Source organism: Nyctereutes procyonoides, unplaced genomic scaffold, assembly GCF_905146905.1.
Source record: "Nyctereutes procyonoides isolate TBG_1078 unplaced genomic scaffold, NYPRO_anot_genome, whole genome shotgun sequence".
NCBI classification, from domain to species: Eukaryota; Metazoa; Chordata; class Mammalia; order Carnivora; family Canidae; genus Nyctereutes; species Nyctereutes procyonoides.
The window spans coordinates 50,855,736-50,990,448 of NW_026575131.1; the positions used below are offsets into that span (position 1 = coordinate 50,855,736).

Sequence of the window (134,713 nt, forward strand, 5' to 3'; positions counted from 1 at the left end):
TACTTCCGCCTGACAGCTGACTCAAGCCACTACCTGTGCCATGAGGTGGCCCCTCCACGACTAGTGATGAGCATCCAGGATGGTATCCATGGACCCTTGATGTGAGTGCTGGGAAAGGCACACAGGTGACATGGGGAGAGGGGGTGGCTGCCAGCTAGACTGTGAGCTCTAGGGATGGTGAGGCTGGAGAGAGGTGTGTGCGTGTGTTTGTGTGTATTCATATCTTTGTGTGCATTCACGGTGTGTGTGTTCACCTGTGTGTGAGAGTATACACATGTGTGCAAGCATTCATGCCTGCATGTGTGCTCATGAGTGCATGCCTGCATGCATGAGTGTAGCCGTGTGTGCCTATGTGAGCACATGTGTGTACAAGCATGTGTGGCTGGGGTGTACATGTGTTTACACACACGGATGTGAGTATTCACTCACACTCTGCATGTGTGCATTTATGTCAGTGTGTGCTCGTGTGGGAGTGCATGCACTTGTGTGTGTGCGTGTGTTCACCTGTGTGTGTGCATGTGTGGGAATGCATGTACTTGCATGTACATGCATGCAGACGTGCACCCCAGGGGCTGTAGGGGGAGAGAGGGTGTCTGCGGTGGTGTGGGCCCATGTCATGATGGTACCTGGGTTTGGGATGGTCACCGTGCATGTCTGCATGTTTACCAGCCCCATGGCGTGTGACTGTGTATTGTGATTGCGTTTACAACTGCCCTTGTCTGTGTTTGCTGCTATGGGATGGGTAATTTTTGTGGTGCCATATGTCACACAAAGGCTGGTGGCCATTCACACGTACACCTGTTTGCACTCCTGCAGGTATGTGTCTGTCCTGGTCACTATAGGTCTGTGCAATTCCGTGCAGACACATGGAGCTAAGAATGCGCAGTGTCACGGCTTCTGGGGTCCCCAGATGTGTGTGTGGCCAGCCTGCATTCTGCAGGGTCAGGACATGTGACTTAGCTTGTGTGGCCATTATTCCTGTGCCTGGCTGTCCCCTGTCCTACCTGTGACACCGGGACTGGGCATTGAGGTCTGGCCTGTCTCCACGCTAGAGGAGGGTACAGTGGCCATTCCTCCTCTCGGGAGCTGTGGTGGTGCCACGTCACAGCTAGGTGGGGGCCACCCGGGCAGGGGTCTGCAGGCCCCATCCACCCGTGTCCTGATGTGTCCGGACGCCCATCACCATTGGCTGGTGATGTAGAAACAGCGGACAGTGAATTCTCCTCATTCTGGAGGCTGGAAGTCTAAGTTCAAGGGGCAGACAGGTCCAGGGTTTGGTTGAGAGCCCCACCTCCGGGTCTGCAGACGGCCGGCTCCCGGCTGGTGCTCACACGGGGAGGAGCGAGCGAGCTCTCCGCAGTCCTTTATATAAGGGCACTGATCCTATTCACGGGGCTTCCACCCTCTTGACTCAGTCGCTTCCTCGTTCCAGCACGTTGGCCATTAGGTTTCGGCATAGGAACTCTGGGGAGACCCAGACGTTTGGCCGATGGCTGCACATGACCCCCCACGTGTAGGTGTCTGGGCCTGGGTGGCTGTATCACGTGCAGTGCCTGTCTGTGCCCATGATGGTTGTCACCTAGGGCCTGGGACATCGCTCCCCCTCTGCCGCCGCGTTACACTGGGTGAGCGGCCGTGTCTGTGATTGTTGTCCAGTAGCTGTGTGTCAGAGCAGCTGGCCAGGTGTGCTCCCGTCCCGTATCTGATGGCCGTTTCCTGTCCCCGTGTGCACGTTACGTTACCTTGTTGGTGGCGCTGCCTGACCGTTGTCACCTGCGAGCGTGTGCCTCTTCCCTCCTCTGCATTTTTCTGTGCACGATGGTGTTACACTGGTGTGTGTGTGTGTATGTTCACACCCAGTGTCACCACGTAAATGCCTGGGTCTGACACATGTCGCAGCTAGGAGTGCTCCCCTACGGGCAGGTTTTGTGTGTCCTTCCTGGTTGCCAGGCATGGGTCCGGTGGGACCCCCAGCTTCCCCGACAGCGCCCCCTTGTCCCCTACAGGGAGCCCTTTGTGCTGGCCAAGCTGAGGTCTGAGGATGGCCTCTACCTCATCCACTGGAGCACCAGCCACCTCAACCGCCTCATCCTGACGGTGGCCCAGCGGGACCAGGTGGGCCTGGGGTGGGGGTCCTGGGCTGGGGCTGGCCGTGCTCCCTGCCTGGACCCCTGCTCACCGCCCCCCTGCTCTGCCACCCCCCAGAGCCCGGGCACACAGCGCTTGCACCTGCGTAAATTCCCCATTGAGCTGCAGGCCGGGGTCTTCAGGCTGGAGGGCTGGGACCGGTCCTTCCCCAGCGTGCGGGAGCTGCGAGCCGCCCTGCAGGGCTGCTCCCTGCGCGCCGGCGATGACTGCTTCTCCCTGCGCCGCTGCTGCCTGCCTCGGCCGGGAGGTAGGCCACAGGGGCCGAGGCTGGGGGTGGCACCTCCCCCACCCCACCCCTCTGCCAGCCCCAGGGATGTCACTTCAATCCCCAGAGATCTCTAACCTCATCATCATGCGGGGGCCCCGGGCCGTCACAAGTTCACCCAACGTCAGCCAGCTCAGCTTCCACCGGATCTGCCAGGCTGATGTCACCCAGGTGTGTTCTCTGGGCCCTGGGGGGCCCTGGGGGCGCAACGGGGGCGGGGGCAGCTCTGAGGGCTCATCCAGAGACGCTCCGTGCTCTGGTCCTCCAGCTGTCCCACCTGGGCCAAGGCACGAGGACCAATGTGTATGAGGGCATGTTACGAGTGGGGGCAAGAGCCCCCAAGGAGGGCGCAGCGGACGGTGAGGACCCCCCCACACCCAGTGAGGACTCTGGGCTGGAGCTCCGAGTGGTACTCAAGGTGCTAGACCCTAGTCACCACGACATCGCCCTGGTGAGTGAGCACAGCCAGGGGCCAGGTGGAAGGACGGGGTGGGGGGGGGCCGGGGGCCGTGGCCACCTGACCTGCCCCATCCCCACAGGCCTTCTACGAGACAGCCAGCCTCATGAGCCAGGTCTCCCATGTGCACCTGGCCTTCGTACACGGCATCTGCGTGTATGGCTCTGAGAGTGAGTGAGCCCCACCACGCCCACCCCCGTTTGCAGACCACCCCCCACTTATACCCACACCCGGGTGGGTACCCCAACCCTCAGCCTGTGTCCTCATCCTGGACTGCATGCTCCACCTGACCTATACCATGATTCCTGACTACACACCTCGATCTCTGACTGCTTGGCCTTCAACCTATACCCCAACCACTGACTGTATTCCAACACCCACCTCGCGTCCCTACCCGACTACACCTTGACTCTTAACCTCCACCCTAACCCTCGACCTACACCCTGACTCCTGGCTGTCTCCTTCCCTCCATCGACCACCTAACACCTCCTCTACCCATCCTCTGTCTACCCTCTGCCAGGGCTGTTGGACACCCCAGTCCTCCCAGATCTCAGCCCCTGCTCCACTTTACTGCTCTACGCTTACTCTGCATGTACCTCAAAACTTCTTGTCCAGGGTGACCCCCACCAGTAGTCCTTAGGTCCTCAATCCCGTGTCCACCTCTTGCTTTCCCTCCAGCACTGGTCTACACCGCAGAAGCACCCAAAGCCTGTGGGATCCTCTCACCACTTATGTCCCAGCCTCAAGCTCCGCACCTCCACTTGTCTCCACCCACCCCTAGTTCCCCTGTCCCATCTTCCCCTTTGTCATGTACATGTCAGCTTTCTCCAGCCCTAGCCTGGACTCAGATGCCAGCATACACCTCTGCCTCACTCTGCACCCACCTTGCCTACACTCTGTCGTGCATTTCCTCTCACCCTAGGGTCACTTGCAAGCTGCCCCCCACATCTCTGCCCCAGCACCTTCCCCACCCACAGTCTCCAGCCCCATGTCCTGTCCCTGGTGTCCTGGAGGGCAGAGGCAGGTGGGCAGCCTCTGTAGTGGCTGGGCCTTTGCAGACATCATGGTGACAGAGTACGTGGAGCACGGGCCCCTGGACGTGTGGCTGCGGCGAGAGAAGGGCCACGTGCCCGTGGCCTGGAAGGTGGCAGTGGCCCAACAGCTGGCCAGCGCCCTCAGCTACCTGGTGCGTGGCCTGCGGGTGGGGCCTGGGTGGGTGGGGAGCGCCACGCTGGCCTGAGCATGGGGTGTGGAGGCCTCAACACATTAATCTAGACACTGGCACCGGGGGATCTTTCCACGAACCTCTTCTGCTCATATACCGCTGTGGCTCCCATCGCCCTCAAGAGGACACCTCACCCCTCCATGTAGTGTCTGAGGTTGCAGGGGGCCTGACCTCAGCTCCTCTGTCACTCTGGCTTGCCATTCATTCCAGCTCCTGGTCCCTTCACCCCAGTTTCCAGAGCACCTCTGTGTGCCAGCCTCTGTCCTAGGCCTGAGGACACACCAGAGAACAAAACCAAAGTCTCTGTCGTTGGGGAGCGGGCATTTTAGTTGGGAGGGGCAAGCAAATAATAACTACACTACATAAAATTTTAGAAAATATTGACAAGTATGGGAGAAAAGCAGGGGTGGAGATAAGGAATTGCTACAGCCTGGGGAAGAGGTGAAGTTTTAAATAGATGGGTGAGGGAAGGCCCCGCTAAGGTGACCTAGAGGAGGGGAAGGAGCCAGAGGCATCTAGGGAAGTACATCCCAGGCAGAGGGAATAGCCAGTGCAAAGGCCCCGAGGAAGGAGCTGGCCGGACATGGTTTGAGGACAGCAGTGGGACCTGACCGAGAGCTTTGGCCACCAGCTCTGGGAGGTCAGGAAGGACCTACTGGGTACCCAGTGCTGCCCGGTCACAATGACAATGTATTTGGATCCCCGTGATTGATTTTGTTTTATTTGGCCATGATTATATTTTTTCACATGAGCTGTCCCTTTGGAGGCCACGTGGGATGGGAGTGGGGGGCAGCATGTACAGCCCCCCTGGTGGTCATGCCCCCCCCGTCCACCCCACCACAGGAAGACAAGAGCCTGGTTCACGGTAATGTGTGTGGCCGGAACATCCTGCTGGCACGGCTAGGGCTGGCAGAGGGCACCAGCCCCTTCATCAAGCTGAGTGACCCCGGTGTGGGCTTGGGTGCCCTTTCCAGAGAGGGTGAGGTCCCGGGCAGGGCTGGGGGCAGGGGCAGGCTTCCCCCCACTCTTTTCACCCTCAGTGACTTCTGACCCTGGCCCCCAGAGCGGATCGAGCGGATACCCTGGATAGCCCCCGAGTGCCTGACTGGCGGGGCCAACAGCCTAACCACTGCGGCCGATAAATGGGGCTTCGGTGCTACCCTCCTGGAGATCTGCTTCGACGGGGAGGCCCCCCTGCAGGGCCGTGGCCCCTCCGAGGTATGTCCAGGGCATCCCTGGGCCCTTCCGACAAAGGGGATTGACACCTCCAAGGAGTCTAGGGGGCACATTCAGGATCCGGAGCTGCCTCCCTCCCCTCTGGCTGTGTGACCTCATGTATATATGTGGCCTCAGCTCTCTGGGGCTCCATCCGGTTATCTGTCAGTTCTGGTAACAGTCCCCACCTCATAAGGTGTCTGTGACACATAGCAAGTAGGTGATATGCTTTGGTTTTCAGCAGAGTGACCAGGGCCACAATGGGAGAACCACAGGCTGTGGGGGTGAGGGAGGACCAGAGGCCTCCCTTGAACCAGTTGAGGGCTTAGGCAAGGCTTCCCAGAGGAGGTTTTAAAGTACAGAAATGCTGCAGTGACCCAAGCTAGGAAGTGCACCCTAGGCGGAGGTCACAGCACGTACAATGGTCCTGAGGCTCCGGTCCATTCAGGTTGCTGCTGGAGGTTCCTGGAGGCAGAGAGAGGAGGAGCCAGGGCAGGGGAGGGGAGGGCTAGTGTGAGCCGCCAGGAGCACAGCAAGAGTCAGCTGGACCTGGGATGGAGCCCTGGATCTGTGGGGGTGGCCAAGGCCGCTTCCCTACGCCAAGCCTGTTGTGTCATATGTAAAATGGGAATGACCAGAATGGGGACCTAGCCTGCTCAGGGAGCTTGACTGTGTTTTGGAGAAGGGGACTGGGGGAGGGGGAGGGCCCTGACTCCTGTGGGTTCCCTCCCTGGCAGAAAGAGTGCTTCTACCAGAAGCAGCACCGGCTTCCTCAGCCCTCCTGCCCGGAGCTGGCCACACTCATCAGCCAGTGCCTGACCTACGAACCAGCTCAGCGGCCCTCCTTCCGCACCATCCTGCGTGACCTCACTCAGCTGCAGCCCCAGAGTGAGCTCCCCCCACGCCCCCACCACCATCACTGGGACCCCTGCTAGTGCCAGCATGGTGCCACTTCGGTTTTGCACAGTGACTCATGTCATGTGTGTCAGTTTCTGATTCCCTTAAGGGCATGCAGATGTCTATGCTCTTTTTTTTTTTTAAGATTTTATTTATTTATTCATGAGAGACACACAGAGAGAGAGAGAGGCAGACACAGACACAGGCAGAGGGAGAAGCAGGCTCCACACAGGGATCCCGATGCAGGACCGATCCCAGGCCTTCAGGATCACGCCCCGGGCTGAAGGCGGCGCCAAACCGCTGAGCCACCAGGGCTGCCCGCCTGTGCTCTTCTTAATGTTTTATTTGGCAAGAGCCACAACTTCCTTGGACAAATTAGGCCCTTGTGATTTTTTGTTTTTTGGGCTTTTGTTTTCTCTTGGGATGAAACACCCTTACCCGATCTAAACACCCCAGATGTCGGTTTTGATGCAGCCCTTTCTGCATTTTGGACAAGTAGAATTTTCCAGCTGTTGCAAAACAAAAACAAAAAACAGTTTCCTTATATTTGAGATCAGATGCTGGGGGAGCAGTGGTCCCCTTTCCAGGCCCCCAAGCCTGGGCCTGCTGGGAAAGAGGCAGGGGTCCAGTGACACCCACTGTGGCCCTTCTAGATCTTGCTGACGTCTTGGCTGTGAACCCCGACTCACCTGCATCAGATCCCACCGTCTTCCACAAGCGCTATTTGAAAAAGATCCGGGATCTGGGCGAGGTGAGGGCCCTAAGGGTCTGGGGCAGGCCCTGGGCTGTCAGAAGGCCCGCCTGCTAAAGACTTGGGGTCGGAGTTTAATTCTAGAAACATGAGTGGGGCCTGGCCTAGAAGACCCTCTACCTCAAGGGAGGCCCTAAGTATTTGAACGGGAGTCCCAGCCCCCAGGGGGACCCACTAACACAGAGTAGGTGGGGCCTAGGACTTTCCAAACAGACCCCACTGGAGGTGGGGCCTGGGGAGCCCTGGTAGGGCCAACCTTCCTGCGTGTCCTGGGGCCAGGGCCATTTCGGCAAGGTCAGTCTGTATTGCTACGACCCAACCAATGACGGCACTGGCGAGATGGTGGCGGTGAAGGCCATCAAGGCCGGCTGCGGCCCCCAGCTCCGCACCTGCTGGAGGAGGGAGATAGACATCCTGCGGACGCTCCATCACAAGCACATCGTCAAATACAAGGGCTGCTGTGAGGACCAAGGTGCGCGGAGCCCAGGGCCCCATTGGAACTTCTGGCTAGAGCCGCAGGCTGGGGGGCATACGGTATGGGGGTGCCAGGGCTGCCTCCTCCCTCCCCTCCCGCTCCTTGGCCTCTGCTGGGGCCAGGATGACTGGGACGGACAGTCAACTCCCTCGCCTGGGCACGTGGGGTCGGCTTTGAGAATGGGCTGCTCCGCTTGAGGACTGGACCTACTGTGGGAGGGGGTGGGTCAGAGCCCCACCCTGGGGGATCGGGAGAAGCCTCTAGCCCCTGCCTCCACCGCCCGCCTGGGCCACCCCTCTCCTGCTTCAGGAGAGAAGTCGGTGCAGCTCGTCATGGAGTACGTGCCCCTGGGAAGCCTACGAGACTACCTGCCCCGGCACAGCGTCGGACTGGCCCAACTGCTTCTCTTCGCTCAGCAGATCTGTGAGGTGGGCCAGCCGGCCTGGTGGTCCTACACAGTCTGCTCACCGCTCCCCACTCTTGGGCCGGCTCCCCAACCCAGCCTGTTTCCACCCAGCCTGTTTCCATGCCCAACAGCCCAGTCCCTCCCAATCCCCACCCTCCCTTTTGCTGGGCCCCCTGCCATCCTGACAGTACCTGCGCCTGCCTGGTCCCCACAGTCCTAACCTGACTGTTCCCCCCATCCCCCTCCCACCTTCCAATCCTGGTCAGGAGCACTCCCCAGCCTCCACCCTGCCCCACTGATCCTGACTCGCCCCCTCCCCCAGGGCATGGCCTACCTTCACGCACAGCACTACGTGCATCGAGACCTGGCTGCCCGCAACGTGCTGCTGGACAACGACAGACTGGTCAAAATCGGGGACTTTGGCCTAGCCAAGGCTGTGCCCGAAGGCCACGAGTATTACCGCGTGCGCGAAGATGGGGACAGCCCCGTGTTCTGGTGACCAGACAGGACCCAGCTGGAGTGGGGTGTCCGGGTCATGTGGAGCAGACAGGGTGAAGGAGATAGATACTGGGGTCTCAGATGTCAGGGCCTGGTCCCAGTGAGACTGCCCCCCCCCAGGGGGGGGCCCTAACTGGGACCAGAGAGCCCCTAAGCCCCAGGTAAGGACTCCACAGTCTGGTCTGGCGTGAAGCCTGAGTGCCCCATCCCCCCAGGTATGCCCCAGAGTGCCTGAAAGAGTGTAAATTCTACTATGCATCCGACGTCTGGTCCTTCGGGGTCACCCTGTACGAGCTACTGACCTACTGTGACTCCAGCCAGAGCCCCCCCTCGGTGAGACGCAGGCCCTCAGCCCCACCCCATTCGGAGGAGTTAGAAAGCCATGCAGTGGATTCCCAGCCCTCCCACTGTGGATTCCCAGCTCTCCCACTGTAGCGAATGCTTGATCCGCCTGGGCCTCCTGGCCCCGGTACGTAAACGGCCCACTTGCAGGGTAGGGGGCTTTGATTGTGTAGAAGCCACTCAAATAGAAACAGCTTGTTGAAGTGTTGCAGACCGGGAGGCACAGCTTGACTTAGATCCTCAGATGTCACCAGGAGACCCATTCTCCATCCCGGCTCAGCTGTGCTCTGTGGCAGCATCTCTCAGCCCCGCCCCTTGTGGGAACCGCGGTTCCCTAGCCCTTCAGGCGCACCGGCTCCCAGCTGAGGGGGTCCCTTTTCTCCCCAACCCCACCCATGCATAATTGAGGGCGTTCTGATTGGCCAGCTTGCCGCCTGTGTCCGTCACGGAGCCAATCACTGTGTAGCCATGAACCACGCTCATTGGCCAAGCCAGGGCTGGGGGAGGAGCCAAGGCTAGGCTGGAGGTTTATTTCCACAGCAAACCAGAGCATAAGGTGTGGAGGGGTGGGGGAGTTGGTGGGAAAGGTTTCTGGACGGATAAAAACGGTTTGTTGAGAGGCTTTAATAGCAGACCCCAGTTTCAGACTTACTCTATGAATATTAGTTACCCAGCTTCCAGTAACTCCGTGGTAGGTGTTGCTACCCCATTTTACAGGTGAGTAAACCGAGGCCCACAGAGATTAAAGTCATAAATCTAAAGTTCTTTTTTTTTTTTCAAAAAATTATTAATGAGAGACACACACACAGAGAGAGGCAGAGACACAGGCAGAGTGAGAAGCAGGCTCCCCGTGGGGAACCCAATGCAGGACTCAATCCCAGGACCCCAGGATTACAGCCTGAGCAGAAGGCAGACGCTCAACCACTGAGCCGACCAGGAGTCCCATAAATCTAAAGTTATGCACCAAGAAGTGGTAGAGACAGGACCAAAACCCCTTGTTCCTGCAGGTTCCTGACCTCTACCCAGGTAGACCCGCCTCCTGAAAAGAGCTTGTCTTGTTTTTATGTAGAAATTCATCGAGCTCATAGGCCTCACCCAGGGGCAGATGACGGTGCTGAGGCTCACAGAGCTGCTGGAACGAGGGGAGAGGCTGCCCCGGCCAGAGAAATGTCCTTATGAGGTGAGACCTCCCTCCCCCTTTTCATCTCCCCGCTGTCGGACTGCAGAGAGAGCAGCCACCACAGTTCCAGTGTCTTCCTGCCCAGATCTATCTCCTCATGAAGAACTGCTGGGAGGCAGAAGCTTCATTCCGCCCCACCTTCCAGAACCTCATACCCATTCTCAAGACGGTCCAGGAGAAATACCAAGGCCAGGCCGCCTCAGTGTTCAATGTCTGCTGAAGCCTACCTGCAGCTCCCAGAGGGACTGGAGCAGGAGGCCCCCCTCCCCTGCCCCAAGGGCCTCCTCTCCCCCCAAGGAACCAAGAGGGAGATGCTGGGCCTCACCACTCCCCGTGCCTTATTTCAGTCTGGAGACCCCACATCTGTGAACTGACTTTCCTCCTGTCTTCATCCCCTTGGGTTGCCATAACAATACGACAGATGGGGTGGCTTATAGACAAATTTATTTCTCACGGTTCTGGAGGCTGGGAAGACCAAGAGCAAGGCGCCAGCATAGTCACGTTTTGGTGAAGGCTGTCTTCTTGGTTCATAGCCCACACCTTCTGGCCGTGTCCTCCCAGGGTGGGAGGGGGCTGGGGATCTTTCTGGAGTCCTTTTATACAGACACTTATGAAGGCTCCACCCTCATGATCTAGCACCTGCCAAAGGCCCACCTCCTAATACCATCACATCAGGTATTAGGATTTCAGTGGAGGAATTTTTGAGCGGAAGGGCACCTGGGGGGCTCAGTCGGTTAAGCATCTGCATTCAGCTCAGGTCATGATCCCAGGATCCTGGGATTGGCTCTGCATCAGGCTCCTTGCTCAGCGGGGAGTCTGCTTCTCCCTCTCTCTCTGTCTCCCTCTGCCCCTCCCCCTCCTAATTCTCTCCCCCTCTCTCCCTCAAATAAATAAATAAACTCTAAAAAAAAAATAAGAACTTTGAAGGGATGCAAACCTTCAAACTGTAGTGCCTTCCACAATATGAGCCTGAGAGGCCCAAGACAAGCAAGGACCTAATCAGGCCCTTTAATCCCATCTTTCTGCCTCCCGCTCCAGCTCCTACCTGTAGGGCCCACCATTTCCATTAGCTGGTAATAAACTCATATTTTCTCCGCTGGGGGCTGTGATCCTGTTCAGCAAGTGTTTGCTTTCCTGGGGATAGCACCTAGAGCAAGATAGTGCAGAAGAAGCCAGGCTGAACTCTTCAACCTTTGCTCACCCCTGAATCACCAGCTAGCGGGCCAGTACCAGAAGATTCTCAGTGACTACTTCCTCAATGAAGGATGGAGGACTTGGGCAGGGGACACCACGTAGTGACTGAATCTTGCCAGGTTCACCCTTTCCTCCCTGTGTGACTTCAAGCCAATGGCTTTCCCACACCTTAGTTCTCAACTATGAACTGGGGAGTGCTCATGCTTGCTACCTCAGAGGACTAACGTAAATAGCTCACGAAGGCCTTTGTGCGAAGCTTAGCAGGAAGACATGCAAACAATGTACTTAGTAAACACTTTATACTATTGTTAATCCGGTATTTGCCAAAGTGTGTTTTTTTTTTTAAGGAAATGATTTAATTTTTGCTTTTATTCTTAAGATTTATTTATTTGAGGGAGGGAAGGAAGGAAGGGCAGAGGCAGAGGGAGAGAGAATCCCAAGTGGATTCCACATGGAGCCTGACATGGGGCTTGATTTCGAGACCCTGAGATCAGGACCTGGGCCGAAACCAAGAGGCAGACTGAACCCACTGCACCACCCAGGTGCCCCTGTCAAACCGCTTTTACTAAATAGGTGTCATGGAGGCAGGATGTGTGTCAGCCACATTGTGAAAGGCAGTGAAATATTTTTCTTTCTCATTGGATTTCTCAAGACCTTGTGCATTGCAGCTCCCTTTATCTAGATAATTCCACACTGATGTATTTGCTATTTACTTTTTATTTTTTTAAGATTTTATTTATTTAGGGATCCCTGGGTGGTGCAGCGGTTTAGCGCCTGCCTTTGGCCCAGGGCGCGATCCTGGAGACCCGGGATCGAATCCCACATCGGGCTCCCGGTGCATGGAGCCTGCTTCTCCCTCTGCCTATGTCTCTGCCTCTCTCTCTCTCTCTCTCTCTCTCTCTCTCATAAATAATAAAATAAAATAAAATAAAATAAAATAAAATAAAATAAAATAAAATAAAATAAAATAAAATAAAAGATTTTATTTATTTATTCATAGAGACACACAGAGAGAGAGAGAGGCACAGGCAGAGGGAGAAGCAGGCTCCATGCAGGGAGCCTGATGTGGAACTCGATTCCAGAACCCCGGGATCACACCCTGGGCCGAAGGCAGGTGCTCAACCACTGAGCCACCCAGGCGTCCCTGCTATTTACTTTTTTTTTTTTTAAGATTTTATTTATTTATTCATAGAGACAGAGAGAAAGAGAGAGGCAGAGACACAGGCAGAGGGAGAAGGAGGCATCATACAGAGAGCCTGACGTGGGACTCGATCCAGGGTCTCCAGGATCACGCCCTGGGCTGCAGGCGGCGCTAAACTGCTGCGCCACCGGGGCTGCCTATTTACTTTTTGTAACAGTTCTCATATTAAATATGCATTATAATTTTAAACTGGGGGAGGGTGGGTAATATTGACATAAGCAGTGAAATATCTTATTAGCCACTACTGTTATCTCCCTGAAGGCAATGAATGTCACCGGTTTCCTGTTTTTGCTTCCAGAGACACCTCATCCAGATATAAGGAAATCTGTAAACATACTATATTTTCTCATTTTTTTTTATATGATAGTCACACACACACACAGAGAGAGAGAGAGAGGCAGAGACACAGGCAGAGGGAGAAGGAGGCTCCATGCACTGGGAGCCCGACGTGGGATTCGATCCCGGGTCTCCAGGATCGCGCCCTGGGCCAAAGGCAGGCGCCAAACCGCTGCGCCACCCAGGGATCCCTATATTTTCTCATCTTTTGCAAAAATAGTAGCATGTGGAGCACCTGGCTAGCTCAGTAGGCGGAATATGTGGCTCTTAATCTTGGGGTTATGAATTCAAGCCCCACGTGGCATGGAATAGCATCATGTGCCACTATATAGAACTCTTCCTCATCTGACAGGTAATTTTGAGATGGTCTCACATATCCAGGCCTATAGTGTTTCCTTGTTCTAGTATATGGTGGTTTACCCAGGTTCAAGAGTATCTGTAGCACAAATTCTCAATGGGAATAGATGCTTGCAGGAACAGGCCTGGTAATTGCCCACCTGGTAAAAGATGTTGCCCCTAGAATATATTTTGATATTGGATAGGGCAGTCTCTTTCCAAAATTATCCTGCTTATTCTTGGGGCGCTGCGGGGGGCTCAGTCCATTAAGCATCTGACTCTTTATATTTTTTTTTAATTTTTTTAAATTTATTTACGATAGTCATACACAGAGAGAGAGGCAGAGACACAGGCAGAGGGAGAAGCAGGCTCCATGCACCGGGAGCCTGACGTGGGATTCGATCCCGGGTCTCCAGGATCGCGCCCTGGGCCAAAGGCAGGCGCCAAACCGCTGCGCCACCCAGGGATCCCAAGCATCTGACTCTTAGTTGTGGCTCAGTTCAGAATCTCAGGGTCATGATCTCTCAGGGTTGTCAGATCAAGCCCCACTTCAGGCTCTGTGCTCAGCGGGGTATCTGCATGAAGACCCTCTCCCTCTGCCCCTCCCCTTACTCTCTCTCTCTCTTTCTCAAATAAATAAATCTTTTTAAAAAATGATCTTGGGATGCCTGGATGGCTCAATGGTTGAGCGTCTGCCTTTGGCTCAGGGTGTGATCCCAAGGTCCTGGGATTGAGTCCCACATCGTGCTCCCTGCAGGGAGCCTGCTTCTCCTCCTTCTTCCTATGTTTCTGCCTCTCTCTGTGTCTCTCATGAATAAATAAAATCTTAAAAAAAAATATGCTCTTGCTGGGCGCCTGGGTGGTTCAGTGGTTGAGCATCTTCCTCTGGCTCAGGTTGTGATCCCAGGGTCCTGGGTTTGAGTCCTGCATCAGGTTCCCCACAGGAAGCCTGCTTCTTCCTCTGCCTATGTCTCTGTCTCTCATTAATAAATAATAACATCTTTTTAAAAAAAATGATCATGCTTATTCTTGTGTAGCTACTTATTAAAATATATATTTGGACCATTTACAGCATATGCAAAACAGGGAATTATAATGTAACAAACCTGAACTTAACAGCCAACACGAGCAGTTTCTGATACCCATTGCCAGTCTAGTTTCAGCTCTACCCCCATCCCTACCCCAGCCACTGGAGACTTTTGAAGCAAATCGCAGACATCATTTCACCTGTATGCATCTTGAAGAGACAGAACCACAAACAGTAGTCATTATCACACCTAAAAAGCTTCAAAATAATTCCTCAATATTTTTGTGTAGCCTGTAGGTGTTTGGATTCCCCCAATGATTTCTTAAATATTTAGTGTTTGTTTACAGTTGGTTTCAATAAAAATGCAAACAAGGCCCATGGTCCTGCAGTGGATTAAGGGCACCCTCCTTGAAGTTCTAGGCTCCTCTTTTCTTTTTTTCCCCCTTGCAATACATTTGTTGAAGATACTGGATTGTTCGTCCTGTAGGGATTCTCAGTCCCATGTCACCCCTGTGGTGTAGTTTAACATGTTCCTCTGTCCTCACCTTGACCAACCAATGGTCAGGTTCAGTTTCCATTTCTTGGCTAGACTTTTACAAAAGCATTGTGCCTTCTCAGCAGGAGGCACTCGAAGTCAGCTTGTCGCTCCTTTTGAGACTCAAGCAGCCACTCAGATCCATCAAGGATCCAGTTTTTATTTTCCAACATTTTTGTACTGAAGCATTGTTAAGGGGCGCCTGGGTGGCTCAGTCAGTTAAGCATCTGACTCGATTTCAGCTCAGGTCATGATCTCAGGGTCATGAGATGGAGCCCCTGTCCAGCTCCACACCTGAGTGTGGAGTTTACTTGTTCATCTCCCTCTGCTCCTCCCTTCGACTCATGTGCGCATGCACTTGTTGCTCGCTCTTAAATAAATAAAGCCTTAAAATAAAAAGTTAGAAGAGCAATACAGTGAATACCTTTAGCTTCCATAATTACCTGAATTGCCAAATTTACCTGCTTAAATGTGCTTGATCATACTGGATCTATCCATTCCTCTACTCATCCAGCAATCCATCTCATGTCTTGGATACAAATCAAAATAAGTATACGTCTTTTATTTTCCTGTGGTAAAATAAACAAAATATAACTCTTGGGGTGCTTGGGTGGCTCAGTTGGTTAAGAGCCTGGCTTCAGGGCAGCCCAGGTGGCTCAGCAGTTTAGTGCCGCCTTTGGCCCAGGGTGTGATCCTGGAGACCCGGGATCGAGTCCCGTGTATATAATATAATAATATTCAACTCTATGTATATGCATATGTATATACCATATTTTTTTTTTACCCGTTCATCTGCTGATGACACTCAGGTTGCTTCTACCTTTCAGCTTTTGTGAAGAGTGCTGCTGTGGACATCGGTGTACATATATGTATTTTTTTGAGTCCCTTTAGGATATACCTACCTAGGAGTGGTCATATAATTCTACATTTTTGTTGGTTTGCTGGGTAATATAATTCTACATTTTTGTTGGTTTGTTTTATAACTCTATGTTTAACTTTTTGAAGAGAGCCGCTCAACTGGTTTCCCCAGTGCCCGCACCATTTTATATTCCCACCAGCAGAGTGGGAATTCCCAACTCCTACACATCCTTGTTGACAATTGTTTTCTGCAGGGTTTTTTGGTTTATTTTTTTGATGATAGCCATCCTAATAGTTGTGAAGTGCTATTGCATTCTGGTTTTGATTTGCATTTCCCTAAAGACTAGTGATCTTCAGCATCTTTTTTGGTGTGTGTTTATGGGCCATTTATATAGTGTCTCTGAAGAAATGTCTATTCAAGTCCTTTGCCCATTATTTTATTTTATTTATTGTTTGCTGTTGAGTTGTGGTCTTGTATTTGTGTCTCCCCCACCCCCAAGAATATTGAGCTCTTGTGCTAATGCCTTTAGACCCTTCCTAGAAGTCCCCCCAAGTATCCTCTTGAAATGTTGCCTTGAAATCCTACCTTGGGGGTAGCCGGGTGACTCAGCGGTTTAGGGCCACCTTCAGCCCAGGGTGTGATCCTGGAGACCCAGGATTGAGTCCCGCATAGGGCTCCCTGCATGGAGCCTGCTTCTCCCTCTGCCTGTGTCTCTGCCCTCCTCCCCCCTCTCTCTGTGTGTGTGTGTGTGTGTGTGTGTGTGTGTGTATCATGAATAAATAAATAAAATCTTTAAAGAAAAAAAAAAGGAAATCCACCTTATCACCTCAAGGACAGTGCTGGTCTGGAGATCCCCTGTTAACTTCCTCTGTAACTTCCAAGAATTTCTATAACCTGGAGATAAGCCCTTGACAGACATACAGATTTCCCCAGCCACGCGTGGGTAAATCTTTCGTAAGTCAAAACAGCCTAAAGTGGGACGTCTGGGTGGCTCAGCAGTCGGGCATCTGCCTTTGGCTCGGGATGTGATCCCTCGGTCCCAGGATCGGGTCCCACATCAGGCTCCCTGCGTGGAGCTTGCTTCTCCCTCTGCCTGTGTCTCTGTCTCTCTGTGTGTGTCTCTCATGAATAAATAAAATCTTTTTTAAAAACCCAAACTGCCTAAAGTGAAGAGGTAATTATCATTAATTTATACGGAAAAAATTGTCAGTGTTCCCCAGCCCAAAGAATAGACTCTCTTAGGCTTTTCTGATACCTTAGGACAGATCTTGCTAACGGATGCACAAAATAAGTGAAGATAAACCACCAATGCTCTGCTCGCAAACACAGGTCAAAGCTCTGGCGCCTGGTGGAGAAGCCTTGGTGGCGCCACTCTTCCCGGGGGGGCACTTCCTCTATAATGTCCACTGTAAAACCAGTGTTGAATACTATTTTTGCTTTCATCTTTTCTCATAAAAGGGAAAATTCTCATCACCTTCTTTTGGCTGACAAAAAAGAGGTACTGATGGAGGGCTTTCATAACAGTGAAGTGGCGTAACGGAACTTTAGAAAAGTGAGGGAGACCAGTATTATTTACAAATAGTTTTGATTTGGGTTTTGGTCACTCTCTCAGGATATTGTGGGAGATGGGTGGTTGGGAGGGGCAGCAGGGGAAAGGCCACATGGGATGGGGGGATGGTCCAGTTCAGAGAGGAGGGGGCATGGCCTTAGGATGGGGAGATGATTGGATGCTAGGTGCCATCGGGGACCTCCACAAGGTTTCTTTCTGGAGCTCGGATCAGAGGCACAAAGGAAGGTCAAAACTTGAGAGATGGAGCAAGTGGAAATTGGTGTAACCACCTGGCCCCCCAGTCCCTTTTTTGGGGTGTGGAGAAGCCAGCTGCCTGGAGTAGCATGCAAGGAGGTCATGAGGACAGTGCTGAGGGCCAGTTATAAGGAGCATCTTCGACAGTCAGTGGCTCGGGATTCAGCTGTGCTCCAAACACCCCACCTCAGCATGGCACACAGAGAATGGGGGGGACCCTCCAAGATCTTCAAAGGTAAAGGGCCCCATAGCAGCCATGCAGACAGGCCAACACAGAGCCAGGCACAAGGGCCCAATCGATGTGGGCTCTGCTCATTTCCATGTCTTCACTCATCTTAGGGGTCCCTCATTATCGCCCCCACGCCTCTTATTTGCCTCATCCCAGGAATATGGAGATCTCATGCTGATGCCTTTACACCCCGCATAGACGTCCCCTCCTTGTCCTCCTGAAACGTTGCCTTGAAATCCCACCTTATCACCTCAACGACAGTGCCGGTCTGGAGATCCCCAGCTAACTTCCTCTCTGAAACAGAACACCCCTCTTTTACCCAAGTTCAGCAGGAAGGAGGTGTCTCACCTCCTCCACCTCACCCCAGTCTTCCTAGTTCAGAGAACAAAGATAACCGTGTGAGCATTTCCTGTTGGTTCATTTGGAGGCCCAGCAGTTGAAGTCAGGCCTGCCCTGTCCAAGACTCACCAGCCACCACGTCCAGCTGGCCGGGTGCCCTACTCTGGACCCCCTGGGCCACAGAATATCTCTCCTGCTCTCCCCAGCTCTGGGCAAAAAAGTAACCCCTGAACTTCTGCAATTTCGATAGTGACTGTGGTTCCGTCCCCGAGTGCTCTGCCTGCTTCACCCTGCCATCATTAAGGCAACTTCCTTTTGCAGGCTGGCCACCATGTTGCCCTCGGGGCTGCTGCTGGGGGCCTACGGGACCTCACTCATCTCCCTGCTTCTGGTCTGCTGTCTGCCGCCCTCAGGTGAGGCAAGTCAGGCTTGGAGAGGGCTGGAGATGGGGGGTTGGTAGAGGCTGGGGGAGTATAGGCAGGGAAGAGCACCCCCCTGCTGCCCTGGCTGCAGTGACACTTCCTTAAACTCACATCAACAGGGACTCTCCAGTGACCTCAATAGAAAGTTCTGGCTCTTCACCTCAGCCTTTGGGGCTCCCAGAGAACTAGTCCCTGCATGTGACTTGTCTCCCACCCCAACACAGAATCCCTTCCTGGACCTCTGTCGCTACTCTTCCCTCTGCCAGGATCACTTCTCTTTCACTCAGATAACTTCTACTTTCCCTTCAAAACTGGTTTTGTCTTCTCCTTCTGGAAGGAGAGCTCACGGGCTGCATCAGGGTCTCCCCTAGTCTTTCTCTGGGCTTTCCTGATCCATCATCTGTCTTCCCCACTAGACTGAGGCGCCGTGAAGGCAGCGAGGTCATGTTGAAAGGTGGGGCCTGCAGGTGGGTAAGTAGGGGTACCCGAACAATCAGCAGAGTGTCCCTCTGTTCCCACAGGTGCCCGGGCGCAGCAATACCAACTGAGGGTGGAGGTCGAGAACACTCTGGTGCCTGCTGGAGGGTCCTTCTTGGTAAACTGCAGTACAGACTGCCCCAATCCTCAACTCATCATTCTAGAGACATCCCTAGCCAAGAAGCCAGTGGGCAACGGCCTGGGCTGGGCAGCCTTCCTGCTAAGCAATGTGACTAGTGACAGCCAGGTCCTCTGCTCCGGCTTCTGCAATGACATCCAGATGGTAGGCTCCTCTGACATCACAGTATACCGTGAGTGATGGCACCTAGAGTTGGGACTGGCCTTGGGCAGTAGTGGGGGTAGATGACCAGTGGTGCAGGGGGAGCAGGGAACCCCGAGTTTGCAGAGACGGACCAGTGCTCTGACCCAGAGTTTGAACCTGAATGTGTGTGTGTGTGCGTGTGTGTGTGTGTGTGAGAGAGAGAGAGAGAGAGAGAGAGAGAGAGATGCATCTCAACCATATGCCAAGGCAACAGCTGTGAGATCGATTTACTTGGTCCCAACAAGCATTTTTTCAAAGATGTCTCATGTCTGTTATTTATTTTATTTTTTTTTTAAAAAAGATTTTATTTATTTGAAAGAGGAAGAGAGCAAGAGAGAGAGAGAGAACACGAGCAGGGTAAGGGACAGAGGGAGAAGCAGACTCCCTGATGAGCAGGGAGCCTGATGTGGGGCTCAATCTCAGGACCCTGGGATCATGACCTGAGCTGAAGGCAGATGCTTGACCAACTGAGCCCCCCAGGTGCCCCTATTTATTTTATTCTTATGGCAGGTAATAATTCATGCATGTGGTTCCAAAATCAAAAGTTATAACAAGGCATAAAAGTCAACCTCCATTTCCTCATTTCCTAGTGCTGGCTGGGAGTGCTCACTGTTTCAGCGTGGGCACTAGGTGCTCATCCAATCCTTAAAAAGCTCCAGGCTGGGGAGGTACACTTAGCAGCTTCCCTCCACAGATGAGGACCACAGAACTTAGTGGGGTAAAGTCACTTGGCAGGGCTCACAGTCCACGAGTGGAGAAGCTGGTCATCTGGCTCTCAAGTCCTTGCTCCTAACAGATGAGTCTATCTCCCCAGCTCCCATAGCTACCAGTCTCTTATGGTTCCTGCCAGAGTTTCTTTGCATTTAAAGGAATATGATGATCAGAAAATAGAGTATGTCACTCATGGTTCTTACTGTTTCGTGAAGCCTCCATAGAAAAGTGTGGTATACGGATGTGACCATGTGTATGCTCCTGCTGCGGGCCAGCATCTGTGTTTGTCTGTGTACCTGTGTGTGTGTCTGTGAGTCTATGTATGTCTGTAGGAGTGTACATGTGTACCTACAGATGCATGAGCATCTGTCTGCCTGTTTGTGTGTGCCTGTGTGGGTGTCTATGAGTCTCTGTGTGTGTGCGTGAATATGAAAGTGAGTATGTTGATGTCAGGATCCAGGACTGTGTGTGAGTGCCTGTTTCTGTGTCAATAGTTGTCTTTGTGTGAGTGGATTTGGATGTGGATGTGTCAGGACATGGTTCTGGCTCACAGGAGCCAATGGTACTTATCTCTTCCTAACCCTGGGTCACGTTGTAGCTTAAAAGCAGCCAGAAAAAAAAAAAAAAAAAGCAGCCAGAGTGGGAGTTATGTACACTTTAGAGATTGGCAAATCCTCCAGGTTGGGGCTATCCCACCACACCCCATCCCCTAGTTCCTGAGCATTAGTAGCATTTGCCAGCACACCATCATCTCTGACCAGTGGTTCCTGAGACTGAGATGGGGGCCTCTTTGTTAAATACTCTGAAATTGTAAATACAGGTTTCTCCAACTATCCCAAAGTAAAGCAGTCCTATGAAACCTTTGTAAGTCAAAATGATGTAGGGGCACCTGGATGGCTCAGAGGCTGAGTGTCTGCCTGTGGCTCAGGTCATGATCCCGGGGTCCTGGGATCGAGTCCCACATCAGGGTCCCTGCAGGGAGCCTGCTTCTCCCTCTGCCTATGTCTCTGCCTCTCTCTGTGTGTTTGTCATGAATAAATAAATAAAATTGTTAAAAAAACAGAAAATGATGTAAAGTGAAAAAGTAATTAATTTATATCGAAAAAACCTTGAGTATTCTCAGACCCAAAAACTAACCTCTCCTAGGCTTTTCTGGTACCATAGGACACATCTTGCTAATGGATATACCAAATAAATGGAGTTAAAGCACCGATGCTTGCAGACACAGGTCAAAGCTCATCTGCTGCTAGAGACGCTGAGTGTGATCCTGGTGAAGGAGCTTGACCGCCATTGTCACTGCACAGGGTTGCCTGCTGTCTTTGTAACTCCTCATTGCAAATCCAATGCTGAGTGCTATCTTTGCTTCTCACCAATTTTTTTAAAGGTTTATTTATTTATTTGAGAGAGAGCATAAGCAGGAGGGGCAGAGGGAGAGAGAATCTCAAGCTGACTCTGAGCTGAGCGCAGTGCCCAATATAGGGCCTGATCTCATGACCCTGAGATCATGACCTGAGCTGAAACCAAGGGTCAGCGGCCTAACCAATTGTGCCAAGGCACCCTTTGTCATTTTTTCTTAAAATCAAAAATCCTCTTTGGATTTCTTTTACTTAGCGAGAACAGGTACTAATTAATGTAGGTCTTTCATAAAAGTGAAGTGGTTGTAATGGTACTTTTGGAAAGCAGGGGATTCCTACAGTAAGATGTTAAAGATTTTTCATAGCAGCCAGGGTCATAGTTGAGATCAGGGTTTGAGTTGTTGAGGGTATAAGATGCTTCCCAAAGGAGGCCCAGGGTTTGGTACACATGCCTGGAAGGGGCACTGTAGCTGCAGCTGGGAGCAAATCCAGCCTGGCAGTGTCGAGTCCCTCAAGACTGTGCCTGAGCACCCTGAGAGGCTTCCCTGTAAGAGTCTCGGGCGCCTGGGATTGACAGAGGAGACCAAAGGCAGAGTCCAGGACAGAGGCTGGGAGAGGGGCCATTAGAGTCCCTGGATGTGACATCAAGGAGGCAGGTGTACACATGGGTCTGGAGTCTGGGTGACTCACCTTCTAACCCCAGCAGGGCCTCTTTCTGGCTACGTGTCTGTCCTTGGGTGGATCACCTCACCCCCACCTCTCTGGGCCTCAGTTTCTTCATCTATAAAGGAGAAGAATAATAGAGATTTCACTTGGTTGCTGTGTGAATGAAGGTGAATGACATTTGGAAAGTCTAAGGAAAACTCTAAATAAACAGGAACTTTTATGAGTACTAATAACATTGTAAGTAGTTCCAATTTAGTCCTCTTCCTTCCTTTTTTTTTTTTTAAACTGTGATTTTCTCAGGAACAGAAAATCTGACTTATTTCAGAGTCTGGCAGAGTATCCCACAAAACAGGAAATAGCAATCATAATACTAATGACAATAGCAAACACTTCTCCAGACACAGTATTAAGCCCTTTGAGCTGATTAACCCAAAGTTCAGTTCTGCACCGGGTCACCCTCAGCCTCCTCCCTGTTCTGTGGGGGTAGGAGTTGCAGGGCCGGCTGATAAGTACACTTCTCCCCTCCCTACCCCCGCCCCAGGGTTCCCGGAGCGAGTGGAGCTGGCACCCCTACCCCGCTGGCAGCCCGTGGGTGAGAACCTCACCATGACCTGCCAGGTGGCAGGCGGGGCGCCCCGGACCAACCTCACGGTGGTGCTGCTCCGCGGGGAGGAGGAGCTGAGCCTGCAACCGGCCGTCGGGGAGCCCGCCGAGGTCACGTTCACGGTGGCGGTGGGCAGAGAGGACCACCTCGCCAATTTCTCGTGCCGCGCGGACCTGGACCTGAGGCCCCGAGGGCTGGGATTGTTCCAGAACAGCTCGGCGCCCAGGCAGCTCCGAACCTTTGGTGAGGGACGGGACTGCAGAGGGTAGGTGATGAGCTGAGCCAGCGCAGGGGCGCCCTGGCCGGGAGGTTTCTTGACGATGGAGTGAACTGGACCCTCAGCGGCTCCGGGGAAGGCGTGCCCTTGGCCCCTGAGGCCGGTGCAGCCTCAGTTGGGAGCCCCGCGGCCGCGGTAACAGACGAGAAGCCTGAGCGGGTGCGTCCTAGGAACAGGTGTCCTGGGAAGGCAGAACCCTGGCTCGGGGCTGCGAACGTCTCAGGCGGTAAAGGGGTGCCGACGGCTCTGGGACCTCTTCCTGATCACGCCTACCCTTCTCCCCAGCACTGCCCATCACGGCTCCGCACCTCGTTGTCCCTCGGATCTTGGAGGTGGGAACGACTCGGTCGGTGAACTGCATCCTGGACGGATTGTTCCCGGCCTCCGAGGCCCAGGTCCACTTGGCGCTGGGGAACCAGACGCTGAACTCTACAGTCGAGAGCCACGGGGACACGATCAGTGCCACAGCCACAGCCGTAGCGAGAGCGGAGCAGGAGGGCGCACAGGAGATAGTCTGCAACATAACGTTGGGGGACGACGGCCGGGAGGCCCGCGAAAAATTGACCGTCTACAGTAAGAGGGGGCGGAGCCAAGAGGCAGGCCCGGCGGACAAGGGGGCGGGGCCTCGGTGTCCCTGGGGACATGTGGGCGGGGACTAAACGAGAGGTGGGGCGTGAGCCTGCAGAGAGGGACTGCGACTGCACGGTTGTCGTGTGGGAGGGGCCTAAATTACACGAAGGGTGTAGCTAGAGTATCCCAAATTGGAGTGGGACCTGAGGGTGGTGCTGAGTAGCATAAAGGCATGGGTCGGATACCCCCAGAGGAAAAAGGCAGATGAAGGGAGTGGTCAGTAAGCTCCAGAACAATACCCCCTCTTTAGGCTTCTGGGGGCCCACCCTAAACCTGAGTGAACCCAACGCCTCCGAGGGGACTGCAGTGACTGTGACTTGCGCGGCCGGAGCCGGCGTCCAGGTCATGTTGGAGGGACTTCCGGCCGCGGCCCCTGGACAGCCTGCCCAGTTTCAGCTAAACGCCACAGAGATGGACGACAGGCGCAGCTTCTTCTGCAATGCCACCCTCGAGGTGGATGGGGAGACCTTACACAGGAACAGCAGCGTCCAGTTGCGTGTCCTGTGTGAGTGGGTCCCTATGATCTTTAAACCCTTGCTCCCTTTGCGCCATGGTGCCTCGAGTGTGTCTAATCATTTGACCGATCTACAGACGGTCCCAAGATTGACCAAGCCAAATGTCCCCAGCGCTTGACGTGGAAAGAGAAAACTACCCATGTCCTGCAGTGCCAGGCTCGGGGCAACCCGGACCCCCAGATGCACTGTTTTCACGAAGGCTCCCACGTCGAGCTGCCTATCGGGGTCCCATTCTTCGTCAGGTTAAACTATACTGGTACCTACGCCTGCAAGGCGTCCAGCTCACGAGGCGTACACACTGTGACTGTGGTGATGAACGTTCAGGGTGAGCCAAGACGGGGGGCCACTGGTCCAGGTGGGAAAGCCAGGGCGGGGGTGGGGCGGCAGAACGTGTGTATTTATTCTTTGCTTCTCTGCATAGATCGGAACCTCCGCGCTGTCAACATCGTCCTGGGGGTGTTAGCGATCCTGGGCGTGGTGACTACCATCGCAGCCTTACTGCACGTCTTTGGGGTGCAGAAGCGGAGTGACACCTACCGTGTGAACCAGGGGAGCACTTGGTTACCCCTGACGTCTAGGCAGCCCGAAGAGGCTGTGGGGGAGAATCCATCCTGAGCTTCCAGCTGGGATGATGGGGGTTTGGCTGTATCCCGGGGTTCCACACCAATAAAGCCCTCAAACCCCGGAGTCTGTGGCTTGTTTCCAAACGCGCCGAGTTCACCCGCGGCGCTTCACGTCCTTTGAGTGACATCTCTGTGGCAGAAAGGGGAGGAGCCTGAGGCGCCCAGACGCGGCTTGAACTCTGAGAGGCGGGCTGGGCCTTAGCCAATGGGCTGAGGGGGTGGAGAAGGAGGTGGGGCTTCTCCTGGCCAATCGGCGGGCGCGCCCTCGTTGCCGCTCTATGCCGCTCCGCCCAGGCTCGCTGGTCCCAGAAGGCGCCGGGTTCCCCAAGATGGCGGCCGACGTGTCCGTTACTCACCGGCCCCCGCTGAGCCCGGAGGCTGAGGCCGAGGTTGAAACTGAGGATGCCACGGAGCGCCGGGCGCCCGAAGAAGAACTCCCGCCCCTAGATCCAGAGGAGATCCAGAAACGCCTAGAACATACCGAGCGCCAGTTCCGTAACCGCCGCAAGATACTGATCCGGGGCCTCCCGGGGGACGTGACCAACCAGGTATGGGGGGGGCACGGCGGGAAATACCACCCTGCGCGTGCGCGGGGGGAACCGGGCGACACCAACGCTGGCCCGCGCTGGGGGGCGTCGGCGGGAGAGTCCAAGCGCGGGATCAGTGCGGGATCGGGAGAAACCAAGAGCAGGATATGGGGGGGGGGGCTGGGCAGTGATGGAGGGAGAAACCAACCTTGGGCTGAGGGAGGACGTTGCTAGGGGCGACCACAGGCTTGGACGAAACCAAGTGTTTGAAAGGGGCGGGGAACTGGGAGGGGGCGGGCAACTTTGGCCTTGTTGGGGGATTGTGAATGGGCTGCTATATTGGGACTGTGGAAGTAGGGATGCCAGTTGCTCCCTGCTCAGATAGTGTTTTTCCCCACCCCCTCTACCCTGGGGTGGCGGGACCTTGTATCCAGAAGTTTCAGGGTTGACTAGAGTATGCCTTTCCATAGCACGCGTTTATCTATTCCTCTGCGAGATCCGGAAGTTGTGGTAGCTCCTGAGGTCTTTCTTCCCCCAATGCCTCAGGATTAACTTGGAAAAATGGAGTCTCCTGCCCCCAGTTCACAGACCTGCAGAAAAGGGGGGGGGCACTATTCTGTGCTCTCTCCTTTTTCTGATCTGGCCAGGGGTGCCCTTCTTTTGGGGCCTACATGGGGCAGGGCTACCCGGTGCTCTTTGGACCCAGGGAGATTGCATCTAGTCTGCCCTGCCCTGCCACAGTGGGATGGGTTCTTTCTCCCTGCTGCTGAGAAATCTCTGCTCTCTGACCCACCCACACATCTGCCACTGACTCTCCCTGCCCATAAATAGGCACATGGCTGTGGGGGGGGGGGATCTCAAACTGTTGGGACGGGCAGACTTGAGGACAGACCTGGGGCAGATGCCACTAAGCACCATCTGTTTTTTTTTGTAGGTCTGCCTCTCCTAGTGTCTACCATCTCTTAGCTGGGAACTCTCTTTCAGGGGGCACGGTGTGTCTGGCTATAGGGGGCCCCAGAGTTGGCCTTCCAAGCTAGCTTACCAGAAGGCCAGCTCTGTCAGCAGGAGGGAATTAGGAGGCACATGAAGCCATGCAATGTGGGCTTATTAAGTACACAGGGTCCCCAGTCAGGTACCCCCTGGGTGACATTCCCTCTGCTGCCCTAGCCAACTGCATGACCTTGGACATGTTTCCTTGTCTCTCTGAGCCTCAGTTTCTTCATCTACAAAATGGGTTATACCTAATTTGTTGGGATGTTGGAAAGAGTCAGACTTGCAAACAGGTTCAGACGGGTTGAAATTACTTCCCTAAGGGCATTCAGCAGAGCTGGGCTTGAACTCAGACCCATCTGACTCTTGGGCGTATTGGGTTATTTCAAATCTTGGAGTCTGCAGCTGGGCTCTGAACCCCAGCTCTGCGTGTATTTCCTCATTTGTAAAAGGAGGATACTAATTGATTTGCCTCCGTAGCTGGTCCATGTGGAGGTGGCACTGGGCTGCTCCCTTCAGCCCCTGGTGACTCCGTGTCCTTTGGCTTCTATCTCCGCAGGAAGTGCACGACCTGCTCAGCGACTATGAGCTCAAGTACTGTTTTGTGGACAAATACAAAGGGACAGGTTTGTGGGGCTGTGGGTTGGGCTAGTGGCAGGAGGTGATAGTCCGTGAAACTGGGAGGGTCCAGGCCGGTGTTTCCTCTCCTGAACTTGGGGCCCAGCATCGTCCCCTGGGCCATGCAGGACAGATTGTTTTCCCACTCTGTCTCATCCTGGGTGCCCATCGTGGGAATGGGCATTGTGGGAGGGCTTGGTGCTCCTCCCCAGGGCTGCCCAGCCAGATACCTGGGCATTGGGCTCCCCACCTCCCTCACCATTTCCCCCAGCCAGCCAGCCAGCCAGCCAGCCACCCAGGCCTGTCTGGTATTCTCCTTCAAGTCCTCCAGAATAATTGGTGCCCCTCCATTTCCTCAACTTCCATCTGATCCATGCCCCCTACATCTCTTCCAAAGTAGCAGCCTCCCTCTGGCTTATCTGCCTCCTGGATTTCACGCCCCTGCTTGCCCTCCCCCCAGTAGCCAGCTCTGATCCAGTCACAAATCTGATCAAATCTGGCCCTAACCTTCATTATTTTCTCTCTCCAAAACTCTGAGGCTCCTCCTGATACTATCTTGCAGGGATGTGGCCCAGCCTTCCTGTCCCCTCGGGCCCCCATAAGGTTCTAGGCTCTTCCCTCTGCTGGTGCCCGTAGTTGTCCACTATGCCGTCCAGGTGGCATCAGGCAGCCCCACCCATCATAGCACTATCACCCGGGGCTATGGTCAGTCTCTCACTCACCAGCCTCCTGCACTGAGTGGCTGGCTCTGTGAGAACAGGGATGGGTCTTCTCAGACTTGGCACTCCCCAGCCCCTGGCATGGGAAGCTCTCTACGGCTGTCTACACCTGCCAGGCATTGTGCCAGATTAAACCTTCTAGGGCCTTTTCTTGCAGTCTGTAAGATGGATGAGAAGAAGCTAAGGACAGGTAACCCCTCGAGACCTACTTGGTGGGTTAGGGTGTTTAAGATCTTGGGCTCTGGAGGCAAATGGACCTGGGTTCAAGTCCTGGTCTCTCCTCACTCTGTGGCCACAGGCAAATGATTTACCCTCCAGAGCCTCAGTTTTCTCACCAGCATATTAAGGATGACCTGCTTGGGTTAGCCATGAGGCCGAACACATTAAAATACCTAAAAAGCTGTGGTATGTAAAGTGCTAGTAGGTACTTAGTAAATATTGGCAGGGGCAGCGAATCAGAAGTATTTACTGAGCACCTAGTGTGCATATGTGCCAGGCATGGAGGATCCAGAGGTTAACTGACACTTTGATTCATATAGTCTTCCAACAATGTTTATTGAATGTTGTGTGCTGGGTGTTGGGTACATAACTGTTAACCAAGCTAAGACAGTCTAATCTGCGGAGAAGGATGTTATTCAGACAGGTGCAGACATGGAAGTTTGTACCCTACACGCATTAGGCCAGAAGCTCCAGAACCCTGTGAGAGCACAGAGCTGGGATTTGAGACAGGAGAAGCCAAGGGAGGCTTTCTGGGGGATGTGATGTTTGTAGGCAGCTTAAAGGGTGGGTGGGGGTTAACCAGGTAAAGCAGCATGGAGGTCAGGGTTCCACGCTCAGGGAAAAGCAGGCGCAAAGGCCTGAGGTGGAGTGTGTCCGGCACAGTCCAGGAAGTAGCAGCAAGAGATGCGAGAGGAGGTCAGCCAAGCCACACAAGATCCACTGGCCCTCATCATGAGAAACCCCTATTCAAGGACTGGCATAGTCTGATTAGCCTTTGGGAAAGCTCCGGGAGTGGCTGTGGGCTTGGATATGAGAGGAGTGGGTGGCCTGGAAAGGAGGGGAGCAGGAGGGGTGCAAAGCAAGGCACTGGGCTTGCCTGCCTGGGTTCAAGTCCAGGCTTCTCCACGCAGGGAGGGGACAGAGGGTGCTGCTCTGGATCTGTTTCTTTGCTGGCAACATGGGGGTTGTGGGGAGTGCGTTAATCTCATTTCACGTGAAGAAACTGAGACCCCAGAGCCATTCAGGGGCTAGAATTGAAATTCAGGCTCCAGTGACCACAAGCTTCACCATTGCCATGCGTCACCTAGTTAGTCACGTTTGGGACTCAGCAGTAGGTGAGCGCTGCTGTGGGTGGGGAGCGGGGCTCACGGAGGGGGGAGACGCCTGCCCACAGCAGTGCCTCGAGGCCGGCAGCCATTCACTCGGCCGCTACCTGAGATGTCCAGGTGGTTGGGTATTCTGAGGTCACGCAAGGTTTCGAGGGAGGTGGTGGGCGGCCTGGGGTGAAGGTCGGGGCCCTCTGGGTCCCCACTGACCCTGCGCCCCCTCCTGCCGCAGCCTTTGTGACTCTGCTGAACGGGGAGCAGGCTGAGGCGGCCATCGGCGCCTTCCACCAGAGCCGCCTGCGGGAGCGCGAGCTGTCCGTGCAGCTGCAGCCCACGGACGCCCTGCTCTGCGTGGCCAACCTGCCTCCCAGCTTCACACAGCAGCAGTTCGAGGAGCTGGTGCGGCCCTTCGGCAGCCTGGAGCGCTGCTTTCTGGTCTACAGCGAGCGCACCGGCCACTCCAAGGGCTACGGCTTCGCTGAGTACATGAAGAAGGACTCGGCCGCCCGGGCCAAGTCGGACCTGCTGGGCAAACCGCTGGGCCCTCGCACCCTCTACGTGCACTGGACAGATGCTGGGCAGCTGACCCCCGTCCTGCTCCACTCCCGCTGCCTCTGCGTTGACCACCTGCCACCCGGCTTCAGCGACGTGGACGCCCTGCGCCGGGCACTGTCGGCGGTCCACACACCCACCTTCTGCCAGGTGAGCCCTGTGCCTGGTGCAGAAGCCTGGCGGAGCGGGTGCCAGGGCCAGAGCACCTCAGAGGGGCCCTTTGGAGTCACCTGCTTTTTCTAATCTCCTGGGTCCCTTTTTAGGGAAGCAGCCACAATGCCACTTTGAATGGGGTTCTTGTTAGGAAGGCCACGTGGTATTGTGGGTGACAGCCCAGCTAGGAGCCAGATGGCCGGGGTTCAGATCCCTGTACACCCTTTAGCGACTTGTTTAACCTCGGTAGCCTTGGTCCTCCTATAAAACTCAGGTGAGACTGCCTTTGTAAAAGCTCGGTGCAAGGCTTGCTCACCTCTTGCTCCCGCTTCTGTGTTTATCAGATGTTTGCTGAGTGGCCCTCTGTCCCTAGGCCTGGTGTTAAGGAGGCTGTCCAGAGAACCCACAGTCCATTTAAGCCTTGAGGTCAGGAAGTGGGCTTGGCTGGATTCCAGCCCTGCTCTGTGACTCTGGGCAAGTCACTCACTCTCTGAATCTTGGTTTCCCTCCTCAACAAAAAGGGATTTAACACTCACACACTGGGTTGGCAAGACAGTCTGGTTTATTCAGGTCACGTTTATCATATACTTCTGTGTACGTGCGTAGCCCTGTGACAGGCACAGTGCGGTCAGAACAGGCCAGACCCAGTTCTCAGCCCCCAGGTAGTCTTACCTACAGGCTGGACATTCCTTCAGCACCCTTTGAGCACATTACTTAGAATCCCTTCATCCTATAACAGCCCAGTGAGGCAAGTAATACCGCATTTTCATGGGGCACAGAGTCCAAGTGCCTTGCTCAGGGCTGTACAGCCAGGGCATGGCAGGGCTGGAATGGGAACGCTGCAGCCTGGCTCCAGGGCCCCAGGCCAGCCTGACCGAGGCTGGTAGATGGGCTCTGACCCCAGTTCTGTGGCCGTGGGTGGGTCCTGCTTCCCTTGTGCAAACAGCATGCCAGGACCTGGGGCCTCCAACATCTTACGAACCCTGTGCCACACTCACTTTGCATTTGGTCATACTGCTGCCTTCTGTGGTGTACCGACCATGTGCTAGGCCCCAGGTCGGGGGGCTCAGGACACAGATGCCTCAGCTTGGCAGCACATCCTCTCTTGTGGAGGTAGGACAGCAGGGCCGTGACCAACTATAAGTTCTCACTCTGAGCCTTGGTTTCCCAATCTGGAAATGAGGCTAGCAGCGCTTTTTGTTTGGGTCATTGTGAGTAGCTACCTGTTCATTCTTCTGCTTACCCTGCTTGAATGGAGGCCGGGCTCAGGAAGTCAGGCAGGTTGAGGTTTGAGCCTTCATCTCCCTAGGTGGGGGCTGTGAAGCCTTGGTTGCCCTTTGACTCCTCTGTCTCTTCATCTGTGAGATGGAGCACATTGTGGGAAGAGTTGCACCAGGGCCTTTGTCAGGCGAAGGGGAAGTGTGCGGTAGAGGTGGGATGACGGCTGGAGCCACCTTACCTGGGCACCCCGAGCAGGTGCACACCTACAGAACTCTCACTGGATTCTCATTGAATTCCCCACAACCACCCTTGGAGGTGGGTTCATTTGCTCGCCCCACCTTACAGGTGAGGAAAACAAGCCCCAGGCTGCGCATGTGAATGATGTGCCCACACCAGGCTGCCAGTAAGGGGGCTGGGAGTCAAGGTCAGGCAGCTGACCCTGGGGGCCTGCACTCTTAAGTCAGCAATCTCACCTTCCAAGAAGGCTGGAGGCCGAGCTGGGAATTGGCTGTCCTGGTGGGGAATGTTATTTTCAGCATCACTGAGATGAGAACATCCGGGAAAGGCCATGGCAGCTCGCTCTGGTGAGCTTTGCCATTTATTCTCAGGCCAGTTTTCATAATATCTTGATGATGTGGGCACGAATAAAACAGGTATCACAAGGCCTTGTGTGTTTTAAGAAACCTTTTCTTTTTATTTATTTTTGTGAATGGGCTATCCAGCTCTGTTTGGAAATTCAGCAGGTGCGGAAAGGTCAGCAGTGAAGCCGCCCCCCCCCCCCCCCCCCGTGCCTTTGCCTGCAGCCCCTGCTCAAACCAGGTTGTGGTGTCTCTTTCCAGCAAGATTTTATTATGCCTTTTAACCAGACGTGTGTGTATGTCCTTGCATTCCCCTTCTCCTGACCTAGATATGCCATGTCTGCTTCGGTTTGGTTCTTCCACCCTGTCTTGGGCATATCTTCATGCTCAGACACCAGAGCTTTTTCAGTCCTGTTGGGACTGCACCATATTCCATTTCATGGACTCTGCTGTCCTCATGGGTGGACATTGTCTTGATTCCAAAACATACTGTGTGTCACCGGGGACCAGGAGAAGCATCATTGGTTCTTGAAACAGCCGTAGCCACATGGAAGTGACTAGCTTCTTTAAGGGCATCAGCGCAGCCTTATCCGCTCCCAGCTCCAGCTTCAGCTCTGTGGCCTGGGCAAAGGACCACCCTTCTCTGAGCCTGTCCTCCCCTGCAGAGTGGATACGCTGAGTGTGTCTGGCTCTGCGATAACAGTGAAATAACTCCTGTGAGCCTATGAGCACGCAGGTCCAGCTGGGCGCTCTCCCAAGATCTGGGACAGCACCCACCCACAATTCCAGCAGCAACAACACCCTGAAAACCAAGAAATTAGTTTCCTGAGTTGGTGGCAGAGCCTGACCCGACTTGACACCTGGCATCCTCCCTTTCTCCAAAAAAGTCTTAATCCTGGAACACATCTGGCCCCAGGGTCAGGGGACACAGAGGGGCCTCACTGGCTATGTGACTTCCCTCCTAACTGGAACTTGCAGCCGTGAACCCCAGCTTGGAGGCCACCTGTCTCACTCCCAAGCTGTGTCCTTCCCAGCCCTGGCTGCTGTGTCTTCAGCCTGAGGTTCCGTTGAGCAGTGCCTCAGAGCCACCCATCTCGTCTCCCACCAGCGCCTCCTCTTTCCAGCTCTCTAGCTTGAGTGTGCCACTCTACCTCCCTGCCCCTTTGTGTGCTCAGCAGCCCCCCATCAGAGTCCCAAAGTGGTGCTGGCAGGAAGCCCTGGGGATTTGACCCATGCGAGGTGGGTCCCAGCTTTGCACTCCTACCAGCTGTGTGATCTTGGGCATGTTGACCTCTCTAAACCTCAGCTGTTCACTCTGAAAAATGGATAGGATGCAGCCTCCTAGGACCATTGACAAGATTCGATGAGCTAATGCAAGAACTGGGCTCAGAAGGGTGTAGGGCTAAAAACCCACCCTCTCTGGGAGTTCACTGTCATCATCAGGATCAGAGTCTGGTCACTGTTTTGACCGCCATGTGAGGGCAGCCCCTGCCACTTGGGTGCTCATGTCTGCCTCCCCCCACCCCCATGCCAGCTAGCATATGGCCAGGATGGGCAGCTGAAGGGCTTCGCTGTGCTGGAGTACGAGACAGCAGAGATGGCAGAAGAGGCGCAGCAGCGGGCAGACGGCCTGGCCCTGGGGGGCAGCCACTTGCGCGTCTCCTTCTGTGCCCCAGGGCCCCCTGGCCGCAGCATGCTGGCCGCACTCATCGCTGCCCAGGCCACGGTGAGTGCCTGGGAGGTGTGCTCCCGGGGATGGGGGTGGGGGAACCAGGGGCCAGGCCCTCTTCTCTTGAAAAGTCACAGTGCCCACTGGATTCTGGGGGTGAGGGAGGGGTAAGCCCACATCCCTGTGGCCTAGTGGGGCTCTAAGCTGCTCTTCCATTTCTCTCTGCAGGCCCTCAATCGGGGCAAAGGGCTCTTGCCGGAGCCTAACATTCTGCAGCTACTCAACAACCTGGGGCCCTCTGCCTCCCTCCAGCTGCTGTTGAATCCCCTGCTCCACGGCAATGCAGGGGGCAAGCAGGGTAAGGTGGGGCCAGGCAAAGTGGCAGCCAGGGTCCCCAGCACTCTCAGAAGCCAGCGCTTCCCTGGTTTTCCCATGTAAGCTGTAGGTGACTTGAGCCTGCAAGCAGGGGCTGGGATGAGTGTGGCAGTCACCAGAGGGAGCTGGTGCCCTGAGCCCCCCTCATTGGGGGAGCAGAGCTGCCTGCAGTGAAGCGGGGTAATGGAAAGGGACTGTCCCTCCCTGCAGCAGACCCTTCCTGGGCCTTCTTTTGGGGGCATACTTGCTTTCTGGGAGCTTTGGGCCCAGGGTTGTGCTTAATTAGGGCAGCTGCTTCCATCCACGGTCCACTGCTCATTTCCTGGTACCCCCCAGGCCTCCTGGGTGCACCTCCAGCCATGCCGCTGCTCAACGGGCCTGCGCTATCCACGGCGCTGCTGCAGCTCGCCCTGCAGACCCAGAGTCAGAAGGTAACTGCCTGGCCCTGGGCCCCTGGGACTTCCGCATCCACATGTACTCCCCAGCCCCTCATTTGGCCATTTCACACCCCACTTGCATCTGCCAGTGGCTTGCCGTTGGTGGGGTTATGGGACATCTGGTTATGTCTGTGGGGCTCAGTACACGTCCTGGTCTGTCACAGGTGCTTAGGACTCAGGTAGTGATTCAGTCTGGAAGAGAAAGTCCAGGCTTCACAGAGGAGTAGTGTAGTCTCGCCCTCACCTTCTCAGTGCACATACGTGGAGACCCGTACAGACCAAGACACACACATATGAACACACACACAAATAGGTACAACACACATAGAAGTAGATAAATCATACACGCACACACCACTGACCTATCCGGTTTGGTTCATTAGGGCCAAGTCAGTGACATGGTATGTCTTGACAGTAGCTGATGGAATTAGGGGCTTGCACCCCTGTGTGGCTAAAAGTGACTGGATCCATGTGTGGCTCTTACACTGTGTTGGACACTGTGCTTCCATGATAATCAGCAAGGGGGCTGGGTGTGGGACAGTGTGTGCGTAGAAAGGACTGTCATTCTGTGTGTGTCTGACAGAAATTAGCAGTATGGGGTGACAGGCCCTGACATGCTGAGCATATGGTGACATATCCCCTGGGTTTCCTCAGGGCCTCAGATGAGCCCTGAGATGCAGGAGGCCCTCCGTCACCATTGGGTGGCCAGATGGGTGATGGCTAGGGTGTTATAGACACTGGGGAACACTCCTGTCTGCCCATGACTGGCGGTGGCCTGGAGTCTGGGTGTACTGGGTGTGGTGACCCCTCTCTGCTGTCCAGGCCACACTGGCCCATCTCCAGCTGATTGTGCTCTGTCTCCAGAAGCCAGGGATCCTGGGAGACTCTCCCCTGGGCACCCTTCAGCCTGGGGCCCAGCCGGCCAACCCCCTTCTTGGGGAGCTCTCTGCAGGTAACACAGACCCCACCCCTCCTCATCTTCCTGGACCCCTTCCCACTTCCCCATTCTGAGCCTCTTTGCTTATTGGGCATGGGCAAATGACCTAACCTCTCTGGGTCTCAGTGGCTCCATCTGTCAGTGGGCCCCTACCCCTAGGGTGGCCGGGAGCATCCTGGGAGTTAATGTGCTTAAAGGGCTCTGCTCAGTATCTACCACTGACCTCCTGGACCTCCAGGACCACATACCTCCTGGTCCTGGTTCAAGCGGAGGCTTGGGGCCCCAGGAAGACAGGTCCTATGTGGTTGGACACCAACACCTCCTTCTCTCTGTAGGGGGGGCCTTGCCCCCGGAGCTGCCACCCCGGCGAGGGAAGCCACCACCTCTGCTGCCGCCACTGCTTGGCCCCTCTGGGGGTGACCGGGAAGCCATAGGCCTGGGTCCCCCAGCAGCCCAGCTCACTCCACCCCCTGCCCCAGTGGGACTCCGAGGCACTGGCCTTAGGAGCCTCCAGAAAGACAGCGGGCCTCTGCCAGCACCCCCTGGGGTAAGGCTCCTCTCTGCACCCAGTACCATCCTTGCCTTCTACCCTGCACGGTCCTGCCTGCCAGGGGTCCTCACGAATCCAGCCCTCCCACCACAGGTCTCGCTGCTGGGGGAACCCCCAAAGGACTTCCGGATCCCCCTGAATCCCTACCTGAACCTACAAAGCCTACTCCCAGCCAGCAACCTGGCGGGTAAGGAGGCTCGGGGCTGGGGAGGCACAGGGAGAAGCCGCCGCCCAGCTGAGGGCCACCTGCCTAACCCCCCAGCCCCTGGAGCTGGTGGTGGAGGTGGTGGCAGCAGCAAAGCCTTCCAGCTCAAGTCCCGCCTGCTCAGCCCTCTCGCCAGCACCCGCCTGCCCCCTGAACCAGGGCTGCCTGACAGCTATGGTTTCGACTACCCCTCGGTGAGTACCTCACTGCCATGTGGTCAGCCCTCCCGAGGGCTGCTGCTGTGATCCTGTGACCTCCCTAGAGCAGATCATTCTTCAAACCATTGTTCTTCTAGTACTGATTGCCAGGCAAATGCTAGGGAGATAGCGGGGAAGGTGCCAGACACAGTCCCTACCCTAAATCTCATGTCTGCTTGTCTCTGCACATCAGAGCTGCTTCCTGTCTCTATCTCCCAAGAGGTTTTAGGCTGTGCTTCTCCCTCTCAGAGACAAGGCTTGGTGTCCTGTTGGTCTCTGTTCTTCTCTGACTCCTGTCTCTGTGCCTGGAGAGCTACTCCTTCTGTGATTCCAACCTCCCCCAGAGCCGATGTTGGAGCCAGGCTGCCAACAGGCCCCCTGTGTTCTGTTCAGCCTACACTGGGTTAAAAAAAAAAATCACAAATGAAATAAATGTCAATACTAATACACAGGAGAGTTCACACAACCCAGATGCCAAGCTGGCCTTGAAACTCTGTGAACACCCGGCCCCACAGGGGCCACGTGCCTTCATGGCAGCTGTCTCTGGGGCCAAGGTATAACCACTCCCTGCCACAGGGCAAACACTGTCATCTCAGCTGCCCCACCCTGCACTTGAAAGTTGCCTCCACACAGTAGTGTGCCCTCTGCTGAAGGGGGCAGGCTTCCTCGGTAACAGCTGTGTCCTGGAATTTAGCCGGGGGTGAGGCTGGTGCTACCTCTAACCCAATATGCCTCTCCCACTTTCATTCAGGATGTGGGACCTCGGCGGCTCTTCTCCCACCCCCGGGAACCAGCTCTAGGGCCTCACAGACCCAGCCGGCACAAAGTAAGAGTTGCCCGACCTTTGCATCACCTCCTGGGCGAATCAGTTAGCTTTTGTGGCATAACAAGCAGCCCCACTACTTTGTAGCTTAGAACAGCAAATATTTTATTTCTCACTAATCTTCGAGGTGGCAGGTGGGTGGTGATTCCCTGCAGTCACCCTGGTGGCCCGGCTGGGGCTCAGTAGTCTGCAGTGGTTCTAGCACTTATGACCTGGCACTTATTAAGCAGGTGAAGGGGCCTCAGCTGGGACAATTTACCTCTTGCACATGGAGCTCATTCTCCAGCAGGCCACCCTGTGATGCTGTCCTGCATGTGGTGGTCCCAGATGGTTCCAGGGTTCCCAGCAGGAAGAAAGGAGGGCAGGCACATCTGCCTTTATTTGTTGTCATGCTATCCCGGTGGCCAAAGCTAATCATGTGACAAAGCCCCTGGCAGAGTGGAGGGGTGACTTTGGGAGGGTCTATAAAAGGGGTTGGGTTCTTCATAATCTGTCTTACTCAGCCCACCCCTTCTCTGCAGATGTCACCCCCGCCCAGTGGTTTTGGAGAACGGAGTGGTGGAGGCGGTGGGGGGCCCCTCTCCCACTTCTATTCGGGCTCGCCCACTTCCTACTTCACCAGTGGCCTGCAGGCTGGCCTCAAGCAGAGCCACCTTAACAAGGTGAGGAGCTTCCCCAGCTGAGGACCATTCCCCAGGGACAGCCAGGATGCAGGAGTCCCTGTGGCCCTTGGTGCCTGGGCCAAGGCTGGAGTGGTGGCAGAGTGGGCGTCCAGCTCTGCTCAGGGCTGAACTGAAACAGACTGCCCTCCCCATGCCTACATCTCTTGCACCTCATGTTGCCCAGCTTTCCTGGCTACCTTTACTCCCTCCCCAGTAGCCCACAGTGTGGGTGAGATCAGCCCCAGTTGACAGATGAGGAAATGGTTCAGAGAAGAGAAATCATCTTCCCTCCAGTCTCCTAGCTGATGAGTAGCAGAGGCAGGATTCCAGCCTGAAACCCCTTGCCTTTGCCCCGGGGGCTGCTTTCTCTCTCGTTCCATCTCTCGCCCATGTCTCCCAGGCGGTTGGCTCCTCTCCACTGGGCTCTGGAGAAGGGCTCCTGGGCCTCGGCCCTGGGCCCAATGGCCACAGCCACCTGCTGAAGGTATGTAGGTGGTGAGTGGATGGGGGGCTGCAGGGCCACACAGGACTGGGGGGCGGTGGCCCCTGGATGGCCTCTGACTTGCCACCTCCTCCCCTCTGTCTCTAGACCCCACTGGGTGGCCAGAAACGCAGCTTTGCCCACCTGCTGCCCTCACCTGAGCCCAGCCCAGAAGGCAGCTACGTGGGCCAGCACTCCCAGGGCCTGGGCGGCCACTACGCAGATTCCTACCTGAAGCGCAAGAGGATTTTCTAAGGGGCCAGTGCCAGAGATGCTCAAGGGCCTGCACCAAATCGCTTTTGGGTTTTCTGGTGTTCTGTTTGTGTTTCCCCCCCCCCTTTCAGTAATAGATCTCTGAAAGACTTTGTTGACCAACCAGCCGGAACCCAAGGAGTGTGGGGGGCATCTGGGGGCCACTGTGTACCTCCGGCCTGCTCCCGGCATGGAAACTACAGCCTTAAGAGAGAGGGGCCCTGGCCTGCTCTCTGTTCCCCACCCTGTACCCGACTGTGTCTGTCTCTCTGGGAGTCCTCTCCTGCCTCGTCACTCCTGTATCTTGGCCTTTCGAGTGCCTTGGAGGTTCCCCTGACCTCCCGTGAGGATCAGAGACTGTCCCCCTTTTTTTAACTTTGACAATTGACTTTTGTTTCCTTTTCTAATTTGTATTATTTTTTAAATAATCCAGGACGACCCCCAGCTCTGATTCCTTCAGGGTCCAGCATGTCTGGGCCTTCATTCCACACTCTTGGGTTTGAAATGGCTCAGCCCTTTTTCTCTCTCGTGTCTGCCGCAGGCATGGCTGTGTCCTGCCCCTGCCTGCCCACTCTGGCCTGTAGTCCAGTTTGGGGTCCCCAGCCCCCTGCCACAGTTCCCTCGCCTTCTGATGCCTTAAAGCCAGGTCCCAGGCCCTGTGGTCAGAGCCTCTTAGATGCCGAGCTCCGGAAGCTTGACTCAGGACCAAATGGCTCTGGCCTGGGGATTGGGGACCTCCACCCAGGGTCCCCACTCTAAGGACAGTAGAAGGCCAAAGCCTTGGTCTTGGCAAACAAGCCCCATCATCCTTCCTGCCCAGGCCTAGGTGCAGAGACAGGTTTTCTCTGCCAACTGAAACCAGTCCCGCTGTCTTGTCAGTGTGTGGGAGTCAGGTATTGTGCATCTCACTGAGCCTCTGCTGTCTCCCCACCCCGCCCCGTGTTGAAGATGAGCTCCGCCTCTCCATCCCCAGGCTAGATAACCTGGAGCTGGCCTCCTGGCCGCCTGTTGGCCCAGTGCCCAGTCCAGCAACTTCATGCAGATAAGCTCTGCCCCCTGCCCACCAGCAGGACCTGTCGGCCTGAGGAGATCCTGGGCCCTCCCCCCTGGCCGGCTGGGCCACCAGCTTCCCTCCTCTGACTCTGGGGGGAGGGTCCACATCCACTCCAGGGGGGTGTCGTCTCCCCAGTCCTCTCTCACAGACCTTCCTTTGCTGAATTAAAGTTTGTAAGTAAATGGTTTTAAAGAAAGCAAAGCTGGCTGGTTCTTGGGACACAGCGGGCCTGGGTGGGAGGTCCCGGATGGCCCCGCAGGTGTGTGGGGGTGAGCCTGCCTGGCCCCCTCCCACTCCAGCAGCCCCTTCCTGGGGTCTTGCCCCTCGCGCGCCCAGCTCAGACGACGGTGCTTCTACTCGGGTAACTGCGGGCCCGCGGGTCGCGTGGCTGCCACTGGGCATGCCCAGGCGCGGGTCACGTGACGCCTGTCATGGCCGCCTCCATGGCCCGGGGAGGCGTGAGTGCCGGGTTTCTCCTGCGGGCGGCCAGGGGAGCCTGGTGGAGTCGGCCTGGGGGCTTTTGGGGGTCTGGGGAGGCGGCGGCGCCAGCGACAGCTAGAAGATTCCGAGCGACAGGTACCTGGGACGCCTTGGGGGACAGCGTTGGTCCGTCGGACCCCTCAGGGCGCCGCGCGGCCGCTCACCCAACCGTGTTTTCCAGGCTCGCGGCCGGCGGGGGAGGAAGAAGCTGGCGGCCCCGAGCGGCCTGGGGACGTGTGAGTGCAGGGGCCAAGCCCCCCATTCTTTATCCCACGAGGTTTCTCTGGTCCCCGCCTTGCCCTGTGTCCCCCTTCGACACCGTCCTATTCCCCTGGCCATCAAAGCCTCCTAAACCTAGATGTGACCTGGCCACCGCGCCCATCATCAGGTTTGGCATCTGCACCCTCCTCTGTCCCCAGGGTGAACGTGGTGTTCGTAGACCGGTCAGGCCAGCGGATTCCGGTGAGCGGCAGAGTGGGGGACAATGTTCTCCACCTGGCCCAGCGCCATGGAATAGACCTGGAAGGTGGGAACCCTGCACTGGGAACTGGGGACACCCTTATTCATTGTTTAAAAGACCCCGCAAATCCGATATGATTCTCTGTCACTTAACTCTTCCCATGGCTTCCCATAAAACGTGGCTAAAATCCAGACTCCTCTCCAATATCTCAAACTCCGACCGGCTCTAAACCTTCATTCATTCAGCAATTATATAGTGAGCATTTATCTAGGTTATTAAAATTCCTGCCCTCCAGGAGCTTGTATTCTCTCCCTCCTTCCTCTCTCTAGTCTAGACACACTGGCCTTCTTGCTGTTCCTCAAACAAAAAGCCAAGTGCATACCTGCCTCGGGGCTTTTGCATGTGCTGCTCTGGATATCTCAAGTACTTTCCCACCAGATCTTCTGGCTCCATCTCATCCTTCGGGTCTCAGTGTAAATGTCATCTTCCTGACAATCCCCTCCCCTCGGCCCAACTAAAGCCCCCATCCCTGGCCTCTCTGCCATCTCAGTGTGCTATATTGTCCTCATAGCACTTCTCAGTGTCTTGTTTTCTTTTTGTCATCTGTCCTGAGAAGGAGATCAGAAAGCCTGTTGCTACTTATGGTTGCCTGCCATGGTATTTAGATGTAACACGTATTAAATTGGTATTTGTTAAATGAAAGATAATAAAAGCAGATGTTACTTTGAGCGCATTAAATACCTATTGACTGAATCTTCATAACAAGCTTATGTGCTAGGGGAGATCATTGTCTCATTTTATAGGTGAGGAAACAGCCCCAGGTTAAGTTGACAGGATCTAAGGTCAAGTAAGTGACAAAACTAGATTCAAAGCCAGTTTATTCTCACTACTAATCTGTGCTCCTTTCCATGCATATCAGACACCTACTGTGTGCCAGGCAGCATTGTACAAAACAGATAAGGCCCCTGTCATTTCTTTTTTTTTTTAAGATTTTATTTATTTATTCATTAGAGACACAGGGAGAGAGAGGCAGAGACACAGGCAGAGGGAGAAGCAGGCTCCATGCAGGGAGATGTGGGACTCGATCCCGGTATGCCGGGATCACACCCTGAGCCAAAGGCAGACGCTCAACTGCTGAGCCACCCAGACCTCTGGGCCCCTGTCATTTCTTTTTTTAAATTTTTATCTATTTATGACAGTCACACAGATAGAGAGAGAGAGGCAGAGACACAGGCAGAGGGAGAAGCAGGCTCCATGCACCGGGAGCCCGATGTGGGATTCGATCCCTGGTCTCCAGGATCGCGCCCTGGGCCAAAGGCAAGCACTAAACCGCTGCGCCACCCAGGGATCCCCGGGCCCCTGTCATTTCATGTCAATTTCAACTTAATGGGGATCATGTAATTATATCATGAGCAGCTGGAAAGGGCAGTCTAAAAAAGTACAGAGTTATTTGTTGGGTAAATATAATACAGAGCCTGATTTAATCATTATTGCGGGTGGGGATGTTGGGGGGCTGGTCATGGCAGGCCTACCTCAAGTTCTGTTCTGGAATCCAATCACCAGGAGTCCAGGGCAGAGATTGGAATGTGAGTTTTAGAGGCAAGTGGCTTCTGTTCAGATTTTGCCTGTTACCAGCCGAATGACCCTGAGCAAGGTACTTTACATCTCTGCGCCTCTGATTCCTCATCTATAAAATGGATAATTCAGCTGCTATCTCATTGGGTTGCCATGGAGGATTAAACAGATGGTTTAATGTGTGGCACATGGTTAGTGTGCAGTGCCTAGTGGGACTGTTGTGCTAGATAATCTCTATCTCATGGGATGAGGATACTAATGAGGTGGGAAACAGGACTTCAAGGTCCAGGCATTTTATCCCCAGGAGATGGGGAGGTTCTTCTGGGTCAGGAGGCTACCTTGCTGCTTCATCCTCATTATCCAACATGTGTAGGAGAGAATTCTGTCCCATTCACTTATAACACATGTCTCTTGAGCACCTACATGCCAGGCTCAGTGCCAATAAGAGAGAGGAGGCCAGGTTGATGGAGCACAGGTAAACCCAGATATTCAGATGGTAATTTGAGATTACCGTAAATGCCGTGCAGAAATTAGAGATACCAAGACCAGGTAAGGAGTTGGGGGGTGGGGAGAGGATAAGGAAAAGGAGATGGGGGAACTGGAAGACAGTTGATTCCAGTCCCTGAAGACAAGAAAGATCTCTCCACAGTGAAAGAGTGGAGAGAAGAGCATTCCAGGGCACAGGGTACAGCAAGTGCAGAGGTCCTGTGGTGGGGACGAGCTTGGTGCATTGAGGTGAGCAGAGGGGTCCGTGTGGCTGAAATGCAATGAGGGAGGTCGGGAGGATCTCAAGGATTGAGTGGAAGAGTTTGGTTTTATTCTGGCTGTGAAAACCCCTTGGAAGGTTTTAGACCAGGAGGGACATTATCCCCCAAAGCACAGGTCTCAGGGAGCAATCCAAAGTGTGGGGATGCATGCGGGGAAAAGCAGGAAGCCACAGCTTCTGTGTCTTTCAGCCCGTACTTTCTGACCTCTGCCGCTGCCACACTAGGTCTGGAGGAAGCGGGTGCCATCTTCAGGAGCCACAGGGAGACAGGAACATATTTGCCCTGCACAGCGACAGGGTCCCAGCAAGGGCCTACAGGCTACAGGGACCCTGCCTGACTTCCCCCCTCTCAGCTACACCGAAGTCAAGCCCACGCTCAAGTTCCATGTACACAGTCTTGTCCACAGTCTGCGGGGGAGTCCTTGGGAGGCCGGGCACCCTGGACGTCCCTTTGCAAACCTTAGAGGCGCCCGGGGAACAGCTAGCTGAGTCCATGACAGGGTAGAGGCGCGGGCCTGGGAGGAGAGCCAGGGCGCTGGGGAAGGCGAGGGCCTCCTCTCCCTGTCTCTGACCCCCCTCACTGGCACCTCCTCGCTTGCCGCCCCCAGGGGCCTGTGAAGCTTCCCTGGCGTGCTCTACCTGCCACGTGTACGTGAGCGAGGACCACCTGGACCTTCTGACTCCTCCCGAGGAGAGGTGAGCAGGGCGGCCCCTCCCGGCTCCGAGGGCTCTGGGCGTCAGGGCTTGCAGCTCTCTCCCCCTTGCAGCTGCTGGCGGCGGCGCTGGCCCGAGGGGTGCCCCCTCCGTGCCCGCTCCCCCCCCCCCCCGTAACCGCCCTTCTCCTTGCTCCAGGGAGGACGACATGCTGGACATGGCGCCCCTTCTTCAGGAGAACTCCCGGCTGGGCTGCCAAATCGTGCTGACGCCCGAGCTGGAAGGGGCCGAATTCACCCTGCCCAAGATCACAAGGAACTTCTACGTGGACGGCCACGTCCCCAAGCCCCACTGACACGGGCAGCCGGGCCACCCCGACGCCCGCGGCCCCAGGGCCAGGACTGGAGGAATAGCCACGGGGCCAGCGCAGCCCAGGGTGTGGACAGGCCCCAGAGATGCTGGAAGCAACCAGAAGACCAAGCCCCTGCCTCAGAGAGACCCCGTGCCCCGGCTCCGGTTGGGTGGGGGGACCCAGCCGTGCTGGGGCAGCCTCCCCCACACTCCTGAGAATCAGCATGTAGAGAAGGGTGGAATCTGACCGGAATGACAATAAAACTCTCGCACACCTCCAGTATCTCGCCTGTCCTGGGGGGGCGGGGGGGCAGGCGCTGCGTCTCCGGCACCCCCAACTCTCCCCTCCCAAGGAGCGACGAGGCCGCGGGGGTGGGGGGAGGACGCCTCGCCTCGGGCGCACACCCGGCGCCTCCCTGGAGGAGAGGCCGTGGGAGCCGAGCGCACGTGCAGCCCTGGCCCCGCCCCCCCGGCGGAGGGATTTGGAGGGATCCGGACTGGCCCGCCGGGGTGCGAAGGCCGCGGGCCGGGGCTGCGGGAGTGGGAGCCAGGCCGCCGGAGGGTGGGGGCCGGGACCCGGACGCCCAACCCCACTCGCCCCGCCCAGGTGGGGCTCGTCGCGGCGCGGCGCGGCCTCGGCCGAGCGCCCCCAGCAGGCACGGCCGCTGCACTCAGGTGGGGCTCATCGGGTGGGCTGGGGTGGGCGGGGCCGGCGCAGTTAGGGAAGTGGGGCTGGGCCGGGCGCGATGGAGGCCGCGCCCGTCTCAGACTTCTCGAAGCTGCAAGAGCTGCTGGCGCCGCCGTGTCTGGACCCTAAGCCGCCCCGGGGGGCGTCCCCCGCTCAGCAGGCACCAAGGACCCCAGGATGCCCCAGAACCAATGGCAGGTGCGTTAAGGAGCGGCCCCTTCCCCGAACCTGACCCAGTGGTCAAAGGGTCATGGCCCCTGGTTCCTGGGGTTATCCAGGGGTCACAGTGTTAGTTTCTGGTACTTAAAAAGAAGAAGTTCTGGTCCTCAGAGGTCTGTGGGGTCAGCTGGGGTTCAGAGGCCACGCAATTCCCCTCAGCCCAGGTCTTTGAGGACTACGTAGGTGCTGCCCTGGGAAGGGGGTGACCACGCTGTGCCTTATCCCCAGGTCCTTCTGGCCTGCACGCCAGGACTCGGTCACTGCCCTGCGTTTCCTCCAAGAAACAGCAGAGGGGCTGGTCCAGACCCCTGCCTGGGACACCCACACCCTGGGGCCCTGCTGGGAGCTGAAGGCCTTGGAGACTCTGGGACCCTCGCCTCTGGCAAGGGATGCCAAGAACATGCTGACCCCAGTCAGCCTGCCGAGCTGCAGCTCGGGGTCCCCAGAGGCTCCCCCAGCCCCCACAGCCCTACCCCGGAGGAGACCCCGGAAGCAGTCAAAGCCCCACCAGGGCGCTGAGAAAGTGGACCCCCAGTTCGAGGGGGTGACCCTGAAGTTCCAGATAAAGCCGGATTCCAGCCTACAGATCATACCCAGCTACAGGTAGGGGCTGGCCCAGAGGAGGGCGCCCTTTTGCAAGTTACAGTGATAATGGTGGGGGCAGGGGCCTGGGTCCCCCGGGGCCTCCAGGCATCTGCTTGGGGTGCGTCCACACCAGCCCTCCATTACTAGCGGCCCGTCTCTGAGCAGTTCCTCAGGCTGGTGCCGGCCCCAGCCCTGCTGCCATGACCCAACAACGTCCTGGTCTGGGCGTAGGTCCTCTTTATGAGATGGGCCTGATCATACATACAGAGGGCTGCCGCCACTGTTATTTTTCCCAGTAATGATAATGACCACCATCTGTCAGGAACAACTGAAAGGTAACAGGTAGCACTGGATATATCTGGGCTCACTGAAGCCTTGTGAAGCCCATTTTGCAGATTCAGAAGCTGAGATGCAGAGGAGGAGATGGCTTGTCCAGAGTCACACAGTGAGCTGGGCGCGGTGGCACGCGCCTGCAGTCCCAGCTACTCGGGAGGCTGAGGCAGGAGGATCGCTTGACCCCAGGTGTTCTGGGCTGTAGTGTGCTATGCCGTTCGGGTGTCCGCACTAAGTTCGGCATCAATATGGTGACCTCCTGGGAGCGGGGGACCACCAGGTTGCCTAAGGAGGGGTGAACCGGCCCAGGTCAGAGTCACACAGCGAGGACTTGGGAGAAATAGGATCTCAAACTGTCAGGCTGGCCCAGACTTCCCACCTCTTCACGTGATAACCATCATTATCATTCCTAACGAGGGGCAAGGCCAGGCCTTTCAGATGTCAGATGCCTCCTTGGGGGGGTGGGGGGAATGCTCCAGATCCTGACAGTAAATCACCACCAAGGGGCCACTGCCTGGGACCAATACAGATTCCCCAATGCTAACTCCTGTCTACTCTCCAGCCTGGCCTGCGGTAGCCGCGCTCAGGCTCCCTCTACAGGCCCTGCCGGGGGCCCTGAGGTCAATTCAGGAGGCAGCGAGGCCCTGGGTGAGTCCTGGTGACTGAAGAGCTATAAATATTTGGGGAAGGGGGGGCAGTTTCCCATTCTCTCTTTCTTCCCATCCTGCTTCCCCATTTAGACCCATCCAGAAGGAGTCATGGTGCACCTCCCTCCCTCCACTCGGGCTGAGTCACCCCCACCCCCGGTTTCCTCCTCTGCTTAGCTTTGCCATCTGTCTCCCTTGCTGGCTTTTCCTCCGTCTTAGCTCTGCTAATACCCAGGGCCGGCCCAGAGCCAGGCGGGGCCTTCCCAGAGATGCCAGCAAAATGCCCCACGTGCACAGGCCTCCTGAGCCCAGACCCTGGGCCTCTGCCCCCTTACCCTTTCACCTCTGCCCCCTTCAGGGCCACGGTGCTGTGCTTCCTGTAGAACCCAGAGGACCCCACTCTGGAGAGATGCAGAAGATGGGACCCCTCTCTGCAATGCCTGTGGTATCAGGTCCTCAGGATGGAGGGAGGAGTTTGGATGCTTAGCCAGGGTGGGGAAGCCCTCACCCTTGGGGAAAGTGGCTTCCCGTGTGGTCATTTCTGGGCCTCTGCTGCATTCTGATGTCAGTTTCTTGTACCCCCACCCCAGGTACAAGAAGTACGGCACCCGCTGCTCCAGCTGCTGGCTAGTGCCCAGGAAAAGTGTCCAGCCCAAGAAGTTATGTGGCAGATGTGGGGTGTCCCTGGGCCCCCACCAAGGCCCAACTCAGGAAGGGTAAGCCAGCCCTTCCTCACCCAGCTGAGCCTGTCCTGACTCAGTTTCTCCAGGGGGGAGATGGGCAGAAGCCCTTCCGGGAAGAGTGAAGATGAAGCTGGGGTCTTTGGGGGTCCAACCTGCCTCTTCTCTGCCCCCTCCCTTTCAGGGATCCCAGATGGAAGACCCAGGCGTCAGGCTCCAGAGTCCCCATCTCAGGGGGCCACTGTCCCCCTCCCTGGGCCCTGGGCCAATCAGGGTTGGCTGAGCCTCCACTCAGAAAACGTCCTCAGCAATGACACTCATATTGTGAACAGCAGTAACAATAAAGAACAAAACTGTGAGAAAGAGAGCACTGTGACTTGGGGATCCCACCTCATGCATACTTACACCCCTCTCCCTGGCGCCAGGAACGTAAGGGCAGGTGTCTTCTCATTAGGATTCCAAGGGACACACATGCAGTCACCTGCACAGGGACCGGCCCTCCCCCTGCAGAGAGTTAGCCGTGTTCACCGCAGCCGGTACAGGGCAACAGCTGCACAGGTGGGGACAAATAACAGGTAGACCGACACCCAGAGTGCCTGGCTCGCTAGGTCAGTACAGTGGGCAACTTTTGATCTCAGGGTGTAGGTTTGAGCCCCACCTTGGGTGTAGAGATTACTTAAAAAAAATAAAATCTGGATAGCTCAGTCGGTTAAGCATCTGCCTTCCGCTCAGGTCATGATCCCAGGCTCCCGGGACCGAGCTCTGTGGGGTGCCTGCTTCTCCCGCTCCCTCAGCTCCCCAACCCCGCGCTTGTGCTCTCTTGCTCTCAAGTAAATAAATAAGTCTTTAAAAAAAATCTTAAAAGACACAAAACAGATACACATGTGTGAGCTGACACACATTTACATCCATGCAAGACACATTGACGAACTCGCATGTGCTGACACAGGAGACACACAGACCACACACTAGCCAGAAACATGCGCTGACGGACACACATCTGATAGACGTGTGTCAATGGACGCATGACGGATACACGTGTATGGTACAGACCCATATGTCAACGCACAGAAAACACACCTAGGTGATACATGTTGGCACACAGGGATACACATACACACACACACACACACACACACACACGCACTGGTCCCTTTGTCAGCTCCACCCCTGCCTGCAAAATGTCACCTTCCTCCATCTTCATGCGTACCAGTCCTTTCTGTGTCCCGTTCCCCCTCTTTCAAGATCTCTCTAACCCCACCAAAGGGTGTGTGTAGCCTGAAGCCAAAAGCCACATGGGAGAAGGAGGTCCTGGCCAGAGCTCAGCTCTGCCACTGTCACCAGAACACACAGGGTACCAGTGCTTACTGGGAGGACTGGTGGGATGCAGCCAGGGTGGGGGTGGTCCCCCATGGCAGTGAGTGAGACCTGCCTGGCCACCTACGCCAGAGGGTGAGCCCCTGGGAAGCCCCCTTCATCTCTCTTGGGTGAGCCTGTGGGGAAGGCCTGGGCCCAGATTTCTCAGCCTTCAGATCCCTGACCCACTTAGTTCCAGTATTCCTCAGCTCAGAACACCCTCCCCCATGTCTCTCATAGCTGCTGCCTTCTCATTCTTTGTTGGGGGGGGGAACAGCCCCACACCACATATTCAGCGCAGCCTGCCTTAACTACCCAGTCTAAAGTAGATACCTCACTCCCTTGCTATGTCAGGCTCAAGTTCAGCTCTTCACTGATCTCCCTCTTAGAACCTACCAGAATTCGGGGGCACCTGATGGCTCAGATAAGCAGCAGCCTTCAGCTCAGGTCATGATCTCAGGTTCCTGGGATTCCATGTTAGGCTCCCTGTTCTGCAGGGAGTCTGCTTCTCCCTCTGCCTCTCCACCCCACTCATGGTCTCTCTCTCAAATAAGTAAAATCTTAAAAAAAAAAAAAACAAGAATTGTCATTTCTCTATTGCTCTGAGGTTATTTCATTCATGTTCATCTTCCCACCTGGACCATAACTTCTGAGATCCAAGGCCACAACTGTGTCCCTGACCCTAAGAGGCCACCCCAGTGCCCAACATGAAGTTCTTTTTTTTTAATTTAATTATTTTTATTTTTTTTTAAATTTCTTTTTTATATTTATGATAGTCACACACACAGAGAGAGAGAGAGAGGCAGAGACACAGGCAGAGGGAGAAGCAGGCTCCACACAGGGAGCCTGATGTGGGACTCCATCCCGGAATCGGGATTGCACCCTGAGCCAAAGGTAGACGCTCAACCACTGAGCCACCCAGGTGTCCTTCACAGCTGTTTTTAACCACTATTCAGCATTTATTGAGCAACTACTGTGTGCCAGGCCCCAATGGGGACATTTATGGTGAATAGAACAAAGATCCCTGCTCAAGTGAAGCCAATATTCTAAAGTGACAGTAAACAAATATTCAATTAAATCTAATAGAGGGGTGCCTGGGTGGCTCAGTCGGTTAAGCATCCGCCTTCAGGTCAGGTCATGATCCTGGGGTCCTGGGACTGAGCCCTGTGTCCTCAAGCTTTCTGCTCAGCAGGGTGCTTGCTTTTCCCTCTGCCTCTCTCTCCCTCTGTTTGCTGGCCCCCTGCTTGTGTTCTCTTTCAAATAAAATCTTTTAAAAAATGAATAATAGAATGTCGGGGATCCCTGGGTGGCGCAACGGTTTGGCGCCTGCCTTTGGCCCAGGGCCCGATCCTGGAGACCCGGGATCGAATCCCACATCAGGCTCCTGGTGCATGGAGCCTGCTTCTCCCTCTGCCTGTGTCTCTGCCTCTCTCTCTCTCTCTGTGTGACTCATAAATAAATAAATAAAAAATAAAAAAAATAGAATGTCAAGTAGTGATTGATGCTACAGAGAAAATAAAGTCTGCAAGGAGGTAAGGTGTTGGAGGGCTACCTTATTGATGGTTCTTTGTAGAGAGACCTGAGGGTAAGGAACCAGCTATGGGACTTTGAGGAATAGATAGTCCAGGTAGAGAGAATGGCAAAAGCAAAGGCCCCGTGGCAGTCTGGACTTTGTGGGACCCAAGGAATCTCGAGGAGGCTGGTGGAGAGAAGTGGTTAAGGGTGTGACAGGAGGGGCTACACCATGCTGGTCTTACTGCCTTCTGTACACTGGCTTGGCTGCTAGTTCCTCCCCACCCCAATCCCCCACCAACCCCTGTTTCCTGCTCTTACCTTAGCTCAGGAAATATTTGCTTAGGGCAGCTGATGGAGTGGGAGCTGTCCAGGACTGCCTCCTCCCCTCAGGCTCTGTTCCTGCTTTTGAGGGAGGCAGAGACTGCCAGGGGGGGGGGGGAGGTCCAGCTGTTCTCTCCTTATGCTGTAGGGGGTGAGGGAGACGGTCGCCTGCCGAGGGGGTTGCAGCTGATACCCATGTGTCTCTTCTGAATCGTGAGAGGCAGTCAAAAGGCAGGTTGGGGGTAAAGTCCTCCATAGGATGGAGGAGGCATTGAAGGTGGGGTAGGGATGCACCCTTGAACAGGAGAGCGTCTTGAAGACTGATGCTCAGAACTGCATTTACTCCTGCTGGCGAGGGGCTCAGTGCCCAGACCCCTGGGAGGGGGCTCCACTCACCCTGGGAAGGCAACCTCAGCTCTGCCTGGAACCACGTCTGGGGGAAACACCTACCTAGCTCCCACCCCCAAGAGTTAGCCAGGCTAGAGGGCAGGGCTGGGCGGAAGAGATAAGGGGTAGGGAACTGGAGGAAGGAGCATGGTCCCCACCCCAGCCCAAGGGGTGGCTGAGAGCAGGAAGCTGGACGGGAAGAGAGATCACTCTCCAGGTCACACCGCGTGAGGGCGGCCTAGACCGCGGCCACCCCGTAGGAGGCCCTCAAAAACAAACAAGGAAAAATAGTTTGTGTCTGAATAACCCGCGGGATGGGTATTGGAACCTTCCGCTGCTTCCACATCGCAGAGACTGAAGTGGACGAACCCAGAGTCCTTTATAAAAACTTTATTGGGGGGGGTAGAAAATGGGGTGACGCCCCTGGAATTGAATAAATGAATAAATAAATAAATACATACATAAATAAATAGAACAATAAGTAAGCCCCCGTGTGCCTCTGGGGGGCGTCCCCCGGCCCGCGGGGATTGGGGAACCGGCTCACGCTGACGTCAGCTGGATGGCGAAGACCTCGCCCCCCGCCTGCTCCTCGCCGGTGCCCGCAGCCTCGGTTCCACCTTCGGCGCCCGAGCCCCCGCCGGCGCCGCCGCCCGCGCCGTTGAGACACACGGCCTCGCCCGAGCTTTCGGCCTCCTGCACGTTGTACTCGCCCTTCTTGCAAGCGGTGGACTGCACGTAGAAGGCCAGGCCGGCCCCCGCGGCCAGCAGCGCCGCGCCCCCGGCCGCGCCGCCCACGGCGACCCACAGCCACGGCCCTGCGGGGCGGACACCCTCAGAGTGGGGCAGCTCAAGGCCCCCCAGCCGGCCACCTGGGTTCCCTCCCCACAGGCACCTCGGGGAACTCCCTGCGCGGGGGATGGGGTGGGGGAGTGGGGGAGGAGAAAGCCTCCAAAGGCTACCCCAGCCCTGGTGCGACCCCGGACCCACTTTACACGTCACCCCTGCATGAGGATAGAAGCCCCCGGCCCCAGGGATACCCACAGCTCAACCAAAAGTCTTCACCCCCAAAAGGATGAAGGTAGGGGGGATCGAGTCATCCCTTCACCCCGGAAAACCCCAGAGATACACGAAGCGGGGGGAGGGGAGGGATGGGGAGACTGGTGGGGCCCCCTCACCCCATCCTCTGCCCTAGGTCCCTCTCCGACACCCCTCCTCCACGGCGCCACAGTGATGGCTGAGTTGGATCAGGTCTCTACCACACCCAACCAGCTCCAAGTCCATAGGCCCCTCCCACAGCCGGCACAGCCCCGGGGGTCCCTCCCCCTTGAGCTCCAGCCCCTCCCCTCTTCCTCCACCTTCCACCCCCAACCCGCCATCAGAGCCCCCCCCTCCTCAGGGCGCCCCTGACTCGCGCCCTGGACCACCTCAGTCTCCTCCGTGGGGAGGGAGAGGGAAGCAAGGTCTGGGGGGCGGTGCCCAAGGCGCAGGCCCCGCCCCCGCAGCTCCCTGGCCCCGCCCCCGCGGCCACTTACCAGCCACTCGCACCGTGATGCGCCGCGCGTGGCGCCCATGCGCGTTGGTGGCTGCGCACTCGTACTCGCCGCCGTGGCTGCCCATGGCGCCCGCCACGCTCAGCGTGCTGTTGTTGCTCGACAGGCCGATGTTGAGCGCCCCGGGGGGCGCGCGCCAGCTGATCTGCGCGGGGGGCCAGGCCTCTGCGCGGCAGGTCAACGTGAAGTTCCCGCCGGGCCGCACGCCTCCGGGGGGCGAGGCTGCCAACTCGGCCACCACCGGCCGGTCTGCAGCGGACAGGAGGTTGGGGGGCCCCTCAGAGCCGGTCCAGCCACGGACCAAGTGCCCTTCCACCCACGGCAATTGGGCACCCTTCCTCCGATGGGCAGGCAAGGATCCGGCCCTCATCAGAGCCACCTCCCCCTACAAATCGGGCTGCGGTCTGCGCTAAAATCCTGTGCCCTGTTTCACTGAAGGAGAGGAAGCGGGGACATCTATCTACCCCTTTGACCGAGAATTTGAGGGGGCCGGGCTCTTGTTCCCTAGAGCCTTCACTCAGGTTTAGACCAGGAATCCTTGTCCCCAGGAAGGTGGCTGAGGGAGGTGCCCTTGACCTGCCCTGGGCAATCCCACTGCCGCAAGTCACTGGGAAACCGAGTGCCCTCCATCTGGTGCTGCTCCCACTCACATTCCACGCCCACGGTGACAGTCCGTGCGTCCGTGCCATGCATGTTGGTGGCCAAGCAATGGTAGGTACCCGCATCCTCTCGAGACACACGCAGCCGCTGAGGCCTGGGCACGCCCTCCCGGGAGCAGTGCACTTGTGGGGAGGGGCGACCCCGGGCGGCGCAGGCCAGCGCAGCAGCCTCCGCCCCTTCCAGCCACGTCTGGTGACTTGGGCAGGTGGACTCATCCATTTGCGGCGGCGCTGCAAAGCAGCCACGGGGGACGTCAGGGAGGAGCCGGGACCCTGGGGCACCCCTCCTTCCCGCCAGCCTCGGCCCCGCTCACACTCCGTGCTCACGGCGACTGCCTTGACCGTGGAGCCATGCCGGTTGGTGGCATTGCAGATGTAGATACCAGGAGCCAGGTCACTAGAGATGCTGGGGACTCTGGGATTGGAATCTGGGGATGCCAGCGGCAGCAGCATCCCCTCACTCGTGCCCTCTGAGCCTATGCACTCCACGCTTGGCTCTGGCTTTCCATCCACCTCACAAGAAAACAGCTGCCCAGATCCTTCCACCCATGTCCAGTTGCTGGGGCAGCTCGGCTCCTCAAAACTGGGGCCATCTGGGGAGCAGAAGGTCACACAGGGACTGGAAATCAGGCCAGGGTTATCCTGACATACCCCACCTTGCCCTGTGGCCTCACTCACATTCCACCGTCACAGCCACATTTTTGGCTGCAGAGCCTCGAGGATTGGTGGCTTCGCAGCGGTAGGTTCCTGCGTGCTCCCGGCCCACATGCAGCAGGCCCTCGAGGACCTTGGCCTCCCCAGAGCGCACACAGCTCACGCTGGGTGGAGGGACCCCATGTGCCACACAGCTCAGCGAGACCTCTGTTCCTTCCAGCCATGTAATGTGTTCTGGGCAGCCCACGCTGTCCAGCGCTGGGGCATCTGGATGAGGAAGTATTGATGGGTTTGAGGTTTGGGGACTGGCCTGATGTCCCTAGATCCTCTTTCTGTATGAGGGCGGCCACAGAGGATTGGGCAGGCTGTGCCTTTCGCAGACATGCTGACCCAAAGTGGTTTTACACTGGTGGAGGGGTGAGCTGTTTTGAGCCCTTTTCTCTCATTCCCACAAAGTGGCCACACCATCGGCCCCAAGTCCTTGGCCTAAAAATTCTTAGATGGCTTGCAAAGCCCATCTTCCCAAGATTCTGTCCAAATGCCACACCCCAGACCCTTATGGACACGTCTATCCCTCCTCTTCCCTCCCTCGCCAAGATCTTCCCCTAATCCCATTCACCAGCCTCTTCCCTTTCTCAAAATCCTGCCCAAAGACTCACTTCCCACCCTGTTCCCACTCTTCCCGGTAGGCTAGTTTCCCCCAGACCCTGAGAAACAGAGATGCGCCTTGTCCACCCCCACTCACACTCCACGGTCAGCGTCACATCCTTGACTGCCTGGCCCTGGACGTTGGCCGCAGTGCAGCGGTAAGTGCCGGCGAGAGCGCGAGTGACCGGACCCAGCAGGCCCAGCGCCAGCACCGCCCCGCTGTCAGGCCGCTCGCAGTGCACGGAGGGCGTGGGGTTTCCCCGGGCCTCGCAGCGCAGCGTCTGCTCTGGGCCCTCGGGCCACGTCCAGCTCCTGGGACAGTCCGAATCATCCAGCCGAGGGGCGTCTGCAGGCAGGGGCGTGGGACACTGAGAAGCTAGACGCGGTCCTCGAGGGAGGGCCCCGACCAGGGATCCGACAGGCCCTTGGAAGTCACGAGGTTAAAGGGGCAACTCACATAGGACGCGGAGTTCCGCGCTCTTGTTCTTGCTTAGAGTCTCCCCTGCCACCTCGAGGACGGCGTCGCAGAAGAAGCTGCGCTCGTCGTCGTCCTCGGTGGCGTTCAGCTGAAGCTGGGCGGGCTGCCCGGGGACCTCCGCTGGAATTCCGTCCAGCGTGACCAGGGCTCCGGCCCCAGCCGCGCAAGTCACTGTCACCACCTTCCCCTCGGGGGCGCTGGGCTCGCTCAGGGTCAGGACCGGCGCGGGAAAGCCTGGGGACCGGGCAGGGGCCAGGCGTCCGCTGACACGCTCCTCCTGCGGGTCCAGGCTGCCCGGGATCCGCCTGAACCCTCCGGGTTCCGCTGCCTAAAGCTCCGCCCCCTGCTCGCCCCGCCCCCTTGAGGTGTCCGGGCCACCTCTTCCCGGGGTCCTCGCTGGGTTTGCGACGTCCCCCTTCCGGCGGCTCAGACTTCGCCTCTACAGCTATTCAACCTGGGTCCTCCAACTTTCCCACCCCTTGGGGACTCTCGGACCCGGCGATTCCCACACTAAGCCCCGCCCACTCTTTGCCCCGCCTCCCCGCCCCTCCCGCTCCACCCCTGAGCCGCGGCCGCCGCGCTTCACTCGCTCTTACTGTAGACGGTCACGTTCTCCCGCGTCTCGCGGCTCTCGCCCCCCAGGGTCACGCTGCAGACCAACTGCCTGGCGCCCTCCTGTTCTGCGTTAGCTGTGGCCTTGGCGGTGGCCACGAGCGCGTCCCCCTCCAGCGTGATCTCGGGACTCAGCCTGTGGTCCCCCAGCGCCAGGTACACCCCAGCCTCCGAGGCTGGAAACAGCTCGTCCAAGGTGCAGCTCACGGGTCTTTCTGAGCCCACTTCCAAGAGCCGGGGGGCGGCGAGGCGCGGGGGGTCCGGAGACAGGGCTGGGAGTCGAAGAACGGAGCTTGAGTATATGCGCTGAACACTAGAAAAGTCCTAAACGCTTACAGGCATCGTCTTATCGTATTAGCCTCAAGGCATAGAGAGGAAAACAACTTACAGCTGGTGTATGTTGGAGTGAGAACCGGAATTCTGATTTCTCTGCCTCCAAACTTAAACATTCGCCCGACCCCTTTTCGTGCCCTTCTGCTCCCTACACCCACTCACCGAACGTACGGAGCTCTCTAGCGGCAGAGCTGTTTTCAAACAGCCCCAAGCCGTGCGGCCGCAGGTCCAGCTCCGCGCGGCAGGAGAAATTGGCCCCATGGTCCTCCCTTCGCGCCAGTACGGTAGCTGTGAGCACCGCGCCCCGCGCTCGGGGAGGCTCCCCCGCGAAGCTGCGGCGGATGAGCTCCTGCGCGCCCCGCAACAGGGTCAATGTGAGGCTCCCACGAGGTCCAGCTCCTGGGACCCTACAGCTCAGGGTGAAGTTCTCGCCCACAGGCTGCCAGGCAGGTAGCGGTACCAGCTCTACGCGATCCGGTCGCTCTGCAAGGGGGGAACCACCGCTCTTGGAAACGCCGGGGCTCGGACCGAGGTGGCGTGGAACCCAGGGGCCCAGAGGCGGAGAGCGTGGGGATTCAGGGGGTGGAGCCAGAAGGGGAGGACCCTGTGACCCAGGGGGCGGGGCTTGGAAGGAAGGGAAATAGTAGAGTGAGAACTTGGCAGCTGAGAACTCACGGAAAGTGCGAATGAGCCCACGCGCCTGCAGTGTGCGCCGCGCACAGCGGAAGAAGCAGACCGGCTGGGTCTCCGGCTCGCGGATGTCCACCAGCTGCCGCGCCAGCCAGCGCAAGCCCCTCTGGGTCCCATTCCGGCGCAGCGACGTCTCCAGGCCACCGCGCTCAGGTCGTGGGCAGTTGGTGCTGCAATTCAGCCACAAAGATCCCCCGCGCTCCACGAGCGCCACGCGGGGCTGCAGGTCCGCCCAAAAGGGCTCCTGCGCGACCGCTGCCCAGGGAAACGTGGGCTCAGCCTGGGGAGCCACCTCCCTGGGATCTTAGTGCCCCTATGTCGAATCAGGGATTCCTGGGGAATTAATTAGCGGAGGCCACAGCCAAGGAAGAACTCGGGAGTCCCGCGTCCTACCCCAGGTTCGGAGGCTCGCTCCCCGGGTTCATACCTCGAGGGCATCTCTGGGACATGGCAGCAGAGAGCCCTGATCTCCAAGGTGCCGACGGAGTGATGGGAAACCATGGGGGGAGGGGGGATGAGATGTAAGACGGGGTCTTTGACGCACACAGCAATGATGGGAGGAGGGGACCTCGCGTGGAGGAAGGAAAACGAACTGGTTCTCAAGGCTTTTGCCAGGGAGGGGGAGACAGGTTGAGGAGAGGGCAGAGAAGAGATGAGGCTGAGTCAAGGATAAATGAGGACCCCGAACCCGGGAGAAGACCAGGAAAGAAGACTCGAGGCTGGACTCTTGGAAGGAACCGCGGTAACAGCTGAGGGACTCGGTTGCCAGGGCTCCGGATGGAGCGCGAATAGCGCCTCTGAGTCACAGCAGTTGGGGAGATCGGGTCTTTCCAGACCACGACTGAAGAGGATGTCAGTCCGTGGACCATGGAGCACAACGGAGCGTGGAGAGGCACCCCGGAAGGGGACAAGGGAGACACGGGGTCTCCGGGGCATGAGATGGGTGCGGAAGAGCACCCAGGATCTCGAAGAGGGTAGGATAGAGACCTGGGCGAGCGAGGGGTCTGGCAGCTGGGTGTCCAGTGTGTGTTGGTGGGAAGAGGGATGAGGGAGAGGCCTGGGCGCAAGGTGGGCAGAGGCGTGGGAGTGGAGCGAGGCGAGGGCGGAGCTGGGAGGGGCTTGCGGCCGCTTAGATGGTCCGGGAACTCCGCCCCCGCCCTGTCCACCCCGAGTCGGGACCGGGCTCTTACCTGAGAGGCCGAGGAGCCCCAGGCCCAGGGCAGCCCAGAGGCCGAGCGACGCCCGGCACAGCCCCGGCGAGGGCCCCGGCATCGCCGCCGCGGGGGGAGCGCAGGAGGCGAGGAGAGCGCGAGCGCGGAGCTGGGCGAGAGGACGGCGCGGCGGGTGGGTTGTGGAGGAGGCAGAGTTGCGTTCGGGGATTGGTTTAACGTTGGTAACTTGGTTTCCAAGGAGGGGGCGGCGGCAGAGGCGGCTGGGGGGCGGGAGGGCGAGCGTGCTCCAGGCTCCCGGCCTTGGCGAAGGCGTGCAGGCAGCAGCGAGCGACCCCCGGGGTCTACGCCGAGGCCCGCCCCATCGCCCGGAGCCTTCTGGGGGCGGCCGCGCGCTCCCGCGTCATCCTCGGCGGCGAAGCCGAGGTCGGGGGATGCTGGGTGGCCCTTCTCAACCCCCCACCCTACCCCGGGCTTGGATGCTGTGGTAATGAGCTGGACTCAGAGCTCCGCCCCCATAGTTAGTTTCCTCCACCCCCTGCCTCCCCTCCCCGGCGCCCCTTGGGCAGGGGATTGGCTTGAGCGCTAGGAGAGATCTGCAGAGCCGGATGGGGGAAGGCACAATTCTAGGGAAGGGTGTGGGGATGCCTCCCTCGCCGATCCTTCTCCTTTTGACCCGGAGAGGCGAGGGTTACAGCCACGCCCCTAGTCCCCCTCCGGCTCCGCCCCCGCACGCGACAGAGGGGGTGGGGACGAAAGTGTCAGCGAGTCGGGAACACGTGTGCGTGCGCGCAACGTTCGCGGGCGTCTAAATTAGGGTCGGCTCTGCTCTGGGTCTGTATTTACCCAGCGTGCAGCGGGCACGTGTCTACGCGGCGTGTGTGAACGCAGGCCGCGGAGGAGCGCCCCTGAACCCGCCTTCCGCGCGGTGGGCGGGGCTCCGGACCGCACCAGCCCTCCCAGAAAGGCAGTGCAGGCCCGGCTTCTGTGTCCACGCGAGACCGAGAGACCAGCGATGACATTTCGACCCCTGCATCCGGGCCCCAAGCTTCGACACCCCCCGCAAGTGCCCACCAGGCCCGGTGACTGTCAAGACGTTGCGGGGACGCGAGTCTGTGACACCCCACGTGGGTTATTCCTTCCCCGCAGTCAGCACAGGGGCACCTTTTCTTCGCATCTACGTCCCCCAGGGTGTCATGTGACCCCGTCCAATGGCGCTCCCACCGCCTGCGCTAATGGTGAACTGTGGGGGGTCAGTTGTCGCTCCACCCTTGTCCTCCAGGAAAGTGCTGGGTCTGAAAGTGGAGGGGGGGCGGGGGATGGGAAGGAAACTTCATATCCAATCAGAGCTGCTGCGTGGCGGCGGCGGAGCCAATCGGGAAAAATCCTGCGGAGAGCCAACCCTCGCCCAGCCCGAAGCCCTCCAGGGCACCAGCCATGCCCATTTGCACCCCACTGATAGTGACCGCAGGGGACGCAGGCTACCACGCTGGGCTGGGATGCCGAGGGACCGGGGCGCCTGGGTCCCCAGGTGGATGACAACGAGGGACCTGGAGAAGGTGATCGAGGCAAGGCCAAAACGAAGACCACTTCTTACTAGCGGGGGAACCTTTAGGCCGTGGGACAGAGGCTAACTGAGGAGGGCTTAATTTTTTTTTAAGATTTCTATTTATTTATTCATGAGAGACACACACAGAGAGGCAGAGACATGGGCAGAGGGAGAAGCAGGCTCCCTGCGGGGAGTCCCACGTGGAACTCGATCCCAGGATCCCGGGACCGCGACCTGAGTCAAGGGCAGCTGCTCAACCCCTGAGCCACCCAGGTGCCCCTGAGGAGGGCTTTATTGAATCAGTCAGGGCTCTCTAGATTGTTTCAGGTTCCTCTTTCCTCCGGCCCAGCTGGCCTGCACCACCCGCCTACGCACCCCGGGACTGCATCAATAGCCATTTTCGGCAGTAGGTGGCCCCCACGACGAGAAGGATCCCCACCAGGGCTGCGATGGAGGTGGAGGCCAAGGCTTTGGGCGCGGGGCTCCAAGCTGGGGACAGGAGATGAGAATTAGGAACGGGGCACATGGAGGTATGACGCCCCCCACCCCCGCCTGGAGATCATGCGTGGCTCGACCGCCCCACTGGCGTCACACCCTGCCCCACCCCTCCTCGGGTCTCCAGGATCACAAACGGGCCTCACCGAGGACTGGGAGCGTCATGGGTGCCGAGCTGCTGCGGACCACCAGGCCGTCAAGATTTAAGCGTGCGTGGCAGGTCACTGTCTGCCTGAAGTCTCGGCGCCTGGCGGGTAACTTGTAAGTCAGCGTCACGTTGGCCAGATCAGGGCTGGTGTGGCGCTTCAGGTTCTCAGAGTAGATGACCCGGCCGCCAAGCCTCAGAGTCACCACCAGGAAGCCCACGGGGAATACGTGCGTCAGGTGGCAGCGCAGCGTGTACTCGCTGCCCGCTAAGACCGGCGGCTCCAGGATCACTCTTTGCGGCCGTTCTAGAGCAAGAGGGGGCCTCTGAGCCAGGTCCGCGTGCGCCCCCTAGCGCGACTGGTAAATGCCCCCCTCCGCTCCCCTCCCCTCGCCCCAGCCGGGCCGGAAGCCCGGTCCCTCACTGTAGGCGGTGATCGTGGCCGTGGCCCCCCGCGTCTGTCCTGCGCAGGTGACGAAGCAGTGCACCTCGGAGCTCCAGGCCCTCACGTCCAGCAGCTGGTAGGATACCCAGCCGGGCCCCCGGAGCGTTCCGCCCCGCCGCAGCCGAGTGCTGAGGCCGGAATCCTCCGGCAGGGGGCAGCTGCTGCTGCAGTTGAGCCACACTGAGCCCCCCGGCGGCACGGCCTTGAACTTGGGGCTTATGCGCACCCAGAACGGCACGGAGGTCCCCGAGGGCGCCGGGGAGCTGCCTCCCCGGCCTGGCGCCGCTGCAGCCCGGCGCCGCCGCGCGCTCCCGCCTCCCGGGTCGGCGGCCGCCAGCAAAAGCAGCAGCGACAGGGGGAGCAGAGACCCCATGGCAAAGGGCCCAGACTGAGGGGCCCCGCGCCAGGGAGCCAAGGCTGGCTCTGGAGATAAGAGGCCTGCAGCCCCGCCTCCGCGGCTCCACCCAGAGACAGAGGCCCCCCGCCCCCCAGGGCCTAGGAGCCCCTCCCTCAGCTCAAGAACGGGATTCCAGACCTTTGTAAAAGCAAACGTCAGAGTTTTCTGGAGAGAGGAATCTTTAATTTTCGCTGGAGTCTCAAAAGGTCCTAACAAGCCCCAGATTTGGATTAGAGCCTCAGGGGTGGGCCTTGAACCGGCAGCCTTTTCTTGGGGGAGGAAGTGGGAGGTTGTGGCTGGAAAGAACTCCCAACTGGACAGGACACCTCCCCTCCACTCACACAAGACAAGCGCCCACAGACAAGCTTTATTACTACAAGAGAGAAGCTTCTGGAGCTGGGACAGGAATCCTCGCGGGCCTCTTCCGCCAACTGCCTGCAGGGCCCTCATCTCTGCAGGAATTTGGGGCTGCCAGAGTGCTGTGTCCTTGTATGGTGCCACCGAGATGGAAACAGGACCAGGCAGGGACACATAGAGGTTGGGCAGTTTCATGGGACTCCACCGTTTAGCTGCCAGTGAGTGGTCATTCGTGTTCAGGCATGCCGCGATGTCATTGTGAGCACTAGTAGAGATGCGTATGGGGAGAGAGACGGCTAACAGAGGTCAGTGTCAGTGACGGGAAAGGAGTACGCGCTCAGTGGGTTGTCCCTGGGCATGTCGCCAACTAAACTGTATCACCATTGCCAGTCCTCCTCTGGAGGAAAGCAGCTTAGCCAATGGAATGGGAAATTCCAGCCCTGCTTGATCTTTTTGCCAGGCACTCCTGTGCAGTGCACAACTAGTACAACTGTACCTGGCAACCCTGAATAAGGTTAGACTGAGAGCTCCCTGAGGACAGGAACCTACTTTCCTCTTCTTTACCGTTCTAGCCCACATAAAAGGCACTCAATAAATAGCTGGTAAAAGAACAAATTAATAAATATGTCATTATCAAAAGTTGAGGAAAATCAGTGGACAGCAGGGCATGGGTCAGAGGAAGTATAGGGATATGTGTTTCCGTGCTGTTTCTGTTTGTGCAGACCACTTCTATCTTAGGACTGTAGGGCCTCAGCACATGCAGTAAGGGTGAAGTTTCGGGGTTTCCCAGTTGGGCGTCCCATGCTGAGTGTTCCACTACATACACCCCCTCTAGACAGGTCAGGCTTGGACATCCATCAGAGTCATGCCCCAAGTCCTGCCCCTTCCTTGTGGCTCAGTCCTGAGGCTTCAGGTCAGGTGTGAGGCTTGAGGACCCTTAATGTGCAGGTGCCAGGACCCCAAATGCTGTCTGTATCCTGAGGCCTCTACCCTGTCCTCAGGCATCCTGGGAAGGTGAGTGGCTTGTGACCACCGTTGTTCATTACGGCACCGCTGCCAGTGTGACACTGCTGCCACCGAGTGGGGGGCAGAGGAGGAGGCTGGGTCCTGGCCCAGGTTCAGGGGGGCGTGGCCGGTGTGTTCAGCTTCATGGCAGCTGCCTCCTGGGCCTTCTGAAGCTTGTATTTCTGGATCTTCCGCTGGCGGTTATAGAGGTAAGCGGCTACACTCACGGTTCCTAAGATGACAATGGTTGTCACCAGGATGATGATAAGAATGTTGTTCTGGTGGTCTGTAGGGAAGACACAGAGGGTTGAGCTGGGCTCACTAACCCCTGCTCCGCCCAGCCCCAAACACCCGCACACTCACAGATCACGTTGATGACCACTTCTCGGGTGATCTCACCACGGGGGCTCCGGGCCTGACACAGGTAAGTGCCAGCAACCTCCCGCTTGACTGGTCTCAGGTCCCCGATGGGCAGCAAAGCCTCATCCCCCTTCCGGTGACATTTCAGCTCAGGAATCGGGTTCCCCCAAGCTTGGCACTTCAGGGTCTGATAGGAGCCTTCCTCCCACGTCCAGTTTCCCAGACAATCCCTCTGGTCTAGTCGGGGACCATCTAGAGAAATACAGCAAGATGAGGGATGGGTGAGGGACCAGGACACCCCTTGCCACCTACAGCTGGAGGACTCAGGAATCCGGGGAGAGGGCTGGAGGGGCCCCCAGAGGGCAGGAGCTCATGAAGTCTTAGGGTAACCCCTAAGGATCATTGTCCAGTGGCCTCACTCACACAGGACGTGGAGCTCCCGGGTCTTGTTCTTTTGCAGCACGTGCCCAGCCACCTCCAGGGCAGCAGAGCAGGAGAAGCTGCGCCTGTTGTCAGCAGCGCTGGCATTTAGTTGGAACTGTGCCCTGGGTACTGCAAGCCCCGAAGGGAGCCCGCTCAGCGACACCACGACTCCAGCAGGGGCCTCACACTCCACAGTCACCGTAGTCCATTCTGAGACCTCTGGCTCACTCAGGGTCAGGTTGGGTGCCGGGAAGCCTGGGGACGGGCATACAGTGAGCACGACCCCCAGGACTGGTCCCACCCCATGGAAGCCCCACCCTGTCTGTCTTTACTTACTATAGAAGGTCACATTCTCCTGCCACCTCCGATTCTCGTCTCCCAGTGTCACCTCACACCATAGCTGCTGGGTACCCTCGTCTTCTGGGTTTGCTTTGACATTGGCCATGGCCAAGAGGGATTCCTTGTTGTACAGGACTGTGGAGGGCAGCCTCTCTTCTGCTAACACCAGGTGGACTTGGGCCTCCGAAGCTGGGAACACCCCATCCAGAGTGCAGTCCACAGACCACTGTGTGCCCACTTCCACAATCGGGGGGGTAGCAAGGCGTGGGAGGGTCTCTGGCAGGACTGGAGAGAGAGGGTGGGTGTGAACACAGGGGACAGGCAAGCTGAAGCCCTTTTCTGGGACATCCTCTTGCCAGAAGACTCTGGCCTGGGTCACCCCTGTCCTGGCACACATGCCGGGTTCCAGCCTTCTCAGAAGATCCTGCAGCTGGGGCACCCCATCCCAGACCACCCCACCCCAGTGGCCAAGTATATGCTCTTCCCAGAAGGCTTTGTAATCTAGGTCACCACCTTAGCGCCCCCACGACCAGAGGCCTCTCTCCCCCACACCCCAAGCAGGAACATCCCCTGAGCCCATCCTTGCTGGCAGCTCCCCAGGGCCTCACCAAAGGTTCGGAGCTGCCTGGGCGCCGAGCTGTTCTGGAACAATCCCAGCCCTCGGGGCCTCAGGTCCAGGTCCGTGCGGCACGAGAAGTTGGCGAGGTGGTCCTCTCTGCCCACCGCCACCGTGAACGTGACCTCGGCGACCTCGGCCGGCTCCCCGGCCAGTTGCCGGCTCAGCTCCTCCTCCCCGCGGAGCAGCACCACCGTGAGGTTGGTCCGGGGCGCCCCGCCTGCCACCTGGCAGGTCATGGTGAGGTTCTCACCCACGGGCTGCCAGCGGGGTAGGGGTGCCAGCTCCACTCGCTCCGGGAACCCTGGGTGTTGAGGGGGCAAGGGTGGGGGGTGTGAGCTGGACAGGCTGCCTGCTGCAGGGGGCGCTGGGGCGCCGGCTGCACCTGTTCCGGGAGCCCCGCCCCTCTCCTCTCTTCACAAACACTCCCCAAACCACCTAAGCCAGACAGGAATGTTAAGAGCTTCAGGATAAACCCGTGGGAAGTCCCCAGGTGGCTGGGAAGGGGGCAAAACATTTCTTTATCCACTGCAGCATCTGAGAGTGAGAAGTGGAAAAGAAACTCAAAATCTATGGTCAGGAGTCCCGACAAATCAGAAAATGTAAGCTTCCTTGTCCAGTAAAGATTTTTTTTTTTAAAGTCCCCTGCTCCCCCTTCCTCTCACCTCCAGCACCAGCTGACATCCGCGGGTGACACAGCTACTCAACCTGTTTCCCTCCTATGCCCCACCCCCCAGGAGGCCTGTCAGCCCAGGAGGGTGGAGGTCTTTGCTTTGCAGAGCAGCTCTCTACATTTACAGAAAGAATAAGTCTGACCTACCCACACAGATTCGAGGCCTTTCAGAAGCCCCCTTTAAAGGGAAAGAAGGGGCAGCCCGGTGGCTCAGCGGTTTAGTGCCGCTTTCAGCCCAGGGTGTGATCCTGGGGACCCGGGATCGAGTCCTGCGTCGGGCTCCCTGCATGGAGCCTGCTTCCCCCTCTGCCTGTGTCTCTGCCTCTCTCTCTCTGTGTCTCTCATGAATGAATGAATAACATCTTTAAAAAAAATAAAGGGAAAGAAGTTCCTGAATGTGCCATGTGAACCCTGTAAATGTCAAAAAAAAAAAAAAGGCAAGAATAACCCACAGGCACTCAAAATGAAACTCTGAATATCCCCTGAAAACACAACACGTGGGCTCAGGTTTTTGCATGCCAGGGTCTCTGCTCCCAGTGAGGTAAGAAAATCTCAAGCCTGGGCTGCTGGTGAAAGTTGGGAAAGTCCACCATTCCTGTCCCAAGAGCCCCCACAGTGTCTCATGGCAAGGCTGTTAAGGTGTCCGGGGTCTGTGTTTGAGTCCTAGTTTTGGGGCCTTGGTGCCATGAGCTGTATGCGAGTGACTTCGCCTCTGGAATAGTTTTAGAAATCGAGCCTCTGTTTCCTGAGCTGTAAAATGGGTTATTAGAGGTAAGACTTGTATGGATCCATTTGAGAGGTAGAGAGAATGACTATAAATGGGCATGAGGTTTCTTTTTAGGGTGATGGAAATGTTCTAAGATTGTGATGATGCTTGTACAACTCTATAAATATGTTAAAATGTGTTGAATCGTACACTTCAAAGGGTAGACTTTGATGCTGTGTATATGACATCTCAGTAAAGCTGTGTGAAGAAATAAAAGGGTGAGAAACCCCTCAGACGTCCAGCGCTTACCTCTAAGCACCTGCTGCGAAAATGAGTTTGTAGAACTGCGGTAAACCTCAAACCTTGGCCTATCCCCGCTCCCCAGGCCCAAAATGAAACTCACTTGTCTGAGCCCAGCTCTTTGCCTCTTAAGGCCAGACTGGGGGAGGAGGTCTGTCCTGCTGGTACCCTTCCCTGATCCCCAACCTTCGGTCCTGGTTACTTCACTCTTCAAATATTTGTCTGCCCTCCCTTCCTGTACCCAGCCACTGCCCACACATGTGGTCTGGACGAGGTCCAGGCCAACTGCTGTCTGGCCTCCCATAAGATCAGCCTTCCACTATCGAGATCCCTGGCCTGCTCACACACCCTCCATGGCTCCCTATCACCCTGAGAGGGTCCCAGCTCCTCGACCTGGCATTTGAGGTCCTGCCCACCTCAGCTCTAGCCACACCGATCTGTTGGTAATCAGCTCCTCCTAATGCCCCCCTCCTCTGCCCCCAGCATGTTTTCCCACTCAAACCTTTGTCTAGGCTGTTCCCTCTGTCCTGTGTGTCTATGGACTCCTACTCACCCTTGAGGTCCAGTTAGAGGTCACGTCCTAGAGGAGTTAACACCTTTATTCTTTCCAGAGAAAGCTCAGCCACCCTGGGGATCTTGCCTCATCTTTACACTGGGGGGGGGGGGCAAGGTCAAGCTAGATGGAGTGTCTCCTGGGGGACCCCTCTACTGCGTAACATCTGTTCCATTTGGTAGAGCTGGGAACTAAGGCAGAGTCTGGTATCCAGAGTCACAGGGAGAAATGTGGCAGAGACAGGACTCACACTCGGAGCACTGGGCTCTCCGCTATCAGGCCGAAAGGGAGAAGTCCTTTGGGGAGGTTTGCCTGGGGTTTCACAGGCCACCCGGAATGTTTGGGGACTCCCCTCACCTGGCCAGGAGCTGCCCAAGCATGCTCCAAGTCACAAGCAAAGCTGCTACTTTCCCAAAGGCTTCCTTTGCCCAGGCACCATGAAGGTGGAATGTCCTTTTTGCCTTCACAGCAAAATTATACCCATGCGAGGAGGTCTCAGGGGAAAGTCACTCAACAAGGCATGTCCCCCACAGTCACCCAGTTAGTTAGGGCCATGCAGGGATTGGAACCGGAGGCTGGCTAATCCCAAAACCAATCGGCCAGCTCTTCCTTTTTTTTTTTTTTTTTCCTTCCTTGTTTGCTTTGTTTTGTTTTCATCTGAACTTATTTTTTTAAAAAAAATTTTTTATTTATTTATGATAGTCACACAGAGAGAGAGAGAGAGGCAGAGACACAGGCAGAGGGAGAAGCAGGCTCCATGCCGGGAGCCTGACGTGGGACTCGATCCCGGGTCTCCAGGATCGCGCCCTGGGCCAAAGGCAGGTGCCAAACCGCTGCGCCACCCAGGGATCCCTCATCTGAACTTATTTATGGCTGATGGTGACAGTAAGTCTCACGGTGCAAAATGCCCAGAGTCAAAGAAGGCACATCAAGACGACTCACCCTCGGCCCTCTCCCAGAGTGGCCCTCCCTCAGCTTCTGTCCTCACGGCCAGCTAATATTGTCATTTCTTGCATTTCCTCCCACGGCTCCTTCATGTGTCAACACTGGCACCCCTCACCCCACGGTGCTGTTCCTTAACACCCAGGATGGCATGCCACTCATTCTGGGCGTACCTCCCTTCTTCTCCTTGGAGTACACCCTTGGAGCTCATTCTTTTTTTTGGGACACAGGAGCTTCCTCATTCTATTCTATTTTATTTTATTTATCTTATTTTCTTATTTTTTCTTATTTTATTTTTGCCTAGCTGCATACTATTCCATCACACCGTCAAGCTACAGTTGGTCTCCCCAGCTCCCTGCACCTGAGTGGCTTGCAAACTTCTGCCCTTAATAAAACCACAGTGAAAAAGCACATCCTGCACCCCCCTCAGTACCCTCGTGGATGGGGACCCACGGAAGCCCGATTCCCAGGAGTGGGATTTCTATGTCAAAGCATGCACACGTACGTCATTTAGAGAACTGACACCCACTTCTCCGCTCGGGGTTACGCTTCCTGATCCTCCCACGCCGTCAGCAATGTCTCAGGACCGCCTGCTTCCCCACAGTCTTGCCAGCACAGCTGTTAGCAATTCTTTTGATTGTTGCCAATATGTGACAAAATGCCATCTCCAGGCTACTTTTAAATTGCCTCTCCTTTTAAAGAATCATATCTAGGGACACTTGGGTGGCTTAGTGGTTGAGCATCTGCCTTCGGCTCAGGTCATGATCCTGGGGTCCTGGGGTTGAGTCCCGCATTGGGCTCCTGCTTCTCCCTCTGCCCATGTCTTTCCCTTTCTCTCTCTGTCTCTCATGAAAAATAAGTACTATCTTTAAAAAAATAAAGAATCACATCTATGATCTGTCGCACATTTAAAGAGGCCTAGAGGTGCTTGGGATGTACTGAATCTCTGTAATATGTGCTAAATGCACCCCAGAAAATTCCAGAAGGGGTTTCAAATGACAATGAGGCTTTCTCAAGATGGGCCCACCAGTCCTTCGGTGAGTCAGCTCTGGCCCCACCACCAAGCAACAAGGGCTGTCCCAACCTGCGGGGACCCCCAGGCACCCACCTTCACCACCCAGCCTGCCTAATCCAGCCCCTGGACCCAGCCACTCACAGTATACGGTGAGGTGCATCGGAGCCATGGTCTGCTCGTGACAGTTTGAGAAACATATCAGCTTGCTATCTTCTTGCACATCACTCAGTTCAAAGAGCATCCAGTTGTCCCCAGAGGCGATTTCCTTCTTAGTCAACAGAGTCTCCAGGCCGAAGATGGAGGTCTGGTTGCATGAGGTACTACAGTTCACCTGCACAGAGCCTCCTCGGGGTATGATGGCTTCTGCTGGGTCCACGGACGTCTGGGCACCTCCAAGTCCTAGAACAAAAGATGCAGGAGGGGCCAGGCATTAGACACTGGGTTCATCAACTAATCACCAGGTACTCAGCCAGTGCTGGGGGCGGGGCACAGAGCCTTAAGCAAGACAAAACTCTGCCTTTGGAGCGGGAGACAGAAAAATTCATAGGCAAACAAGATAATTAATAACTGATGTTAATATGAGCTTTGACAAAAACAAAACAGGGTAACAGAACGGACAGTGCCTTGGCTACAGGATAACATGTGAGTGATGAGAAGGGGCTGGCCATTCAGATAACAGAGATTAATTCCAGGCATAGGGAACAAGTGCAAAGGCCCTGAGACAGGGTAGCTGGAACAGAGTGAGTGAGGGGGAAGAGCTGGGAGAAATGAGGTCAGGAAGACCATGTGGGCAGGACAGGCCATGCCAAGGACTTGTTCTTCATCTCGGGGGCCATGGGAAGCCATGTAGGACTTCAGCAGAGGAGGAGAATGGAGTCAGAGTTCTTCTCCCTTCGAAGATGTGAGATAGAGGGGCGCTAGCCCTCCAGGAGGGGAGAGGTTCCAATTCAGCTGGCTCCCTACTCCCTCCGCCAAGTGGTCACCCCTCTCCAGGCCTCAATATCCCCATCTGTAAAGTGGATGAATACAGTCATCCCAGCCCCTGCTAATGCAACCGACTCATAGCACAGGGCACACAGTGAGGGGCTGCAGGGAAGAAGGGCAGCTGGAGTGGTTAGCTTCCTCAGACCCGGGGGCCTCCGAAGCTGAAAAAAGTCTGTCTGGGCCCATCCCTTCTATCCGTCCTCCTAAGATTCCTGTCCACTGCTTTGGGTGGGGCGGAGGCCCGGGGAAATCAGCGGCTCTGTGAGTTCTCCAAAAGTAATGTGATGGTTCCCATTTCACAGAAACGGTAAGGCTGGGAGAGGGAAGGTGACTCACCTAAAGAGCAGTAGAATCCAGATATCCAGACAGCATCATCGGGACTAGAACCCTTTGTCCAGCTGGGAACCACAGGGGGCCCTTTCCTACGATGGTGCTTCCCAGCACCCGGCCACCAGGTGTGACCCACCCTCTCGTTTGTCCCTTCCCTCTCGCCTGGAGTCAGTGGAGGGGTCCTGCTCTCAGCCTCTGGTCCCTGGGCAAGCCAGCCCTGGAATTCCCCTGAGCAGAAGCAGTCCCGGACTTCCCCAGGGGCAGGGGATGGGGAACAGAATGTGCATGTGTTGGGGGGGGCGGGGGGTGCTGTCCCCAGCCTTCTCAGCCTGGCGCAGACCCACCCCTCTGCCGTCTGACCCTCCTGGAGCCAGACGGGGCGTCGAGCCACCACGCAACCGTGTCGGGGAGGCCGCTCTTGCGATCTCCTTTCTACAGCTGAGAAACTGAGGCTCTGGGAGGCTCAACGCCGAGCTTGAGGCCACCGGGCGAGGCGCGACGCAGGGCCTGGATCCGAACCCACCGCCGCTGGCCCGCAGCGGCCGGTGAACCGCTCCCTGAGTGCGATCCCGGCTTCTCCCGCGCCGGCCCGGACTCGGTCCTCCCGGTGCGCCCAGGGCGCAGCCTGGACCCCGGGAGTCGGCGCGACGGCAGCCCCCCCCGCGACTCACCTGGGAGCAGAGCCCCGAGGAGGGCCAGGAGCGCCGGCAGCGCGGGCGGGGCGGGGCCGGGGGCCATCGCGGGCGGGCGGAGGCGGGCGGCGCGGACTGCGCTCCCGGCGCGCGCGGGACCTTTTATAGTGGCCCGGCTCGGGGGGGACAGAGGGCGGGGCCACTTTCCCGGAAACCTCGCGGCTTCCCCTCCGGAAGGTGGCTCTGGCGTTTCCGGACGGAGAGGGTTGGGGGCCCAGGTCGTGTGGTACCCCTAGCTGGCCGTTCGAGGGCTGGAATTTCCGAATTGAAGCAACGAGGGCCGCGGCTGCCGGCGCGCCCCGGGGACGGCTCCCGGCGCTGGGGCTCGCGTCGGGGCCGGGCTGCCCCGGGTTCTGCGCTGACGCGGCGCTAAGAGCTTTACTGAGGGCCGCAGACTCACCCTGGACGGTAGGGCCAGTGGCTGTGCCCGTTCCACAGAGCGGTAAACTGAGGCTCCGAGCTGCGAGGGGCCAAGTGTGACGCCCCGCCGCACGCAGGCCTCTTTAGCCCAGTGGAGGGGCCCGGGCTTGGGTGCGGGCCCAGGAATCCCGTCTGGGCGGTCTCGATCAGGGGTGCCCCTCCCCAAGGGACACGGCCCCCGCCGCATCAGCTGATTTCCCCGAGAAGCGGCAGGAACAGGCCCGGGCGTATTCTGGCGGCCGCGAGCCCTGGGGGTGAGGACTAGCCGCGTCATCACGTCCGGGGCCCTGCAGCCCCCTCCGATGGGTGCTTCCACCCCCGCGGCCTCGCTTCCCCTTTTGGTCTCCGCTGCGGGGCGTCTTGACCCCTTCCAGGAAAAGGAAGGAAGCCGCGTGGTCCCGACGCGCGGAGTCCCCCGCCGCCGTCCACGGGCTCCTCGGGGAGACGCAGGCAGCGGACCTGAAATGCAGACGGGGCGCTCGGACCCTTGCCTGCCGCAGGGGAACAGCTCCCGGGCCCCCCGTGGGGCGGGGAGAGGAGGCCGGCAAACCCCGGCCCGAGCGCGGCGCGCGGCTGGGGAACCCGGAACCCGGGCGCCCGCTCGGTCCGCCTGCGCGCCCCCCGCCCCTGGCCTTGGCACCTGCCGCCGCGAGGCCGGGGGCCCTGGGGTCTCCCCCGCGGGGCCGCGCCGCCTAAGGCTTCCTGTTGTGGGGCGCGCGCCGCATCGCCATGGAGACCTCGGCAGGGCCAGGGAGGTCGCGCAGCAGAAGGGGAAGGGAGGGGGCCCCGGGGACGTTCGTGCCCTTCCTCCGGAGGATGGGCTGCGAGTCACTGGACAGCCAGGAACGCGTCCCTCCCCCCGCCCCGATCGTTCCTAAGGAATTTCCACGGGGATCTTTCTCCGCGGGGTGTGGCGGGTGCTGAATTCCCGCCCGGGACTACTTGGGCAGCGGTGCGCAGGGGGAACCGGGACGCGCTGCGCCTCGACGGGCCTGGGAAAATCCTGTGCGGGGTAGGGTCGGGGAGTATTTTCCGGGGGATTTTTCTCGGCCTCTCCTCGGCGGGTCCCTGGACCCCGGGCCGAAGTGCGCGGGCCGCGAGCTCCTCCGCGCGGCCCAAGTCTTCCTTGCAGCCAGAAAGGGGCCAATCTCTCTCCTCTCTCCCTACCTGCTGTGCAGTGTTTTATTGAGCGCCTGCTGTATACCAGGAATCCTTCCAGGTGTGCTAGCGACACAACAAGGATCAGAAAAGACAAAAATTGGGGCGCCTGGGTGGCTCAGTGGTTGAGCCTCTGCTTTTGGCTCAGGTCGTGATCCCGGGGGCCCCGGGGATCGAGTCCCGCATCAGGCTCCCAGGGGAGAGCCTGCTTCTCCCTCTGCCTGTTTCTCTGCCTCCCTCTGTGTGTCTCTCATGAATAAGTAAATAAAATCCTAAAAAAAAAAAAAGAAGAGACAAAAATTTCGCCATTGTGCAGAGATGGTTTTATAAGGTGGGGGCGTGGGGACAGACAAGAAGCAAAAATAAAATATATGGGGTGTTACCTTGTGATTAGTGCTGAGGAGAAATAAAACGAGAGGGAATAGGCAATGTGAGGGTTGATGAAGTTTTAAGTAGAGTACTCTGAGAAAGACTGAGGAGGTGACAGTTAAGCAAAGACCACAGGAGGTGAGAAGGGTGCTGTGACAGTATCAGGGAGGGAGTATACCAGACAGACAGTACTGAATGTGCAAAGGCCCTGAGGTACAGACAGCCAGGAGGCCAGTGTGGCTGGAGTGAAGTAAGGAAGGGAAGAGGAAAGGAGGGCAGGGAGGAGGTGGGGCAGGGGACCTTTGTCAGCCTGCAGGGAACTTTGGCTTTTCCTCCCAGTGAAGTGGGAGCCATGGAGAGTTCTGAGTAGAGGAGGGACAGCCCTGACTCAAATGTTTACAGGCACCTCCCTGTGACTGCAGGATCTATGTTCTGGGAGCAGGGAAGACAGTGTGGAAGCTGGGAGGCGGGAGAGGAGATGGTCCTTCTGAGTAATGATGGGGCCTCCCCTGGGCAGTGGCCCTGGAGAAGTGGTCAGATTTGGCATCCGTTTCGGTGGCAGGGTCAACTGCACTTGCTGGGACATAAGGACAGAACACTCAAGGAGGGCTTGTTGGTCCTGATATGAGCCAGCCCCTGGAGGGATGGAGAGTCATTTCCTGAGATGAAGACGGGGTGGTAATGGGGGACAGGTTGCCAAGAGCAGCATCCATCTCCTGGTCTTACCCTCCCTTTGTGTTTCCTTGAGGAAAAGGAAAACAGATCCTTCTCAAGCCTTCACTGAAGTTGCTAGGAAGGGCAGGGCTTCCTCCAGGGTGCCAGGCAGTCTCGGGCAGGCCAATCAATGGTCACTGCAGGCCAGAGGCTGTGGACACAGAGCAGAAGTATCCACACCTCACTCTGTGGCATTGGGCCTGCCCTCCCTTCCGTCTGCGCTCTGGCGTGGCCACATGGCCCGTCCTGACAGCTTCTTTTGTCTCTGAGCATTCTGAACATGCTGTTCCCCTGGCCCAGAATTTCTTTCCTACCATTTTTACAAAAGGCTCTCAGAGCATCTCATCCACAAAGTTCTAACAGGATTAGGAGCAGACTGGGATTTGAATCGAGGCTCTGAAACTCACCGGCTATTTTAGAATTTTTTTTTTTTATGATAGTCACAGAGAGAGAGAGAGAGAGAGGCAGAGACACAGGCAGAGGGAGAAGCAGGCTCCATGCACCGGGAGCCCGACGTGGGATTCGATCCCGGGTCTCCAGGATCGCGCCCCGGGCCAAAGGCAGGCGCTAAACCGCTGCACCACCCAGGGATCCCTCACCGGCTATTTTAGTGTAAATTCTCCTCCAAAAGTAACCCCCAAAACAAAACTTGGTATTCAGGCAGTTTATCTGGGAGGCGATCTCAAGAAACACCTGGGACGTAAGGAGTCAGGAAAGGTGTGCATGAGTGGAGTTACCTTTGGGGTCACTGAGGTTCAGTCTAATGCCAAGCACAGGATTGTCATAGGTAGACTATGCTCCAGGAATCTCAGCTCCCTCTAGTTCATTACTTCGTTTATTTATACTTACTTATTTGAAAAATTTTTAAGGATTTTATTTATTTATTCATGAGAGACACAGAGAAAGAGGCAGAGATACAGGCAGAGGGAGAAGCAGGCTCCCTGTAGGAAGCCCGATGTGTGACTCAATCCCGGAACCCCGGGATCACACTCGGAGCAAAGGCAGATGCTCAACTCCTGAGCCACCCAGGAGTCCCTTTTTTAGTTATTTTTTTTATTTTTTAAGTAGGCTCCACACCTAGTGTGAAGACCAACATGGAGTTTGAACTCAAAACGGTGAGATCGAGACTGGAGCTGAAATCAAGAGTCGAATGCTAGGATGCCTGGGTGGCTCAGTGGTTGAACATCTCCCTTTGGCTCAGGTCGTGATCCTGGAATCCGGGGATCAAGTGCCCCATTGAGCTCCCTGGATGGAGCCTGCTGCTCCCTCTGCCTGTATCTCTGCCTCTCTCTCTCTGTGTCTCCCATGAATAAATAAATAAAATCTTAAAAAGAATCAAATGCTTAACCAACTGAGCCACACAGGTGTCCCAAACTTACCTTTTTTTTTTTTTAATGGCCAAATGGCATTCCATCGTGTGTATATATATATCCATTCCACTAATGGACAGTTAGGTTGTTTCTCTGTCTTGAGTATTGTAAATAATGCTGCGGTACATGAAGGTGTAGACGCTTTCAAGATACTGACTTTGTTTCCTTCAGATAAATATCCAGAGGTTGGGCCACCTGGGTGGCTCAGTGGTTGAGCATCTGCCTTTGGCTCAGGGTGCGATCCTGGGGTCCTGGGATCAAGTTCCGCATTGGGCTCTCCGCAGGGAGCCTGCTTCACCCTCTCCCTGTGTCTCTGCCTTTCTCTGTGTGTCTCTTGTGAATAAATAAATAAATAACCTTTAAAATAAATAAATAGGGCAGCCCGGGTGGCTCAGTGGTTGAGCGTCTGCCTTTGGCTCAGGGCGTGATCCTTTGGTCCTGGGATCGAGTCCCACATCGGGCTCCCTGCATGGAGCCTGCTTCTCCCTCTGCCTTTGTCTTTGCCTGTCTCTCTCTGTGTCTCATGAATAAATAAATAAATAATCTTTTTAAAATAAATAAATAAATAAATAAATAAATAAATAAATATCCAGAGGTAAAATTGCTTTATCATATGGTAGTACCATTTTTAATCTTTTGAGGAACCACAATACTGGTTTCCAAAGTGGCTATGCCAGTTTACATTTGTATATATATAGGTTTAATTGAGACAAATTCGCATAATGTAAAATTTACATTTTTGCCTTTTTACATTTTTCTAGTATATTCACAATCTTGCACAACCATCACCGCTATTCGATTCTGGAATATTTCCATCACCCTCCCCAAAAACCTGGTACCCCCCTCCAATCCCCTTGGGCCCTGGCAACCACTGATAAACTGTCTTCATGGCTTTGCATATTCTGGACATTTCCTGTAAATGGAATCCCACACTCTGGCCTTTTGTGTCTGGCTTCTTTCCCTTAGCATAATGTTCAAAATGTTTAGCATAAAGGTTCATCCATGTTGTAGCAACTCTCGGTACTTTTTCCTTTTTATGGCCAAATAATATTCCACTGCAATGGTGTATCACATTTTATTGATCCATTCATCGACTGACGGTCATGTGAGTCATTTGCCACCTTTTGGCTATTGTGAATAATGCCGCCATGAACACTGGCATACAAATATCTGCTCCAGTCCCTGTTTTCAATTATTTTTGGCATGACTCATTTTTTTTAATAGAAGGATACTAATCCATTGCATGTAGATATGACATTTTGTCGATCCGTCCATCAGTTGATGGACATCTGGGTTGTTTCTCTCTTTTTGGCTGTCGTGAATCATCTTGCTCTGTGCATTCACGTCCAAGCTTTGGCATGAACTTTTTTTTCAATTCTTTTGGGAATACACTCAGAAGTGCAATTGCTGGGTCATATGGTAATTCCAGGTAGAACTTTCGAAGGAAAAGTGGGCTGTTTTGGAGGAACAGCAGCTGTACCTTTTGACATTCTCACCAGCAATGCGCCAACATTCAAGACTTCCAATATCTCCACATCCTCGTCAATACCAATTTTCTGTTTTATTATTATTCCTGTTATTGCCATCCTAGTGAGTGGTATGCCATTGTGGTTCCCCAGTCCTTCTGATCTGTCTAGCAGACAAGCCCAGGATGGTCCTGCAGCATTGGCAGCTGGGGTGTGTGTGTGTGTGCATGGGACAGCAGGTGTCAAGGATGCTGAGAGCCCCGGCCATGAGCCAGACACTTCTCCCAGGTGGCGTCTTAATGGCCTCAGCTGTAGAATGGGATGGTGACACACACCTCCAAGGCTGGGTGTGAGATTCCACTAACGTAGCCGGGCTTGGCAAGCACAGAGCGAGGGCAGGCAGGAATCGTCGTCCTCACTATTTGTCCTGTTTCTCAGGACCCAGCTCTGAGAATACCCCCCTCAAATTTCCCAGGCAGAAATACATGCTTCCTACAGATCTGGTTCACCCTGACATCACAGTTCATCCTAGCAACCCTGCGGGGGAGGGGTGGGTAAAGCAGCAATCCAGGTTGTTTACGTGCCAGGCGAAACACCAGTGAGTCTGCTTCTCCTTCCATCCCCTTTATTCTGTGGTGGAATCTCGCTCTGCCCCTTGCTGAGAATTCCGAGCAGGACTCGGCAGAAGTCAGTATCACACTCAGATCTCTGACCTTGACTTGATGTTGGATGAAAGCCCTGGGTCAGACCCTGCCTGGCTGGAGGCCTCAGTGAGGACGAAGGGCCTGGTCCCTCTGCTTGACCTTTCTGTCTTTTTTTTTTTTTTTTTTTTATGATAGTCACACACACACAGAGAAAGAGAGGCAGAGACACAGGCAGAGGGAGAAGCAGGCTCATGCACCGGGAGCCCGACGCGGGATTCGATCCCGGGTCTCCAGGATCACGCCCTGGGCCAAAGGCAGGCGCCAAACTGCTGCGCCACCCAGGGATCCCTTGACCTTTCTGTCTGCGTCGCCCCGTCTCACTAGCCTTTGGGTCCCTCCTGCCCACATGCAGGAAGGAGGGGATGGGGGACAGGGCAGTTCTTCCTGGGCTGGTGGCTTTGCCCTCTTGGATGGCCTGGCAGTATGTTCAAGTGGCACCCCTGGTGGATTTGGGGGTATGTGGGGGACTCTGAGGCTTTCTTTCCTAGAGACCCCTTTGCCAGAGTGGGGGCATCATTGGTCTGGGTTGGGAATCTTGTCTCAGCTCCACCCAGGGGGCCTCCATGCTGACCACCAAGAAGCAGATACCCTGGCTCCACCATCAGAGCCACCTGCCTCTCGCCCCCCACCCCCCACCCCGCCCTGTTCTCTGGGAGTCTGATCCCAGTCCTATTAAGATTTTAATAAAATCTTAAAAAAACATAAAAAATAAGGTTTATTATAGAGAATTTCAAACACAGACAATAGCAGAGGATACATGATGAAGTCACATGTACCAGCTTCCACAGGTCTGATGGCTGATTTTTTTTTTTTTTTAAGATTTTATCAGGGATCCCTGGGTGGCGCAGCGGTTTAGCGCCTGCCTTTGGCCCAGGGTGTGATCCTGGAGACCAGGGATCGAATCCCACATCGGGCTCCCGGTGCATGGAGCCTGCTTCTCCCTCTGCCTGTGTCTCTGCCTCTCTCTCTCTCTCACTGTGTGCCTATCATAAATAAATAAAATTAAAATAATTAAAAAAAAAAGATTTTATCTATTTATTGGGATCCCTGGGTGGCGCAGCGGTTTGGCGCCTGCCTTTGGCCCAGGGCGCGATCCTGGAGACCCGGGATCGAATCCCACGTCAGGCTCCCGGTGCATGGAGCCTGCTTCTCCCTCTGCCTGTGTCTCTGCCTCTCTCTCTCTCTGTGACTATCATAAATAATAAATAAAAATTTAAAAAATTTAAAAAAAAATAAAAAAAAGATTTTATCTATTTATTTGAGAGAGAGAGAGAGAGAGAGAGAGAGAGAAAGGGAGTATGAGTGAGCAGTAGAGTCAGAGGGAGAAGCAGACTCCCTGATCAGCAGAGAGTCTGATGTGGGACTCGATCCCAGGACCCTAAGATCAGGACCTGAGTCAAAGGCAGACACTTAACCAGCCAAGCGCCCAGGCGCCCCTCTCACAGCTGATCTTTTTCCAGACCTCACCTTACACTGCGTCATGGGATCAACTGTTGCTCTTCCCAGCAAGAAAAAAAAAAGTGCTAACCCTAGTAGTTGTAAATGAGTAAGATAAGGTTATCCGGGCAAGGGCTAACCCAATATGACCGGTGTCCTTATAAAAAGGGGAAATGTGGACACAGGCACACACCCAGGAACATTGCCATTCGAAGGTGAGGGAAGACCTTGGGGTGATTACGAGCCAAGTAATGCCAAGGATTGCCAGCAAACCACCAGAAGCCAGGGGAGAGGGATGGGACGTCTCCATCAGAGCCTCAGAAGGAACCAACTCTGCCGACACCTTGATCTCGGATTTCTAGCTTCTTGAACCGTGAGACAATGCATTTCTGTTCTTTTAGTGCCCCAGCCAGTGGTACTCGGTTAAGGCAGCCCTAGGAAACTAATACACACGCTGCCTCCTGATTATTTGGAAGCACATGCTAGTTATCAGATCTTTAAAAAAAATAATAATAATTTATTTATTCGTGAGAGACAAAGAGAGAGGCAGAGACACAGGCAGAGGGAGAAGCAGGCTCCATGCAGGGAGCCCGATGTGGGACTTGATTCCGGGACTCCGGGATCACGCCCTGAGCTGAAGACAGATGCTCAACTGCTGAGCCACCCAGGCGTCCCAGATCTTTTCTTAAGACTTATTTTTATCTTTTTCTTTTTAAGATTTTTTTTGTGTGTGAGAGAGATGGAGAGAGCCGTGTGCATGAGCGGGGGGAGGGGCAGAGGGAGAGAGAGAAGCAGGCTCCCCGCTGAGCAGGGGTACTTGATCCCAGGACCCCGGGATCATGACTGGAGCCAAAGGCAGATGCTTAACCCACTGAGCCACCCAGATGCCCTAAAGATTTGAGAGAGAGACAGAGAGAGCCCGAATGGGGGGAGGAGCAGGAGGGGGAATCTCCAGCAGCCTCCCCGCTGAGCGCAGAGCTGTGGGGGGAGGGGGCTCAACCCCATGACCTTGAGATCACGACCTGAGCCAAAACTGAGTCAGATGCTCAACCAACTGAGCCCTCCAGGTGCCCTCAGATCATTTTTTTCCTAATGCTTTTTTGCGTCCTTAGTCTGGCTGAGGGTTTCCAGGACGGTGGAGCAGGTTCTGACATATTTCTTTGGAAGTCTGGCGGGGAGGGCGGTGTTGGGCTTGGTTTCCCGTCCGCCGTGAGCAGCCGTACTTGGAGCCAAACCTAGACTGGTGTGGGCGCCGTCAGAACAGCTGGGTCTCACTCGTGTCCGTGGGGCCAGTGAGAGGCACAGCGAGACCGGGACATTTGGCTTCAGCCCCAGCCCCATTTCCTACCCACTCTCTGCTCCCCTTCTTACTACTGGCTCCAAATGACTTTTTTACTTAGTTGAATCTGGTGCTTTAAGGATATCTGTGAGGATTTTCAAAGAATGTGCTGCAAGCTCTGAAGGCACTCCCTGGAGACGCATTCCAGGGATGTTTCTGTCAAGGAAGGGGCAGCCTAGCCATGGGTGGTCACTGTGGCTGCCTGGCCTGGCTGGGCCTACACATGCAGATGTCAGGTCTGGATGACTTTAAAGAAACTGACTGCATTATAATCTGAGTTATGACTATTACCGAAAAAAATGAACATGGTGAGCAAACATCAGCAGACTTAAGAATGAGGATACCCGGGCAGCCTGGGTGGCTCAGTGGTTTAGCACCGCCTGCAGCCCAGAGCCTGATCCTGGAGACTGGGGATTGAGTCCCACATCAGGCTCCCTGCATGGAGCCTGCTTCTCCCTTTGCCTGTGTCTCTGCCTCTCCCTCTCTGTGTCTCTCATGAATAAATAAAAAATCTTAAAAAAAAAAAAAAAAAGAATGAGGATATCCAGGTAGGTGCTTTTACAAATGGTTTTATTTCCTCGTGTATTGACATAGCTTCAGACTCTGCTTAGGGGAAATCATTATGGTGAAAGCCCAGGCTTACACTTCCTATTTGTAGAATCAAACCCACTGCTTGGCCTGAAGGACCATAATCAAGGGCACCCGAGACACTATCAGGGAGGTGAATTCTCGGTGACAGGGCTTGGGAATGGGTTCCTAGGGACAGCAGTGCCCACACTCCTCTGCACACTACTGGAGTTGGACTCATCCTGGGAAAGCTGATGGTGGGGTCATTGCTATAAACAGCCCTGAGGTTGCCCCTTGAGAGAGGTACCCAGAGGCACCTAGCACTGAGGAAAGAGCTGGACTTGCCAAGTAGAAGTATTTACAAAATGCTAATGAGCTGTTCTGTTTCTGTTCCTTGATTAAAAAATAAAATCTATCGTCAAAATTAAAGAGAAAATTGGGGCCAGAGTTCAGTCCAGCTTTCTTGCTGCGTTGCCCCTTCCTGGTAGTGATGCCTGCCTGGCCACTGTGTGTTGTGGAATTCGCTTCCTGTTGGGATGAGTGGGTTGCGTGGGCACATGGTTCCCAAGCCTGCCAGGGGCTCAGGCTGGCTCAGAGCAGGCACCTGGCATGGAGTGGTCCAGGAAGAGGGTGCCTGATGGGCCCCAGAGCGCACAGGATCCAGGTTCAGGGGAAGTCGCGGTAGGGTAGGCGGAAGGGGTAGAGGGGTGTGTAGCGTGAGTCATGCCAGAGCAGCTTCTCCTCCAGGAAGGCCAAGGTCTGCAGGGTCAGAACCAGGGTCTGGTGTTTGAGCATGCTGTACACGTTCAGGCCTGGGGGTGAGGGTAGAGAAGCAGTCCAGGCTGGGCTGCCTACCACATCTGGAGCCCCCTTTTCTCCTGGAGGGAGCAAACCCCTCCCCACATTCCCCTCCTATAGAGACACATGGCCTGGCATGGGGTCCCGGATCTTGCAGGCTAGGTTCAAACCTGGGCTCAGCTGCTCACTGACGGCAAGACCCTGGGCAAGCCACTACCCTCCAGTCAGCCGCAGATGGAGAGCCTCCTGTGAGCCTGGCTCTGCCCTGCGCTGCGGCTATGATTCCCACCTCACACTCCAGTGGGACAGACACACCGGAAGGAGAGGATGGGGCAAGTTGTGCAGGATCTTGTGGGCCTCAGGAGTACTTGCGCTTTGAAAAGAGGGAAGTGGGAACCCCCCAGGCTGTGGGCAGAGGGAGCGCTGGGGCTCCGGGGCTCACATGCGCCCTCTGGTGGCTGTGGTGGGGACAACAGGCTGCAGAAGAGAACAGGAACCCGGGGACAGGGCTGCCAAGGAGAGGGGGGCGCTGGGGGGTACAACTGGTGGAATTCTGAGTACTTATAGGACAAGGTGCCCCTGAGAACCCCAGGTGCAGCTGTCAGAGAAGCAGCCAGTCATGCAGTCAGGAGAGCCTTAGGGATGAATCAATGTGGTGACGGCTGAGACCGGGCCCAGCCAGACGGGACCCCACCTCTCCGCCTGTCTGAGCTAAGAGCCAGATGAGGATAGTTGGCAGCCCGCGCAATCACTCCGTGCCCAGCACTGAGACCTGAGGTCGCACAAAGCTTTTAAGGATGGCATTTCCCGATGCCCTGTTCGGCCAAGCTGAGGGCTGGTTTGAAGAGGACACAGAGTGGCAGGTGTACAACTGGAACTGGCCCGTGGGCTATTGGGGACCTAGGGAGAAGCGGGGCCCTCTGCTCACCGACAGCTGGGATTAGGTTGAAACTCTTGAGCCCGGCGGTGGCCGCAACGACGTTCTGAGGCATGTCCTCGTATGCTCTGAAACCGAGGCCAGGAGGGGAATGCTGCAGAGGCCAGGGCCCGGCACCCAGCACCCCCACCCCCGCTCTGCCCCGCACCCTCACAGGTCCACAAGGAGCACGGAGTCACCCCAGTGGCGGTAGCGGGCCAGCTCTGTCAGGTACTGGGGGTCTGAGGTTGGCAGCTCCAGGGAGTCTACAATGTGCAGGTCATCCTATTGGGAAGAAAGGGCAGTCTGAGCCCGTGATAGCCTCCCGGGAGCCGCCTGAATTCTCCAGCCCCCACAGCCCAGGCCCCAGGACCCCAGCGGCTCCTGGTGGGATCAGGGCTGTACCTGGGCCAGCTTGACCGTCAGCGCCACCTTGAGGCCCTGCACCCGCACTTTCATGGGCAGCATATAGTAGTAGCTGGTGGGGCCGCGGGGGCCGTGGGCAATGCCTCCTGCAGAGACAGAGATGTGTGAACAGGTAAAGACCCCAGGTGGGCATAGAGGTCAGAAATTTGTCACAGTGGCTGGTGTAGAAAGGCTGCCGGCAGGCAAACAGAATCAGCAAAGAGGACAAGGCCTCAGGTCCAGCATCACCTGCAATAGATGACTTTGCCTCACTGAGCCTGTTTTCTCAGCTGTCAAACCCTGAGGACCATCTACCTATTATGTCCATCCTCTGCTGGGTCCTGGGGGGGTGCAACACAGAACAAGATGGATGCCCTCATGTCATTCGTATTCAGAGAGAGGAACCAGGGAATGAGGGCTGTCTTCTTGGGGGCAGCACAGCCAAAGGAGGTCAGGGAGGGCTTCCTGGAAGAGGCACAGGCAAACACATCCTAAGGATGGAAAGAGTCAGCCAGGCAAATGGGAGAGGTGTCTGGTCAGAGAGGATGTAGAGGAACAGGGGGGTGTGTGGCCTGTAGGCTCAACTGCCTGGAAGGCCAAGGTAAGGAGCTCAGACTTCCCAAAAAGGCTGGGGAACTGGGCGGTTAGGAAAGCAGCAAGTCTGGTCCAGGAGAGTTGAGACAGGAGTCAGGGTCAAAAGGGGCTGGGGCCATAGTCTGATGAGAGAGGCCAGGGCGCCTGGTGAGGCTCAGTCAGTTAAGCATCTGCCTTCGGCTCAGGCCATGATCCCAGGGTCCTGGGACTGAGCCCAGCATTGGGCGCCCAGCTCAGCAGGTGGCCTGCTTCTTCCTCCCCCTCTGCCGTTCCCCCTGCTTGTTGTCTCTCTTCTCTCAACTAAAGAAAATATTTTTTAAAAAGGGGTGGGGGTGGGGGAGTGCAGGCTAGGGCCAGGGCTTGTGGGGGCTGGGAAAGTAGACAACTCTCAGATTTCTGACCCGCACATGGGCAGTGAGGTCTCTGGGCTTGAGTCCTGCTGCCCCTGCCCAAGTAGAAGGAATGGGACTGACGAGGCATCACAACAGACGTAGGTGTGTATGTATGATTAAACACCCAGGCGCCCCCCCACTCACCTCCTCGCCAGATGGGGGAACGGATGCTGCCATGCCTAGAGCGCCCACTGCCTTTCTGTGGCCAAGGCTTCCGGCCTCCACCCTGCACCTCAGCCCTGGTCTTGGTCTTGGCGTAGCTCTGCAGGTGCAAAGGCAGGAGACGGTCAGGTTCCCGAGGCAGACATGGTCACGGCCGAAAGGCCCCAGGCCTGGGAACCCTTGCCACTGGGGAGCCTGACAAGAGGCACAGAGATTAGGGCTCCATCGGGACAAGCACACAGCACTGGGGGAGGGAGAGAAGGCTGAAGAAATCGAGAGTTCCCTCGTTCACTCACAGCCTCAGAAAGGCAGGGGTGCTGCTGCCTGGCACACAGTAGGCACTCAGTATTTTTTGAGTGACTTTAATTTTTTAATTTTTATTTACTTATGATAGTCACACACACACACACACAGAGAGAGAGAGAGAGAGAGAGAGAGAGAGAGAGAGAGAGAGGCAGAGACATAGGCAGAGGGAGAAGCAGGCTCCATGCACCGGGAGCCCAACGTGGGATTCGATCCCGGGTCTCCAGGATCGCGCCCTGGGCCAAAGGCAGGCGCTAAACCGCTGCGCCACCCAGGGATCCCCCTTTTTGAGTGATTTTAATATGGTGGCGACTGAAAGGAAGGTGTGGCATGGGGAAACGTGTGTAGAGAGTAGAGAAAATCAGGGACAGATGGGGACGTGACGAGGGACTTCCAATGTCAGGCTGAAGACTTCGTTCCTAGCACCATGGTGAGCCAGGGAGGATGTGAGCAGGGGGAGGACTCCCTGGACGTGAGGTAAGCAGATGGAAAGCAAAAGAGACATGACCGATACTGGCTTCTTCAATGCACTTGGCAAAAAATCCAAACTACTCACCACTGCTCCTGCTGATCTGTGTGGCCACACCTGGCTCCCTGTCATCCCTGCTGCAGGACCTTTGCATGTGCTATTCCCATTACCTCTACCCTCACGCCACTGTCCCCTTTACCTAAGTCAGCACCTCCTACACACCTGAGGATAACTGTCCCCTTTCCTGGCACAACTTCCCTCATCATATATTTACAGGCATGACTACTTGATTCATGTTCAACTAACTAGACTCTGAGCTTCAAGAAGGGCAGGGATCTTGCCTGTCTTGTCCACAGCACAATGCCTAATGAACACCTGGCAAATCACCCATCAGTGAATAGTTCAGAAGAGAGAAGATAAGGCCTGAGGCTAGCAGTCCAGGGAAGACAAACTGAGGAGCCCTCTCTGCCTCCTTCCACCAACGTCACCCAATTCGGGCACTCACAATTCTCTTAAAGTTCCTCTGCCAGATGGCAACCTGGTGCAAGATATCCAACCTATGGAGAAAGAAGAGGACGTGAAAGGCCTACCTCCAGTTAAAGCCCTTCCCACCGCACCACATGAAAACAGGGGCGCCCCCATTCTTGTTCCAGGGCCTATGTGATCTGCCCCTGCCCCTCGCTGCCCCATCTCATACCACCTCCAGTCCCATTCCATTTCCATTCTGTGAAATGGGGTCCAGCCTCCGTGCCTTTGTGCCCACGGTTCCCTCTGCCCGAAATGCTCTTCCCCTGGCTGGTTCCTTCTCAGCCCAAACAACATCTCCGAGAGGAGCCTCCTTGCTAAGACTACAGCCACTTCTTCCTCCTTCTCACAGTATCTTATTCTCTTTCTATTCTTACAACTTACTTATTGCCACCTCCTTTATGGACTGGTTTGCTTCTCTAGCCCTGCAGTATCCCATTCAGTAGACATTGGCCACACGTGACTATTGAACAACTGAAATGTGGCCAGTGTTACATGTTGAAATGACAATATTTTAGATATATCAGTTTAAATAAAATAGATTGTTTCTTCCTATTTTTCTTTAAATGTGGCTACTTGCAAAATTTAAATTATACACGTGATTCACATTATGTGGCTATGTTGGACATGACTGCCAGGGTAGCTTGCCAGGGGTTGGCAAACTGCTATGGCTAGTAGGCCAAATCTGGCCTGCTGCCTGTATCTGTAAATATGTTTTACTGGAACACAGCCATGCTTCTGCTTACAAACTGTCTATAGCTGCTATTGCACTACATCAGCAGAGATGAGGAGTTGCCATGGCTACATTATACCCTGCAAAGCTGGAAATATTTACTATCTGGCCCTTTACAGAAAAAGCTTGCAGACCCTCGCTCTTGACTATAAGCAACATCAGCAACCTTGGTGCTCACTCACTGCTGTAGTCCCAACACCTAGAATGGAATTTGGCACATAGCAGATGCTTTTTAAGTATTTACCAAATACACAAAATATGTTGTTTTTAATTTATTTTGTCATCCTGCACTAGATTGGGACTCTGTATATGTTGTCTTTAATTTTTTTTTGAAAGATTTTATTTATTTATTCATGAGAGACACAGAGAGAGGCAGAGACACAGGCAGAGGGAGAAGCAGGCTCCATGCAGGGAGCCCAACATGGGACTCGATCCCGGGACTCCAGGATCACACCCTGAGCTGATGGCGGCGCTAAACCGCTGAGCCACCCAGGGATCCTGTCTTTAATTTCTTTTGTCACTCCACTAGATTGAGACTCTGTAAAAGCAGGGGACTAATGAGAGGGCTACTGAGTAGTGATAGTAATGAACTAATAGCACTTATCAAGTGCCAGATACAATGCACTTGAGGGGCATCATACGCCTTGGCAAGCGAGCAATAAGCCAGCCCAAGGACTTGGCCCACATAAGGTTGAGATCCTGGCTCTAAAGCTTAGAAGCTGTGTGACTTTGAGCAAATTCCTTAACCTGTCTGTGCTCAGTTTCTTTTCTTTTCTTTTTTTAAAGATTTATTTATTTATTCATGAGAGACACACAGAGAGAGGCAGAGACACAGGGACAGGGAGAAGCGGGCTCCATGCAGGGAGCCCAGTGCAGCACTACATCCGAGGACCCTGGGATCACCACCTGAGCCAAAGGCAGATGCTCAACCGCTGAACCAATCAGGTGCCCTGTGCGGAGTTTCTTTATCTACAAAGCAAAGCAAAACAAACACCCCACCTCCCCAACCCTGGATCCTATCCTAGGGTTGCCATAAGGATCTACTTAACCAAAATGTAAATAGGCTATGCTAGGCACTCAGTAAGGGCTCAGCCATTGTAAGTGCTTATTTTTGCAAAACCCGGTAACAGCAATCATAATCAACATATCTACAGAACCAATCATGTGCCACAATTAACTCATGTCACCATCATAGCAACCTCTTGAGGTTTGACAGAATGGGGGACACTGTAACACAAGAGGGAAGGCAGGATTTGAACTCAGTCACTCAGGCTCCAGAGTTCTGCGTCCTTAACTCTTGGGGGACCTCAACCTCACACAACTCTGCAGGAGGGAAAACCATCATCCCCGTTTGGCAGGTGGAGAAACTGAGGCTCAAGCCCAGGTCATCCTGATCCCTGAAGCCCCGCTTCTCGTCCCTCCCGCACGCGGTTCACCATTTCACTCCCGCTCACCTGGGCGCTGTGGAGAAAACTTCGGGGTGCAGCTCGGCCAGACCCACGCGCTCCTGCTCGTAGCCCCGAAGGGACTCCACCCAGGCCTGCACCGGACGCCGGGGCGCCGGTACCGGGAGCTCGCACCTGCGCAGCACGGGCTCCTGGGGACCTGAAGCGATTGGGATGTCGTCGGTCAGGGCCGCGCGTCTGGGCTCCCGGTCACCGTCCCTCCTAGGGCGACCCCGGCAGCCTCACCCGCGCTCCCTACGGCCTCCGGCTTGGCCGCCTGCGGCACCGCCTCTTCCGCCACCGCGTTCAAGCCCTGTAAACGGCGGCCGAGAGTGAGCGTCGACCCCCGGAACCGCCAACCTTCGTCCTCAGACCCCGTCCCCAGCCTCCCGCCTCACCCGGCAGCCCGTGGGCCGGCGCCAGGCCCGCGCCGCGGCCCGGACTAGCCGCAGCATCGTCGCGCAGCTCCCCACGCGGAGAGGTCACGGCTGCCTCGGGCTGCGCGCGTCGCCTAGCGATGACATCACGCCCGCGACGCCGCCCACCCCGTTCGGATCGGCGCGGGAAAGCTGAGCGTGCGAGAGCGAAGACGGCGGGGCCTGGCCCAGGGTGCCTCCATCTCCGCCCAAGACTAACACCCTCCAGGCCCCGACCCTCACGCCCGGCCGCAGGGACCCTCAGCAGCACCTGGAAACGCGACCTCGCAGCAAAAAGGCGCGCTCCTAGCGTAGGCCCCGCGTTTCTTGGGCCCCGCCCCCGAAGCGCCTGTGCAGGAATTCAGCCAATAAGGCCTCCCTGCCGAAGGGTTACGCTCCTCGTCCAGCCAATGAGAGTTAAGTGTGGAAAAGTGGCCCCGCCTATGCCTGGGGCGGTTCGGGGGCGGGACCTAAGACACTAGGACCCCCCGCGGTTACTCTTTGGGTGGCGGTCACGCCCTCCAGGCCCCGCCCCCGCCCCCGTCTAGCTCCCCTAAACCCTCCGCCGTGGTTTTTCGGTTTCCAATAAAGTGGTTCTGTGTGTGTGTTTACGTGGAGGGCCTCATCTCCCGCAGAAAGCCCTTAGGATCGAGTCTGTGGGATACGTGCGTCTCAGATCCCCCAAAGCAGAGGGCCGTGTTCCCCTGGAACCACAGAGGGGTCTGGGTCTTCTCCACCTCCGAGGCACGGTCCTGTCCGCTCTTAGACCGCTCTCCGAGGACAGAGCAAGCTGGGGAGACCGCAGACCCTGGATCGCCTCCCTCGTTGCGCATCCTTACAACTGACGTCCAAATATTCGTTTTTTGTTTCTTTGCCACGTTCCCCGCTTGGCCTCCAGAGGGCGGCATGAACCCATAGCAGCCTTCGCTGCCTCCAGAGCCTGACCACCCTCCCACCCCCACCCCGTTCATTGGCCTGGACCAGGAGGAGCTCAGCCACCTAGATCGTGGTCTGGAAGCCAACCTCAGTTTCCTCATCTGGAGAATGGAGAGGTCGTGAGACTTCAATGCGATGAAGTCATGCATAGCACAAAGTGAACACTTAATGGTATTATTATTTTTATTTTTTATTTTTATTTTTATTGAGGGTGAGTTTTAGCTTTAGAACAAGTCAAGGGGAAAAAAAAAAAAGAACAAGTCAAGGGGGATCCCTGGGTTGCTCAGCAGTTGAGCGCCTGACTTTGGCCCAGGGTGTGGTCCTGGGGTCCCAGGATCGAGTCCCATGTCGGGCTCCCTGCATGGAGCCTGCCCTCTGCCTGTGTCTCTGCCTCTCTCTCTCTCTCTCTCTCTCTCTCTGTCTTTCATGAATAAATAATAAAATAAAATATTAAAAAGAGAGAACAAGTCAAAAAGGACACCTGGGTGTCTCAGTGGTTGAGTGTCTGCCTTCTGTCCAGGTCATGATCCCGGGGTCCTGGGATCAAGCCCCTCATCTCCACGGGGAGCCTGCTTTTCCCTCTGCCTCTGTCTCTGGCTCTCTTTGTGTGTCTCTTATGAATAAAGAAATTAATTAAAATTTTTTAAAAAGTCAAGAGCCAAAGCAGGGATGGAGTGAACCTTGAAGGACTTTAATACTGTACTAAAGGGGCAGCCCCAGTGGCGCAGCGGTTTAGCGCCGCCTGCAGCCCAGGGCGTGATCCTGGATTGAGTCCCATGTCAGGCTCTCTGTATGATGCCTGCTTCTCCCTCTGCCTGTGTCTCTGCCTCTCTGTCTCTATGAATAAATAAATAAAATCTTAAAAAAAAGTGGGCACTTTTTTTGTGTTCGTGTCTGATGTATAACATGTATTTTTGTGTAGTATTAATAAAAATTGACGATGTATTTCATTGTGTATTCTCTCCCTGCTAGAATAATTGTGGATGCCTATTTAAAACTCCACCCACTTTGCAATTTAGAAAGGTCTTTCAATCCTTTGTGTTGTAGCATTCTATTTATTCATTTTATGTTTGCATAGGTAATTCACACACCCGGGTAAAGAAAATGTCAACAACTACAAAAGTATAGCTGGAGTTAAATGTCTCCTGTAGTCTCTGACTCTGCCCCTCCCTGGTTCCATTCTCTAAAAGCTACCACCACAACCAGCTATGTGTCTCCTCCCAGAACCAGTTTATGATTTTATTTGATTTTTTAAAAAGATTTTATTTATTTATTCATAGACACAGAGAGAGTGGCAGAGACACAGGCAGAGGGAGAAGCAGGCTCCATGTAGGGAGCCCGACGTGGGACTCGATCCCGAGTCCCCAGGATCACACCCCAGGCTACAGGTGGCGCCAAACCTCTGCGCCACCGGGGCTGACCCAGTTTATGATTTTATTTTTTTATTTTTTTTAAAGATTTTATTTATTTATTCATGATAGTCACAGAGAGAGAGACTGAGAGGCAGAGACACAGACAGAGGGAGAAGCAGACTCCATGCAGAGAGCCCGACGTGGGATTCGATCTCTGGTCTCCAGTATCGCGCCCCGGGCGAAAGGCAGGGGCCAAACCGCTGCGCCACCCAGGGATCCCAGTTTATGATTTTATACGCAGATTTGCAAGTCTGTGCTGTGCCAGGAAGTTTGGGGTTTATGTAACAAATGGTGGAATAGCACTTGCTTAATGATTTATTAGGCACCTACTATGTACTGCGTAGGGAATTCCAGCAGATAACATTGAGATACTCAGTGCAGTCCAGAATCAGAATAGGAATTCTGAGGAATCAGAAGAGGGGAAAGGAGGTATACAGGGTCTGGGGGAGCCCAGGGGAAGAACTCTTAACCCCTGGGGGCAGGGGCCTCACAGGGGACTTTCCTGAAGCTGTACCTGAGAGTTCAGGTTTTGAGGGTCCATCAGGAGTTTGTCCGGAAAAGAAAAGCTGTTCCAGATGGAAAGAATGGGGATGCAAAGGCCAGAAGTGGGGAGAGAGCGGCAGGAGTCAGGGGTGGCTGGGCCTTCCTGCTAATCTCTGTATCGTTTCTATTTGTTTGTTTGTTTATTTATTTATTTATTTATAATTTATTTTTGTATCGTTTCGATTTTAGTGTGTGCTGCTGAAGCAAGCACATGGCTGGGCCTTCCTGATGGCATCTCATTCATTTAAGCTGACCCTCCTCAGGGCCTTTGCACTTGCACTGTTGTTTTTTCTGCCTGGAACATACTTTTCCCAGAGCTCCACATGGCTCTCTCTCTCACCTCTTTCAGTTCTTTGCTCAAATGGCACTTCCTCCAAGAAGCCTGTCTTGACCACCCTATTTAAAATTGCAATCCCGGGCAGCCTGGGTGGCTTAGTGGTTTAGTGCCGCCTTCGGCCAGGGCATGATCCTGGAGACCTGGGATCAAGTACCACGTTGGGCTCCCTGCATGGAGCCTGCTTCTCCCTCTGCCTGTGTCTCTGCCTCTCTTTCTCTCTGTGTCTCTCATGAATAAATAAATAAAATCTTTCAAAAAAAAATAAAATTGCAATCCCCACTCCTGGCCCTTCTGATGCCCTTAGACTTTTTTTCCCCCATCAGTACTCAGTATTTATCTTCTAATATCCTATGTAATTTTGTGTTTTTTAATGCTTTTTGTTGTCTCCCACATTAGAATATAAACTCGCCCAGGACAGAAATTTTGCTCAGTTTCCTTCCCTGCTGTAGGTCTAGCACCCAGGATAGTGGCTATAACATAGTAGAGATTCAGTACCTGTTTCTTGAGTGGATTTCTTTGCTCATCATCCTGAAACAGAAAGGTGTCCCTTTGTCTCCTGAGTTGTAAGTCTTTACCCCCCTGATGTCATGGGCACATAAGGTACTAAAAAGGGATTTTTTTTTTTTACCCAATGACGCTGTACTCACATAGACACAAGTTCTCCACCACGCACGCCACCCCCATAGTCATTCTCCCTCCACAGAAGGAGCCTGCAAACACCCGAGTCAGATCACATCCCTCCCTTGCTCAGAACACTCCACACCTCTCATTTCACTTTAAACAAAAGCCAAAGCCCTCACTGCAGGCTGCAAAGCCTTGCAGGACCTGTCATCATGTCCTCCCACCCTCCCCCTTTATCACTCTGTGGTTTAAGCCACACTGGTCTTCTCACCAGAAACTGGTCAATTCCATGCTAGCCTCAGGGCCTTTGCACTGGAGCTTCCCTTCTGCCTGGACCTCTGTCCCTTAAACATCTGCATGACTCACTTCCTCACCTCCTTCAGGTTTTTACTCAAATGTTACCTTCCCGGGTGGCACTGGGTCTAGAGTCACTCTTCCCTCCCTACTGTACATCCTTCATAGGCCTTCCCAGTCATTGTTTCCGGTGCTTTTACCGCATTCTAACAGATGATGTCATTCTTATTTATCTTGACTCTTGACTGTCTCTTTCATTAGAATGTCAGCTCCTGGAGAAGGGGGTCTTTATTTCTTGCTGAGCTTCCTTGCTAAGAAAGGTGCCAGCCTTCAGTTCAGGTCATGGCCCTGGGGTCCTGGGATTGAGCCCCACATCAGGCTCCCTGCTCATATGAAAGGAAGGAAGGAAGGAAGGAAGGAAGGAAGGAAGGAAGGAAGGAAGGAAGGAAGGAAGGAAGGAAGGAAGGGAAGAGAAAAGAAAGGTGCCAGGCACCTAATAGGTTCTCAGTATACAGTAGTTGAACCAATGGGATGTAGAGAAAGAGGTTTGCACGGGAGTACTCTACTGGCATATTGATTGTGAGTGAGCCTTAATGAAAGGGCAGTAAGAACCTTGAGACCTGCATACTGCAAGGCTCAAACTTTGACCATTTTGGCCCAAGGCAGGGTGGAGGTCAAAGGTTGATGTGTCTAGCCCATTCCTGTGGATCAAAGGCTCAATTGCAGGTGACCTTTGTCCCCATGGCATGTGGCAAATGTCAGCTTTGCAGCCCAGAGAAGATCTCTGCTGACCACGTAGGAAGCACACATCAGGAGCTGGAAGACCTCCAACATCTGGTCTTTTCTTGTCCCCCATCACTGTGCAAGGGTTTTCACAAAGGCCACAGGTCAAGGATGGAATACTGGGGGCAGCCCTTGGAGAGGAGGTACAGGGCACAGGTGCAGGCTTGACCAGGGGCCCCTGACCTCCTGGGGAGAGCTGCTCCCTCATCGCTACCAAAACATCTGCTGCATGTTTGTTTGCAGCTCTGTTTGTGGGTGGCCGCCACACGTGAGGACGAGGAGTCTCCCATTGCAGCACCCCTCAGAGCCCCTGGGGATGGACCTGATTTGCATAGACATTTCTATTCCCTTTGACTTCCCTTCAGGTCGGCCCAGATGGGAAGTAGAGCAGAAAAAAAGGGCTTGAACCCCTTGGGGCAGGGCACCTGGACTCTCCAGGCCTCAGTTTCCTCTTTTGTAAAATGGGAGTATAATTATCCTGCCCTCACATGGTAATGGTGGGGCCATCCATTCCCTGCTCCGCCTTGCCCTGCGGTGAGGGGCTGACCTTTGCATAGGCCACCTCCTTGCCCACTGGCTTCTGCCCAAATTTAGCAAATGGCAGCCACTGAGGGCTGACTGAGGGCTGGAGGGTAGAAGGGGCCAGGGTATCTCTCCCCATCTGCTTCTGGTGGCCTCTCCCACTGAGCATGGTCTCTCTATTTGCTAATTTCTAAATAGTCTAACCCCTTCCCCAACTCTAGTTTCTCATCTCTGTAACCAACCCCTGTGCTGAATGCCCTCTGTCGGGGATGTGTCTATCTTCCCTGTAGACCCTGACTGATGTAAAGCAGCTGTGAGGCATTTGTGTTTTGGTTGTTTGATTTTATTGTTTTAGGGCACAATTTAGGTTAGGGCACCCAGGTGGCTCAGTGGTTGAGCATCTGCCTTCGGCTTGGGCGTGATCCCGAGGTCCTGGGATCGAATCCTGCATCAGGCTCCTCCCGATGCATGGAGCCTGCTTCTCCCTCTGCCTGTGTCTCTGCCTCTCTCTGCGTCTCTTATGAATAAATAAATAAAATATTTTTTTAGATAAAGGCTACAATTTAGATAAAATAAAGTCTTCCCTTTTCAGCGTACAGTTCTGCAAGCTCTCACAAACATATATAGTCACGTAACTACCACCACAATCAAGATACAGAATTGTTTCATCACCAAAACTCTACCGCTCTGTTTTTCCTAGTCAGTCCCTCCCTCTGTCCCCAGCTCCCTCCCCGCAACCACTGGTCTGTTCACCATCCCTATAGTTTGGCCTGTTTTAGAACGTCATAGAAATGGAGTCACTCGGGGATCCCTGGGTGGCGCAGCGGTTTGGTGCCTGCCTTTGGCCCAGGGCGCGATCCTGCAGACCCGGGATCGAATCCCACGTCGGGCTCCCAGTGCATGGAGCCTGCTTCTCCCTCTGCCTATGTCTCTGCCTCTCTCTCTCTCTATATATATATATATATATATCATAAATAAATAAAAAAAATTAAAAAAAAAAAAAGAAATGGAGTCACTCATTAAGTCACCTTTTCGGCCTGGCTACTTTCCTTCCTTATAATGCATTGGAGATTTCATCTATGTTGTTACATGTCACTAGTTCCTTACTTTCGGAACTAGGGATTACAAATACTCCATCCTTGAGTGGTCTTCTGTGTAAGAATGGCCTGCAGTTTGTCTACCCATTCTCTAGTTGAGGGAACCTCTGGGAGCTTTATGCCAGTAACCAGCACTTTATATATATGTCAGCTGTTATTATTTGTGCTGGGGTGGGCTTGCTGAGAACTGGGCCTCTGATGTGTCCTGCTCCCCCGACTGTGTGCCTCCCTCATCCAGAGAAAGCTCACCCTTCCTAGGCTGGAAGGGCCAAGACTATATCTGCTGCAGATGTGTCAGGGAATGGCCTCCACCAGGAGCCTTCTTGCCCCGTCTGAGAGTGGGCCCCGAGCCTGCGGGCGAGACGAGGCGGCTGCAGCTCCACTGCCTGCCAAAATCAGCATCTGGAAAGCTTCTCTGCAGCTGAGGCCCCTTCCCCCAGTGCTGCGATGATGACGAGAAACTTGGGACCTGTCTCAGACACTTCTGTTCCTGCAGTTCCTCCTGCCAAAAGCCAAGGGCTGGGGGTTGGGGAGGACAGTGGAGGCCCAGGGAGGATGGAGGGATTAAGGAGAAGAATGTTCTGCATTTCACCAGGGATGGATGGGGTCCTGAGTGGTAAGCACTGCCCTCCTGTTCCGACCCACTGGGCAGGGATGGGGGCCACTGCCTCCCGACCAGGATGGGGACTCAGGATGAGCAACAAGGCAAAGAGTTCTAGTTCAGATCTCACCACCACCACTATGTGCTGGGTTTCCTCATCTTTTAAATGGGGTGATGAGGATGGAACACCTGGGAGGCTCAGTGGTTGAGCATCTGCCTTTGGTTCAGGGTGTGATCCTGGGGTCGAGTCCCGCATCGGGCTCCTGCTTCTCTCTCTGCCTCTCTCTGTGTGTCTCTCATGAATGAATAAATAAACAAAATATTAAAGAAAATAAAATGAGGTGATGAGGAGAAGGCAAAACTCCGGAGAGAGTAAACGGATGAGTGGTGCCAGTGGGGAGAAACAGGGAGGGAGGGCTGAATTGGCGGAGCACAGAGGATTTTTAGGGCAGTGAAACTACACTGGGTGATACCATAATGGTGGATCATTCATTATACATTCGTCTAAACCCACAGAATGCACATTGAGAGTGAACTCCAACGTATGCTATGGGCTCTGGGTACCCGGGTGGTCATCCGTTGGAACAAATGCACCCCTCTGCTGGGAATTTGATAGTAGGGAGGTTGTGCCTGTGTGGGAGCAGAAGGTATGTGGGAGATCTTGGTCCTTTCCACTCAGTTTTGCTGTGAACCTAAAACTTTTCTAAAAACTAAGGTCTAGGGCAGCCCCAGTGGCTCAGTGGTTTAGTGCCACCTTCAGCACAGGGTGTGATCCTGGACACCTGGGATGGAGTCCCACGTCGGGCTCCCTGCATAGAGCCTGCTTCCCCGCCTGCCTGTCTCTGCCTCTCTCTCTCTCTCTCTCTGTGTGTGTGTGTGTCTCTCATGAATAAATAAATTTTTAAAAAATCTTAAAAAAAAAAAAAACTAAGGTCTATTAAAATTAATGGGATGATGATAATAATAATGCCCCCCACCCCAAAGTTGTGAAGAATGGTAGAGCCGCACCCAGCCCCGGCCCTTGTGTTGTGTGAGCGTTAGCCATTATTGTCAGTGGCCCTGTAATTAGTGAAGGCCCTACCTTCTCCTCTTCTGCCTGGGAGCTCCCAAGCAAAGGGCCCTTTTTCCTTCTTCCAATGTTCTCTCACTCAGGGGCCCTCTTTGGCAGGGCTAAGCTTTTCCCTTGACCTCCCACACCATCAGGAAGTCTAGGCCGGCAGTGTTTTCCAATTTTTAGAACCCATTCCCTCAGCTGACCGCCAAGACCTTGTGTTGACCCAAAAGTAGGCGGTGGGGGGTTGGGGGTGGGGGGAGACGGAAGTCGTCTGTTGGTGTATTTGTGTGCCCCTGGGGACATCACCTTTGTCTAAGAGCCCTGGTCCCCCTACAGACAGCCCGGATATGTCTGTGCCCTTGCTGTCACCTCCATGCTGCCCCAGTTCTCTGGAGGGATGGTAAACTGCTGAGCCAGCCAGGGCGAGTTGGGGGGGGGGTCACTTCCTCCCCAGCCTTCAGGTCCCCACAGAAGGCTGAGATTTCCGCTTGATAGCTCCCTGGTGAGGGGAGGACACAATTTTCTTTTGCTTTGTACTCTGTGGTTTGAACACCTGGTTTGTAGAGGTTGTCCAGACAACACGCTTCACTTGGCAGAGGATTCAGCAAAGGTTTTCTGTAGGTCCAATTGGACCCCAAGATCTGGCCTGGAACTAAGTGGACTCTATAATCTGGCTCCAGAAAAAGAGCAAAGTCATTATCTGACTTTTCTTATCTCCCCATCGGAGCCCTGCTACCTATGTTAGAATGATCTCATTTCTTCCCTCTTCCATCAGACAGTCACTTTCGGATGACAGAAACCAGTGAGACATAACCAGAGCTAGCACCGAGTAATAAATGAATATATGTGCTGTGTACCTATAGGTAGCATTGATATATTGATTCTTTTCTTTTCTTTTCTTTTCTTTTCTTTTCTTTTCTTTCTTTTTTAGGTAGGCCCTGTGCCCAATGCGGGGCTTGAACTCATGACCCTGAGATCAAGAATTGCACCCGCTAAAAAAAAATAAATAAATAAATAAAAATAATAAAAAAAAAAGAATTGCACCTGCTGAGCTAGGCAGGTGCGAATATATTGATTTTTAATGTTCATTTCTTTATGAATAACTTAAATATGCTTATTATTTTTATTTTTTAAGATTTTATTTATTCATGAGAGACATACACAGAGAGAGAGAGAGAGGCAGAGACACAGGCAGAGAGAGAAGCAGACTCCCTGCAGGGACCCTGATGCGGGACTTGATCGCAGGACCCCGAGATCATGCCCTGAGCTGAAGGCAGATGCTCAACCACTGAGCCACCTAGGTGTCCCTGTTTATTCTTTTTAATAGTATGTTTATTATTGACATCAATTTATTTAATAGCAACATGTTAAATAATACTTATATGTTTATTAGTCATGTTATTGTTGATATTACTGATATTTGTTATTATTTTTATTATAAGAACAATTTTATGACTAGAAGTCTGATGATTTGTTACCTATTATTTAATTTTTCATATCTTTGTCAATTTTTAAAATTCGGAATACGAACTAAAAAACAGTCCCCCAGGGTACACCATAAAAATCTGGCCCCCTGTCACCTGTTCCCCTGTCCCCAGTTCCCCTCCCAGAGGGTAACCGCTGTGACTGGTATCTTGTGCCATCTCCCAGAGGTGGCCTGTGAGCCCACAGGCAAATGTGTGTGTATTTATACAGCCCTTAAAAATACACTCAGAAATGAAGGCAAGCAATGCAAACTGATCTACATTATGCTTATTTTCACCTTAACACTTTGAAGACAGTTTCACATCAAGACTAACCCATTTTTACTTTTTAATAGGCATAAATGGATCAATTTTAATTTCTTTTTGTATCATTTTGCTTTTCAACACTCTTTATGAAATATAATATACATACAGAAGAGTGCACCAAACCTCTCTCTTCTATTGGTTTCATTGGTAGCAAGACACCTTGTTTTTTTATTTTTTAATTTTAGTTTTCCTGAAATATCATTGACATATAAAACTGTGAGACATTTAAAGTATACACCAAGCTGATTTGATATATGTACACATTGTGAAAGAGCTCACAAGCTAATTAATTAACACGTTCGTCATCTCACATGTTTATGTTTTTTGTGTGTGAGAATATTAAAGTTCTACTCTCCTAGCAAATTTCAATTATATAATACAGTGTCAGCAAATACAGTTGCCACATTTTACATTAGATCCTCAGACTTTATTCATCTTACAGCTGCAAGTTTGTCCCCTTTTACCAAACTCTCCCTTTTACCTACCCACCCCAGTCTCTGGCAATCACCACTTTCCTTACTCTCTGTTTCTCTGAGTTTGACCTTGTTTTGTTTTGTTTAGATTCCACACATAAGTGATACCAAACAGTATTTGTCTTTCTCTGCTCGGCTTATTTCATTCTGTATAATCTCTCCAGGTGCATCCACGCTGTTGAAAATGGCAGGATTGTCTTCTTTCTCGTGGCTGAATAATATTTCATTGTGTGTGTATCGCATTTTCTTTTTTTAATAATTTTTTAAAGATTTTATTAACTTATTTGAGAGAGAGAGAGAGAGGGAGAGAATGAGCAGTGCGGAGAGGGAGAGGCAGAGAAGAGGGAGAGAGACGAGGCACCTGAGTGGCTCAGTTGGTCAAGCAGCTGCCATCAGCTCAGGTCGTGACCCCAGGGTCCTGAGACTGAGCCCCGCATCAGGCTCCTTGCTCAGCAGGGAGTCTGCTTTTCCCTCTGCCCCTCACCCAGCTCGTGTTCTCATGCTCTCTCTCAAAAAAAAGAAAAAAGAAAAAAAAAAAAGAAAAATTAATTTAAAAAAAAGGAGAGAGAAGCAGACTCCCCACTGATCAGGAAGTCCAATGCAGGGCTCAATCTCAGGACCCAAAGATCATGAACTGAGCCGACGGGAGACACTTAACGGACCAAACCACCCAGGCTCCCCTCCAGCAGTTAATTTTTTATTTAATTTATTATTGGTATAGGACACACATGCACATGTTACAAAAATCACGAGGCAGGAGAGGGTTCCTAGAATGAAAGCGGCCTCCCTCCCATGCCTTGTCTCTTTCACTTCATCTCCTAGAGAATTCACTAGTTTTTCTTCCTGCAATATTCTGGATATTTTGAGTTCATGTGGTAGAACCACAGCTCCATAAGGTCAGGATTTTTTTCTGTTTTGTTCCAGATCTACCTCCAGCCTTTTAGGATACTGTCTGGCACATCGTAGGTGCTTAATGTACCTGGTAGATATATAAGAAGGTTATGTATGCATTTTCACAAATAGTACCCTCCTAAAAGGCTGTCTCTTGCACCTGAACATAAGCTCCATGGGTGAGAACTTTTTTTCCAATTTGGTTCACTGCTGTGCCCAGTAGGTATACCAAAAATATTTGTTGAAGGAATGAAAGGTTCTCCTATCATGTTGTCCAGCCACAAATTTCTCACCACACACACATGTATGTGCATCAGTAAATGAAGGTGTCCTTCCATCCTAGCAGCTAGGCACACAGAGATGCCTAGGAGAAGCTGAATGAAGAAAAGAGAGGGAAACCAAAGAATTGTAGAGAAGATGGGGCCCCAGGTTGGAAGGCAGGATAAACCTGGGCCTTCTTGTCTGGTTGACCACAGCAAGGGCGGGACAGTCATCCATCAGGAGAGGCAGGGTAGACTTTTGGGTGCTCCCAGTTTTATAGGGGTCTTTTCTGAATTCTGAGGTCTTATCAAGGCAAAAAACGAATCCTGTCTTTGGGACAGGGCGTGGCACGTGGTAGGAACTTGATTATTTGTTGGAAGGAACTCAGAGTAGGCACTTCATACTTATTTGCTGCATTGACACGTAGGTGCTTCGGTGGCTCCTTGTTGAGTAAATAAGGGGATCTCATGCTCTCCTCCAATTCCAGGGTCCCAGGGATGGGCCAAGAGTATATCTACAAAGATATACAAAGACAGTTGTTTCAGGTGGAGGCCACCTGGCTAGGACAGACGCGACGTCACGGAGCCGCGTGACGTCACTCGCCGGCAGGTTCTCACGAGTGGGGGCTGGGAGGGACAGGGCGAGGGGTGGGGGGGCGGACAAAGGGACCCCGCGCCTCCCCCGCCGTAGCAGCGCGCGCTCCGGCCCGACCCGCCACATCTGGAATTCATTGCCTCAGCCGCCCGGAAAGGGGAGGAGAGGAGGGCGGGGCGAGTGGGGGGCCTAGGCGGTGTCTCTCCCCGCCCCCTCCGTCCCCGGTCCCGATCCCCGGGACGCAGTCCCAGCTCGGCGGGCAGCCCCAGCCCCTGCCGATGCCGTCCCGGGGACGCCGACACCGAAGCTCCTCCGGCCAGGGCAGGGACCCGGGCCGGCCCAGCCAGGTGAGTGTGCCGGGCGACGGGGGAGGCAGAAAGGACGGGCCCGGGGGTTCTCTGAGTCGCAGGATCGGAGCTGCAGGGGCCAGGCCAGGGGTTGGGGGCGCAGCGGGGCGCGCACGCGCCGCCCGCGCTCCTGCTGCACGGAGGGAGTGGTCACCGCGCGCCCTCCCCACGACTCCAGGCGGCCCCTCCAGCCTCGGCAGCGAACCCCCAGACTGAGCTCCCCGCCTTCCCCGGCGGCAGGAAGTTGGAAACGTTTTCGGCCGGAGACCGAGCGGCAGAACGCCGTGGTCCGGGCCGGGGGGCTCGGGGGGAGGGTTCCGAGGGGCAGGGCCCTCCCCCTGGCCGACTCCGGCTGCGAGAGAGCGAGAGGTGCCGCGCGCCGCCAGGCTTCTAAGCCAAGGGGCGGGGTCCCCGGGGAGGGCAGTCTGCCCTCCGCCTGCAGGTCTGCCTCCGTGCCTCAGTTTCCCCGAGTAGTTGGTCTTCAGTCACCCCCTCGGGGGCGTGGCTTTGTTCTGGAAGGAAAGGGCACGTGAGTGCGTGAGTCCCGCGCCTCTCCTTTCACCTGGGGCCCAGGGACAGGGCGGGGGTGCAGTCACCCGTGGCGCGGACCCCGTGTGGTCCCCTGCGCAGCAGAGCGTCGGAACCTCGCCCCCTCCTCCGGCACGAGTTGACTCACCCGGGGATTTCCATGCCCTCCCCGACTCTGCCGCAGTCAGATGCCCCGGGCGCCACGCGCTGAGCCCACGGTCCCCCCGCGTGGCGCGACGGCGGGTTTCGTATTGGCGGTGCGGCTGCTGCTGGGACCACCCCCCCACACACACACACACACACTCCCGCCGCTAAGTCCTTCGGGAATACCCGGAGAAGCCCCTGGCGGGCCGCAGGGGGTCCCCAGCCCCCACGGGAGACGTAGGGGTTCCTCGCGTGTGGCTGTCGCGAGAGAGGAGGCGCGGCCCCAGCGGGAGCGAGTGCGGATACCGCGCATTCCACCGCCAGATAAGGAGGCCTAGACTGCAGCCGAGGGCGGGGGCGGGCCCTGCCGCTGTCTCCACGGAGACGCGCTGGGCTTCGCCTGGCCGCCTGGCCGGAGGGCTGCCGGCCACCAGAGGGGTCTCCAGCCTTGGCTGTTGTTTGGGGGCTAGGCCGAGTTTAGGTGCCTCTACCCTTGGGGTCCCACGGGGCTTCGTTTGTTTCGTCCGTCTGTCCATCCATCCATGCATCCATCCATCCATCCATCACACAAGTTTTCTGAGCACCTTCTGAATGCCAGGCATCATGCCCAAGGGGCTGAAAACGGACCTGGTCGCTGGCCCCCAACACTCATTTATTCTACGGAAGCCAGACAGAACACAAAAAATACAATGATAATCTCCGAGGCTGGCGGGTTGTGTGAAGATACTAAAGCAGGCTGCTGTAATAGACCGTGGAGAAAGTGGCTGTGATAGACTGAGGGTCAGAGGAGACCCCCTCCCCTCCGAGCCAGTGATCCTAAAACCAAAACCCGAAAGAGGAGGAGACAGTCATTCCCGGATGTGAGGGAACGGCATGCCAGGTGGAAGGACAGCCAGAGCAAAGTCTCTGAGGTAGGGATGGAGGTGGCAACCTAGGAGGCCAGTGTGGTTAGAGTTGAGAGGCCCTGGGGGGAGAGGCCCTGGGGAGAGGGGGCTAGCTGGGCAGGGGCCAGGTCATTTTGGGCCGTGGGGAGCCATGGATGGATTTGGAGCTCAAGGAGTGACGCATTGTGTTGGAATTGTGCATTATATGGCTCCCCCTGGCCGCTGCATGGAGAATGGCAGCGAAGGGTGGGCCTGACCCCCGAAGGGAAACCAAAAGAAAGGGTGGAGGCGCTGCACTAGCTAGCGTAAGTGGAGCAGATCAGTGAGTGGCCATGGACCTGTAAACACAGGGCCTGCCTCAGTGGAACTCGGAGTAGGGCTCTTGGAAGCCGCTGAGGCTTCCTCTGTCCTTCCTCTCTTCTAATCTCCTCCTGCACAGTCTTGGTCTATCTTCCCTTCCCTCCAAACCCTGTCACTTGTCCCTCTCATTCCATTTCAGGCCTAGCCATTCCCCGTTTCTGAGCCCAGTGACCTCTTACTGAGCCTCTGGGAAGAAGTTAGGATGGCCTTGGTGAAGGTGAGCAGGAGACAGGCCCTGTGTTTAGCCAGGTCTGGGAGGCCGACACAGGGAGGGGAAGCCACCAAGGCCTGTCTCTGCCTGGGAGTGTGCCTCTTTTGTCAGTCTCCATCCAGGCCCCGCTTCCTCTTTCTGGGAAGCATGAATCTGCCTTAAATTCTATCTTCAGCAAAATCCTCCTGGGGAAGATGAGAGGAGGGGGCAGTGTGGGCTTCAGTTTCTCCCTCTCTAACTAGCCGAGCTACCTCCCCTTCTGAGGATCAACCTCCAAGGGCTGAGGGTTGCAGAAAGTGAGCGTGTGGGCTTCCTCCACCCCCCCTCCTCTGCTGCACCCCCTCCCTCCCCCAAGAAGACAGACTTTTCCGTGGGTTTCTGGGGTATGAGGACCGAACTCAATTTTTATTTCTCCAGGAAGCATCCATAAATCTTACTCTGGGCTGCCAGGCCAGAAGGCTGGTGGCCCCATGTGAGGGAGGGGTGAAGGGGGTCACGACCGGACACACCCTGGGCTTTTAGCCCACCAGCAACCATGCTTCCCAGGCCTGCAAGGGGCCCTTGATTCGCAGTCATGAACCCCAAAAGGGGCCCAGTAGGCCAGGGCAGCCTGGGGGCGTCTGGTTTGCGTGACCCGGCGGTCAGGCCGCGGTTCATACTCTCCCCAGGGACATCCACACAGCCCTAACTCTGTTCTCTGAAAGAAGTGGTCGGCCTGTGAAGGACGCGGCCCTAGCGCTTTCCTTAGAGCGCCCCCAAGCGGGCCAATCAAAGGTGGAGGATGCAACGCTCCGGCCAATGGGCGAATCGCTCAAGGCCGGGGATTGAAAACAAGCCAATCAGGGCGCGGGCTCTTTCTCCCCGAAGGCCGGTCGGATGAGGCCGAGGCCAGGGCCAGGCGAGCTCCCGGCCGCTGCAGCCTGCGTCGGGCAGAGGGCATCGGGGCGTCCAGAGCCCGGCCCGGCAGGGGAACAAGGGGCCTCTGTGTGGCGATCTGGGCGGGGCGGCAGTCTCCAGGGATGCGCACAAGCCTTTCTCTGTTTCCAAACTAGGACGGATGCCCCTTCACCCAAGGGGAGCAGCTGGCTCTGCTGCTCAGGCCCGGGACCAGGGCGCCCCTCGGAGGGGGCGTCCGGGGACTGACATGGCTGGGTGACCCCGGAAGCCCCCCATAATTCCCAGGCTCACTAGGAACCGGCCTAACCAGCCTTTGCTGGAACCACACGATACTCCTGGAGCACACGTGGTCCCTGCCAGGCATGTTTCCAGGGACCTGGGGAGGGAGGGCTTCCCGCGCCCTCCCCCCTTTAGCTAGAGGCTGGGGCTTCCTCCGGGCTCCCCTCGGGAAAGACAGACCCTCCACCAGCTCCTCTGAGACACCCACCACCACCAGGCCAGGAAGAAGGGGCCGTGATGTTGGCCTCTTGGCCTCTCTGCCCACGCTGCTTCCCGCCCCCTCCCCCCACGGCTCAGTTTTCCTTGAGAGGGGGGTGACTCAGTCTTTCATGGAAACAAATGCCGTCCCCCCTCCTCCCCTCAACCCCCTCCCCCGCGGTGCGGCTCGCCCCCTCTTCGGCTCACAGGCTCACATGACTTCAGCGCTGCAGCAGCTGCCCCATCCCTCCCAGAGCCAGGGAGCCAGGACCTCCCAGACTGGTCTCCTGTGGCTCCCCCAGCCCATCACCCCTTCCCAGCCCTTCCCACACCGGATGTGACCGGGAAGTGAGGACTCCACCCTGTTTATTCCAGGGGCCTCACATCTGGATTTCATCCTGGCTGGGGAGGGAGGGGGATGCCAGCGCCCTGCCCACCCCGCTGGGACCCTCTGTCTCAGGGCAGGGCTAGATGATGCTGATGAGAACAGGATGTTGGGAGTCTTGCCTGCCTAGCTCAGTCTGCATCCCCTCCTCAGAGACTGAACGGAGGGCACTTAGTCCCTAGGTGTGTGTGTGTGTGGCAGAAAGAGGGGAGCTAATACATTGGCTAGTATTTATTGAGTGCTTGCTATGTGCTAAGGGTACCTCATGGACCATTCAACAGGATTTTCCCATTACCCCATAGAGTATGGGGTTCCGCATTGCACAGATGAGGACATTGGGGCTGAGAGGCCGAGTGTTGAGTGACTTCCCCAAGGTCCCACAGCATGTCAGGTGGAGTGGGGGTTGAACCCTGGGTTGCCTCCAAGGTCTTTGTCCTTGAAGGTGCTTGACCTCTGAGATGTTTAAACCTCAGGGCCACCCTGGTGTCTCCCCAAGACCTTATCTTGGGAGCACCCTTGGCTGCAAGGCTTAGACGCAGCCTGAAACCCAGGGCAGTGGGTGGTAATGAGCAGGGGATGGTTCTATCAGCAGCCAGCATCTTGCTGACCCAGGTTGGCAGGTGGCATGAGATCCCAGGCTCTAGTGTATTCCAGAAGGGAGACGAGCCCTCCAGGCCCTGTCCAAGGGTCTGGGTAGGTGAGCAAGAGTTCTGGGAGTTTACTTTGTGTCCCTCATACTATTTGGGGGGAGCTTATGTTCTTTTTTTTTTTTTTTTTTTTTGAGCTTATGTTCTTTTGAAAGACTGTGCAGCTTAGAGGTTATAGAGGCTTTGGAGTGGTTCTCTGGCTCTGCCACTTTCTAGCTGTAAGACTTAGAGTAAGTGAATTGACCTCTCTGAGTTTCCCATTGGTAAACTAGGGACGATAATACTTCTGAGTTCATGTGGCTACTCCGTGCGAAGTGAGGGAGCTGGGATTCAAACCACAGCCATCCAGAGTCACATCCCAGGGAAGTAGCCACAGCACTGACCTGTCTGTCTGTCTCTCTTTCCTCTCTGCAGCTCTGACAGCCCCATGGCCCTGGCCGGCCACTGAGCCCCACCATGGGCAACCTGTACTCAGAGTACCTAAGCCCCAACAAGGTCCGGGAACACTATAATTACACCAAGGAGACGCTGGACACTCAGGAGACGGCCTCCCGCCAGGCGGCATTGGTCATCATCATCATCCTCTGCTTTGCCATCGTAGTAGAGAACCTGCTGGTGCTGATTGCAGTTGCTCGCAACAGCAAGTTCCACTCAGCCATGTACCTGTTCCTGGGCAACCTGGCTGCCTCGGACCTGCTGACTGGAGTGGCCTTCGTAGCTAATACTTTGCTCTCGGGCCCGGTCACGCTGGGGCTGACACCCATACAGTGGTTTGCCCGAGAGGGCTCCGCCTTCATCACACTCTCCGCCTCCGTCTTCAGCCTCTTGGCCATTGCCATTGAGCGGCACGTGGCCATTGCCAAGGTCAAGCTCTACGGCAGCGACAAGAGCTGCCGCATGCTGCTGCTTATCGGAGCCTCGTGGCTCATCTCGGTTGCTCTCGGGGGCTTGCCCATCCTCGGCTGGAACTGCCTGGGCCATCTCGAGGCCTGTTCCACTGTTCTGCCGCTTTATACCAAGCACTATGTGCTCTGCGTGGTAACCATCTTCTCTGTCATCTTATTGGCCATCGTCGCTCTGTATGTCCGCATCTACTGTGTGGTCCGCTCCAGCCAGGCCGATGTGGCTGGCCCACAGACGCTGGCCCTGCTCAAGACGGTCACCATTGTGCTGGGGGTCTTCATCGTCTGCTGGCTGCCTGCCTTTAGCATCCTGCTCCTGGACTATGCCTGTCCTGTCCGGTCCTGCCCCATCCTCTACAAGGCCCACTACTTCTTTGCCTTCGCCACCCTGAACTCATTGCTTAACCCTGTCATCTACACATGGCGCAGCCGGGACCTGCGGCGGGAGGTACTGCGGCCACTGCAGTGCTGCAAGCAGGCGGCAGGGGTTCAAGGACGGCGGGGTGGGACCCCGGGCCATCAGCTCCTGCCTCTCCGCAGCTCCAGCTCACTGGAGAGGGGCACGCACATGCCCACGTCGCCCATGTTTCTGGAGGACAACACGATAGTCTGAGGGGCAAGTGGGCCACCAGACCATGGCAGAGGACTCTGTGGGGAGGCACAGGGGACCTTGGACAGAGATGTGGGGCTGCCAAGCAAGATGCCCCCACTCCGCAGACCTGGGTGATATTGAAAATATTTCACACCGGGCAGAGCTGCATCAGGGTCAGAGGCTAGTGTGGTAACTGTTGTGACACCTTAGAACTGGATCGTGGGGAGGCTTGGAGGACCTGGAAAGGGCCTGGGTTACAGCAGGCAGATACTCAGGTGGCACAGCAGACAAGCACTCAGGGGGAACTCAGGGCAGGAAAAATTTACAATCTGGTCCAAGGGATTTCAACATTTCACGACTCTCTGGCCCTTTGCCCTGTACAAAACTTCCCTCTCCGAGTCTAGACCCCCTGTTACCTTCTGGCAACCTTAGGCCACTTCCCCAGAACCACTGTCCCCAGACGCTGGAGGCCTCCTCCCTGACTGTCCTGGGTGGCTCTGGCTAACAGTTGCAAGGCCCAAATCCACAGCTTCCTTAAATTTCACCAGCTGCCACTTTGGCTACTTCTTCCCTTTCCTCTCTCTCTCCACGAGATGCTGGGGAACCACAGGGTGGAGGCGGCGCTGGATGGCATTCTCAGACCTCACTGTCCAATTGCACTATTTGGGGGCACTGAAGCATCACCAAGGGCTGGAAAAACTGGCCTGGGGGGCTGAGTAGGACTCTGGGCCTCCTGGTGGGAAAGGGTGAAACTTGAGAAGGTTCTAGGGGAGCTGTTTGCACAGGATCCCCACTCCTAACCCCCCTCCCCAAGATACTTCCACCTCGAGCCCAGCTGAGCCCGCTGTATCTCCTTTCCAGTTGTATTGTATGGAGGAGCATGGGGGTGGGGGTGCCAAGGACACTTGTGGGGTACTCTCCCCTCAGCTGCACCAGAAGGACTTTGCTAAATTCCATGGATAGATGGAAGGGACGTTGCGGTACAAATGAATATTTATGTGTGTCTGTGTGCATGTGTGCATGTGTGTGTCAGTGATGTGTGTGATCCCCTCTCCCCACCATGCTCCCCCAGAATGGATGCTATTGTGGTCTCACATGTGTGTTGAAGCTGCCAAAGAGGGGTCCGGTCCCTGCACAGGCCCCCTTTGTAATTGCTGGCTCATCTTCCCCCTTGGGAGCTGGGGTACAGCTCTTGGGGAAGGAAACCTCATGCCTCAAAGTGCTTTCTTGTGAATGCAAAGGCTGGGGGAGGGGGTCTTGGGGGGCAAGGAGCCAGTCGGGGGTTTGTCTCCCCCATACAGCTCCCCAGATGCCCCCCGTGCCTGAGACCTGGGCCCAGGCCAATAAACGGTTCAATCTCTCATTCTGGTGGTGGTTGTGTTTTGAGCCTTTAAGGCAGCAGTTCCCCTAACTAACTGTTCCCCTAACAACACCCGGTGGCTGGAGGGTGGATGGGATGGGGAGGGTGTCTGCTGCCCAGGCCACTCATACTTTGCCAGCCTTCCTATTTTGTGCCCCAACCCCAAGTCCCGCCCAAGCTAGGATTGCAGTGACTTCTGAGAAGACCAGGGTAAATGCTGACCTTTCCCCTAGGGCATCTGTCTGGCCCTTCCCAGTGATTAATTAGACTCCAGGCCTCCCTGCCTCCCTTCAAAGATAGGCTGGCGGGTGTGGGGAGGCTCCCTACTTCATCTCACATGCATGTTCCTCCCTGGGAGATGGTCTTGAGGGACATGGGCTCCAGATAACCCTCCAGGGCTCAGTATTCCCCAAAGGAATGGATAACTTTTGTCAAGCACCTTCCAAGACGTGAATCCCCAGAAGGTGGGAGTTACTATGAGCTATGGAGGAGACACGGGTTCAGAGAAGGTAAGTGAGCTGTTCAGGGTCACACAGCTAGTTGGAGCAAGCCTTTGTCTGGATGTGAACTCAGGCAGGAACAATTTACAACCCGGTACAAGTAATTTCAACATCTCGCTGGGCTGACTCTGGATCCTGCCAGCTCTGCCACTGGGCCAGAGAGAGTATCCTCCACCCCCTCTTTGCCATGGGAGGAGTGGGGAGCATGCGCTGCCAGACCCACTCTGAATCAGGAGAAACCCAGATGGGACACAGCTGGGGGGTGGGTTCCTAGCTCAGCTCCAGGATGACACTCCCTTCTGCCCAGAGGCAAAGGGCCCAGCGGCTCCTTTGAAGACAGATTTGGAGTTTTAATGGGGAAGTCAGTTCCCTAAGCTAGAGCCCCACCCAACACACCAACGCAAATATTGGAGCAGCCAGTAAGAGAAGGAGTGGGGCACACAGCAGCCAGAGGCTGAGAGGTCTGCACTCCCCATCAGAATTCCCCTCCAGTAGTTCACAGACAACCTCTGTTTGCAAACCCGAGCTCCAGTTGAGTGGAAGGAAAGGGAGGAAGAGGCACCGGTCAGGCCAGAGTCAATAAATTTCCCCCAGATACACACCTGCTTTCTGTACCTCCTCCTTCCAGCCTCTGCTCAAATACCACCTCCTCAGAGAGGCCTGCCCTGACCACCTTCTCTATGAGTCCCTCTCCTGCTTATCACCTGGGAGGACATTATAGATCAGCTAATCTGTCTCCTACCCCCATTAAAATGTGAGCGCCTTGAAGATAGGACGGCATCTATTTTTTTTTAAAGATTTATTTATTTATTCATGAGAGAGACAGAGAGAGAGAGGCAGAGACAAGCAGAGGGAGAAGCAGGCTCTTCGCAGGAGCACCATGTGGGACTTGATCCTGAATCCCAGGATCACGACCTGAGCCTAAGGCAGACGCTCAACCGCTGAGTCACCCAGGTGTCCCAGGACGGCATCTGTTTTACCACTGTGACTCTAGCATCTTAAATAGGACTTGGCATGTTCCCACTGCAGGGCCTTTGCACCTGCTGTTCCCTCTGCCTGGGTGATCTTCCTCCACATATGCCTGTGCCTCAATCCTCTCTCACACTTTGGGCCTACGATAAATATCACTGTGGGTGAGGCCTGGCCATGCGTACATGTCTGGTCCTATCTGCGTACCTTGCTACTTACTCTCTTAGATGCAAGACATTTTGCTTCTTCATCCTGCTTCTTTTTTTTTTAAGATTTTATTTATTTATTCATGAGAGACAGAGACACAGAGAGAGGCAGAGACACAGGCAGAAGGAGAAACAGGCTTCCCGCAAGGAGCCTGATGTGGGGCTCGATCTGGGATCATAGGATCACGCCCTGAACCAAAGCCAGACGCTCAACTGCTGAGCCACCCAGGTGTCCCATATCCTGCTTATTTTCTACCTCCCCCTTCAGAATGCCAGTTCTTTGACTGCAGGGTTGGAGGTGGTTTGTGTCTGTCTTGTTCGCTGCTTTGCCCCAGGATTCAGAAAAGTGGTGAGGACACAGTAGGTGCTCAGTAAGTGCTTGTGAGTGAATTAAAGCAAAAGCAAAGCTGGTCATATCAGTGAGTATTAAGTTTGTTTCCTGTGAAGAAAATAGAAAAAGCACCAGTTTGGAGTACTCTGTAGACTCTATTACTGGCACTCTGACAGGTAAAAATAAAACAAAAAAACTGAGTCACCAGAGAGGTCAAGTAATCTAACCAAGGTCACATAGCACATGCGTGGAGGGATGGGGATTTGAACCCAGGAAGTCCTTGGTTGAAAACTGTAGCCAAAAAAACAAAAAACAAAAACAAAAAACAAAAAACAAAAAAAAAAAAGAAAAAAAAACAAAAAAGAAAAGAAAACTAGTCGCATCTGATCCTCCTCAATATCCTGGCCTGAAGGTCTAATTTACTCACATCTCTCAAATTTTGGAGCCTAGAACAGAACAGACCAAGCAACAGGGATGCAAGAGGACTTTGACCTCCTTTTTCCCTATGGAGACTGTTGGCCATTAGGAAGCATTGGAATCACCTAGAGTAACCTGGTGAAATGCAGGCCCTTAAGCTTCTAGAACACAAAATGTGGCTAGTGTGATACAGGCGCTGAATCTTAATTTTAATTAATTTAAAAGTAAATAGCCATGTGTCACCATTGGCTACACTACCAACAGCACAATTCTAGATTCTGGATCTGGTTTCCACAGCCTCTGAGCCACTGAACCCTCTTGGTATGATGCCATCTTTTCAACAAGAATTTGTAAGTCTTACCACCATTATTACTGTGAATGACATTGTAGCTTTCACTTATTATTTCATGATTTTTGGAATGTTTCTTTTAATTATGATACCAAGTTTAGACTCAGCTGCAGATGAAAGAAAACACAGAATAATAGTAATTTAAGAGAGGGAAATTGATTTCCCTCATATAAAAGGGTTCAGAGAAATTGGTCCTGGATAAGGACAGATGCCCACTTATCAAGGGTCCTGACTCCTATCCCATGTACCTTGATCTCTCTCTCTCTCTCTTTCTCTCCCCTTCCCGCCACCATCCATCCATCCATCCATCCATCCATCCATCCATCCCTCCACCTACCTACCTAAATACTTCACTATGTTTCCTAAGAACAAGGCATTCTCTTCTATAACCTTAGTAAAATTATCAAAATCAGGAATCTATAAACTTTAATCAGATTTCACCAATTGTCCTATTACTGACCTTTAGAGCAAAAGAATATCCCAGATCACTTGTTGCATTCAGTTGTCTTTTTAGTTTCCTTCAATTGGAACAGTTTCTGAACCTTTCATTGTCTTTCATGACCTTGACATTTTTGAAAAATATAGGTCAGTTACTTGGCAGAATGTCCTTCCAGTTGAGTTTTTCTCATGTTTCCTCATGATTAAACTCAGGTTATGCATTTTTGGCAGAAATACCACAGAAGTAATGTGTTTTTTCTCAATCAGAAACGTTAACTTTGATCACTGGCAACGTTAACTTTGATCACTTGGTGGCATTTGCCAAAGTTCTCTTGAAAGTTACTATTTCCTTCTTCGTAATTTTTATGTATTTTGTGGGGAGGTACTCTGAGATTCTGTAAATATCCTATTGCTTATCAAATTTTCAGTCATTTAGCATCTATTCTTGTCTGATTCAATGACTACTCACTGAGTTTTTTTTTCTGAGTTTTTTTTTAAAGAAAATCAGAGAACACGTCATTTTTCTTCCACTTTTTATTTTTAGAAGAAAGCAAAACTTTTTAAAACTTAACCACAATGCTATGATCGCACTTATCAAAAGTATCAATCAGTGTCAAAAATTTCCCTGTCTCTATTTTCATTTTTAGCATTTGTTTGACTCGGAATCCATCCAAACAAGGTCTTCTTGTGGCATTTAGTTAATGAATCTCTGTTGTATGCAAAGTTTTTTTCTTAATTAAAGATGTTATTTATTTTTATTTATTTACGAGAGAGAAAGAGAGAGAGAGAGAGAGGGAAAGCATGAACAGGGGTGGGGAGGGCAAAGGGAGAGGGAGAAGCAGACTTCCTGCTCAACAGGGAACCCAACACAGGCTCGATCCCAGGATCTCAGGATCATGAGCTGAGGCAGCCAGGCACCCTTCTGAAGTGCCGTTTAACAAGCTTTCCTTGTGAAACCTATTTAACCTTGTTTAACGAGGCTTAACAGCCTATTTTTTCTTCCTTCCTTCCATCCTTCCTTCTTCCCTTCTTCCTTCCCTCCATTCTGTCCTAACTCATTTGTTGAAGAAACCAGGCTCTTTGTCCTGGAAAGTTTCCCATAGTTTGGAATTGGCTGATGGCAGTCCTAAGGGGTGATTTAACAGGTTTCCCTGATGGCTTCAATATTGGTATTTTTGGCTTCAATTCTCGATCGGTAGTGCTGGAAACTTCCATCAGGAGGACATGAAGTCTGGGTGTCTCTTTCTTGCTGATAACTAAGACTGATCAGGGCATTCAGATGCCACCAGCCTGACCCCACCTTTATAAATCTCCCATCCAACTATTCCTTTTTTTTTTTAAGATTATTTATTTATTTATTTATTTATTTATTTATTTATTTATTTATTTATTTATTTATTCATGAGAGACACAGAAGGAGAGAGAGAGAGAGAGAGAGAGAGAGAGAGAGGCAGAGACACAGGCAGAGGGAGAAGCAGGCTCCATGCTGGGAGCCCGACGTGCTCCTGGGTCTCCAGGATCAGGCCCCGGGGTGGAAGGCGGAGCTAAACCGTTGAGCCACCGGGGCTGCCCCCATCCAACTATTCCTAATGTTTTGGTCATCCATGGACAACTGTTGACTGGATCCATTGTTTTCAAAGGATTTCTAGTCCATCTTCCCATCTTCACATCCTGGCTCTTTTTTCTCATTTGTCTACAAAGCAAATGTACTTTCCTAAAATTCAAACATCTGATGTTCACTACCTTTCCCTGAATGTCCTGTCTGGAAAAATCGAATCTGTCATAAAACAGAAGTAAAGTTGGTTGGATGATTCATTTTTAGTGGTGATTGTGGTGTAAGTGTTAAAGGCGCTAACTAGAAAGTCAGAAAAACCTGACTTGAGTCTCAAATCCAATAATCAACAACCCAGGTAGACTTTGGGCAAGTCACCTGACAAATCTCACCTGTTTTTTTCATTTGTAAAATGATTATGTTAATAATTCCAACCTCAAATGTAAAATGGTACTGCCACTTTGGAAAACAGTTTGATGGTTTCTTACAAAGGCAAATGTAAACTTAGCACATGACCCAGCAGTTTGACTCCAGGTATCTACCCAGGAGAAATGAAAACCTATGTCTGCGCAAAGACGTGTATGTGAATGTTCATTACAGCATTTTTCTAATAGCTCCAAAGTGGAAACCACTGGAATGTCCATCAGCTGGTGAATGGATAAACAAAATGTGGTGCATCCATACAATGGAGTATGACTCATCAATAAAAAGAGGTATATGTTGCATATGTACTGATACACACAATAGCATGGATGAAACTCAAGGTAATTATGCTATGTGAAAGAAGCCAGACACGAAAGATCCCATATAATATGATTCCATTGTCCATAAGAGACAATGTAGGTTAGTGGTTGCCTGGGGCTAGCGGTAGGAATAGGGATTAACTGTAAACAGGCATGAGGGCCATTATTGGAGTGATGAAAATATTTTAAAATCGTGTGGATTGTGATGATAGTTGAACAACGTGGCAAATTTACTAAAAACCAGTGACTTATACTTAATGAGTAAAAATTTTGTGGATGTAAATTTTCCTTCAATAAGCTTATTTTTTTTTTTTTTTTTTATTTATGATAGTCACACACAGAGAGAGAGAGGGAGAGGCAGAGACACAGGCAGAGGGAGAAGCAGGCTCCATGCACCGGGAGCCCGACGTGGGATTCGATCCGGGGTCTCCAGGATCGCGCCCTGGGCCAAAGACAGGCGCCAAACCGCTGCGCCACCCAGGGATCCCTTTCAATAAGCTTATTAAAAAAGAAACCCAACTTCTCAAAATACATACTGAGTGCTTTGTTTGCTTCCTACCCTCAGAGATCCTGCTGTTTAAGTAGGGGAGACAAAAAAAAAGTAGGGGAGACAGTTCATAAAAATAAATATATATTACAATGTTAGGAAGTTTCCATCATGGAAAACAGTACCCAGTTTCCTTATAAGATTAAAAATAGAAATACCATATGATCTAACAATCCTAGCTCTGGGTATATATCCAAAGGAAATGAAATCAGTACCTTGGGGGAGCCTGAGTGGCTCAGTCAGTTAAGTGTCTGACTCTTGATCTCAGCTTAGGTCTTGATCTCAGGGTTGTGAGTTCAAGCCCTGCGTTGGGATCCACACTGAGTGTGGAGCCTACTTAAAAAAAAAAAATCAGTATCTTGAAGAGATATTGATGCTCCCATGTTCATTGTAGCATTATTCACAGTAGCGAAGGTAGGGGTTCATCAAAGGATGAATGAATAAAGAAAATGTGAGATATATTCATGTTTGTATATATATTACATATATGTATTACATATATACTTATAAATCACATATATATAACATAAAATGTGTGTGTGAGAGAGAGATGCACACATACATATTCACAATAGAATATTATTTAGCCATAGAGGGAATCCTGCCATTTGCAACAATATGGATGAACCTGGATGACACAATGCTAAGTTAAATAAGCCAGACACAGACAAATACCATATGATTTTATTTGTGGAAACTAAAAAAATGGGATTCACAGAAGCACAAAATGAATGGTGGTTGCCAGGGGCTGAGGAATAGGGGAAATGGGGAGATGTTGGCCAAAGGGTATAGACTTTCAGTTACAAGATGAATAAGTTCTGGGGCACCTGGGTGACACAGCTGGTTAAGGGCCTGACTCCTCGTTTCAGCTCAGGTTGTGATCACAGGATCTTGAGCTTAAGCCCCGTGTTGGGCTCTGAGCTGAGTATGGAGCCTGCTTAAGACTTTCCCTCTGCCCCTCCCCACCAATCTCTCTCTCAAATGAATGAATGAATGAATTAATAAGTAAACAAACAAACAAACAAATAAATAAATGTGTCTTTAAAAAATAAGGTGAGGGGGGCACCTGGGTGGCTCAGTGGTTGAGTGCTTTTGGCTTTGGTCATGATCCTGGGGTCCCGGGATGGAGTCCTGCATTGGGCTCCCCGCAGGGAGCCTGCTTCTCTCTCTGTGCCTCTCTTAAATAAATAAATTTTTAAAAATGACGATGTCATCACTTAAAAAAAATAAGATGAATAAGATGAGGTTCTAAGATGACTTTTAAAAAATAAGATAAAAAATAAAATAAAAAATAAGATGAATAAGGTGAAGTTCTGAGGATATAATTATGGAATGGTAATTGTAGTTAATACTGTATTGTTTAGTTGGAATTTGCTAAGACACTAGTGTCCTCATTCTACCCACACAAAAAATGAGAACTAAGTGAGGTACTGGGCGTGTTAATGAGCTGGATTGTGATAATCATTTCACAAGATATACGTACATCAAATCCTCATGTTGTACACTTTAAATACATGCAGTTTTTAATTGTTAATTATACCTCAGTAAAGCTGGGAGAAATGCTTCTTAAACTTTCACAAGTGGGGAGACCTTGTGAAAAATACTACTTCCTGGGCCTGACCAGGGCTGGAAGATTCTGATGCCAGGGTCCGGGACTGCATTTTTGCTCTGTGTTGCTCCTGATGTAACCCGTCCATGACTTGGAATTTTCAGAATGCTGGTTTGGGGCTGATTTTGGGCTGTAAGATACTGCCCAAAGGAAATATAGCTTGGACAAGGCCATTGCTTTGTCATTTCCACGTGGAAATCATTCTCATCCAGGGTGATTGCACACCCTTGGGGGACGTTTGGCAAAGTCTGGAGACATTTCCAGTTTCTTCACCTGAGGGTGGAGGTGCTATTGGCATCTGGTGGGTAGAGGTCAGGGATGCTGCTGATCATCTCATAGTGCACAGGAAAGTCTCCCATGACAGAGGATTATTATTATTTTTTAAAATAATTTTTAAAGATTTATTTATTTATGATAGACAGAGAGAGAGAGAGAGGCAGAGACACAGGAGGAGAGCGAAGCAGGCTCCACGCCGGGAGCCCCACGCAGGACTGGATCCCGGAACTCCAGGATCGCGCCCTGGGCCAAAGGCAGGCACTAAACCGCTGAGCCACCCAGGGATCCCCAGACAGAGGATTATTTGGCCTCAAATGTCAGAAGTGCTCAGGTTGAGGCACAGCATGTGCCCTTCTTTTTCCTTCCATCTGATCAGCTGGTTCAGGACTCAGTAGGCCAGTGTTGGGAGTGTGAGGCAACTTCTGGGGGCACCCCCAATGCTTTGATTAGAGGCTGTCTGGTCACGCCTCTTTGCCAGGTAGTTTTAATAACTTAGTGATTGCCTTTGGAGAGGCCGTTGTGGTTAATTAGTGGTCGTTTCCAGGAAGGAGGTGCTTCACGTGAAGTTCCTCTGATTTAATGGCCAGGGCAGGCCCACTCCTCATTCCTGCTCAGTGTGGTGAGGAAGATTTTCTTTACGGTTCCGGAGTGCAGATGCTGTGTGTTTTTACTTCATGTGCCAGGAGGTGGGTGATTCCTCAGGCTCTGCCCAGTGTTTTCCTTTAGGGCCTTGGTGGTTACAATGGGTGGTGGCCACAGGACTCAGGCCAAAGAAGGCTGGAGTGAGCTGAGGGAGGCAAGACAAGATTTAAGGATCTAGGAAGCAAAGAGAGGAAGGAAACCAGGAAGCCCAAGCTTGAAGTGGATTAGAGAAGTGGGGAGAAGTATTCTGGTGATTTACATAAACAGAATCATGTGGTAGGTCCTCCTCTATGCCTGGCTTCTTTGATGTGGCATAATGTTTTTGAGATTTGTCTGTATTTTTGCCTAGAGTTATAGCATGTTTATTCTCCATACTGAACAGCAGGGCTCTGTAAACTACAGTTGGCAAGCCAAATTAACTCCCTGCCTGCTTTTGTAGGAACTAGGAGCTAAGAAGGCTTTTAGAATTCTTAATTGTTAGGGGGAGGTAAAGAACAATATTTTGTGACCCGTGAAAATAGGAAATGATCAAATTTCAATGTCTACTTATAAAGGTTCATTGGAACATAGCTGTGCCTACACAGTTATATAATTGTCTATGGCTCTTCTCACTCTGCAACTCACAGTTGTGACAGAAAGTATGGCCCACATGTCCTAAAATAATTATCTGACCCTTCCCAAAAAAGTTCATGACCCCCACACTTAGCATTCCATTTAATGAATACATAACTATTTTGTTGTTGTTAGACGTTGACACAGTCTTCAGTTTTTGGCTATTGTGAATAAAGCTGCTGTGAATATTTTTGTACATATCCTTTGGTGGAGAGAGGCACTCATTCCAGGAGTAGAATTACTGGATCATAGGGCAAGGGCATGTTTAGCTATGGTAGACATTGCCAAGTCATTTGCCAAAATGGCCATACCATTTTGGACTTCTCTAGGAGTGTTCTGATCTTGATAACAGTTGGCAAATTTTTCTTTTCTCTCCTAACACTTGCAAATTTTTCTTTTTTCATTTTAGCTATCCTGGTGTGTGTGTGTGTGCATGCACATGCGTGTAAGCTGATAATTGCATTGAGGTTTCACTTTGCATTTCCCTGATGACTAATGTTGAACAGCTTTTCATGAGTCTTGGCCATTTGGATATCCTCTTTTGTGAAGTGTCTGTTTAACTCTTGTTCACTTAAAGAGACAATTCTTTTTTTTTATTTATTTTATTTTTTATTTATGATAGTCAGAGAGAGGCAGAGACACAGGCAGAGGGAGAAGCAGGCTCCATGCACCGGGAGCCCGATGTGGGATTCGATCCCGGGTCTCCAGGATCGCGCCCTGGGCCAAAAGCAGGCGCCAAACCGCTGCACCACCCAGGGATCCCTTTTTTTTTGTTTTTTTTTTTGTTTTTGTTTTTTTGTTTTTTTGTTTTTTTGAGACAGACAATTCTTTATTTGAAGGCATTCTGTGTGTATTGTAGATATGAGCCCTTGGTCAGTCAGTGGACATATATCCATGGCTTGTCTTTTAGCGGTATCTTTTGATGAGTGGAAAAAATCATCTTGATACAGCCTAACATTTTCCTTTATGATTTATGTGCTTTATGTCTTGTTAGAGAAACAATTGCTTATCCTAAAGTCACAAAGATGTTGTAGGTTTTATTTTAAAAGCTTTCTTGACTTTGCTTTTACATTTAAATGTGAAAGACATCTGGAATTGAGATTTGTATATGGTGTGAGGTAGGGATCAAGATTGATCTTCTTTCATATATACAATGGTCCCAGCATCATTTATTGAAAAGACTAGGCTTTCCTTGCTGCTCTGCCAGTTGTTTTGGTTTGACATAAATAACCACATGCTCCAGCATTCCAAAAAGGCAAGAAATCTCTCTGTGTGACTATCATAAATAAATAAAAATTTAAAAAAAAAATTAAAAAAGGCAAGAAAATCTTCAGAAAAACTCCTTTTCCTGCCCAAAGCTCCTACTCTGCTAGTTAACATTCCTTATCTCCAGGAAGTTAACCATTTCTTGTTTCTTTCCCAAAGTTTTATGTATAAACATGTAAATATCCAGAATTCTCCCCCTCTTTTTTTTTTCCATATAAGCCATATCACATTATGCATTCTGTTCTACATCTTGGTTTCCTATTAGCAATTAAAAATAAACTTCTAAGGTATTACATGGAAAAATATCCTTTTGTTTTTTTGTTACTGTGAGACCTGTCACTATGTGAATGGAATGCAATTTCTTTAGCTAAAACTCCCTGATGGAGAACTAGGTTCTTTCCAGTCTTTTGCTACAAAGTTTAGTGAATAGCTGTGTCCACTTTTCATTTTGCACATGTGTGTGGGTGAATTTTTATTTGAGAGAGAGAGCGAGAACACACACCCATGCACAACAAGGGGAGCAGGGAGAGAGAGAAGTAGGCTCCTTGCCAAGCAAGGAACCCAATACAGGGCTTGATCCTAGGATCCTGATCTTAAGGTGGGAGGAGGAACAAGCATCCTCACCTATGTAGGTGTTCCATGAGTTTTTTTTTTTAATTTTTTAAAAGATCTTATTCTTATTTATTTTAGAGACCGAGATAGTGACAGAGGGCAGGAGCAGGGAGGAGAGGGAAAAACAGGCTCCCTGCTGAGCATGGCGTCCAATACAGGACTTGAACCCAGGATCCTGGGATCATGAACTATGCTGAAGCAGATGTTTAACTGACTGAGCCACCCAGGCACCCCTTCTTCTTCTTTTTTTTTTTTTTTTTTTTAAAGATTTTTTATAATTTGAGAGTTGGAGCATGGGTGTGGGAGGGACAGAAAGAAATGGAGAAGGACAAGCAGACTCCCTGCTGAGTGGGGATCCAGACACAGGGCTCCATCCCAGGACCCGGAGACTATGACCTGAAGTCAGATGTTCAACTTACTGAGCCACTCGGGTACCCCATAACTCCCATATATTATCCCTCATGGTTTCCGTGAGTTGGGAATTGAAGAGCAGCAAAGTGATAAAGTGAGGGATTCTAGCTTGAGGTCTCACATACATTACAGTCATGTACTGGCTACAGTTGTCAGAAAGCTTAGCTGGGGCTGGAGGAGCTGCTTCCGAAGTGGCTCACTCACATGACTGGCAAATTAGTTCCTCTTGCCCTGGGCCTCACCACAGGGCTCCTTGAGTATCCTCAGGATATGGCTGTTGGCTTCCTCCACAAAAACAAAGTGGCACTGCAATGTCTTTTATGACTTATCTTCAAAAGTCCTGCACTTTCACTTCTATTATATTCCTTTGGCCCTGGTTCCAAGTGGGGATGACCCCATCTGGGGATGAATACCAAAAGGCCAAGAACCTTGGGGGCCCTCTGGGAGGGGCTAGGTACTTGCCTTCAGTGGTAAAAGGCTGGGAATGCCCAGGATGTGGTTCTATGAGGACAAGCCAAGGAGTGATGGCAACAGCTGATGTGGGTAGGGCTAAGTGCCTAAGGGTTGGGTTTAGTCTGAGAGCACTGAGGAGCCATTCAGGTGCATTCAATGGGTTAGGGAGGAGGTGATCTGATCAGATGGATTCTGAGAAGATCCCTCCCACTGCTACAGGATTGGGTAGCTGAATAAGTGGTGAGAGGCCTGAATGGCAGCCCAGGAAGGAGGCTGGGCGGGTCATCTGGGAGAAAGGTAAGGATGACCTAGGTTGGGTGGTGTCCTTGGAGGGGCAGATTGGCAGACAAATTTGAGGGCTCTCTGAAAGAAAAACCTGCTGGGCTTGGTAGCAAGCCTCCTGTGATCCCAAACAGAAAGCCATCTCCCTAATCAAGGGCCCTGTAAGAAGCAAGTGGGTCTGCCCAGGACACTCCAGGGTTGGCTTCCCCAGATCTGATTCCTGGCCACTTGAGGAGGGAGAGGGAGAGAGAGAGAGAAAGAAAACAAGAAAACGAGAGAGTGCAAGCTTGAGAGTCCTACCCTGTTGGTGTTCCTGCCTGGCTCCTGTCTGGGGTGAGTGGCAAAGTGTCCCCTTTGAAGACTGGAGTATTGCTGCCACTGCCTGAGGCTTTTGCTGGACCTGGCACCAGGCGAGAGCTCAGTGGCTGTGACTAATTCACTAGCATGTGAGGTGACTCAGCTCTGGCCTTCTGATTGACAATGGCTCAAGGCATGTGTCCATCTCCCCACCAGCCCTGGCTCTCTGGGCTGCCCTGACCTTGGGTGGCAGACACGTAGGCTCTCCTGGCTTCTGGAGTGTGGCCCTTCAGCTCAGGGCTGGAATGTGGCCTCAAAAGCAGGAGCTCAGGCCCGATAAATCTCTCTCTCAAGGTGTTTATGAACACTACTTTGGAGACTGAGAGGTAGAGGCGGAGTTAATGCCAGCAAGAGCTGAAACTGGTTTCTTCTGGACATTCCAATAATTTCTCTCAAGGGATAAGCCAATTTTTAGGTGGGAGAGGGGTCTCCAGTGGTCTAACCAGTCACTCTGGAGGTACTCAGAAGGCATCTATGTTCCTTGGGCAAATCTTTGTCCCTGAGCCCTTGTCCCATGTATCAAAATAGTTGAATCATCCCTTAGTAAAGAGATTACAAAGAGAATCACCAGAGATGGAGCTGTCATAAATGTAGATGCTCTCCTGTGAGCTGAGGCCCCTGACAAAGAATTATAGTCCATCTCCCCTCTCTCCCCTGTCCTGTGAGCACCCCCTGTCTTAAAGTGTTAGGGGCCCAGATACTGGCTCCTTGGCTGGTCTACAGGGCGTGAGCCTCTCCCTGGTGACATGGTCTATCTACCACACCCTTTCTGCTCTTACTCTTTATAATCTACTTCCCCCAGTGCTGCCCCTGGGCCTCCAGGGGGGGCCTGACAACTGACCAACCAGTTGGGGATCACTCTTTTGCACCCTTAGATTCCTGGTCCCTGCTGCTTAGTGTCTGATCTTGGGTAAGCAGCCTCTGAGCCAGATTCCTTTGCAACAAATATCCCAGGTCCTGGGAAATAGGGTCCTGATTCCTTCCTTAATCGTTCAGGATTCCTCTGAGATTAGTATAGTATGTTAAGTGCTGAATAAATATATCAACAGCTATCAATTTTAGTCTTATTAATCCAGTCTTCTTGGATCTTTTCGTGTATGGGTAACCCGTTGCAAACAGTCTGAGGTCCACTTCTGGCCAGGCTGACCTCTCCCCACCAGCTGTTGGGGGAACATAGTTTGTGTTTATGAATTCACTTGTAAATTATGTAATACAAAAAATGTAAAAACGTACCACGATGTGTAACCGTTCTGGGGTTTTTGTTGTTGTGGCAGGTAAATTTTTAAAAACTCAGCATCTATTTTTTTTATATTTTATTTATTTATTCACTCATGAAAGACACACACAGAGAGGCAGAGACACAGGCAGAGGGAGAAGCAGGCTCTGTGCCGGGAGCCCGACATGGGACTTGATCCCAGGTCTCCAGGATCTCGCCCTGGGCCAAAGGCAGGCGCCAAACCGCTGAGCCACCCAGGGATCCCTCAGCCTTCTATTAATGGTTTATTTATTTATTTTTAAACATTTAATTTATTTATTCATGGGAGACAGAGAGAGAGAGAGAGAGACAGAGACAGAGGCAGAGACACAGGCAGAGGGAGAAGCAGGCTCCATGCAGAGAGCCTGATGTGGGACTCCATCCCAGGTCTCCAGGATCAGGCCCTGGGCTGAAGGCGGCGCTAAACCGCTGAGCCACCTGGGCTGCCCCAATGGTTTATTTTTTATTGTAAAAAAAAAGTATAACCTCTACCATCTTAACTATTTTTAAGTATACAGTAGTGTTTACTGCATGCACACAGTTGTGCAGCAGATCTCTGAAACTTTTTTCATCTTGTAAAACAATTTGTTTCCACTGAACTACTTCCCTTTTTCCCCCTCACCAGACCTGCTCACCACCATGGTTTTTTCCCTTCTGCAGGTCTGGTGTCTATTCTTACCTATTTAAGTAACCTCTCCATCCAACGTGGGGCCTGAACTCCCCCAACATCAAGAGCCATCTGCTCTACTGACTGAGCCAGCCAGGTGCTCCTTGTTCTTTTTCCTTCTGAGAGTTTGGCTACTTTACATACTTCAAATAAGTGGAATTATGTAGTATTTGTCTTTTTGTGACTGGCTTACTTCACTTATCAGAATGACCTCAAGGTTCTTGCAGGTTGTCACAAAGGGCAGGATTTCCTTTTTTAAAGCCGAATAATCCATTGTATGTATATACCACATTTTCTTCACCCTTAGCTTTTCCTTTTTTTTTTTTTTTTTTTTTACCCTTAGCTTTTCCAAAGGCATTTGGATTGCTTTCACTTCTTGAGGACTATGAATAATGCTGCAATGAAGAAGGGTATGCAAATATCTCTGAGATCCTGCCTTTAATTCTTTTGAATATATACATGGAAATGTGATTACTGGATCATATGGTGATTCCTTATTTATTTATTTATTTATATTATTTATTTATTTATTTTTAAAGATTTTTTATTCAGAGACGGGGGGGGGGGCGGGGGAGAGAGAGAGGCAGAGACACAGACACAGACACAGGCAGAGGGAGAAGCAGGCACGATGCAGAGAGCCTGACGTGGGACTCCCGGGTCTCCAGGATCACACCCTGGGCTGAAGGCGGCGCCAAACCACCGAGCCACCGGGGCTGCCCCCCCCCCTTGTTTTTTAATACATATATTAATTTTTTGATAGTGGCCACTCTAATGGGCATGAAGTGACTTATCGTTGTGGTTTTGATTTGCATTTTCCTGATTAGTGATGTTGGGTGTCTTTTCATATGCCAGTTGGCCATTTGTGTGTTTTTAGGGACGGTTTATTCAAATCTTTTACCCATTTTATTTTAAGAAAGGAAGAAAGAGGGATCCCTGGGTGGCGCAGCGGTTTGGCGCCTGCCTTTGGCCCAGGGCGCGATTCTGGAGACCCCGGATCGAATCCCACGTCGGGCTCCCGGTGTATGGAGCCTGCTTCTCCCTCTGCCTATGTCTCTGCCTCTTTCTCTCTCTCTCTCTCCCTCTCTCTCTCTCTGTGACTATCATAAAATAAATAAAATTTAAAAAAAAAGAAAGGAAGAAAGATTTTATTTATTTATTCATGAGAGAGCGAGAGGCAGAGACACAGGCAGAGCGAGAAGCAGGCACCATGCAAAGAGCCTGACATGGGACTCGATCCAGGGTCTTCAGGATCACGCCCTGGGCTGCAGGCGGCGCTAAACCGCTGGGCCACCGGGGCTGCCCCCTTTTGCCCATCTTTAAAAAAGATTTTATTTATTCATGAGAGAGAGAGAGAGAGAGAGAGAGAGAGAGAGAGAGAGAGGCAGAGACACAGGCAGGCAGAGGGATAAGCAGGCTCCATGCAGGGAGCCTGATGTGGGACTCGATTCCCAGACCCCAGGATCATGCCCTGGGCCAAAGGGAGACGCTCAACCACTGAGCCACCCAGGGGTCCCAAATATTTTGCCCATTTTTATTTTATTTTTTTTTTTAATTTTTATTTATTTATGATAGTCACACAGAGAGCGAGAGAGAGAGAGGCAGAGACACAGGCAGAGGGAGAAGCAGGCTCCATGCACTGGGAGCCCGACGTGGGATTCGATCCCGGCTCTCCAGGATCGCGCCCTGGGTCAAAGGCAGGCGCCAAACCGCTGCGCCACCCAGGGATCCCTCTTTTGCCCATTTTTAAAATCAGATTGTCATCTCTGAGTTGTAGATCTTCGTTCTGGATATTAACAGCTTAACAGATACACGGTCTGCAATTTTTCCCCCCATTCTGCAGGTTGTTTTTTCACTGTTTTTGTTTTTTAAAGATTTTATTTATTCAGTCATGAGAGACACAGAGAGGAGCAGAGACCTAGGCAGAGGGAGAAGCAGGCTCCATGCAGGGAGCCTGATGTGGGACTCCATCCTGGATCCCGAAATCACGCCCTGAGCCGAAGGCAGATGCTCAACCCCTGAGCCACCCAGGCGTCCCTGTCTTTTCACTTTGTTGCCTCCTTTGCTGTGCATAAATTAAGTTTGATGTAGTCCCATCTATTTTAGCTTCCATTGCTTGTGCTTTCCTGTCCTATTCAATAAGTCATTGCTAAATCCAACGTTGTGAAGGTGTTCCCTGCCCCCCCCCCCCCGCTTTTTCTTCTAAGAGTTCAGTGCTTTCAAGTCTAGGTTTAGGTCTTAAGCCCATTTTGAATTAATTTTTATATGGTATAAGGTAAGGATCCAACTTTACTTTTTGAACGTGGATACCCAATTTTCCCAATATCATTTGTTGAAGAGACTATCCTTTCCCCCACGTTCTGGTGGTTTTTTTTTTTTTTTTTTTTTTTTTTTTAAACACACAGGCTGTGGAGGTGGCCCGGGCCTCACCACACTGGGAGATCCCTGATGCTAGCTGCATAGTTTGTGCATCCTCAAGATTTTCTGCGATTGGCACCTTTTAAAGATGAGATGTAGACTGGGTCCAAGGTCCCTATAGTGAGCTTATAGATGGAGTGGAGTTCAAGTCCTCAGTTAGAATCCCAAGAGCTCAAATGCAGGAGCCCTGCGGGGATGCTCGCTATTTTATGCATAGCACCGTAGGCAGAATGAATGAATGAATGAACCTCTCAGCAAAGGCTCCCAGCAAACCGCGGAGCTTGGGCGAGCCCACAACTCCAAGCGGGGGTGTGCGCCCATCTCGCGCATGCGCAGCTCCCGTGCACGACCTATTCCACTATCTGCCCGCACATGGTATGGCCTCTCTCCCTATGGTACGTCCCGCCTTCCCCCCACGCCCGGGCCGAGATGGTACACGCCGCCTCCGCTCGCCGCCCCTCCCCATCGGTTTCCGCGCGAAAAGCCGGGGCTGCCTCTGCTGCCGCGGCTGTCTGCTGCAGTTTCCAAGATGCCTGCCCGCACCGCCCCGGCCCGGGTGCCCACGCTGGCCTCCCGAGCCATCTCACTGCCCGATGATGTCCGTAGGCGGTAGGTGCTCTGGGGGTCTGTGAAGCCGGGCGGGGGAGAGGGGTGGGGTGGGGCAGTGGCACGGCGTTGGGGGTGGGGGAGGCTTCTTCCCCTCTGGTAGCCCGTGGCTGCTGCTGACAGGCGGGCGCGCATGCGCGGGACGGCGCGGCGGCGGTTGGCGCGGGCAGGGTGGCACTTCCGGTCGCGCGCACCCCTGGCCGTTTGGCGCCAAAATGGGCCGAGGCCCCTCACAGTTCCCTGGTGACTAGAAACTTGGGGTCACTTCTGATCTCAAAGTAGAGCGAGCTTTGGGTTCTCCTCAGGGATCCCCTGCCTGGAGGAGCCACGGGCCTGGCTCCTGCCTCCAGTCTGGTCGCGCAGGAAGTGGGCAGCCCCGCGGCCTCAGGACACCCCTCGGCCCGGGCACTTCGGCCTCCACTTCCGGTGCCCGGTCCGCTTGGAGGGTCGGGCTGGTCTGGTCCCTGGGGGCATTTTGGGGGGGTCCCCTTGGCACTCCACGCAGCGCATCCCGATGGCGGCCTCCAGAGACAGACGTCGCCGCTCCGGGCCCGGGCGCGGCCGGCTCAGGTTTGCGACCCCCGACTTCCTTGGGGGGCTTCCTCCATCTCGGACTGCTGGGGAAGTCGCATTCTGGAAGGAACTCTCACCATGCAGTGCAGGACCAGGGCTCGGGCGGCATGAAGGCTGAATGGTCTTTTCTAGTAAATCTGTGCCTCTGAGCTGTGGGCATCAAGGAAGCCTTGCTAGGGAGGACTGGCTGCAGTTTCGTGTGTATGTGCGTGTGCACGTGTGCAAAGCCAGTGGCCGCTGGTGTGTGTGTGTGTGCCCCATGCCGGTGGCCACAGGTGTGTGCATGTGTGCCCCCCATGCGGGTGGCTGCAGTGTTTGCATGTGCCCCCTATGCTGGTGGCCGCAGGTGTATGCATGTGTGTATGTGCCCCATGCCAGTGGCCGCGGGTGTGTGTTTACGAACGTTGCACAGCAGTTAATGTCGGGACTGGCTGTAGTAATTCTATGCAGGTGAGTCAGGGGCAAGAACACTGGGCCCTTGCTCGTACAGGGCGCTAATTTCACTCCTGAAAACTGGCACTCCTTGGAACACTAGTCACTGGAACCTTGACTAGGCGCTGAATGCTTCAACCAGATTTGTGAGCTGGTGTTGACGTTTCCCTATTTCCCTGTGCTTGGTTCCTGTGGGTGTGCCAGGTCAGTCTTTTGGGCTTTTGGAATTGGAGTGTGTGTGTGTGTGTGTGTGTGTGTGTGTGTGTATGGGGGGTTATTTGGGGCTCCCTACCAGGTGTTTAAGGCTCAAACCACTTCTTAATCACAGAGGGTGTGTGTCTTGCTAAAGAATCCCTATTTGTATCCTCCCAAGATGTGACTTGAAATAGAATTATGGAAATCCCTGGCTTTGTGATATTAGGCTCCAACATAGAGATGTTTGGGCCTAGTCTTCTTTGATGGTGAGAACTCTCCACGGGCTGGTTTAACCTTGGGCAAGTGTCATAAACAAGCTGGACCTGTGGACTAAGTTTAACATGGGCTTTAAACTGATCCTGGATGAAATGACAGTATGCCTTGAATATGAAGGCCTGCGTGTTTAGCATGGTTATCGGCTAATCTAGTTTTCTCAGTTCTGCCAGTTAGTCGCTAATTGTATAAAGCATTTAACGTTTGCTCATTTAACCTTTAAGAGTTCTTAAGATTTTATTCACTCGTTATGACAGAGAGAGAGAGAGAGGCAGAGACACAGGTAGAGAGAGAAGCAGGCTCCATGCAGGTAGCCTGATGTGGGACTTGATCCCAGGACCTTGGGATCACGACCTGAGCCAAAGGCAGATGCTCAACCGCTGAGCCACCCAGGCGTCTCTAACCCTTAAGAGTTCTTAAGAGTGGGTGCTGTAGGAGTTCACTACTGAGGCAGCAGGGAATTCCTGCTGATGTCCGCTTCTTGCCAAAACCTTTCCTTTCAACTAGGATTTTTTAACAGGCCACTGCCTTATGGGTTTTCTTGGGCCGGTGCAAATGTTTGGGTGAATTTGAATGCTCTTAGGTGAGTTTTACAATCCACCATTAACCCTAGGTCCCATGTTACTTTGAACTAGAATTGCCTACTGTAGGTACAGTTTTGGGTGCCTGCTTTAAACCATGGGGTGAACACTGAAAACTTTTTAAAAATTTTATTTATTTATTCATGAGAAACACAGAGAGAGGAAGAAACATAGAGGGCAAAGCAGGCTCCCTGAGGGGAGTCTGATGTGGGACTGGATCATAGGACCCCAGGATCCCGCCCTGAGACGAAGGCAGATGTTCAACCACTGAGCCACCTAGGCGCCCCAGGTGGACATTGAAATTATCTACTTATGGGACTTTCAACATCTTTTCTCACATTTTGAAATTCGGTGTACAAAATACATATATATGGCATTCAACACTCCCTTAAACTTAGATTTGTAAAAAGAGATAACGTTTTAAAAGATTTTACTTATTTGACAGCACAAGCAGGAGGAACAGGAGGATAGGGAGAGAAGCAGGCTCTTTGCTGAGCAGGGAGCCAGATGTGAGGCTTGATCCTCAAGACCCGGGGATCCTGATTTGAGCTGAGGGCAGATGCTTCGCCAATTGAGCCACCCAGATGCCGCTATAACTTCTTGATCTATGAAAATTAGAGAAGTATAATTTAGAATGCAAGAGGTGCTTAAGTCCAGTAGAATACTCTAGGAACAAAACTAGGCCTGGTCCTCATGCGTTTCTGTCACTTTTGCTAACTTGTCTATATATGCCATCTTTTTTTTTTTTAAACACACAGTTCTATTAAATATGTAGGGATACTAGAAAGTATTTTCAGTGTCTGGGTTATTAAGTCTTTATTTTTGAAGTAAAATATGCCCCAAATCTAAAAATTACGCCTTTCGGGACAAGCTGCATTTTTCCACTTATTTTTTCCTTACTCTGTCCAAGCCATCATTTGTACAAAGTGATAAATCTCTCACTGGTCTCCTGTTGTTGAGGTCTTTTCTGTAAGTGGAAGGCTGTGATCCTCTTACAAAAGTTGGATCGATGGTTTCCTTGCTCCATATATTGCCTGTTGCACCAGTCCTGAAGTCCAAAATCCCTGTCCACTTGCCTGACTCATCTTATGCTTTTCTCATAAGCCATACAGACCTTTTCGGTTCTCAGGGCCTGAGACTATGCAGAGCTGCCAGCATGATGCTGAGCTCTATCTACCCCTTCCCTAAGTTGGCTATTGTCCATTCATCCTTAAGACTGTGCTCAGAAAGACCATCCCTTTTCCCCAGAATAGGAAGGGTGTTGAGTTCTGCTCTTGCAGCCTGCACGCTGCCTTCGCAACCTTGGATTTGATGGTGATTTATTTGCCTTATTCACTGTAGCTGTAGCTTGGTGTAGAGTAGACTCTGAAAGGCATACACGCCAGGCTTTCCCCTTTAAATGAAGCCTGGATTCACACACAGATTGTAGCAACCTCCTTTGTACAGCTCTGATTAGCCTAAGTAACTGACAGCTTTTTTTTTTTTTTAACTGCTAGGCATTCTGTAATTATTTTTTTTAATTTTTTTTTTATTTATGATAGAGAGAGAGAGAGAGAGAGAGAGAGAGAGAGAGAGAGAGAGAGAGAGAGAGAGAGGCAGAGGGAGAAGCAGGCTCCATGCACCGGGAGCCCGACGTGGGACTCGATCCCGGGTCTCCAGGATCGCACCCTGAGCCAAAGGCAGGCGCCAAACCCCTGCGCCACCCAGGGATCCCTCATTCTGTAATTAGATTAAGCTGGGTTTCAAGTTCTCAGCTCTGGTTCCATGGCTCCGACTGATTGGGTATTGAGGAGGGCAAAACTGACTTTTCTGTTTCTCCCCTGCAGGAATATTCTAGAGGTGCAGGCCACTGGGGTTCAAATTCCTTCCTACCATAGCTGTAGGACTAAGTTGTTTAACCACTTGGTGTTTTACCTGTAAAATGGAATGGCACTGCCCATTCTGCCTGGACGTTATGAAGAGCAAGGAGCTGATAAGTGTAAATGTGGTAGACCAGTCCCTGTAATAAAACCTTCTGTGTGACTTATCACACGGTCAGGTGAATATATATATTTTTAAAATATTTTATTTATTCATGAGAGACCGAGACACAGGCAGAGGGAGAAGCAGGCTCCATGCGGGGAGCCCGACATGGGACTCAATCCTGGGTCTCCAGGCTAAGGCCCTGGGCTGAAGGCAGTGCTAAACTGCTGAACCACCTGGGCTGCCCCAGGTGTATATTTCATTCCCATTAGGGGAACATAACTTAGAGTAGCAACGTGCAGATAGATACTGAGGCGGATGTTAATGTAGCTGTGTATGCCACGTAGAGATGATGTGTGTTCATGCTTATCATTCCAACCTTCATCTTTGCTTGGCATGTAGAATAGTCTAGACTTGTTCCTTCTGCTGCCACCGTAGCTTTTGTGCCAGGTATCCAGTCCTACTCTTGATCAGGCATCCTTCTCAAGGATTGAGGTGATGTTCTGACCTCTTTCATCTCTTGGTATCTTGCTTTTTAATCCTTTCTATTCTTGGTTTTTGTGATGCTGTTTACTACCAGGGAACCTTTCTTCCCTCATTTCTCCCCCTTTGCCCCCCAATCATTTTTCTTTCTTTCATTCCTTGGCCTTTATCTCTTCTAGGCTTAGGACTTGCAGCAGTTGGGCTTGTCAGCTGGACAGGACTACTTCCAGTTTTGATGCATCTCAGAAGAGCCAATTTTAATTTCTAGCTACTGAATAGTGGCTACTGTTAAAGAAAAAAAAAATGTCACTCATCACACTTATGACCTGTAAACTTTTTCCCTAACAAAATGTTCTGAATTTCCGATACTGTCTTAGTTTTAATTGCATCCATAACAAATTATATTAGTGTTTTAAATAGAATCTAAATTTGTTTTAACAGTTCTGCAGATCAGAAATCTGGTATGGGTCTCGCTGGATGAAATAAGAATGCAGCCTGCCAACACTTTCTGGAGGCTCTAAGGGAGAGTGTTTCTTTAACTCTTTCAAATTGTTGGAAGAATTCAGTTCCTTGTGGTTATAAGATGGAGGTCCCTCTTCTCTTACTGGCTCTAAACCATGCCTGGCTTCTGGAGGTAATGTATCCTTTGGCTCATGGCACACTTCTTCCATATTTAAAGTCAGAACCAGTTCTCATGTCACAGCTCTCTCTGCCCCTTCTTTAGTCAAGATCTCTTGAAATGCAGCTAGGAAGTTTTTCTGGTCTTAAGGATTTAAGTGATTAGATTGGGCCCACCTAGCTAATCCAGGATGATCTGGCCATCTCAAGGGCTATAACCTTAATCATATCTGCAGAGTCCCTTTTACCAGTAAGACAACATATTCACAGGTTCTGGGAGATTAGGGCATGGACATCTTTTTGGAGGAAAGGCTCATTATCCTGCCTACCACAGATAGTACCTCTGATAGCCCCACCCCATCTACCATGCAGCCAGTTACAAAGGCAGAGTTGGTGGAGTTTTGTAACTTCTCTAGTGTGGTTTCCACTCCTGCTGCTAAATCATGTTACAGACCAGGATTTCTAGTGTAGGGTGTTAGAGTGATTTAACATTTTGTAATCTCTTCCTGTCTAATCTACGTTATGTATTTTTTGCCAGATTAACTTTCCTAAAACATGGCTCTGATGTCTTGAGTTCCTCCCTCCTCCATGATTCCTTCAGTGGTTTAGGGAACAAAATAAATTTTTTAGCCTGAGGTTATTGACCTCCCTCAGACTGGCACCCAGCCTGACTTGTGTGGGTTTCTTGGGTGTACCCTGAGCCAGCTCCCCCACTGTAGTGCTCCTGTTTGGGCAGCCCCCCTGCTCCACTCCCACTGTGCACGCCATTCCCCTGGGCCTGTCCTTCCTGATGCTGTTTATACCCTTGCTCTTCAGAAGCCCTCAGGTCTGAACTGTTATTAGTTTTATCCTTTAGTTGTTAATAGGTTCTATTTCCCTAACAGAACTGTGTGAGGGAAGCAACTAGAAATGAATCCTGGGATCTTGGGATGGAAGGGAGCTAAGGTTTCATCTTTTCTATAACATGGCTGCTGTTCTTCGTATTGTATTTAGTCCCTCACATCTATTTCTGGGTTGGAATGTAAAGCGGATGCGAGGCGGTGTCCTCAGTTTTAACAGGGAAGGGAGGGACTCTGGTGGAAGCCTGGGTGTCAGAGGAGGGACACCGACCAGTCTCCTTCCTGTCACCCTCTGGTTCCTCAGTGCCTGCCCTGGGCTCCTTACCTTCCTCTGTGGGGCCAGCCAAGTCACAATCCAGTCTTCACAGGGCAAGACATTTTAGGTATTGTCAAGATTTGTGTTCCTCTCTGCCAGGCTAAACAATCCTGATTCATAGGAGAGGTTGACAGAATTTGTGCCCAGATGTAGTTGTCAGCATGGTGAAAACGGTACTTTGATGGGCTTCATGGTCAGCTGAGCATTGTTCTTAACACCTGAGGTAACCTCAGGATCAAGAGGCTGTTTTGCCAAGGTCTCATGAGTAGAATGGCAGAGAATTCTGATGTTACGCTCTTGCAGCAGCATGTGTGCCTCTGGCTGTGCGTACAGAGTTCTGCAGCTATTCTCCTTTGGCTCTCCCCAAGTTACTTCAAGGGTAGGATGACTTTGAAGGGGTTACATGTGCTCTGTGTGCGTGTGTGTGTGTCCGCGTGTGTGTATACTATTGTATATACTACCACTGGATCTGCAGTCAGTCTTTTCTATAAAAAGACCTTTCCTGACCCACCCAGGACTATCCCAGCCTGGCAGTCCCTGCATCCCGTTACCCACCTCTTACATGGAACAGGGCTTGGCATATAGTAGGTACCTACAGATGTGGTGGGGATCTAAGTTAAGGGCAGGGCCCACGTGTACTCAGAGCAGCCTCTGTATGACATTAATCCAGCAAATCCCCTTGCTTGCATCCCTGGTTTTGCTGCTCGCATTTGCTCTTTGGAAAAACCAGCCTGGGAAGGCTCTGTTCTTGCCCTTCTGGCTAGTGATAACGGAATATGTTGTCTGCATGGATGCTGGGTGGGAGGGTCCAGAGATGTTGGAGGCCCTGTCCCTGCCCAGGGCATTTCTTCAGTGACTGATGCTAACCCAGCTGGTTAGACTTGTTCTCCCCATACTGTCCACAGTTGGCACCCAGCCGAGGAACCACAGCTTGTCCACTCACCTCCTTTTTCCTCAGTGTCTTCTGCTCTTGTTCCTGGATTCTTTTCCCCCTGCCCCCTGCCCACAAGAAGCAAGATACTAATCTTCAGTAATCAAATCAGGCTGTGCTTTTCCAGTCAAACTCATGATGGTTCTGTACTCCTCAGTGACTAGTATAAACATTCTAAAGGAGGAGCTCTTCAGTGAGATGCCAGCCGGCAACTTTTTTTTTTTTTTAAAGATTTATTTATTCACGAGAGACAGAGAGGCAGAGACCCAGGTGGAGGGAGAAGCAGGCTCTGTGCAGGAGCCCAACGTGGGACTCGAACCCCGGGTCCCCAGGATCATGCCCTGGCCTGAAGGCAGCACTAAACCGCTGAGCCACCTGGGTTGCCCCAGCCAGCAACTTTTAATCTATCACCACTGAGTGTGGGCTCTCCCTACTATACCTGATGCCCCACTTCCCTTTTGTGGGGCTTGAACACTTGACTCTGAGATCGAGACCTGAGCTGAGATTGAGAGTAGGATGTTTAACCGACTGAGCTGACCTATTGCCCCTACGTCTCCATTTCTTCTGCTGTTGCCCCCAACCTGGCCATTGGGAATGTTAGCTGGCTGTTCCTTTCAGCATCTTATGACCCTGGTCCATTCCTTCTAACACTGGCCACCCCATGGTGTGGCCTTTCACAGGGTCTTGCCAGACCAGCTGGAGGAAGACCTCTTTAGGTCTTTTAATGAGAGGACCCCAACTCTGTGGCCTGCCTCCATTTCCCCAGTTCCTTTGGAAGTAATCCTGTTATAGAGTTAGTCTATTCTCTCACCATCAGAAAAATTGCTCCCTAATGGGCAATGGGGGAGACCCCATTCAGATTGTAAGTGACTTACTGACTGCTATAGGCATTATAATAGGATTATCCTATTATCCTATTATAATAGGATTTCTAGAAAACCACTGTAGGTTTTGTTGTTGTTTTTGTTTTACCCTAACACTCCCACATGTCAAATTTATTTCTAAAGTTCTTTAAAACTGTGGTGTTCTTACAGTAAACAGAGTTGTATAATAGCCTTTCTTTCTCCCCCATTTTATTCCTGCAGGCTCAAAGATTTGGAAAGAGATAGCCTAACAGAAAAGGTAATCTCCACCTCAAGTTTTATTACCGAATGTTACAATTTGACAGATGCTTTGTGGCTCATAAAAGGTTTAAGTGGAGTCAGCTTTTTTCCATAGTTTTTTTTTTTTAAGACTTTTTAAAATTTTTTCAAAGATTCTTATTTATTTATTCATGTGAGACACACACACACAGAGGCAGAGGGAGAAGCAGGCTCCATGCAAGAAGCCCGATGTGGGACTCGATCCCCGGACTCCAGGGTCATGCCCTGGGCAGAAGGCAGGTGCTAAACCGCTGAGCCACCCAACGATCCCTTTAAGACTTTATTTTATTTTAGAGAGGGTGCATGTGTCAGAGTCACGGGGGTGGAGGGGGTGCAGAGGAAAATAATCTTCAAGCAGATTCCCTCCTTAGTGTAGAGCCCGACATGGGGCTTGATTGCATGACCCATGAGATCATGACCTGAGCTGAAACCAAGAGTTGGAAGCTCAACTGACTCAGCCACCCAGGTGCCCTGGCTTTTTTTCATAGTTTTGAGGATAACCTAGATATTATTCTTAATGTTCGGTGTTAATATGCTGCTTATTTCTTGGTAACTCCTTGATATACTCCCAATCTAAGTTCCACACTATCAGTCCTGAATTGTAACTTGTCCTGGTCACACTTCTCAGAAGCACAATTTTTTTTTCTAATACACCGTTGTGTGTTTCTATCCCACCTCTAATCCTTGTATTTTTCATCACTGGAGATGGTGTGATGTGATCTTAAGGAAACATCACAAACATGTCTTGTGAATATTCAGTTTTTCAGGCTGAGTCAGCATTGCCTACTATTCAGCCAGTATTCTGTGACCAGGCAGCTTAATTATCTGTGTATTATTAGTCTTTTGGTGCCTTGGGACTTTGGGGACCCTCTAAACCTATATCCATCCCTTAGGAATGCGTGAAGGAGAAACTGAATCTCTTGCATGAATTTCTGCAAACAGAAATAAAGAATCAGTTATGTGACTTGGAAACCAAATTACATAAAGAAGAATTATCAGAGGTAAGTCAGTTCTCAGCATCCTGGCATCTAGAAAACGTCTCCTCCCATATAACTCTTGGGTGACCAGGGAGGCAGAATAATCCCCGGCTCTCCTTGTTCCCCAATAGTTATAAAGGAAATGCGTGTTTCCTTATTCTCTTATTGCCACTTGTTTACATTCACTGCTACTTAAATTATCCTTTCCTGCTATAGGAGGGCTACCTGGCTAAAGTCAAATCCCTTTTAAATAAAGATTTATCCTTGGAGAATGGAGCTCATGCTTTCAGTCGGGAAATGAATGGATGTCTAGAAAACGGGAGCCAGACAAGTGGTGAGGACCGCAGAGTGGGAATGGCAGAGGAAAACAAATCCCCTAAACCCGTTTCCAAACTTTGCACGCCCAGAAGAAGCAAGTCTGATGGAGAGACAAAGTGTAAGACCACTTGACTCATTTATTAATCTTGGCGGAGACTAGACGTCCCCTTACGTGGTGCCATACTTGGAGCCATAGGTCCCCCGAGGCAGAACCCCCTGGTTTGTTTCTTGTGTATATTTCCTAACCAGTGTAGATGTATAGACTTCTTCAGATTTGTTCTTTGACTAAGTATAGAGCATTAGATCCCAAAACATAATTTAAATTGATGAAATATAAGGTAACAGGTATTAATACTATTTCTAGGTTATATGCCTACTTGAGCTAAATGTGTAGACTCTTGTAGTCAAAGTAATTCTTGGGGAACTTTGAAAAACCCTTAAGAGCGTGGGATTTGAGGGCAAGTCAGGTTCTTGGCCACTTTATCTTTTGACAATACAAGAGCAGGTTGTTTTCCTTCTCTGATTCAGGGTTTGGCCCCTCAAATAAGAGCTCCAGTAGCATGGCTCAGCAAACTGGCAGGTGCTAATTGCTACCTTTATCACTACTGTTGTTGGGTAGAACAAGAGGAGGGTACTTCATCTTCAGAACCTGATTCTCTGCACTAGCTTGGTAATGCTAAAGAATTGCACTTTGTGAACTTTTTTATTCATAGTGGCTTTTTTTTCCCCCCCTCTAAACAGCTGAAGCTTCTTCATCTAGCCCCAGGATTACAAGGCAAACTACCAGGCAGACCACCATCCTATCTCATTTCGCAAGGGGGTCAGTATATAATGAATTGACAGCCATCTTTTCTCGGGGCAAACTGTTTTTGGTAAATAGGAATGGAATTAATAGGGTATAATTTAGCAGTTCTGACTTCCACATTGCATAGGTTTTCATCTTTTTTTTTTTTTTTAAGATTTTATGTATTTATTCATCAGAGACAGAGACAGAGAAAAAGGCAGAGACACAGGCAGAGGGAGAGGCAGGCTCCATGCAGGGAACCTGACATGGGACTCGATCCCGGGTCTCTAGGATCACACCCTGGGCTGAAGGCTGCGCTAAACCGCTGAGCCACCCAAGCTGCCGTAGGTTTTCATCCTGTGGTTTTCTTCATTAAACACTCATGAAGAGCATTTTTCAACACATATTCTTACTCTTCTGGGAATGTTCAAACATATACTGAACTAGCGATGACAGTAAAATGAACCTTATCCCCACACAAGTACTTGTCCCCCAGTTTCAATAGTGATCAGCTAGCCATCTTTTCATCTATACCCCCATACCCCCATAAACTCTTTCCAACTGGATTACTTTGAAGCCTTTCCCAGACATGTCATTTCAGTATATTTCTAGATGATAAAATCTGTGGTGGTGGTGGCTTTGTTGTTGTTGTGGTGGTTTGTTTTTTGTTTTGTTTTGTTTTTTTAGCAATTTTGGCAAAATATGAATAAAATTTATCAATCTCTTTAAAAAAAAACATAACTCTAATATTTTTGTACTTTATAAAGCATAATAATTCCTTACTATGAAATCTATAGCCAGTGTCTGTGTTTCCTCATATTTTGGCAGATTGTGTTTACTTGATTTGTTTTCACCCTTTCAAATTATAGATCCCTTTCCTCTTTTCTTGCCATTTATTTGAAGAAATTAGTTCAGTTCTCCAGTAGTTTTTCTAGGTCTAGCTGACTGCACCCTTGTGGTAGTTAATGTCTTCCTTGTCTTATGTTTCTTGTAAACTGGTAGTTAGGTCTAGAAGCTTGCTGAGATTCCAGCTTTATTATTTTATGAAATTTTTTTTCATAAATGGTGCCATGTCTTTCCATCAGAGGCACATGATATCTCTTCTGTGATGCCAGCAGCTGTTGATTACCATCTAGGTCCATAATTTCTTAGGTTTGCAAAATGGTGATATTTTAACCTGTCACTCAAACATTAAGCTTGAAGCCTCGTTCAGTATCCTGGCAGTGAAGGCATTTCCTTGGAAGGAAGAAGGCATCCATGACCCAAATCTGTCCTAAACAGGCTGCCTTTGGTAGGGAGGAATACAAGTCCTCTCGTGCCTGTTGGAGGTCTAGCGTCTGGCTGAGC

At 53.3% G+C, this 134,713-nt stretch overlaps 11 protein-coding genes across 21 annotated transcripts in view; 7 read left to right on the forward strand and 4 right to left on the reverse strand.

Moving 5' to 3' along the window:
- Positions 1-11,365, forward strand: part of TYK2 (tyrosine kinase 2) — a 22,416-nt gene extending 11,051 nt beyond the window's left edge. For all 6 annotated transcript variants that reach the window (XM_055343882.1, XM_055343880.1, XM_055343883.1 and 3 more), the window contains 17 exons: positions 1-101; positions 2,007-2,115; positions 2,206-2,395; positions 2,481-2,584; positions 2,682-2,864; positions 2,953-3,040; positions 3,929-4,056; positions 4,939-5,074; positions 5,159-5,313; positions 6,048-6,198; positions 6,861-6,958; positions 7,238-7,430; positions 7,743-7,861; positions 8,162-8,334; positions 8,553-8,670; positions 9,749-9,859; positions 9,945-11,365. The exon at positions 1-101 is cut by the window's left edge and continues 57 nt beyond it. In XM_055343882.1, the coding sequence (XP_055199857.1) occupies positions 1-101; positions 2,007-2,115; positions 2,206-2,395; positions 2,481-2,584; positions 2,682-2,864; positions 2,953-3,040; positions 3,929-4,056; positions 4,939-5,074; positions 5,159-5,313; positions 6,048-6,198; positions 6,861-6,958; positions 7,238-7,430; positions 7,743-7,861; positions 8,162-8,334; positions 8,553-8,670; positions 9,749-9,859; positions 9,945-10,079 (2,292 nt within the window). In that variant the 3' untranslated portion in view covers positions 10,080-11,365. The remainder of the gene's footprint in view (positions 102-2,006; positions 2,116-2,205; positions 2,396-2,480; positions 2,585-2,681; positions 2,865-2,952; positions 3,041-3,928; positions 4,057-4,938; positions 5,075-5,158; positions 5,314-6,047; positions 6,199-6,860; positions 6,959-7,237; positions 7,431-7,742; positions 7,862-8,161; positions 8,335-8,552; positions 8,671-9,748; positions 9,860-9,944) is intronic.
- Positions 11,366-17,843: 6,478 nt separating this feature from the next.
- ICAM3 (intercellular adhesion molecule 3) lies at positions 17,844-24,537 on the forward strand. 3 transcript variants are annotated; one of them, XM_055343453.1, is made up of 7 exons: positions 17,844-18,132; positions 18,663-18,929; positions 22,214-22,519; positions 22,839-23,126; positions 23,434-23,688; positions 23,775-24,023; positions 24,120-24,537. In XM_055343453.1, the coding sequence occupies exons 1-7, from the start codon at positions 18,051-18,053 to the stop codon at positions 24,311-24,313; spliced, it is 1,641 nt and encodes a 546-aa protein (XP_055199428.1). In that variant the 5' UTR covers positions 17,844-18,050; the 3' UTR covers positions 24,314-24,537. The 3 variants fall into 3 exon arrangements, with proteins under 3 accessions (XP_055199428.1, XP_055199429.1, XP_055199430.1); XM_055343454.1 differs by lacking the exons at positions 17,844-18,132; positions 18,663-18,929 and adding an exon at positions 18,268-18,612; XM_055343455.1 differs by lacking the exon at positions 17,844-18,132 and having other exon boundaries at positions 18,768-18,901.
- A 104-nt stretch (positions 24,538-24,641) lies between these two features.
- Positions 24,642-38,850, forward strand: RAVER1 (ribonucleoprotein, PTB binding 1). Its single transcript, XM_055343456.1, has 13 exons — positions 24,642-24,869; positions 26,398-26,464; positions 28,733-29,202; positions 32,539-32,730; positions 32,902-33,031; positions 33,385-33,479; positions 34,350-34,437; positions 34,758-34,969; positions 35,066-35,371; positions 36,126-36,200; positions 36,719-36,859; positions 37,260-37,343; positions 37,449-38,850. The coding sequence occupies exons 1-13, from the start codon at positions 24,651-24,653 to the stop codon at positions 37,593-37,595; spliced, it is 2,226 nt and encodes a 741-aa protein (XP_055199431.1). The 5' UTR covers positions 24,642-24,650; the 3' UTR covers positions 37,596-38,850.
- A 96-nt stretch (positions 38,851-38,946) lies between these two features.
- On the forward strand, positions 38,947-43,212 carry FDX2 (ferredoxin 2). Its single transcript, XM_055343457.1, has 5 exons — positions 38,947-39,222; positions 39,308-39,362; positions 39,546-39,652; positions 42,536-42,623; positions 42,780-43,212. The coding sequence occupies exons 1-5, from the start codon at positions 39,078-39,080 to the stop codon at positions 42,934-42,936; spliced, it is 552 nt and encodes a 183-aa protein (XP_055199432.1). The 5' UTR covers positions 38,947-39,077; the 3' UTR covers positions 42,937-43,212.
- Positions 43,213-43,678: 466 nt separating this feature from the next.
- On the forward strand, positions 43,679-46,398 carry ZGLP1 (zinc finger GATA like protein 1). Its single transcript, XM_055344342.1, has 6 exons — positions 43,679-43,818; positions 44,068-44,442; positions 45,320-45,405; positions 45,763-45,856; positions 45,995-46,120; positions 46,269-46,398. The coding sequence occupies exons 1-6, from the start codon at positions 43,679-43,681 to the stop codon at positions 46,396-46,398; spliced, it is 951 nt and encodes a 316-aa protein (XP_055200317.1).
- A 3,654-nt stretch (positions 46,399-50,052) lies between these two features.
- On the reverse strand, positions 50,053-56,636 carry ICAM5 (intercellular adhesion molecule 5). The gene is made up of 11 exons (XM_055343786.1): positions 56,478-56,636; positions 55,273-55,542; positions 54,760-55,080; positions 54,249-54,536; positions 53,632-53,886; positions 53,272-53,520; positions 52,551-52,793; positions 52,187-52,465; positions 51,864-52,103; positions 51,196-51,462; positions 50,053-50,478 (listed from the first exon to the last, which is right to left on the reverse strand). Exons 1-11 carry the CDS (start codon positions 56,557-56,559, stop codon positions 50,204-50,206), a joined length of 2,769 nt encoding a protein of 922 aa, XP_055199761.1. The 5' UTR covers positions 56,560-56,636; the 3' UTR covers positions 50,053-50,203.
- A 1,517-nt stretch (positions 56,637-58,153) lies between these two features.
- On the reverse strand, positions 58,154-59,463 carry ICAM4 (intercellular adhesion molecule 4 (Landsteiner-Wiener blood group)). The gene is made up of 3 exons (XM_055343787.1): positions 59,070-59,463; positions 58,647-58,952; positions 58,154-58,494 (listed from the first exon to the last, which is right to left on the reverse strand). Exons 1-3 carry the CDS (start codon positions 59,461-59,463, stop codon positions 58,373-58,375), a joined length of 822 nt encoding a protein of 273 aa, XP_055199762.1. The 3' UTR covers positions 58,154-58,372.
- A 977-nt stretch (positions 59,464-60,440) lies between these two features.
- ICAM1 (intercellular adhesion molecule 1) lies at positions 60,441-68,844 on the reverse strand. Its single transcript, XM_055344651.1, has 7 exons — positions 68,762-68,844; positions 66,918-67,175; positions 62,580-62,891; positions 61,969-62,256; positions 61,633-61,887; positions 61,213-61,461; positions 60,441-61,135 (listed from the first exon to the last, which is right to left on the reverse strand). The coding sequence occupies exons 1-7, from the start codon at positions 68,826-68,828 to the stop codon at positions 60,963-60,965; spliced, it is 1,602 nt and encodes a 533-aa protein (XP_055200626.1). The 5' UTR covers positions 68,829-68,844; the 3' UTR covers positions 60,441-60,962.
- Positions 68,845-78,312: 9,468 nt separating this feature from the next.
- MRPL4 (mitochondrial ribosomal protein L4) lies at positions 78,313-85,696 on the reverse strand. The gene is made up of 9 exons (XM_055344802.1): positions 85,467-85,696; positions 85,315-85,381; positions 85,078-85,228; positions 82,871-82,922; positions 81,576-81,693; positions 80,446-80,552; positions 80,216-80,325; positions 80,053-80,129; positions 78,313-79,138 (listed from the first exon to the last, which is right to left on the reverse strand). The coding sequence occupies exons 1-9, from the start codon at positions 85,521-85,523 to the stop codon at positions 78,993-78,995; spliced, it is 885 nt and encodes a 294-aa protein (XP_055200777.1). The 5' UTR covers positions 85,524-85,696; the 3' UTR covers positions 78,313-78,992.
- Positions 85,697-97,913: 12,217 nt separating this feature from the next.
- Positions 97,914-105,430, forward strand: S1PR2 (sphingosine-1-phosphate receptor 2). The gene is made up of 2 exons (XM_055342578.1): positions 97,914-98,040; positions 102,988-105,430. The coding sequence occupies exon 2, from the start codon at positions 103,030-103,032 to the stop codon at positions 104,086-104,088; it is 1,059 nt and encodes a 352-aa protein (XP_055198553.1). The 5' UTR covers positions 97,914-98,040; positions 102,988-103,029; the 3' UTR covers positions 104,089-105,430.
- Positions 105,431-114,262: 8,832 nt separating this feature from the next.
- DNMT1 (DNA methyltransferase 1) overlaps positions 114,263-134,713 on the forward strand; it is a 60,926-nt gene continuing 40,475 nt past the window's right edge. The window contains exons 1-5 of one of the 4 annotated variants that reach the window (XM_055343584.1): positions 114,263-114,282; positions 131,231-131,267; positions 132,181-132,288; positions 132,481-132,700; positions 133,324-133,402. In XM_055343584.1, the coding sequence (XP_055199559.1) occupies positions 114,278-114,282; positions 131,231-131,267; positions 132,181-132,288; positions 132,481-132,700; positions 133,324-133,402 (449 nt within the window). In that variant the 5' untranslated portion in view covers positions 114,263-114,277. Of the gene's footprint in view, positions 114,283-122,787; positions 122,946-123,137; positions 123,513-128,043; positions 128,076-131,230; positions 131,268-132,180; positions 132,289-132,480; positions 132,701-133,323; positions 133,403-134,713 lie in introns of those variants that run through there. The other 3 variants (XM_055343581.1, XM_055343582.1, XM_055343583.1) reach the window with 3 other exon arrangements.

What these genes read in the sequence shown, in the direction of transcription:
- ICAM3 (XM_055343453.1), top strand. Translation starts at nt 18,051, where the DNA reads ATGTTGCCCTCGGGGCTGCTGCTGGGGGCCTACGGGACCTCACTCATC. An exon ending in CGTCCAGTTGCGTGTCCTGT is followed by an intron (nt 23,689 to 23,774) that starts GTGAGTGGGTCC and finishes ACCGATCTACAG; the next exon opens with ACGGTCCCAAGATTGACCAA. An exon ending in TGTGGTGATGAACGTTCAGG is followed by an intron (nt 24,024 to 24,119) that starts GTGAGCCAAGAC and finishes TTCTCTGCATAG; the next exon opens with ATCGGAACCTCCGCGCTGTC.
- RAVER1 (XM_055343456.1), top strand. Translation starts at nt 24,651, where the DNA reads ATGGCGGCCGACGTGTCCGTTACTCACCGGCCCCCGCTGAGCCCGGAG. An exon ending in TGCAGACCCAGAGTCAGAAG is followed by an intron (nt 33,480 to 34,349) that starts GTAACTGCCTGG and finishes CTCTGTCTCCAG; the next exon opens with AAGCCAGGGATCCTGGGAGA. An exon ending in CTCTGCCAGCACCCCCTGGG is followed by an intron (nt 34,970 to 35,065) that starts GTAAGGCTCCTC and finishes CTCCCACCACAG; the next exon opens with GTCTCGCTGCTGGGGGAACC.
- FDX2 (XM_055343457.1), top strand. Translation starts at nt 39,078, where the DNA reads ATGGCCGCCTCCATGGCCCGGGGAGGCGTGAGTGCCGGGTTTCTCCTG. An exon ending in CCCGAGCGGCCTGGGGACGT is followed by an intron (nt 39,363 to 39,545) that starts GTGAGTGCAGGG and finishes CTCTGTCCCCAG; the next exon opens with GGTGAACGTGGTGTTCGTAG. An exon ending in CCATGGAATAGACCTGGAAG is followed by an intron (nt 39,653 to 42,535) that starts GTGGGAACCCTG and finishes TGCCGCCCCCAG; the next exon opens with GGGCCTGTGAAGCTTCCCTG.
- ZGLP1 (XM_055344342.1), top strand. Translation starts at nt 43,679, where the DNA reads ATGGAGGCCGCGCCCGTCTCAGACTTCTCGAAGCTGCAAGAGCTGCTG. An exon ending in AGGAGGCAGCGAGGCCCTGG is followed by an intron (nt 45,406 to 45,762) that starts GTGAGTCCTGGT and finishes TGCCCCCTTCAG; the next exon opens with GGCCACGGTGCTGTGCTTCC. An exon ending in TGCAATGCCTGTGGTATCAG is followed by an intron (nt 45,857 to 45,994) that starts GTCCTCAGGATG and finishes CCCCCACCCCAG; the next exon opens with GTACAAGAAGTACGGCACCC.
- ICAM5 (XM_055343786.1), bottom strand. Translation starts at nt 56,559, where the DNA reads ATGCCGGGGCCCTCGCCGGGGCTGTGCCGGGCGTCGCTCGGCCTCTGG. An exon ending in TGTGACGCTGACCGTGGAGT is followed by an intron (nt 52,794 to 53,271) that starts GTGAGTGGGGGT and finishes TTCCTCATCCAG; the next exon opens with ATGCCCCAGCGCTGGACAGC. An exon ending in AGTCGCCGTGAGCACGGAGT is followed by an intron (nt 52,104 to 52,186) that starts GTGAGCGGGGCC and finishes GCTGCTTTGCAG; the next exon opens with CGCCGCCGCAAATGGATGAG.
- ICAM4 (XM_055343787.1), bottom strand. Translation starts at nt 59,463, where the DNA reads ATGGGGTCTCTGCTCCCCCTGTCGCTGCTGCTTTTGCTGGCGGCCGCC. An exon ending in GGCCACGATCACCGCCTACA is followed by an intron (nt 58,953 to 59,069) that starts GTGAGGGACCGG and finishes CTCTTGCTCTAG; the next exon opens with AACGGCCGCAAAGAGTGATC. An exon ending in CATGACGCTCCCAGTCCTCG is followed by an intron (nt 58,495 to 58,646) that starts GTGAGGCCCGTT and finishes TCCTGTCCCCAG; the next exon opens with CTTGGAGCCCCGCGCCCAAA.
- ICAM1 (XM_055344651.1), bottom strand. Translation starts at nt 68,828, where the DNA reads ATGGCCCCCGGCCCCGCCCCGCCCGCGCTGCCGGCGCTCCTGGCCCTC. An exon ending in GATGCACCTCACCGTATACT is followed by an intron (nt 62,892 to 66,917) that starts GTGAGTGGCTGG and finishes CTCAACACCCAG; the next exon opens with GGTTCCCGGAGCGAGTGGAG. An exon ending in CAGGCAGCTCCGAACCTTTG is followed by an intron (nt 62,257 to 62,579) that starts GTGAGGCCCTGG and finishes CTCTCTCTCCAG; the next exon opens with TCCTGCCAGAGACCCTCCCA.
- MRPL4 (XM_055344802.1), bottom strand. Translation starts at nt 85,523, where the DNA reads ATGCTGCGGCTAGTCCGGGCCGCGGCGCGGGCCTGGCGCCGGCCCACG. An exon ending in GGAGGCCGTAGGGAGCGCGG is followed by an intron (nt 85,229 to 85,314) that starts GTGAGGCTGCCG and finishes CAATCGCTTCAG; the next exon opens with GTCCCCAGGAGCCCGTGCTG. An exon ending in CAACCTAATCCCAGCTGTCG is followed by an intron (nt 79,139 to 80,052) that starts GTGAGCAGAGGG and finishes CCTCACCCCCAG; the next exon opens with GCCTGAACGTGTACAGCATG.
- S1PR2 (XM_055342578.1), top strand. Translation starts at nt 103,030, where the DNA reads ATGGGCAACCTGTACTCAGAGTACCTAAGCCCCAACAAGGTCCGGGAA.